The 144,179-nt window shown below is 37.8% G+C and overlaps 7 protein-coding genes and 1 pseudogene across 7 annotated transcripts; 5 read left to right on the plus strand and 3 right to left on the minus strand.

Moving 5' to 3' along the window:
• Positions 1 to 21,645: 21,645 nt before the first annotated feature.
• LOC140507744 (olfactory receptor 8A1-like) lies at positions 21,646 to 23,646 on the plus strand. Its single transcript, XM_072615686.1, has 2 exons — positions 21,646 to 21,658; positions 22,700 to 23,646. Exons 1-2 carry the CDS (start codon positions 21,646 to 21,648, stop codon positions 23,644 to 23,646), a joined length of 960 nt encoding a protein of 319 aa, XP_072471787.1.
• A 14,436-nt stretch (positions 23,647 to 38,082) lies between these two features.
• LOC140508985 (olfactory receptor 8D1-like) lies at positions 38,083 to 74,866 on the minus strand. Its single transcript, XM_072616901.1, has 3 exons — positions 74,783 to 74,866; positions 58,325 to 58,423; positions 38,083 to 40,462 (listed from the first exon to the last, which is right to left on the minus strand). Exon 3 carries the CDS (start codon positions 40,433 to 40,435, stop codon positions 39,491 to 39,493), a length of 945 nt encoding a protein of 314 aa, XP_072473002.1. The 5' UTR covers positions 40,436 to 40,462; positions 58,325 to 58,423; positions 74,783 to 74,866; the 3' UTR covers positions 38,083 to 39,490.
• On the minus strand, positions 73,946 to 86,006 carry LOC140508986 (olfactory receptor 8D1-like). The gene is made up of 2 exons (XM_072616902.1): positions 85,931 to 86,006; positions 73,946 to 74,917 (listed from the first exon to the last, which is right to left on the minus strand). Exon 2 carries the CDS (start codon positions 74,888 to 74,890, stop codon positions 73,946 to 73,948), a length of 945 nt encoding a protein of 314 aa, XP_072473003.1. The 5' UTR covers positions 74,891 to 74,917; positions 85,931 to 86,006.
• Positions 86,007 to 107,143: 21,137 nt separating this feature from the next.
• LOC140508987 (olfactory receptor 8D1-like) lies at positions 107,144 to 108,076 on the minus strand. Its single transcript, XM_072616903.1, has one exon. The coding sequence runs from the start codon at positions 108,074 to 108,076 to the stop codon at positions 107,144 to 107,146; it is 933 nt and encodes a 310-aa protein (XP_072473004.1).
• Positions 108,077 to 111,128: 3,052 nt separating this feature from the next.
• On the plus strand, positions 111,129 to 111,779 carry LOC140507745 (folate receptor alpha-like; annotated as a pseudogene).
• A 10,936-nt stretch (positions 111,780 to 122,715) lies between these two features.
• LOC140508988 (olfactory receptor 8G1-like) lies at positions 122,716 to 123,651 on the plus strand. Its single transcript, XM_072616904.1, has one exon. The coding sequence runs from the start codon at positions 122,716 to 122,718 to the stop codon at positions 123,649 to 123,651; it is 936 nt and encodes a 311-aa protein (XP_072473005.1).
• A 7,517-nt stretch (positions 123,652 to 131,168) lies between these two features.
• Positions 131,169 to 132,146, plus strand: LOC140507746 (olfactory receptor 8G1-like). The gene has a single exon (XM_072615687.1). The coding sequence runs from the start codon at positions 131,169 to 131,171 to the stop codon at positions 132,144 to 132,146; it is 978 nt and encodes a 325-aa protein (XP_072471788.1).
• Positions 132,147 to 138,570: 6,424 nt separating this feature from the next.
• On the plus strand, positions 138,571 to 139,506 carry LOC140508989 (olfactory receptor 8G1-like). Its single transcript, XM_072616905.1, has one exon. The coding sequence runs from the start codon at positions 138,571 to 138,573 to the stop codon at positions 139,504 to 139,506; it is 936 nt and encodes a 311-aa protein (XP_072473006.1).
• The last annotated feature ends 4,673 nt before the right edge of the window (positions 139,507 to 144,179 follow it).

Raw genomic sequence — 144,179 nt, forward strand, 5'->3', positions numbered from 1 at the left:
GCATTCTGATTACCTTTTAACCCAATCTCCCTCTTCTCTATCACAACCTTCCCTTTCCTTTCTCCATCTTCTCTCTTGTAGGGCAAGATAGATTTCTATACCTCATTACCTGTATTTCTTATTTTCCAGTTATAAGCAAAAACAACCCTCAACATTTGTTCCTAAAACTTTGAGTTCCTGCTTCTGTACCTTCCTCCCTCCCCACTCATCCCCACTGAGAAGGCAAGCTATTCAATATAGGCTATATAGGTGTAGTTTTGCTAAAAACTTCCACAGTAGTCATATTGTGAAAGATACTATATTTCCCTCCATCATATCTTGCCCCCCATTTATTCTCTTCTCTCTTTTGACCTTATCTCTTCCCAGAAGTATTTACTTCTAATTACCCCCTTCTCTCATTTGCCCTACCTTCTATCATGTCCCCCACACCCAACTTCTCCCCTTCTCCCCACTTTCTTGTAGTATAAGATAAATTTTCATACTAAACTGAGTATGCATGTTATTCCCTTCTTAAACCAAATATGATGACAGTAAGCTTCACTTTTTTCCTCTCACCTCCCCATTTTGCTCCATTGAAAAAGCTTTTTCTTGCCTTTCTTATAAGAGATAATTTATCCCATCCCATTCCTTTCTCCTCTTAATAAATTCCTCTCTCACCTCTCAATTTTATTTATTTAGATACCATCCTTTCCTATTCATCTCACCCTCTGCCTGTGTGTGTGTGTGTGTGTGTGTGTGTGTGCGTGTATGTGTATAATCCCTCCAACAATCCAAATACTGAGAAAAGTTTCATGAGTTATAAATATTATCTTTCCATATAGGAATGTAAACATTTCAGCTTTAGAAAGTCCTTCACAATTTCTCTTTCCTGTTTACTTGTTGATGTTTCTCTTGATTCTTGTGTTTGAAAATCATATTTTCTATTCAGCTCTGGTCTTTTCATCAAGAATGCTTGAAAGTCTTCTGTTTTATTGAATGACCATTTTTTTCCCCTGAAGCATTATACTCAGTTTTGCTGGGTAGGTGATTATTGGTTTTAGTCTTAGTTCCTTTGACTTCTGAAATATCATATTGCAAGTGCTTTGATCCCTTAGTGTAGAAGTTGGTAGATCTAGAGTTATCCTGATTGTATTTCCACAATCTCTAATTGTTTCTTTCTGATTGCTTGCAATATTTTCTCCTTGACCTGGGAACTCTGGAATTTGGCTACAATATTCCTAGGAATTTTTTTTCAGATCTTTTTCAGGAAGCGATCAATGAATTCTTTCAATATTTATTTTGCCTTCTGGTTCTAGAATATCAGGGCAGATTTCCTTAATAATTTCATGAAAGATGATGTCTAGGCTCTTTCTTTGATCATGGCTTTTAAGTAGTCCCATAATTTTTAAATTGTCTCTCCTGGATCTATTTTCTAAGTCACTTGTTTTTCCAATGAGATATTTCACATTGTCCTCTTTTTTTCATTCTGTTGGTTTTGTTTTGTAATTTCCTGGTTTCTCATAAAGTCATTAGCTTTCATCTGTTCCATTCTAATTTTTAAAGAACTATTTTCTTCAGTGAGATTTTGGACCTCCCTTTCCATTTGGTTAATTCTGCTCTTTAAAGCATTCTTCTCCTCTTTGGCTTTTGTACTTATTTTGCCAACTGAGTTAGTCTATTTTTAAAGGTGTTAATTTCTTCAGCATTTTTTGGGTCTCCTGTAGCAAGCTGTTGACTTGCTTTTCATGATTTTCTTGCTTCACTCTCATTTTTCTTCTCAATTTTTCCTCCATCTCTCTTACTTGAGTTTTCAAATCTTTTTGAGCTCTTCCATGGCCTGAGCTCATTGCATGTTTATTTTGGAGGTTTTGGATGCAGAAGACTTGACTTTTAGGTCTTCCTCTGATGGTATGCATTGTTTGTACTCATCCAACAGTATGGAAGAAAATACCTGCTCACCAAGAAAGTAACCTTCTATTGTCTTATTCTTTTCCCCTTTCTTGGTCATTTCCCCAGCCAGTTAATTGACTTTTGAGTTCTTTGTCAAGGGGAAGGTATAATCTAGCAATTTGTAAATTCTCAATTCCTCCAGGATGGCACAATTAAGGGAGAGGAGTTTATTCCTCTTTTGGCCTGCATTCTGGACTGTGAGCAGGATTCTGTCTCAGAGCCTTCACCAGCTCCACCATGCTAGCCAGCACTCCTCCTCATCCCAGGGCTTTCACTCAGGACTGAGATCCAGATCAGCTGCTCAATTTCCCCAGGGGCTTTAGGCCAGGGCTCCAACAGTGGAAGCTGCTGCTACCTGCTTCCACATTCCCTTCTCACCCAAGTGAAAGAATTTTTTCACTGACCTTTGAAACTGTCTTTGGCATTTGTGAGTTAAGGAGTTTGAGACCCTCCACTACTGCTGGTGGTGCCTTGAAGACTGCTCCAATCCTGTCCTTGCCATGGCCCATGTTGTGCTGTGCTCCACTCCATGCCCTGCGCTATTGACCTTTCCTGTTGGCCTTCCAGGCTGCCCTGGGTTGAAAATTTCTGTCACCTTGTCGTTTTGTGGCTTCTGCTGCTCTAGAATTTGTTGAGTCATTTTTTACAGGTATCGTACAGGTTGTGGGAGGAGAGCTTTTAGAGGTGAATCTTTCTACTCCACTATCTTGGCTCCACCACGCAAATATTCACACAAAAAATATTTAAAGGAGTTCCTTTAATTTTGTCAAAGAATGGAAATTGAAGAAATACTTGGATAAATTGTTGAATATAATTATGATGAAACACTATTTTGCTGTAAGAAATGATGAGCAGAATGTTCTCAGAAAAACCTGGGAAGACACATATGAACTGATCAGAAGTGAAATGAGAAGAATAAGAACAGTGTACATAGTAACAGCAATACTCTATGATGATCAACAGTAAATAACTTAAATGTTCACAGAAATACAATGATCCAAGACAGTTTAAAGGACTTATGATGAAAAATGCTCTCCATCTCCAGAGAAAGAGCTAATGTACTCCACATGCTTATCAAAGCAGATTTTTCTTTACATTCTTTATTTTTCTTTTTGCTTTGTTTTTTTTTGTCTGTTTCCTTTCACAATTTGACTAAAGCAGAAATATGTTTTCTTGAGTGCACATATATAACCTATATAAAATTTCTTACCTTCTAAAGGAGGGGGAATGGAGAGAAGGAGGGAGAGAATTTGAGACCCAAAATTCTTAAGAATGTTAAAAATTATTTTTACTTCAGAATGGGGGAAAAGTAAAATATTAAAACTTAAAAAGCAATTGATATTTAATATTTGATTCATAATTTAAATATTGTACTTACTAGTGGTAATACAAAATTTAAAGTAATCTAGATTGTTTCCTTCCCAGATTCACAAGAAAATTTTGTCACATGAAGTTCATTGAACTGATAGGTATGAAATTTTATTATTTTTCTCTTTGGAGCACAGAGGTAGCAGCGAGGTGGTGGGGGTTGGTGATTGGAATGGACTTCTCTGCAGAGATGAAGAGATGATGCATTCTAAATATAAAATTTAAAGTCCAACCAAATACAGAAAAAAATATTATGGGACACTTAATTTACCCTCTTATGTGAAGGTAGAATTCAATTTGATTTTAGTCACATAATACTTAGACATAACATTCTTTCTAATCCCACTACAGTTTCTAGGGACCAACTCACAAGCATGATTAATTTCCTTCATTTTGTACTTTATTTCAAGGTATTCTGATTTTCTAACATCTGGCAAAGAAACAAAAACCAGAGAAATAGAGGAATTGTTTTTACCTGCCAGGGGACTGAATGACAGCACAAGTATAAGCACACTGAAATGCACACACATATATATGTGCATTTTTACATTGAGACACAAGAATACAGAGAAACCTTCCCATACAGAGAAAATTGGATTTGGAGATTCTTAATCTGAGGTCAGTGACCTTGGGTTTTTTATATCTTGATAAATTTGTTTTAATATCAGTGCTTCCCTTGATAATGTTATGTATTTTATTTTATGTGCATAATAGCATTACTCTGAGTAAATTCACAGGCTTCACCAGATTGCAGAAAGAGTCCAAGGCACACATGCACAAAAGAAAAATAACCCCTCTTTTAAATGGTAATATTTTGTTCATATAAAGAGATCTCAGAAGTAGACAATAAAGCAAAAAACTTTCATTAGGTAACTACTTATATGCAAGGCATAATGCTAAGTGTTGGGGATAGAATATCATTAGTAGACAATTCCTGTCTTTAAGGAATTTACTTTCTTATTGTGGAACATGAGATGTTCACAGATATGTAAATACAAGAAATATACAAAATAAAAACAGAGTGATATAGGGGTAGAACGACTCCTAAATAATGGAATCCAAAAAGACATCTTATATGAATTGACACTTGAATCTTAAAAGAATATAAGGATTCCTTGCCATCTGGCAGCTGTGTCAGTTCCAGTTCACAGTTCCAGATCATAGAACCAGCACAGATAGGAAGGGCTATTACTGAAAGCAGGGGCCTAACTAAGTGCTGAGTGTGAAATGAATTGTAGAAACTCAATTGTGTAACTCTAAGCACAGGAGCAGAGTGGTGACTTATTTCTAACCTTTAGCTTAGCATACAAGACTGTGGTGTAAAAGTCATGGCAAGAGTCCAAGGGGAACAAGAGATTCAGTAACTCTGAATCTATAGAACCTCCCAAAAGACTAACAGTGATTGAATTCAGCAAAATCTATGAAATAATTGCACATAAATCAAAAGACCCACAGCTGATTCAGGAACTTGCAGAACTCAGAAAAAGAGGGCATTGCATGCCCTCTGCTCACATCACACCACCTCAGAATTACTGAAAACTTGTAGGAACACAAACTGAGTTGTGAAAGCAGCCAAACCTTATACTGGATATTTCCACCATACACACACACACACGCAAGTACACACACACACACACACACACACACACACACACAAACACATGCCATCTTGGGGCCACATGTAATGTTAATGGAATAGGGAGATCTTCCACCTTCATTAATAGGCATATGTGACCTGCTTTTAGCTCTGGCCCAACTTACAGCTGAGATACAGTCAGTCACATGGAGCTTGAGTCACATGGAGCCCATTGTGGGAGGAGCTTGCCCATCAAAATTTTAACTGAAATAGAATGTTGGGGAGAGAGAAGTAAGCATCAGTGGATAGAAGGAGAAATTTTGCCCAGGGGGACTTGTTTGTGGGGAAGCCTAACAGAAAGAATGCTTAAGATGTCAGGTCTCTCTGGATTGGTGATAAGTACCTTGCTAAATCTTATGTCCTGGTATCCTAATAGTGATGTTCTAAATAAACAGTTTGGTGTTGCCTTTTAGGAAGGGAGTTTATTATATTTTATGAATCTACCCTGGAAATACATATGCATATTCCTAGCAGCTGGTATGGGTATCACATTGGCTTTACATTTGGGGAAGAAGATGGATTGCAAAATGTAAAACCCCTACTTAAAGACAGGCAGGTTCTAGGGAAGGAAATAGGTATCCTTGGATGGGAAGATTTACCTTATACTTCCCTGGTGAGAGGATGGGCTAAAAGCACAAGACTTTGTAAAAACTGGGAGCTAAGGCTACAGAAGGGAGAAGCCTAAAATTTAGAAAGATGTTTGACAAGAATACCAACAGAACTGACAAAAGAAAAGGCCAGGTTTAATGTTAAGAGAATTTGAAGATCTTCCCTGCCCCTTAATAGGCCCATGTGACCTGCTTTGAATTCTGGTCCATCCCACAGCATGAGTACCATGGAGCTAGTGGTGGGAGGAGCTTGATGAATGGGTGGAGCAAGAAGGGTGCTGCTGAGAGAGAGTGAGGAAGAGCTGGGAGAGTGAGGCAGAACTGAACGAGAGAACAGGTAGAGCAGAGCAGAGCAGAGCAGAGGGAGTGATTTCGCTGAAAGAATTGTTTCTGGAGAGGTCTAATAGAGGGAAGGCCTGGAAATGGCAGTACTCCCTTGGCTGGTAATGTGTAAAAACTTGCTTGTTACCACAGTGGAATTGGCTTTTGGGTATCTGAATAAATATCTTGGTTTTGTCTTTGAGGAAGAGAGTTTATATTTAGCGAATTGACCCTAGAAATACACGTGCATATCCATAGCGGCTGTTGTGGGCATCCCATTGGCATTACACAGGGGTATGTAGAAGAAGATGGGTATTTTTAACAAGATATCATAATATATGGAAAATTAGAAACAAATTTCTGGAGGAAAAGGATCAGCTAAAAAAGGAGTTAGCTGACATGAAAAAGGAATTAGTTGCATGACAAGCTTTCTAAGCTAGTGTCAGAATTTTCTTTTAGAAGAGCAAGCTAGAAAGTATTAGGTGGTAACAGAAAAGACAATTGTGAGAATGACTCAGAAAAAGAAAAGGTAACAAGAGGATGGTGATGCAGCCCTCGCATCTGTGGGGCTTGATAGGGACCCAGACTCTTGGGAAGAAGAAGAGGGGAAAAAGATGAAGCAAATACAGACGAGGAGGTTTCTAGAAATGTGGACCCACATCCAATATTACAAAGGAAGCAGGAAAACGAGGGGGCTTTTGGTGTGTTTATGAAAGTAACTGGGGATTTTATTCACTATGAGGTTACATACATATTAAGTTGATTCACCCCAAAAATGGGAGAATTGTTAGTATCTTGGATGATGAGACTTAGTGACAAAGGGACCAGAGGACTATGGGTAAATAACTGAGATTGTTTGATAAATTGTTTGAAATTTATAGGTATTAGTCAGAATCCCTTTATATAACTTTTATACAATCTTTTAGACATTACCATATTCAAGGACGTAACAATGGAACTAATATGTTAACTTTAGCTCCAGAGGGATGCAGTAAATAGTATCCAATTGACTCTATGTGGCCTAGTGGAGCTAGACCTTGTTATAGAGACTATATAAGTAAGTGAAAGGAAGAGGTAATGAAAATGGCAGTAATGTTGGCAGATGCAGACGTGTATCACAGCACTCCCTAAATATTTCCTCATAGAAATACAATAGTGAAGACTGCTCCTCTTGCTTATAAACACATAATTCTGACTCTATCAATTGTGGAAATAGGGTGCTGGATAAGATTTCACAGTTAGATGATGTAGGAGAATGGGGAATATATAATTTTCCTCAGGACAGAAGAGGAAATAGTCAGCAGATTCAAAGTCAGAATAGATTAACAGGGAGAGAAATGTTTACTGCTTTATTGAGAGCAAGAATAGATTATTGAAGGATAGACAATATTCTAACTAATTAACTATAGAAGATGTATCGGGAATTATTAGATGGAATAGGAAAGTAAAAACTCTTCCTATAAATCCTCCTGAATCACTGCATCCAGTTTTGTCACCTACAAGGAGAATAGGAAATTGGCCAAGTCCCATTTCAGACTAAAGAAGTACACAGCATTATAAACCTCAGTGGTGCCAATGTGATATTCACAGCACCTCCTATGACCATGAATATTCTGGCACAGTTCTGAACAGTGAAATACAATAGATTCTCCACATGGAAGACAGAACCAAAATATTTATTCAGACACCAGAAAGCCAAATCCATCACAGTAACAAAAATCTATACACAATAACAATGCAGGGAATACCACCATCCCTAAGCCTTTCCCCTGCTAGGCATTCCACAAATCAGTTCCATTACAGAAATCATAAGCAGGACCCCTTAAATAACATCTCAAACAAGTTCTTTCACTCATGCTAGCCAGCTGGCTGCATACTGTCATCCTTCCTAGCTCTGCCTAGACTCTGACCATCTTCCTCTCAACTTTATTCTAGCTCCCCCTCCTCCTATTCCAGTTTTCCTGTTCCACCCATTCAGCACATTCCTCCCACCACAGGCTCCATGCAACTCAGATTCATGTCACTCAGACTCCCATGTGACCCAGAGAGGTCACATGGGATTAACGAAAGGGAAAGATCTTCCCATTTAAATTACTATTACAACCCCGTATAGTTTAACCATACACTGGAAAAATGGATCAACTACTATAGCTAGGGCATTAATAGATACTGGGAGAGAAACCTCTTATATATATGGAAACCCTGACAAATATGGTAAGCTCTATTATCATCACTGGACTAGGAGGGGCTGAAATACCAGACAAACAATTTAAACTAATGAAAATTGTACAATTACCTCAGAAAGAATATACAGCATTAATTGTACCTGTTCCTGAATACATTTTTGGAATAGCTACATTGAAAGGTATGACTTTAAATTTGCTTGAAGGGAGATATCAATTTGTAGTAAGGAAGACAGGAATTAATACAGTTCAAGTGGGTAAAATGCAAATGGACCCAGTCACCTTACTTGAAACTTCTGAATTACTGTAAAGTAGTATTGCATGCCAGGTTGGCAAGATGAAATTTTCAATACTATAAAGGAATATGTTGAGGCAGGAGTGTTAGGACCTACAACGTCTCAATGAAATAATCCTGTCTGGCCAGTTGGAAAGCCAGATGAGACACGGAGAATGATAGTGGATTCTAACAATTGAATAAAATGACTCCTTGCTTGTATGCTGTGGTTACAGATACTGTTTCCTGAATAGAAAGGATCCAGAAATATGATGGGACTTGGTATGCAGTTATTGATTTAGCTAATGTTTTCTTTATTAACCCGAAAGATTCTAAACAATGGGACCAGTTTGCTTTCACTTGACAGGGAAGACAACATATTTTCACCAGATTGCCACAAGGATATCTGCAAATTAGAAAAGAGCAAACAAATAAGGTTTGAAATATTGAGTATTGGACTGTAGGACAAGATGTTCTGGAACTGTATCCAGGAACACTTGGTTCAGCTGGATATGATTTACATTGTTTGGAAGATTTGTATTGGATAAGAAAGAAATAAGGAAAATTCCTACTGGAATATGTATGAGAATCCCTAAAAATTATTTTGGATGGATACTACTTAGATCAGAATTAGCAGACTAAGGAATACATGTGTTGACTGGAGTAAAAGATTCCAATTATTAAGGAGAAATTATTGCGCTATTATAAGATTTAGGTAAAGAACCTACACAGTTTTGAAAAAAATGATACAATAGTTCAAATAATTATTATTCCTTGTGAAATAATACCCCTTGTGAAAACTGACCCTCCTTCTAAAATAACTAGCAGAGGAGTAGAAGGTTGGGTTCTCGTGATAGTATTAAATTGGTAGCTAAAGTTTGGGTAAAATGGAAGCCAGACAATATTCCAATGACTTCAGAGATTATAGCACATGAGAAAGATAATAGTGTAACTGTTGTTTATTCAGGAGAAGATAATTATCAATTTGTGCCCTTAACTCACATATTTTAACATGAATAAGGTTATGAAAGTAGCTTCATAAACTTCAGAAGCACATCTGACCCTATATTTACCCTGCTTCTGAATATAGTCTCCTTATATATCTTTTAGTCTTTGATATGATTGCTAGATTTGTCTCTTATGGACTGAGTGCCCTGCACTTGTAGATGACTGACTTCTTAAAGCTAGATGTCACCCTCTGTCCAAGATTATAATATATCACCCCTGGACCTGGTCTTGACCAAGCTCTAGATGCTGGCTAAGGAACTGACCCCTTGAATAGGTTCTCTTGAGGCAAGGACAGTTTTATGACCAATCTCAGCAGGAAGTAGTTTTAGAAGATGAGAACTTTGCCCCTTACCCCAAGGGATTTTGGGTCTCATTTATTTGAGGGGGAAATGATGGGGTGCTGGCATCCAAGCCTCCACTCTAAGATATTGTTTCATGTGTTTATTTTGTGTTATCCCTTTTATATTGTTATGGAAATTGTGTTGAAAAGAGTTACCCCTATAGTCCCAAGGGTCTATGTAATGGACATGAAAGATCTTGGGACCACATATAATGTTAATGGAATAGGAAGATTTTCCCCATCCATTAATAAGTCTATGGGACCTTCTTTGAACTCTGGTTCAGCTGATAGCTGTAATACAGCCAGAGTCACTTTAATGGTAATTTATATGGGAAGATCTTTCCCATTCATTAATAGGTCCATGTGACTTGCCTGGGTCCCATAGAAGCCTGATTCACATGAGTCTTGAGTCTAGTGGAGCCCGTGGCAGAATGAGTTTGCTGAACAGGTGAAACAGGAAGGGTGGAACAGGAAGAGATAGAGCTAGAGCAGAGCTGAGAGGAGATTGGTCACAGTCTAGTCAGAGCTGGAATTAGTATGTGATTATGTGTTTATAGACACTGTGGAACAATGATATCAAAGAAATTCATTGTTGAGCTGTATAAATGATTTTGCTAACTGAAACCCATACTGGTCCAAGGAGGCAGCATGGACAGAATTACTTTTAAGGAACTATTTGAGGAAGTGGAGGAATTCCTATACATGTACCCTGTAACTGCAGATTTAATTATCTTCATTGGTATGGACATACATGTCTACAGCAGTGATCTCCATATTTTTGGATCTTGCAACCATAACAGTAAGAAATTTGTTGATCCAGTACCCTTAATATAACTATAGTTATTTATTTATAAATTAGATAACTGATCTTCTCTACTTATATATATATATATATATATATATATATGTATGTATGTATGTATGTATGTATGTATTCAAATTAACAAGCAAGTCAACAATGATTTAGAAAGTGCCTGTCTTCTGCTAGTCATTGTACTATGTGCTGGGAATTCAAAGAAAGACAAAAAAGGTCTCTGCTGTCAAGGAGCTCACCATTTAATGGGCAAATAGAACCTGTAAACAAGTATGTACCAAAAGGATATTTGCAAACTATATTGTGAATATTCCTTAGAGAGGCGGTGCTTGCACTAAGAAGAATCAAGAAAGTCCTCTTATACAAGGTGGATTATATCTTAGTCTTGAAGGAAAACCAAGGAAGCCAGGAGCTGGTGATAAGGAGGGAGAGAATTACAGGCATGCAGACAGTAAAAACACATGAAATCAAGATATAGAGTATGTTATACAAGAAGCATCAAGGAGGTCAACATCACTGAAATATAAAGTGCATAGAAACAAAGTGTGGAAAATGTGAGAAGACTGGTAAGACAGGTGAAGGTTATAAAGGGCTTTCAATGCAAATAAATGATTTTTATTTGATCCTGGAGTAATAGGAAACCACTCAGGTTTGTTGAAAGGAAGTGAGTGACAGACATAGTCAGACCTGAACTTTACAAATGTCATTATAAAATTGAGTGGAATTATGAATTGGAATGGGAGAAACCTGAGGCAGGGAGACCAACCAAAAGGTTATTTTAATAGTCTAGGCATGAGGTAATGAGGACCAACACCAGGATGGTTATGGTGTCAGAAGAGAGGAGGTGTATATGTGAGCTATTGTGAGGGTAACACCAATAGGACATAGCAACAGATTGTACATAAGGAGCTGAACTGATAAAGAGAAATTGAGGATAACACCTAGGTTATAAGCCTACATGACTGGGAGGATGGCAGTAGTCTCAAATACAGTAAGAAAGTTAGGAAGAAGGGAGGGTATGAAAGAAATGCAACGAGTTCAGTTTTGGACATGTGGTATTTAAGATGTCTATGAGATATCAACTTTGAAAAATCCAATAGAAAGTTAAAGCTGTAAGACCAGGGGTCAGGAGAAAGGTTCAACTCTATTGAAAAACAGAGTTGAGATTTATCAGCATAGAGATAATAACTTAATCTATTGAAGCAGATGAGCTCACCAAATGAAATAATAGATGAGAAAAGATCCTAGAACATTATAAAACAAACATGAAATTGAAGCTATAAAAAATGAGACAAAAATGAAATAAAATCTTTTAAGAATACTGTATTTTCATTGATGTATAAAGCATTTTTGTCCTTAAAATATTATAATTGTATCGAGTACACTAATATTTGCATGAGAGCAACATGATTGGATATGTTTTATTATCTTTGGAAATCTTAGACACTTTGTGATAAACTGATTTAAAAGGCTGGTTCTAAATTCAATTTATTTCATCACTAGGCTTCAACGGATGCCAAAGTGGGGAACAAAAAACCTCAGAAAGACAGAATTTCAAATGAAAGAAGTTCCTCATCAGCTGCATTTACTGAACCATAAAACTAATTTTAATATCATCTACCAATAATAGAAAAGCTTTTAATTGAGTTTTACCTAGTAAGTTTCCTTTTTCCTGATGCCAGTTGTATTTGAACATTAATCAGTTGGTGTTGCATTAAGTATATTGCATGTGTGAGGTGTGTTTGTATCCCATGGATACAAGGGCCATTTGTATGGGGCTGTTTTCATTGATGAAGACTGTTTTCTCAGTGATCCACTTTTCTGTGAGGGGCAGAGCTAATGGGAGTTGGAGAAAAGAGAGATACTTGCCTTCTGATTTCCAGCTTCATAAGAGAAGTCATGACTTTCCAGAATCTTTTCAGGTCCCTGGAGAGAAAGAAAGACTGGAAAGAAACAGACATTTAGAGGAGCTGGCAACCTCTCTTTTATTTCTATCTTCAGTTTGTAACTTACACTAGAGAATGGGAAATTTTTTCTTAGGTAAGATTTGAGATTTTGTCTCTTGGTTGAGGTGAGGCACCTCAGTAAGTGATATGAATATCAAAAGGATCAAAAAATCAGTCCCTTGCCCTTGAGGAGCTCACAATATAATGGGGGAGAAAACAAATAAACTAATATACACAAGCAAGTTATATAGAAAATAAATAGGAAATAATTAAGGAAAGAAAGGCAGTCAGATTAAGAGGGGTTGGGAAAGGTTTATTGTAGGTGATGGGTTAGTTCAGATTTGAAGGAAGAGAAGGGAAGCCAGGAAGCAGAACTGAGAAGAGAGAACATTCCAGACATGAGGGAATGCCAAGAGCCAAGAGATAGAGTGTCTTGGTCATGGAACATCAAGGAGGTTAGTGCCATTGGATCTAAGAGTATGTGGTGGAGAAGATTGAAAGGTAAAGAGAGAGAGGATTAGTTTATGAATAACCTTGAAAACCAAATATTTTTATTTGCTCTTGGAGCCAATGTACTCTTGAGCTCATTCAGTAGAGGGGTTACATGTTTAGATCTGTGATTTAGGAAAATCATGTTAGTGGTTGAAGGATGGATTGAAGTAGAGAGATACTTGCAGCAGACATACCCATCAGCAACCTATTGCAATCATCCAAGCATGAGGTGATGAGAGGGTATGAGGTGGTGGAGGTGAGATGTATGAGGGTGGTGGAAGTATAAGAGGAGAGAAGGGAGAACAGTTGAAAAATGTTGCAAAGGTGAAATGGAAAGAACTTGGCAATGGATGGGATATGAAAGGTGACAGTGAAATTGAAGTTGATACCTAGATTGGAAGCCTGGGTGATTAGGAGGATGATTGTGCCTTCAGTAATAATGGTGAAAGTAGGAGCAAGGAGAGTTTAGGAGGGAAGATAATGAATTTACTTTTGGACAAACTGAGTTGAAGAAGTGTACAGGGCATCTATCTCTGAAGAAGTTAGGTCAGGATAGAGAGATTAGAGAGTCATCAACAAAGAGATGATAACTAAATTCATGGGAGCTAATGGGATCACTAAAAGAAATAGTGTAAAGGGGAGAAAAAGGAGAGTGGCCCCTGTGGTTTGTAGACACTACCTGTATGAGAATAGCAAGAGAACTGAGGAGTGGTCTGATAGATAGGAGGCAAACCAGGAGAGAGTGGTGTCCTGAAAACATAGAAAGAAGAGAGAGAGATCAATAGTGTCAGAGGCTTTATAGAGGTCCAGGAAAATAAGGATTGAGAAAAGATCATTGGATCTGGTGAGTAGGCAAGAAGTATTTTTTTTTTTTGGCAACGTACACTCAGGTCAATGTTCACCATTAAGGATAATAGATATACAGCCGTAATGCAAATGATATAGATAAATTTGCATATTTTGACTCTTTTGATAGCTATTGTAAGATCTCCATTGCTTTTCCTCCTGTTGTGTTTAATAAAGAGATCTTTCTTAGGACTTGAAGTGTCAGCTTTGCCACTCTTTTGTTCACTTGTGTTCCCATTAGTAGTTTTATCTTTCATCAGCAGTTCCTTTATAGGAATCCTGTGTATGTTATTTGTTCATTTTTTATAACAAATTCATATAATTAAATCACAGTGAAGAATGTTTTGAAACATACATACCCCAGCAAATTTTGAATCTGTTCCTTGGCCACTTTCGTGTGGTTCAGTGCTAAAGGGCTTATTGTCATTTAAATCCACTTAAATGGGGACATGTACAATATGATGAAAATGAGTGAGATTAACTTCAATTCTCAATACATCTGCAATGTGGAATTCCCATTCTTCCTAAGGATACCACATATACCAGCTTGACGTATTGATTGAGTAATAGTGTCAATATCAAATCACCTGTTAAATATTAGCAAAGTGTACTTTCTTTCTGACTTTTAGATAAGGCAATGCAAATGCAATATAAGTTTCATCTCTACATACCAAAGGATCATCTTAAATGATCTAGGTGCCATCCTAAAATCCTCACTCCTCTTCATCCAATGTGTTGCAAAGATCAGCCAATTTTACTTTTACATGTCTCAAATCCTCCCCTTCTTCTCTGATACTGCCACTACCCTGGTATAATCCTTCATAACCTTGTACTTATACTGTTGTAAGAGCCCACTGGTAGGTCTGTTTGCCACAATTCTCTCCTCCCAGGTCTTCTGACTGTAAGTATTGGGTTCAATCTACTACAACCCATTCCTTCCTACAAAGAATATATCATCAAATCATTTGCAATGCAACTCATGCATCTGAGGATGGAATACTTAAAAGTTCAGGACTTGCCACTTTATATTTTCTCAGTGTAGTATGTCTGATCATCCTTCCCCACTACAGTAGGGTCTGGGGTATGTACCAGCATAAAAGGTCTATGACTGACTTGTTCTAGTGTCACAAGAAATTAGATTTCTCATAGTTTACCTATGAAGTAGAATGTGTCAGAGTAAGTGGTCACAACTGAAGGAAAAAATCAGTAAATAGGGATAATATGGCAGAAATCACTTATAAGTACATACTACTTACATTTTACCTTGATGATATTGTTATCTGCTTCTGTGAATTGTTCCAAATTTTTGGACAACAATTTGGATTTATGTTAAGAAAATTACCAAAATGTCCACATTCTCAGGACCAGAAATCTAGTTATAATGTACTTAAAATAAGAAGTTGAATTATAGGCAAAGCCAAGAGTGTGGAATAGAAAGATGACCTGTAAGAGCTCTCCCTCCACAGGTCATAAAATATCTGTAAAAAATGACTCTAAACATATTCTAGAGCAGTAGAAGCCACAAAACAGCAGAGTGAAACAGATTTCTAACACAAAGCAGCCTGGGAAAGTGGACAGAAAAGGTTTATCACACCGGGCAAGGAGCAGAACACAGCCCAGCCTTGACCCTGCAGTGCAACAGGGACAGGATTGGAGCAAACTTCAGGAAGCCACCAGAAGCAGCTGCAGTTCCCAGATCCATCAACCCACACATACCAGATAGCTTCAAAGGTTAGTGAGAAAGCTCGTTGGCCTGGATGTTAAGGGAGCAGGGTCCTCCTGCCCTAGTCTCAACCCCAGGTGGTCCCAGGTGGCCCCAGACACTGGAAGGGCTCATTTTTGGAGGCCTTGGCTTAAAGCTCCTGGGGGAATCAAGGTGCTGATCTAGATCTCAGCGCTGAGTGGCAGTCCTGAGGTGAGGAGGAGTGATGGCGTGGTAGAGTTGGTGGAGCCTCTGGAAAAGGAATTCTTCTCGCAGATGCTGGGCAGAAAAGCTTGAGGTAGCTCCCAGACCAGAGCAGAGGCCAGGAGAAGAATAAACTCCTTTATTTGATGACGCCATCTGGGAGGAACTGAGAACCTACAGGTCCCCAGAGTATACCCTTCTCTTGACAAAGGACTGAAAAGTCAAGTAACTGTCTGAGAAAATGCCCAAAAAAGGGAAAAAAAATAGGACTATAGAATGTTGTTTTCTTGGTGAAAAAGTATCTTCTTCCATTCTTTCATATGAGGAAGAACAATGCATACCATAATAGGAAGACATCAAAGTCAAGGCTTCTGCATCCAAAAACTCCAAAATAAATATGCAATGGTCTCAGTCATGGAAGAGCTCAAAAAGAACTTTGAAAATCAAGTAAGAGAGGTGGAATAAAAATTGGGAACAGAAATAAGAGCCATGAAAGAAAATTATGAAAAGCAAGTCAACAGCTTGCTAAAGGAGACCCCAAAAAAAGGCTGAAGAAAATAACACCTTTAAAAATAGACTAACTCAAGAGGCAAAAGAGGCCCAAAAAGCCAATGAGGAGAAGAATGCTTTAAAAAAGCAGAATTAGCCAAATGGAAAAGGAGGTTCAAAAGCTCACTGAAGAAAACAGTTCTTTAAAAATTAAAATGGAGCTGATGGAGGCTAAAGACTTTATGAGAAACCAAGAAGTTGCAAAACAAAACCAAAAGATTGAGCAAATAGAAGACAAAGTGAAATAACTCATTGGAAAAACAACTGACCTGGAAAATAGGTCCAGGAGAGACAATTTAAAAATTGCAGGGCCACCTGAAAACCACTACCAAAAAAAAAGAGCCTGGGCACCATCTTTCAAGAAATTATCAAGGAAAACTGACCTGATATTCTAGAAGCAGAGGATAAAATAAACATTAAAAGAATCAAACAATCATTTAATGAAATAAATCTAAAAAGAACTCCTAGGAATATTGCAGCCAAATTTTAGAGTTTTCAAGTCAAGGAGAAAATATTGCAAGTAACCAGAAAGAAACAATTCAAATATTATGGAAGTACAATCAGGATAACACAAGATCTAGTAGTTTCTATATTAAGGGATCAAAGAAGTTGGAATAGGATATTCCAAAAGTCAAAAGAACTGGGATTAAAACCAAAACCTACTCAGCAAAACTGAGTATAATACTTCAAGGGAATAAATGGTCATTCAATGATATAGAGGACTTTCAAGCATTCATGTTGAAAAGACCTAAGTGTATAGAAAATTTGACTTTCAAACACAAGAATGAAGAGAAACTTCAAAAGGTAAACAGAAAAGAGAAATCATATAAGACTTTCTAAAGTTGACCTGTTTACATTCCTACATGGACAGACAATATTTATAACTCTTAAGACTTTTCTCAGTATTTGGGTACGTGGAGGGATTGTACACACATACATACACACACACACACACACACACATATACACACAGAGGGCACAGAATGAGTTGAATTGGAAGGGATGATATCTAAAAAAAATTAAGGGGTGAAAGAGGAATATTTTGGGAGGAGAAAGGGAGAAATGAAATGGGGCAAATTATTTTCCATCAAAGAGGCAAGAAAAAGTTTTTTCTATGGAGGGGAAAAGCAGGGAGGTGAGAGGGAAAAAGTGAAGCTTACTCTCTTCACATTTGACTTAAGGAGAGAATAACATGCATGCTCACTTTGGTATGAAAATCTATCTTGCATTACAGGAAAGTAAGAGAGAAGGGGAAAAGCAGGGTGGGGGGATGATAGAAGGGAGGAGGAAGCAATTAAAAGTAAACACTTTAGGGGAGAGACAAGGTATAGAGAGAGATTAGAATGAATGGGGGGCAGGAAAGGATGTATAAGCTTTATGATATAATGATTTTGTGTTACTTCTTGTGTATTGATATGAGAATTATGTTGATCTGATATATTTTTACTTATTTTTAAAAGCTTTCTAGATGCAGGTTCTATCTTCATCATCATCATTTTTCTCTACCAGTCACTGTTCTGAATGTCAAAGAAAGAGGTTTTTCTTTATTCTCTTAATAATTAACATTCTGGAGGTGGCTACTACCTCTTTTCTGGTTGGGATGACTTCCAGGATCTGTGCAACAGATCAGAATGGGACCAGGGGAAAGAATTTCAGTTCCTAGATTTGTGGTCTGAACTGAGTCTCCAAATGTACATGGCTCTCAAGGAGAAGCATAGGGATATGCATATATAGGTGTTACATATATAAGTAGAAACATTTAGCACAGAGAGGGCCACTCTCATGGAGGCACAGGAGCATATACTCCTTTGTCCTACACAGAGTCATATGCCACAGACTTGTGCAGATTCATGGACACACATTTCCTCTTCTCTGTGGACTTGATTGGACAATCTGAGCGTCCTTGGAGAATCCCATTCCCAGAGAAGCAGAAAGCTTCATTCCCATCCTACAGGTTTTCCCACCTCAGTTCTCAAACCTTTGGAATGAGTATGATTTTGGAGACATTAATTATTAATGCCATTTAAAAGAAATTGAATGCAAAAAGAAAAGAAAAAGCAGAGATGAGTAACTCATTTCCAATGGCATTAATTATTAAAACCTTTTGGAAGATATTTTATGACAGTCCCCTGGCATAAAGGAGTCCCTCTTGGGAGGATTTAGAGTTCCCATCTTGAATATAACTTTCTACAATTAGACTCTCAATGTTCAACTCTCCCAGAGTAAGTGTAGCTGTCAATAGGTTAAGTCCTTGCTGAGACTTCCAATTTATGTCTAAGGAAAGGTCAGTGGACCAGCCAGAGACCCTGGGGCAAACAACCCCTTAATAAGTTCAGGTACTGAGAATAACATTTAAAATAATGGGAATTGATTCAATGCAAAACTTTATTGCAACCAATGGGGAACAGGGGGAAGGAGAAAGAGGAAAAGAAAATTCATCATACAACTCAGGCATACAATCTAGCAGTATAATTTGCATAAGGGCAGTGTTGTATTGGGGAGCATAGAAACAGACCTATATTGAGCAGAAAGGGGGAGTGCTCCTGCAGGAAGGTGTGCTCCTCCTGGAGGGGAGAGTGTGATCCAAAGTACCTTTCCATTCTTTCAGAGAGTGGGGTACTTATCTTAAGATTTTGGATGGCCTTCTTGGAGCTGGCCAATTTGCATATCAGAGGTCAGGGCAAAAAAAATATTTGGTGGGGCTTGTCATCAGGGAAACAAACAAGCTGTTAGTAGCCAAAATACTAATTGAGGGACACAGCTGTACTAACTTTTAACAAGTGGTATTGTAAGCATTTTTCCATGAGTATGTGCTATATGTTCACACTCTCTTTTAAAGGGAGACTGTTATGGTGGTCTCAACACTTGCAAGACCAGTCTTATAACAGAAAGTTTTCTCATCGTTGGGAAAGGTGAACAAAAACAGTTGTTTGGATTTAATTGTTAATAAAAAATAGAAAACATGGGGACTAGATATACCAAGATCATTCTGAAGTTTTTGGAAAACCTTTACCATCATATTCAGAGCCATAATCCTTGGGGAATATCATCTCAAGGGAATTTGGCTGTTATTCTAATCACTAACATACCTTAATGATATATATCTGGGGGACAAACAATGAGTAATTGCTACCAAGAAAGCCCAACCTTTGGGACATAGAAGTCTTGTGGTGTTTTTGTCCCCGTCATTTCCCTGAGTCCCAAAGAACAAATAAAACTCCCTCACTGGAGGCTTGGTATTTTAGAGGCAGCGGAGTTCCTATCCTTGGTTCTGGCTGACAACTCCAGTGCTAATGAGGATGCTGTCCTTCATTTCCCTTTGCGTCCAAATGTCTCTTGGATTTTAAAACAATCCCATAAATAACCTTACCCTTAATCAGAATTGGCAAGGTACTACATTTATAATGATTTGCCAGGGGAAATGTTCTCTCTTCCCCTTTTAAGGGAATGAAGGTAAAAAACCAAGAAATATCAAATGACTTCTCTATTTCTGAAAAATCTCAGGTCAGTATACCAATTCCACCTGATTTTCATAAGATATTTGAAGTGAAATGCAATTCCTAAGAAAATGACACATTCATCTTCAGGAGAGCTGTTCCAAACTTAGAAATATATGGCCTTACCTTAACAGGAAGTGTGATGCAGTGTATATACTGGTTAAGAAAGGCTCATAATTTCACATCTCTCTAGACAAATCTGTAACTCCACAAACTGAGGAGATATTGCTGAAAAGCATCGGTAATGAGTGTTTTTTCATCTTGGAGTTCCCCATACTAATTAAATTACTGGTACATTTCCAATCCCCTATTTTCTTTTAATAGTAAGCTATACTGTGAGTGTTTAAGCAACATGATGGTACCTCTTTTTCCTTTTATACGTTCTGTGTATCGTGTTGTTGTCGATGATGTTCAGTTGTTTCAGTAGTGTCCAACTGTTCATGACTCTGTTTTTTGGGTTTTCTTGGCAGAGACATTGCAGTGGTTTGCCATTTCCTTCTACAGCTAATTTTACAAATAAGCAAACTGAAGCAAAAAAAAAAAAGCAAGGGTTAAGTGACTTACCCAGGGTCACATAGTTGGTAAGACTCATGAAGAGAGTCTTCCTGATTTCAAGCCCAGTGCTCCATCCACTGTGCCACTTAGCTACCTCTGTGTCATAGGACTTGATTTTTCCATCTTACTTTAGTTTCTCCCATATGTTGTCTATACCTCTTATTGGTCATTTGACATTAGACTATATATAAAAACTTCTCTAAACCTCATTTTTCTCATCTTTGAATGGGGTCCTGGCTATGTCTAGAGCAATAAGGTGTTATTTAAAAAATGTTGGACTTCTAGTTAGGTGTTGACTTAAGTTTCAAAAACTGCCTGACTATGAGAAAGTAGCCGATGATCAAATGACATGTAGTTGCAAAGTTTCATAATTATATATATATGTATATGTATGTATAGATATATACATACATATACATATATACACTTACATTATTATTATTTCTGCTATTAATGTTATTCATTCTAAGTCAAAATGTTCTTCAGATTACAAGCTATTCTCGTATTTATTCTTTGCCCATGTTGGCCTTGTAAGAGCCACCAGAGATGACCTTGTGATATCCAAGAAGGGGATATGCTCTCTCTTTGCAGCCACCTCTCTTTCTGTCTGTGAGCTCTAGAGGCACATTTTTAGCATTATCTTATCAGAGGAATGCACTGTTCCATGCACTATTCATCTGTATGTTACTATGACACTGATGGTCTTTCTTCAAGCAGGAGATCAGCTTTATCTTTGGTCATGCTCCGTTTGTTTTTTTAAGGGAAGCAATGGGACATTGCACCAGAGATCTAGGATCTTCCTATCCTGACACTCAGTAAAATGTTTTTCCTTAGACATTTTAATCTGAGCGAATACCACTCTCGGGGTTCAACAGTCTTCCTGCAAGGGATCTTTCTCACTAAGTGTCAAACAAGTATAAGATCTAATAATTTTGAAAGGACCACAGACGATTCAACATTAGTTATTAGTTTAAATGCACCTTTTTCACAAAAGCGACATGTACCATGAAAAATTCAAAACCAGATCTTTGCCAACTGTGTCACATTGTTTGTTGCTTTATATTCATTTTAAATTAGTTTTTCCTTATGTGGCTGTATCTAAGTTGTTAACATTAGCAAGTGGACTACAGAGGGAAGGGAAAGTAAAGTTTAAATATGATCACAGATTTAGAGCCAGAAGGGGTCTCAGAGACCATCTACTCTGCCACCCTTATTAAAGAGAAAGAAAACAAGGCCTAAGAAGGCTAATTGACTTGGTCAAGGTCATATAGGTAATAACAGTTTGAACTTGTATCTTCTGACTTTCAAGCCAGTACACTTTGCATTGCACCAAACTTTATTCCCTTGTTAGATGTCACCTATATATTAGGAATATGTCACAGAGAAGCAGTGATGTATGTCCACACCCCTCACAGGACACATAGACTAACATACTGAAAGGAGAAAACCCAGATACACAAAAAATTGGAAGGGATTAAAACAGTCAGTGGAAAAGGTACCATAGAATACAGCTACTGTCAAGGCACTTAAAATAAATATTAGGCACTGGAGAGCACTCTGTGGCTAACTTGAATAAACTGGAGGCAAGTTGGCAGAGGAGAAAATTTGGCATCTGGAGAAACTTCCTATTACTTAATGATAACACCACTGATTAAAACATGGTTCAGGTATGGCAGTACCAGAAAGAGAACTCCACCAGGGCACATTTCCTCACTGCATCTTGATAAAGGCTAGAAAAAGCGACATTGTACTAGTATAATGTGTGTGTGTGTGTGTGTGTGTGTGTGTGTGTGTGTTTATTCACTGGGTCTTCCAGATATTGAATGTATAACTTTAAAATATCAGTGATTTCTTTCATGTGCAGACTTCTACACATTCAGATTGTGATTCTTCCCCATCTTGATATTTGGTTTAATGAATTGTTATAGTCAAAGCAATATAGCTAATATAAATAAACTTTCTGGTGATGAGATTCAGTTGATAAACATATAATTCGATTACCATAATCCTGTGCAAATAATTTCCAGCACCACAGAAACTTGGGAGGCAGCATGAGTGTGAGGAAACAGGGATGGGTCCTGATCAGAGGACCTGAATTTGGATCACCCCCCTACCACTTAGAACTTTGTGACATCTGTGTCCTCATCTGTCAAATGGAAGGATGAGGGGTAGGGTAGACTACATGACCTTCTAGTTTAAATCTCTGATGTTAAGAGCTCTCCCAGAATACACAGATGCCACAACTTTTGAGACTCCAGAGTAATAAGAACCAAAGGTAAGACTTTAGTAATGACAAATACTAATTGACAAGGATTAAATTGTTCTGAAGAAATGAAATTTCCCGCTTCGTTCTGTTAAAAAAATTACTTGTTACTATAAAATGACTATTTTATTTCTTTGACTTTTTTCTTTCCCACAGTTGCCTAGAAATGGCCTCAGAAAATCAGTCCTCCGTAACAGAGTTTTACCTTGAAGGATTAACCAATGAACCAAGCCTTCAGTTTCCCCTTTTCCTTCTATTCCTGTGGGTGTATGTGATCACTATGTTGGGGAACCTGGGCATGATCTTCTTAATTGCTGTTAGTTCTCAGCTCAAATCCCCCATGTACTATTTCCTCAGTAACTTGTCTTTCATAGATATCTGTTACTCCTCTGTTGTTACCCCTAAACTTCTGGTGAATTTTGTAGAGGATCAAAACATTATCTCTTATGCTGGATGCATGACACAACTGTTCTTCTTTTGCTTTTTTGCTATTGATGAATGCTACATGTTGACAGCCATGGCTTCTGATCGTTATGTTGCAATCTGTAACCCCCTACGCTATAATGTTGTCATGTCCCCAAAGGTCTGTTCCGTACTAGCAACAGCAGTGTATGTGATAGGGACTGTTGGTGCTCTTGCACACACAGGATGTATGGCCAGATTGTCTTTTTGTGGTCCTAATCTCATTAACCATTACCTCTGTGACATTCTTCCCCTCCTGAAGCTCTCCTGCTCCAGTACTTACATTAATGAGCTTTTAGTGGTATTTCTCCTTGGATTCAATGTGTTGGCAACCACTCTGGCCATCTTGATCTCTTATGCTTTCATCCTTTCTAATATCTTCTGTATTAACTCTGCTAAAGGCAGGTACAAAGCCTTCAGTACCTGTGGCTCCCACCTTGCTGCTGTGGCCATTTTTTATGGCTCCATTATGTTTATGTATTTTAAACCAGCATCCAGCAGTAGCATGACACAAGAGAAGGTAGCATCTGTCTTTTATACCACAGTGATTCCTATGCTGAATCCCCTCATCTACAGTCTAAGGAACAAGGATGTGAAGGAGGCATTGAGGAAAATCATAGGGAGGAGGATTTATTGCACAAAAATATAATTTTAAAAATGAAGACCCTAGTAATATTTTACCTTTTTCTATCCTACATATTATAAGTGAATCTATTTTTCCATCATAAAAAGTCAGATCCATAGAAGCATAAAGACAGAATATAAAGAATCTTAGAGATCATCTGACCCAACCAGCTTCAGGGAACTACATAGCCAAACCATGTGATAAAGTCTCTCTTCGAGTGAAAGTTGTGGATGGGGATGAGCAGTGGATTCTGGCAGAGGTTTTCAGTTAAAATTATGCTACTAACAAATATGAGGTGGCATATTTGCCTTCTCATCGATGATGAAGGCAAAGAGAGACATACCTTGAGCCAAAGACGAATCATCCCACCACCCCAATGGAAGGACAACCCTGAGACAGACCCTGAAACTTGATTCCAAAATGATCAGCTTATCCTGGCATTGTACACCCAAGTGACTTGTTTCCACTTAGTTTTGATTCACATTCCCCCACAGTAGCCCCAGAAAGACTGCTCTGTCCTGTTTGAAGAAACCTTCTATGTAGATGGCTACTCTTCTCCTCTCAGTGTGACCCAAAGGTATGTTGTGGCTTGCAATTAACCCAAGAAAAAGTGAGGTTTGCTTCAGCTGAATCATGGACTTCTATTACCTTGCCTTTGTTTACCTGATTCTTCTGCCATTCTCTTGGAAGGGTAGGGGAAATTAATGTATCATTCTCTGCACACAAATAAATATACAGCCCTGTTCCCCCCCCACAATATCTATCTATCTATCTATCTATCTATCTATCTATCTATCTATCTATCTATCTATCTCTATCTATCTATCTGTACATAAAGTAAGCAGCTCCAAGGAGTTAAAGTGACTTAACAATGTCATATATCATGTTCTTTTTGATGAACAATTTAGTAATCTCAGACAGATCCCCTCATCTCACAATGTGGATTTTGTCTATTTAATTCTGATTTTTAGGTAGCTGGACAAGGGTTTCTTCCTATCTCTTAATTCTAGGCCTTAACCCTGAAGACATTCAAGGAAAGGAGTGGCAACATGACGAAGATGGTAGGATGCTAGAGTTTGAATCAGTAAGACTTGAGTTCAAATTGCTTCTCTCTGAGCCTGTTTCCTCATAAGTAAAATGAGATAGTTGAATTTGATGGTCTTTAATTCAACTTGTAAGTCTAACAATCTAGTTCTATGATAAGAAGAGAAGAGTATATTCTAGATCCACAAACAAGAATGAATTTAATTGAACCTTTCAACACTGAGTTCACTCTGGCAAAAATTAAAAAGTGAATCACATTGGTCTTTGACTCCTTCCTGATTTTTCTTTTCAGGGTTCTATTTTCCCTTCTTCATATCCCAACTACCTCTCTTGTTCTTCCTTTCCAAAAATATTTGCATGTTGACAGCGGAATATTGAAATGGGGAAATAATAAAAGAAAGAAAGGAAGCACACAATCCATAAAGGTGTTAGTTATTTCAAGCAGTGAACAAAGTTGTGCTCAGAGACCTTGACAGTGTATTTCCTATCTGACCATCTACATTTACATAGCTGTTGAGTACTCTGGCTACTCGGGAGCCCAGCTCTGTCACCACCTTTTACAAGACGCCTTACCTGACTTCCTGGTCAATGGCAGCTTCTGCTTTGAGACTACCAAGAACTACATTGTATGTATTTTGTATGTACATGTTATCGTTTTAATTAAAATATAAGCTTTTTGAGGGCAGGTACTTTTTCACTTTTATATTTTTGTCTCTAGCTTTTAGCACAGTGCTTGGCCTATGTTAAATGCTTGAACATTCTCAGTATTTGTTGGATTCCTTGAGGGATGCCTTTTTTCTTTGCATTTTAAAGCTCCTTGTGACATGGTCCTGCCAGGCCTAGAGGCCTGAGGGCTACCCGAGTCTTCCCTTACCTCTACCGGAGGTCTTCGGTTGGCCAAACCGGATGCTCGTATGAGAGAAAGGACGTTCCAGAGTCGAACAAGGGTTGAGCTTTATTTCAGGGTCTAGTTACAAGTGCAGGGGAATTCTTCCTTAGGAGGGAGCGAAGAATCTCCCAAGGAGGCAAAGATCTTACAATAAGAGATTGGAAGTAGAAGTGTAAGTGGGGAGAGAGGGGGAGGGGAGAGAGGAGAGAGGAAAAGCGGAGCCTTGTTGTCCTGTCCGCTCCGCGCCCCTCTGCCCAAGAGAGCTTTCAGGCTTTCCTGATCCTACTTAAACTCTCCAGCAGCATAGTTTGCATCTGAATACCGTGCTGTTAGATAACAATAGTGTGCCCAGATCCGGGACAATCTTGAGGGCAGGGAGAGCTCTCTCCCATCACGTCTCTCACGGGAAGAGGTGGAAATACACGAGATAGTTCGGTTCACCTCGATTCCCAGTCGTTTCCTGGGGGGTCTCGTGAGAACTCTAAGATTTAGAAGTTCCCACCTTTACCCGCCCGAGACTGTCCACATGGAATTGAGCTTCCATCCCCAGCATCTCCCCCTTTTTGTTTTGCGCTGCGCGCACATGTCTCTAGAGCAAACAGTGGCTGGAGGCTGAGTGGATTAGGAAGGCCTTTAGCATATGAGTACCCCACAACAAGACTTCATTTACACAGAAATCTGCAGCTAGCACAACTGACAAAGAAAGGCATCAAATAAAACAAAGATGAAGCTAAATGGCTGAGTTACAACAAGAGAAAGGGCAATCACTAATTCCAAAGCATATTCTAAGAGAAGCAGCTAGTGCTGGCGCCTTACACATCACCACCCCCTCAGTCATGCAAATGGATCTCAATGGCCAAGCCTGAATGGCCAAGCCTGTGGTATTCAGGCGAAAAGTTGGTCATGTCCCGAAAAGTTGGTCACCCCTTTCCCCCCCCAATGTCCTGGGTTTGTGATATCAAAGTCCTCCTTCAGCCGCTGGAAAGAGATGCCTAGATGGAGTGGTCAGTAATGTTGGGATGAGTGCTGCTTCCTCTCTGGGCAGCAGGGTTAAAGCTGTCATCAGCAGACTCAGGTGGTGCATGATCCTTCTCCGGGGTCTCCGGGCTCTCCGGGGTCTCCACCTCCCGCGTCTCTGCCGTCTCCCACATCGGTTTACACCTACGGATCCTTCTAATGGGAATCCACGCATTTCCTTTTCCTGTGGAGACACAAACATACCCTGGACCCCATATTAGTATCTTATACGGACCTTTCCATTTCCCTGAGGCCATATCCTTTACCATGGCCCATGTGTCCTTATTTCCAGCCTGGGCATTACTTTCCTTGCGGGGTTGTCTTGGAATAGTCACAAAATGTCTCATAGCTGGAGTAGTATGTGAGTTTTTTGAGATATGCAAAAAATTGTGTGTATACACAGCTGTATCAAGCTCTGATTGTGTTAGGCGACCTCTTAATCTCCCCCTTTTTTGTTTAGCGAGAATCACCTTTAAGGTGAGATTGGCCCTTTCCACTATGGCCTGGCCTTGTGGATTGTAGGGGATTCCTGTAACATGTCGAATCCCTAGATCACGGAGGAAGTGTGTAAAGGTTTGAGAAGTATAGGCAGGACCGTTATCTGTCTTTATTTCTAAGGGTAAACCTGAAACAGAAAAACAGTGCCAAAGATGTTGAATTACTTTAGCACTTGATTCACCTGGCTGTAAAGTCACCATAAGGAATCCGGACCATGTGTCAACTGTCACATGTATGCACTGGCCCTTAAGATGGGTGACATCCATTTGCCAAATTTCATTGGGTGCCAAGCCATGAGGATTGACACCCTGGTCTAGAGATGGGTGGAATGGGATACATTGGAGACAGCTCTTAACAATTTTTCTGGCCTGTTCCTGAGTTATCCCATATAATTTGCAGAGGGCTTCTGTGGCTAGGTGGAACCTATCATGAGCCTTTTGGGCCCTTTCCTGTGGTTCCACAGTGTGCCTTACAAGGTATAGTGAATTGTCTGCTATTTGATTTCCTTCAAAAATTGGTCCTGTGCCATTAGTATGTGAGCGCACATGTAAAACATAAAAAGGGTGTGTTCTGTTATTAATGGTGGTCAATAGCCGCTCACACTGTGAAAAAATATTGGACCAATAATCTACAATAGAGTCCTCAATCCGTGAAATTAATAAAGATGCATACTGACTATCAGTAATAATGTTAATGGGTATGTCATTATATATTTGGAGAGCTTGGATTATAGCTTCCAACTCGTTCTGTTGAGTAGAGGTGTAGGGTGTGTTAACTATATATATCTCTTGGGAAGCCGAATTATAAATAGATGCCTTGTGATGTTTTGTGGCATCTGTAAAAATGTTAGGCCCTTCTACTGGGTTTGGTGAGTACCTTTTCACTGGTGCTGGGGCCCACTGTAATAACTCTTTGAATAGGAAAGTCGAATTTGGTTTCACCTGGGCCCACTGGAGTATAGTGGCCCAAGAAACGTGATTCTGAGCTAACTCTTCTACATCCTTAGTGGTGAGTGTAGCATAAAGAATTGGCTGTCTTTGGTACATGTGGGTAGCCCTTTTTACTGCCTCTAGTGCTAACCGTCCTAGAAATTCCCACTTGTTTAGTAAACTGCTTCCTGTTTTACTTAAATATACCCACTCTAGGGGCTTCTCTTTTTGGTGTATGACGGTATAGGGAGGTGTGGTGGAGATAATAGATACCTCCACATCTCTTCCTGGATCCCACCGGAATGTGGTGGACTCTAAAAATTGTTTTTTTATTGCCTCTATGGCCTTGGCTGCTTCAGGAGTCAATGTTCGTGGGGAATTTAAAGCAGAGTCTCCTGTCAATAGTGAATATCAAGGTTGCATGAGAGGTAGAGGTATAGGCACCTTTGATCTTATCCATTGGATAGCTCCTACTAGTTTCTGAGCATCATTGAGTGTTTGGATCTTTATACCCCATTTTGGGGGTTCCGGCCGAATGATGGTGCCCTGCATCTGATATCCCACATATTTGTAACTGGGTCCTCTCTGTATCTTTTCAGGAGCAATAACTAATCCTAGTCCTAGAAGGTTCCTTTCTACTGCTTGGAAACACTTCTCCAGATCAGATCCTTGAGCTGAGGTGCAGCTATAAGGATGTCATCCATATAATGGATGATTTTGCATTGGTATTGCTGTCTGGGTCTTTCTAATGCTTGATTAACATACCACTGGCAGATGGTGGGGCTGCAACTCATACCTTGGGGCAATACCTTCCACTGATACCTCTTTGCAGGTCCTTCGTTATTGGGGTGAGGTATTGTAAAAGCAAACCGAGGACAATCTACTTTGTTTAAAGGAATGGAAAAAAAAAAATCCTGAATGTCAATGATTATAAGTGACCAACCATCTGGGATGGCATTAGGAGAAGGGAGACCTGGTTGCAGGGCTCCCATAGGCATGAGAGACTGATTTACCTTCCTTAGATCTGTAAGGAACCTGAATTTCCTGGATTTTTTCTTTATAACAAACACAGGAGCATTCCAGGGTGACTGTGATGGCTCTATATTTCCTTTTTCTAATTGCTCCTTAACCAATAGTTGTAGTGCCTGGAGTTTTTCTGGAGTCAGGGGCCATTGCTCCACCCAAATTGGGGTGTCTGACTTCCAATTCAAGGGTGGGGACTCCAGTGCAACAGCAATGGCCCTTACTAAAAATTTGATAGCTTCATCCCCAGGCGGCTCATGATGTCCCTGCCCCAGATGTTAAAACTAAGTCCTGCAATCACCAACGGCCATACGGTCCCTTGGCGATCCTCTGCCTCCCACTTTACTGGGTGCATTGTCTCTAAGGTATTTTGGCACCCTCCTATTCCCCACACTGGTCTCTGGCTTTCTTTAAGCTTCCAGTGCCGGGGTACTGAGCGACCGCTAAGGCAGGTCCTATCCGCTCCAGTATCAAGGAGGCCAGTCATGGGAATTCCATTGAGCCAGATTGTACACTCAGGTCTATTCTGTCCTATTTCTTTTAGTAACTGGATTTGAACTGAGTGCTTTAAGGGAAGGGCAATAGCTATGGGAAGCTGATCCTGGCCCCTTCCTGTACTTATTTCTTTCTGCCCAGGGGTAAGGCAGGCTCTGGCTAAGCTCTTCCAGTCATTAGGAGTCAGAACAAACTGACCACTGAGAGTCTCAAGCATGGCTATGACAAAGGGTGAATTAGGGCCGTGCTTGGTACAAGCCTCTTTAAGAGTTGCTACTCTCTTCCACTCTATAGGTATGTGGCTCCTCCGAACCCCACCGGGGACACTGGGGTCCGCTATTTCTAGCACAGGAAATGTCCCTACGTCTTCTCCATTCTCTATAGCCTTTCGTATTCCCTTTTCCAAACTGGACTGTGGCCCTGGACTGTCTGACCAATGGAGCATGCTATAAGGAGGCGCAGAGGGAAGACATGGCGTATGCTCCCCTGCTTCGCCTTTCCCATCAGCTAGATGGAGCTCCGAATCTATTTTTTCTCTACACTCCTTAACTTTCTGCTTACCAGGGTTCTCCCCTCCCCTCTCTCCGCTTCCACTCTCATTCCAATCCCGCCCTGGCCTCTCCAGCCCTTCCAAAAGGCTCTTAATTACACCGTATATCAGGAAATCTAAATCCTCCAGCTCCCCGGGGCATTGTTGCTCATAAGGGGTCACTTGTTCTCCGACTGCTCCCCATCTTTCTCTTGATATTCCTGTCTGCTCGAGCCAAGGAGAAACTTTCCAAATCCTTTTACAAAATTCTCGGAGGTTGTTTAACTCTATAGTGACCCCTGCCTCCCTGCATTCCCTGTAAAGTATCTCAGCCCAGACCTCCTGTTCCTCTGGCTTTACTACTGGCAATTGATTCCCCATCCCTGCCCTTTTCCCATGGGTGTGGGAAGCTACTCTCACTCTTTCTCTCCTTCCGAATCTAGGATTCGGGACTCGCATCTTTCACAGCCCCTTCCGGGTGTTCCCAAAGCACCCAGGATATCTGTGCTCCCAGTCCTCTGTTCGGGGCGCCAACTGCCAGGCCTAGAGGCCTGAGGGCTACCCGAGTCTTCCCTTACCTCTACCGGAGGTCTTCGGTTGGCCAAACCGGATGCTCGTATGAGAGAAAGGACGTTCCAGAGTCGAACAAGGGTTGAGCTTTATTTCAGGGTCTAGTTACAAGTGCAGGGGAATTCTTCCTTAGGAGGGAGCGAAGAATCTCCCAAGGAGGCAAAGATCTTACAATAAGAGATTGGAAGTAGAAGTGTAAGTGGGGAGAGAGGGGGAGGGGAGAGAGGAGAGAGGAAAAGCGGAGCCTTGTTGTCCTGTCCGCTCCGCGCCCCTCTGCCCAAGAGAGCTTTCAGGCTTTCCTGATCCTACTTAAACTCTCCAGCAGCATAGTTTGCATCTGAATACCGTGCTGTTAGATAACAATAGTGTGCCCAGATCCGGGACAATCTTGAGGGCGGGGAGAGCTCTCTTCCATCACGTCTCTCACGGGAAGAGGTGGAAATACACGAGATAGTTCGGTTCACCTCGATTCCCAGTCGTTTCCTGGGGGGTCTCGTGAGAATTCTAAGATTTAGAAGTTCCCACCTTTACCCGCCCGAGACTGTCCACCTGGAATTGAGCTTCCATCCCCAGCATGGTCCCAATCTACAAATCCATGTTTATTTAAATGTTGTTGTTCTGTCCTTTTTCAGTCATGTCTAACTCTTCATTATCCCATTTGGGGTTTTCTTGGCAAAGATATGAGAGATAATTGCTATTTCCTTCTTTATCTCATTTTAAAGAAGAGAAACTAAGGTAAACAGGGTTAAATGATTAATCCAGGGTCATATAGCTAGTAAGTGTGAGAGGGTGGATTTGTACTCATGAATATGAGTCTTTCTGATTCCAACCCCAGTATCTATTTTATCACCTAGCTGCCCCTTACTTACAGACCACTCTCCTTAATACAATGTGTGGTCCAGTCAATCTGACCCTCTTACTATTTGTCATATGTGGAAGTCTATTCCCTAAATACAAGGATTTGAATTGTCTCTTCCCCTTCTTTAGAATACACTCTTCCTTTAATTTTCAAAACTCATTTTAAGTGCAACTTCGTACATGAAGCCTTTAAAGATTCCACAGACTGTTAGATTGAGTTTCCCTAGTCATCGTGCATCTAATGTGTCTATGTCTATATCATATATATTTTCTCTCTCAGTCAATTGGAAGCCCATTCAGAGTAAACTGTTTTACTTTTATCTCTGTATTCCCAATACTTATCCTAGTGCCTGGGACAGAAGAAGTGCTTGATGCATGCATCTTGACAGATTTTGATTGATTGATGACTGAAACCATGCTTAAAGAACATTCTAGCCATTCTCAGCCAGCTTTCACCATTCATTTCACTCCTGAACTCAGTGATGAACTTGATGACTTACTCTATCCGATTTGGAGTTTCTACAAAGTATAGGGTAGTAGAAAGAGCATTTGAATTTGAGTTTGAGAACCTGAGCATGAACTGTGGTGAGAAAACCAGCAATGGGTAGAATCTTTAAAATCTGAACACAGTGGACAAGAGATTACTCAAAAGTTAAACATATTTGATCAATTTGCAGGAGAATAAATTATGATCTGGAATCCACCTCTTAATGGACATGGGGTAAGGGGAAGCAGATCCTTGTTCTTTCAGGCTCTTACTGTCTGAAAGTATAAAAGAAGGAACAAAGACAAACTGAAGATTTGGATGTATGTGACTGAAGAAAGAAAAGGGAGAAAAAGAGGACATCATTATTAAGGAAACAAGAAAGACAGAAGAATTCAATATTTCTCATAATTGGGGCATGCCAGAAGAAAAATACAAAAAAAAAATGTAGGCAGGAGGACCAAGGAGAGCAGAAATCTCAGGAAATTCATGCTAATCTAAACAAAGAAGTGTGTTGAAGACATAAATACAGAATGAGTTTAGAATAGAAATTCATAAAAGTTGATAAGAAAATTGGTATGAGAGTGAAATTTAAGAAAGAAAGAAAAATTGAGGAAGGAAAAATCAAGCCAGATAAACTTCATCTTATGGACATTCTCCTGAATTTGCTCCTGACCTCTAGGCTTTGGCAACATGCCTCACAAGCTTTGTAACCCTGAAAGAAGACCTACCATGAGGTTTTCTTTTCCAGGATGATCCCTCTGCTCCTGTATCCCCTTCTCCTAATTACTAAGCTTTTTTTCAAACCTCCTTTTCAAGGAAATGTCTGCACCAGAAGTCCTCATTCCATTCTGCTCCTGACTCTCTAGAATTCTCTCCTCAATCTCTCCCTCTCTACCTTTTTAAGGATACTCATGTGTTGTCTTCCCGCATTAAAATATGAGCTCCCTAAAGATAGAAACTATCTGTCTTTTTGCTTATATTTTAATCTCAAGGGAATAGCACAGTTCTTGATACAAAGAAAATGCTTAACTACACTTGTTGACTTGATTAGAGTATGGAGGTCTGGTGAAAGGAGCAATTGAATGGAGAGAGGAAAATGATAATACCTAGTAACCTGAGTCTGGGTTGAGTGAAGAAAGTGAGAGAAAAAAGTAGACTGAGATCATTTCAATTATACATTACTATTGTTGATCTCATTCCTTTTTTCCCTCAACTTTGTCTTTGCAAAGAAGGTAAATCACAAAAAGAGGAAAAAGTATAATAGGATGTGATGGATTTACAAGCATATCTAAAAATGTAGCTGTGAATGACAACGGGTTGATGTCACCAAGAAAGAGACAAAGGCGACAGAATGTATTAGAAAGTATAATCCAATAATATTTTGTTTATGAGAAACATATTGGCAATATAAATACTCGCAGAGTTAAAATGAGAAGCTGGAGTAAGAAGCATTTTTTTCTCAGGTGAATAAAAAAAGTCTTAGGAATTAGCATCTCAGCGTAGGAAGTAGTCATCACAGTCATAGTTAAAAGAGACAAGCAAGAAAATTACACCATGTTTAAATAACCTACAAATAATACTAATAATAATAATAAAATATTAACACTGTAATCAAAGTATAGGGAAGAGTAGATAGTTAAAAATTCAGTGGATACTTTAATATGCTGCTTTTAGACCAAGATAAGTTAAACAAAAAGATAAAAAATAAAGACATTAAATATCTAAATGAAATTTTAGAAGAGTTAACTATGGCAATTATTGAATAGGATTCATAAGGAATACATGGATTTTGAACTTTGCATGTTATATTCACAAAAATAGAAGGTACTAGGTCACAAAAAATCTATTAAACAAATACAGTGAAAACATTAAACACATCTCTTTCTCACCAGATCATAATTAAAATTATAATCAATAAGGATAATTAGAAGGAAATATTCAGATGTAAGAGGACTCAATAAATGATTCTAATGAATGAATATGCCAAAGAAGAAACAAAAAAGAATTTTATCAAAGAAAATGACAGTAATTGTAAAGCCCTGAAATTTTTGTGATGTATACAAAACAGTCTTTAAAGGAAATTTTACAAATGTAAGCTTTTTCACCAACACTGCAAAGACAGAAAATGCAGGTGCATATAACTGAAAAACAATAAATGAGAAAAAAGAACCCCAAAATACAAATTTTGACAATTAAAGAAGACATAAAATTAGAAACAAAGTAAAAATCATTTAATTGAAAAATAAAAGGTTTTTTTTTTTTTTTTTTTTTTTTTTTTACTAGTCGTGAGGTACAGCCTAGATGGCAGAGTGAGAGTACAGATTCATCCGAGCCCTACCACAAATTCCTTCAGATACCTCTAAAAAGAGAATCTTAACAAGTTTTTGAGTGGCAGAATTCACTAGGATGCAGAATGTGGCAGATTTCCAGTCCAGGACAACCTGGAAGGTTGGTGGGAAGGATGTTTTAATTTTTTTAACTTATTTTTTCTTAATTAATTAATTTATTTTCAGTTTTCAACAATTGTTTTGAAAAGATCTAAATTTTCTCTCCCTCTCTCCCCGCTCCTTCACCAAGATGGCATGCAATTTTCTACAGGTTCTACACATACATTCTGATTAAACACATTTTCACATTAGTGATGTTGCATAGAAGAATTAAAATGAATGGGAGAAATCATGAGAAAAATCAAATCAAACCAAAACACAACATAAGAGAAAATGATCTGCTTCATTCTGCATTTCAATTCCATAGTTCTTTCTCTGGATGTGGATGGCATTTTGCTTCAAAGGACATGGACATTTTTATAGCCCTTTGGGCAGAGTTCTAAATTGCACTACAGAAAAATTGGAATATCTCACTGCTTCACCAACAAAGAATTAATGTTCCAACTCTCCCACATCTCCAACATTTATCATCTTCCTGTTTTATCATGTTAGCCAGTCTGATAGGTGGGATGTGGTACCTCAGAGTTGTTTTGATTTGCATCTCTCTAATCAAGAGTGATTTAGAGCACTTTTTCATATAACTACAGATAGGTTTAATTTCTTCCTCTGAAAACTGATTGTTCATATCCTTTGAACATTGACCAGTTGGGGAATGACTTGTATTGTTGTACATTTGACTCATTTCTTTATATAAAAATGAGACTTTATCACAGACACCAGTTGAAAAATTCTTTCCCAGTTTTCTGCTTCCCTCCTAATCTTGATTGCATTGGTTTGGTTTGTGCAAAAACTCTTTAATTTAATGTAATCAAAATTATCCATTTTGCATTTCATTGTTCTGTATCTCTTGTTTAGTCATAAATTTCTCCACTCTCCATAAATCTGGCAACCAAACTATCCCTTGCTCCTCCAATGTGCTTATGGTATCAGCCTTTACACCTAGATCATGTACCCATTTGGACTTTATTCTTGTGTATGGTGTCAGGTAATGGTCTATACCCAGTTTCTATCACACTATTATCCGATTTTCCCAGTAGTTTTTGTCAAACAGTGAGTTCTTATAAAAATGTGCATACCCTTTGACCAAGCAATATTGCTTCTAAGACTGTACCACAAAGAAATCACAAAAATGGGAAAAAGTTTCATATACAAAAATATTTATAGCAGCTCTTTTTGTGGTGATCCAGAACTGGAAATCAAGGGAATGCCCATCGATTGAAGAATGGTTGAACAAGTTGTGGTTTATGAATGTAATGGAATATTATTGTACTATAAGAAATGATGAACAGACAGGCTTCAGATAAACCTGCAAAGACTTATATGAACTGATGCTCAGTGAAATGAGCAGAATCAGGAGATCATTATACACTGTAAGAGCCACAGGGTGAGAGGATTGTTTCTGATAGACTTAGCCTTTCACAGCAATGCAAGGACCTAAAACATTCCCAAAGGACTCTTGATGCAAAATGCCACCTACATCCAGAAAAGAACTATAAAATTGGAATGCAGAATGAAGCAGAATATTTTCTCTTGTGTTATGTTTTGTTTTAGTTTTTCTCTTTGTTTCTCTCATTCATTTTAATTCTTCTGTGCAACATCACTAACGTGAAAATGTGTTTAATAAGAATGTATTTGCAGAACCCATATAAGATTGCATACCATTTTGGGGAGGGAGGCAGAAGGAAGGAACAGAAAATTTAAAACTTATGGAAGTGACTGTTGAAAACTGAAAACAAATAAATTTAAAATATCGTTAACAAAATTAACTAACTACTATCTAATTTGATCAAAGAGTATGAAAGCTTTTCACATGAAAAATTAAAAAGGAGAAATCATTATAGATAATGAAAGAAGAAAACTGTCAGTATTTTGCCAAGAAAAAATGAAAACTTAAATGAAATGGATGAAATCTACAAAACTGTAAAATGACCTGATTAACAAAAGAGACTTAGATAATATAAACAGCCTGTCATCACAGAAGCTATTGGAAAATCTAGAAGTAATATGATTTCTATGTTTGTATTGAGACTATCTCTTACATGTAGCAATAATAAGTGCCATGTATGGTTCAAGGGCATGTCTGAAAAGATGTAGCTTTAAGCTATTCTCAATCAATCAATTCATAATTGTTTATTAAATGTATATTGAATGCCGGGCACTGCACTAAGTGCTAGGGATAAAAAAAGGGGTCATAGTCCCTCCCTCAAGAAGTTTGCCCTCCACCATTAGGAGACAATATACAAATAAACATACAACAATAGATAGAAGACAGACAGACAGATAGACAGAGAGACAGATAGAGAAGAAATAAATAATAGAAGGAAGACACTGGAATTAAGAAGAATTGGGGAAGAGTTTCCTGTAGCATGGGGTATTTTATTTGGAAAATAAAGGATGTCAAGGAGGTCAGTACTCACAGCATGGGGAAGGCAGCATTCCAGCCATGGGGGACAGAGAAAATGTCTAGAGTCAACAGATGTAGCATCTTTTTCATGAAATAGCCAGGAAGCCAGTGTTACTGGATCAAATAGTATATATTGGGGCATAAGGTGTAAGGAGACTAGAAAGGTAAGAGAGGGACAGATTATGAAGGACATTGAAAGCAAAACAGGATTTTGTATTTGCTCCTTAATGCAACAGGAAGCTAGTGGAAGAGCATTTTAGAGTTCTTGATCATAGAAGTGGTACATTTGTGGGGGATGGAAAGATCATAAGTATGATTGCCATTTGTGAGGCAGAAGTGGGATGGAGTATTAGCTCATGAGAAGTAAGTAGATTAAGTCTGAGCAAGAGTTTTTGAGGGAGAATCAATATGTATATAAGTTTCTTAGTATGAGGGCAGGAGTTGGAGAGGAGAAAATAATTGTGAACCAGCTATCAAACCCATTGAAGAAGGAAGGATAGTGACTTGGGCCGGGGGTCTATAGATAACAGCTACATGGATTTTCATGGAATGGTAAATATGAATGGCATGAACCTCAAAGGAAAAGAGATTATTGAGTGGTGGAGGAAGGTGGAGAATCTGGAATTTGCAGTGTAGGACAAGAAGTATTACAATATCCCCATTCTCAACTAGTGAGCTGGGAAAATGCGTGAAAGTGCAACCAGTATGAGAAAGGCTATGTAAGTAGGCTGTGTCATCCAGAGGAAGCCAGGTTACAGTAAGACCTAGTAGATGGATGGACCAGAGAGGAATAGGTTTAAAATGAACGGTAGTTTGTTGCGTTTGGGAACAGGCATTCCAGGGGTCACAGTGATAGGTCTAGGTGGAGTTAGAGACTTTGAGGGGGATATTTAAAGAGGTTGGAAGTGAGGAATTCATTGTTGGGTGATGTGGAATGGGCTTGGTATGACAACCTATAGGAGTTTGGGGTCACTGACATGGTGTTGGAACGCTCATCATTGAGTGAAGGGCAACACTCCTCTACCTTCAAATACAGGTGCAGTTGAAGGAATTGAAGGGTGACTCCCAATTTTCGGCCAAGAAAGAAAGCAGGAGGTCTGGACTGCTGTCTATTGTCACTCTATTTTCCTCAGAAAGACAGGGTGCTAGGCTAGAATTAAGTTTATTTACTTTCTTAAAAATTATTAGTGTAGGAGATATAGTTTTCAGATTTAAGTTAAACTTCTTAGTGCTATTTGAAAAGAAGACCTTCAAGCTTTAAATCCAGTGCTTGACATCCTTTACCTCCACATACCAGTTTCACAATGAACACACATATCAAATAGCAAAGAAATGTATTTATCCAAGTCATTAGCAAACAGATATCAAAGGAGTATGGATATATGAATATATACTAGACAATACAAATTGAAGGAGTTCTTCAGTTGGGAGTGAGGTAAATCAGCTCAATTCAGATCTCACCCAAATGAGAAATTTCCCCCCAAATCTCTTACTATAGCCCTAAAGACAGGATTTAAATCAACTATTCGTCACTTCAAGAATAGGTCTCTAGTCACTATTGTTTATATAATGAACACTAAAAAGCATAGAATTTAATTTTACAAGAAGTGCTAATTGGCTACATGACCTCCTGGTGGCTGCCTCAGTGGATTGTGTCCTGGAGAAAACAGGATCAAATAATAAAAAATCATCCCCTTTGTATTCTGAACCAATGGAACAATTTTCTCAATGACTCTGGTTGCATCTAATAGCTTGTGTCGCATGTTATCACTAATCAGAAGCATATGTTCTTTATTGAATCAGTCAACCAGGTGGGAGGACAATAAATGTCGTAGAATAGGTTGAATGCCAATATGAACGTTGGATGGGCAAAGTAAAGAGGTTATTCTCTCAATCTGAGGATGTATGATTTTACTCAAGTCAACCTTCAGTTCTGATTTTAAAAAGAAGAGAGATTTATTATGGTGGGAAGGAGATGTTTCCATACATAAAATCCATAAATTCTGGGGGGTGGCTTGTCCCTCTTTTCCCCATGCAACAACCACATGCAACTTGTAGACTTCAATATCTAAAAGCCACAGATAGTAGTGATAGGCAACTTGAAAAAGAATGTTAGGAGTGTTGTAACTTCGCAGAAAATGGCATACCTTGAAGTTCTCTCTGAGTTTTACTTTTATAACCCTGCTTCGTAAAAATGGAATTTGAGAGGAATGGCTAACCTACCTGATAGCAAAGCCATAGAGCAGTGGGATATTAAAAAAGTAAGTTTTGCTGAAGTTATGCTGGCGTTATGGAAGCCCAGGTCTGGGGGAATGAGGTAAGTAGGGAGGCTTAAGGAAACTAGGCTAACTTGGGGAAACTGAACTAATTTTTGAGTGTTTAGGTGAGAAGAAGAAATGAAAAGGAATGCACACTCAGTGGGTGTATCTGTTGTAACTCCAATGAAGAAAGTAAACTAAGTTCAGGCATTGTTTTGTTTTCTTAAAGTTGATGCTTAATTAACACATGTTGAATGAATTACTAAATGAATGAATGAAAACTACAGTTTTGAAGTTTTGGTTTTACCTGTTTCACAATGTTTTCCAAAGTTAATCCTCATTTCATGGGAAACTATTGACTTTTTCAGACAAAGTAGAAAGAAAAATCAATTTCATTGTTGTCTTTAATTTTGCTTGGGGCTACATGGACTTGGAAAATATTGTACCCCTCATGATTTTCTTTAGTACATTCTTGACATCCTTATTCCTCAGGCTGTAGATTAGGGGATTCAGCATGGGGATGACTGTGGTATAAAATATTGAAGCCAACTTCTCCTGAGTCATGCTACTGTTTGATGGTGGCTTAAGATACATGAAAATAATAATGCCATAAAAGATACCAACAGCTGCCAGGTGGGAGCTGCAGGTACTAAAGGCTTTAGACCTCCCTTCAGCAGACTGGATGTGAAGGATGCTAGTGAGGATGAAAGCATAAGAGATGAAGATGGCAGCAGTGGTTAAAAATACATTGAATATACCAAGAACCATCAAGAGAAGCTCATTGAGATAGGTGCTAGAGCAGGAGAGCTTGAGAAGGGGGATGATGTCATAGAAATAATGTTTAATGATGTTAGGACCACAAAAGGACAATCTGACCATGCAACTTAGGTTAACCAGAGTGGTAAAGGTACCCATAGTGTATACTCCTGTCACCAAAAAGGAGCAGACTCGTGGAGACATGATGACATTATAGAGCAGGGGCCTACAGATGGCAACATAACGGTCATAGGCCATGGCTGCCAGCATGTAGCATTCAGAAACAATAAAGAAACAGAAGAAAAAAAGTTGTGTCATACACCCATTGTAGGATATGATGTTTTTGTCACCTATAAAATTCACCAGGAGTTTGGGAGTAATAGCAGAGGAGTAGCAGAGATTCACAAAGGACAAGTTGCTGAGGAAATAGTACATAGGAGATTGTAGCTGAGGGCCAATAGCAATTAGAAGGATCATTCCCAAGTTTCCCACTACAGTGACAACATAGATGCCCAGGAACAAGATAAAGAGGAGCACCTGAAGCTCTGGCTGGTCTGTCAGTCTCTCAAAGATGAAAATAATTACTGTAGAGTGATTTAATGAAGCCATTGATTTCCAAAATACCAAAGATCAACTCTGTGGAGAAAAGAAGACACGTAGAAGATGAAATATTATTTACCATTCTTTAACATTCTTGTGTTTCTGGTGGTAGGGGAAGAAAACGGGTTATTAGGAAATGGTAGATAGGAGCATATGGTTTACAATGCACTTTAATACATTATCTCATGTAAGTTTCACAATAAAACAGGTAAGTTCAGTATTCTAGGTTTCATTATACTGTGAGTACCTTGAGAGCCTGGACTATCTTTTGATTTTTTTTGTATCCTTAGCCAGAGGGCTTATTTTCCATCTATATCAGTGATTGATTTCTTTAGGTCTTTTACCTCCTTCTTTAGGTTTTATAAACATACTAAGATCCCAAATATATTATATATATGTATATATATATATATATATATATATATATGTATATATATATATATATAAAGACAAACACAGATGCTTAATAATACGAATAAAGAGAGGGCACCAGTCTTTTCACTTATCTGTTAATCTTTCCAGTTACTTTAAGGTTCCTATTACTAGAAGGACCAAATGACTGTCATCATTTCCTTGCATGGTAAAATGTATGTGAAACTATTGGGAAGTTAGGAAGTGAAGGGTATAGAGTGCCAGACCTGAAATCAGGAAGATTCATCTTCCTGAATTGAAATCTAACTTCAGACACTTAGTAGCTGTGTGATTCTGGGTAAGTTGCTTAACCCTGTCTTCCCCAGTTCCTCCTCTATAAAATGAGTTGGAGAAGGAAATGGCAAACCACTCCAATATCTTTGTCAAGAAAACCTAAAATAAGATCACAAAGAGTTGGCCATGACTGAGATGACTGAATAACAGATAAAAAGTTTCCAAGGATTTATAATATAAATCCTTTTTTTTATGCTCTCAAATTTTCTCCTTTGTGGTTTCCCCAACACAAATTATAACTGAAAGGATAAATGCTGAAGGGCATATGTAATAATAGGTACACTAATGCACTGTTGAAGGAATTGTAAATTGAGTCAATTTTTCTGGATGACAACTTGAAACTATGCCAAAAGGGCTGCAAAAATGTACATATGCTTTGACCCAGTAATAATACTGCTATGTCTGTCAACCAAAGTACATCTAGTAAAGGGACCTATTTGTGAAAAAATAAATAAGTACTTATGGTTGTTGTTTTTGAAGTGGCAAAGAATTGGAAATTAAGGGGATGGCCATCAGTATGGGAATGAATGAACAACCTGTGGTATAAGATTGTCATGGAACACTATTGTGGTATGAGAAATAATAAACAGAGTGGTTTCAGGAAAAAGCTGAGAAGACTTATACGAACTGATTCAAAGTTAAGTGAACAGAGCAAAGAGAACATTATACAAAGCAACAGCAAAAATGTACTATGAATAACTGTGAAAAGTAGTTATTCTGTTCAAGACAATAATCCAAGAAAATTCCAAAGAACTTAAGATGAAAAATGTTGTCTACCTCAAGAGAGAGAGAGAAAGAGTGAAAAAAGAGAGAGAGAGAGACAAAGAGAGAAAGAGAGAGAGAGAGACAGAGAGACAGAGACAGAGAGACAGAGACAGAGAGACAGAGAGACAGAGACCGAGACAGATACAGAGACAGAGAGATGTCATATTGCTTGCCTTCTTCAAGAATAGGGAAGGTTTAGAAAGGAAGGAAAGGATTTGGATCTCATCATATAAAAAAAATTGGATGTTAAAAATTTAAAAATGTAATTTGAAAAAATTCAATCAAAATATTAATAATAATTAACATTGTAAAGCACTCTTCAGAGTTCATCTCATTTGATCATCATAGCAACCCTTTAAGTTACATCCTGAGTGAAACAACCAGAAGGGATTTGAGGCAAGATTTAACCCTTTTCCTCTCAACATCAAGATCAACACTTTTCCCACTATGAAACATATCTGCCACATCATCAATGTCAAATGTTCAATTTATAACCCCTATTTAGATTTATGTCGAAACAGTATCTCTAACCTAGCCTCTCTCACAGTTTTAAAGAACATTTTTAGGTATTCATTGAACACTGCAAATTCAGCATCTCCAACTTAACTCATTCTCCCTTTAAAATATCCTCCTCTTGATTTAAAAAAAAAATTGTTAAAGTTACTACGATACCCCCAGACTGAAAACCTCAGACACACCTTTGACTTCTCACTCTCCTTCCCCAACTGGAGTTCATCATTTACTCCTATTAAAGTTTCCCTACAATATTTCTTCCAATTAATCTATTGTCTTTATCTCTATTTTTAAAAATTTGTTTACTTATTTTTACTTTTCAACATTCATTTCCACAAGATTTTGAGTTTTGAATTTTCTCCCCTTCTCTCCCCTCTCCTCACCCCAAGACACCATGCATTCTGATTATCCCTTCCCCTATATGCCCTCCATTCTATCACACCCCTCCTTTACCTTATTCCCCATCTCCTCTATTTTCTTGCAGGGCAAGATAGATTTCTACACCTGTTCCATTACCTGTATTTCTTCTTTCCTAGTTGCATGTAAAAATAATTTTTAACATTCGTTTTTACAACTTTGAGTTCCAACTTCTCTCTTTTCCTCTCTCTCCATTGAGAAGGCAAGCAATTCAATATAGGCTATACATGTATAGTTATGCAAAAGATATCCATAAAAGTCATGTTGTAAAAGACTAACTGTATTTCCCTCCGTATTATCCTGCCTCCCATTTATTGTATTTGCTCTTTTAATCCTGTCCCTCCTCAAAAGTGTTTACTTCTAATTACCCACTCCTCCCGTTTCCCTCCCTTCTATAATCCCCTCCACCCGCGTGTCCCCTTTTCCCCTATTTTACTGTAGTGTATGATAGTTTTTCATATCAAATTGAGTGTGCACGTTATTCCCTCCTTAAGTCAAATCTGATGAGAGTAAGCTTCACTTGTTCTCTCTCACCTCCCCCCTTTTCCCCTCCATTGAAAAAGTTTTTTCTTGCCTCTTTCATGAGAGATAATTTGCCCCATTCCATTTCTCCCTTTCTCTTCCTAATATATTGCACCCTTTAATTTTATATTTTTAGATATGATCCTTTCCTGTTCAACTCACTCTGTGCCCTCTGTCGATAATCCCTCCAACTACCCAAATATTGAGAAAAGTCTCAAGAGTTATTATCTTTCTGTGTAGAAATGGAAACAGTTCAACTTTATTAAGTCCCTTATGATTTCTCTTTCCTGCTTATTTTTTCATGCTTCTCTTGATTCTTGTTTTTAAAAGTCAAATTTTGTATACAGCTCTGGTCTTTTCACCATGATTTTTTGAAAGTTCTCTATTGCATTGAATGACCATTTTTTACCCTGAACTATGATAGTATATTTTGTTGTATAGGTGATTCCTGGTTTTAATCTTTGCTCATTTGACTTCTAGAATATCATAATCCAAGCCCTGTGATCCCTTAATGTAGAAGCTGCTAGATCTTGTGTTATGCTGATTGTATTTCCACAACACTCCAGTTGTTTCTTTCTGGCTGCTTGTAATATTTTCTCCTTTACGTGGGAACTCTGGTTTTTGCCTACAATATTCCTAGGAGTTTTTCTTTTTGGATCTCTTTCAGGAGGTGATTGGTGGATTCTTTCAATATTTATTTTACCCTCTGCTTCTAGAATATCAGGGCACTTTTCCTTGATAATTTCATGAAAGATAATGCCTAGACTCTTTTGTTGGTAATGTTTTTCAGGTAGTTCCATGATTTTTAAATTGTCTCTCCTGGAACTATTTTCCAGATCAGTTGTTTATCCAATGAGATATTTCACGCTATTTTTTCATTCATTTGGTTTTGTTATATAATTTCTTGATATTTCATAAAATCATTAGCTTTCATCTGCTCCATTTTAATTGTTTTTTTTTTAATTTTTTTATTTTTTTTAATGTTTAACAATCACTGCCATACAATTGCGATTTTATCCCTCCCCACCCACCCCCCACTACCTCCCTCCCTCCCCACGACTGCATACAATTCTGTATAGATTCTACATATACTTTCCTATTGAGTATATTTTCACTATAGTCATGCTATGTAGTCAGACTAAGATAAATGAAAGAATCCGTATAACAAATCAGAACATGATACACAAACAGATACACATACACAAACATGATCTGCTACATTATGTGAGTGACTTCCATATTTCTCTCTCTGAGTGTGGAAGGCATTTTGCCTTGAGGTCCACCATTGGGATTTTTTTTTTTTTCAGAAGTTCTTGTGTTATTACAAAAATCTAAGTCTACCAGAAAAAACTCTCACACACTGTGGTTGTTGCTGTGCATAAAGTTCTCCTGGTTCTGCTCCTTTCACTCAGCATCAGGTCATATAAGTCCTTCCAGGCCTCTCTGAAGTCTTCTTGTTCATCATTTCTTATGGCACAATAGTACTCCATTACATTCATATACCATAATTTATTCAGCCATTCCCCAATTGATGGACATCCCCTTGACTTCCAGTTTTTGGCAACTACATAGAGTGCTGCTATAAATATTTTTGTACATGTGGGACCCTTTCCCATTTTTATGATCTCTTGGGGATATAGTCCTAGTAGAGATATTGCTGGGTCAAAGGGTATGCACATTTTTGTAGCCCTTTGGGCATAGTTCCAAATTGCTCTCCAGAATGGTTGGATGCGCTCACAGCTCCACCAACAATGAATTAGTGTTCCAACTCTCCCACATCCTCTCCAGCATTTATCATTTTCTTGTTCTGTCATGTTTGCCAATCTTATAGGTGTGATGTGGTACCTCAGAGTTGTTTTGATTTGCATCTCTCTAACCAATAGTGATTTAGAGCATTTTTTCATATGATTATAGATAGCTTTAATTTCTTCCTCTGAAAATTGCCTGTTCATATCCTTTGACCATTTATCAATTGGGGAATGACTTGTATGATTATACATTTGGGTCAGTTCTCTATATATTCTAGAAATGAGGCCTTTATCCCCGAGCTTAGCTGTAAAAATTTTTTCCCAATTTACTACATCCCTCCGGATTTTGGTTGCATTGAGTTTGGTTGTGCAAAAACTTCTCAGTTTAATGTACTCAAAGTTATCCATTTTGCATTTCATAATGCATTCTATCTCTCCTTTAGTAAAGAATTCTTCCCTTCTCCATAGATCTGATAAATACACTATTCCTTGCTTCTCCAGTTTATTCATGGTATCAATCTTTATACCTAAATCATGTACCCATTTGGACTTTATTCTTGTGTACGGTGTCAGGTATGGGTCTATGCCTAATTTCCGCCACACTGTTATCCAGTTTTCCCAGCAATTTTTGTCAAACAATGAGTTCTTATCCCAGAAGCTGGGGTCCTTGGGTTTATCAAACAGAAGGTTGCTATATTCCTTGCCTACTGCATCTTGAGTGCCAAGTGTATTCCACTTGTCTACCTCTCTGTTTCTTAGCCAATACCAAGTGGTTTTGATAATTGCTGCTTTATAGTACAGTTTAAGGTCTGGTAGCGCTAGGCCACCTTCCCAAGCATTTCTTTTCATTAGTCCCTTTGATATTCTGGACCTTTTGTTTTTCCAAATGAATTTTGATATTATTTTATCCAGCTCTAGAAAGTAATTGTCTGATAGTTTAATTGGTATGGCACTAAATAAGTATATTAATTTGGGTAGAATTGTCATTTTTATTATATTAGCATGGCCTACCCATGAGCAACTAATGTTTTTCCACTTACTTAAATCTGAGTTTATTTGTGCAAAAAGTGTCTTGTAATTGTGTTCATATAGTCCCTGGGTTTGTTTTGGCAGGTAGACTCCTAAGTATTTTATACTGTCTACCCTAACTTTAAATGGGATTTCTCTTTCTATCTCTTGCTGTTGAACTTTGTTGCTAATATATAGGAATGCAGAGGATTTGTGTGGGTTTATTTTGTACCCTGCAACTTTGCCAAAGTTGTTTATTAATTCAAGTAATTTTTTACTTGAATCTCTGGAATTCTCTAGGTAAATCATCATATCATCTGCAAAGAGTGATAACTTAGTTTCTTCTTTGGCTATTCTAATTCCTTGAATATCTTTATCTTGTCTAATTGCTACAGCTAACATTTCTAGTACCATATTGAATAATAGTGGTGATAATGGACAACCTTGTTTCACCCCTGATCTTATTGGGAATGCATCTAGCTTATCCCCATTGCATATAATGCTTGCTGAAGGTTTTAGATAGATACTGCTTATTATTTTATGGAAAGTTCCCTTTATTCCTACGTTCTCCAATGTTTTTAGTAGGAATGGATGTTGTATTTTGTCAAAAGCTTTTTCTGCATCTATTGAGATAATCATGTGGTTTTTGTTAGCCTTGTTGTTGATGTGATCGATAATGCTAATAGTTTTCCTAATATTGAACCAGCCCTGTAGTCCTGGTATGAATCCTACCTGATCATAATGTATTAATCTCGTGATAAGATGCTGTATTCGTTTTGCTAAAATCTTATTTAAAATTTTTGCATCTATATTCATTAGGGAAATTGGTCTATAATTTTCTTTCTCTGTTTTGTCTCTTCCTGGTTTGGGTATCAAAACCATATTTGTATCATAGAAAGAATTTGGGAGGACTCCTTCTTCCCCAATTTTCAAGAATAGTGTATGTAGTATTGGAATTAACTGTTCTTTAAATGTTTGATAGAATTCACTTGTGAATCCATCTGGCCCTGGAGATTTTTTCCTAGGGAGTTCATTGATGGCTTGTTCAATTTCTTTTTCTGAGATGGGGTTGTTTAAGTATTCAACTTCCTCTTCTGTTAATCTGGGCAATTTGTATTTTTTAAAATATTCATCCATCTCGTTTAGATTGTCGAATTTGTGGGCATAAAGTTGGGCAAAGTAGTTTCTAATTATTGTTTTAATTTCCTCCTCATTGGAGGTGAGTTCACCCCTTTCATTTTTAATGTTAGTAATTTGGTTTTCTTCTTTCTTTTTTTTGATCAGATTAACCAAAGGTTTATCAATTTTATTAGTTTTTTCATAAAACCAACTATTGGTTTTATTTATTAATTCAATAGTTTTCTTTATTTCAATTTTATTAATCTCTCCTTTGGTTTTCAGTATTTCTAATTTGGTATTTACTTGGGGATTTTCAATTTGTTCTTTTTCTAGCTTTTTCAACTGCAAGCCTAAGTCATTGATCTCCTCTTTCTCTATTTTATTTATGTAAGCATTCAGAGATATAAAACTTCCCCTAATAACTGCTTTTGCAGTGTCCCATAAGTTTTGGTACGTTGTCTCACTATTGTCATTCTCTTGAATGAAGTTGTTGATTGTTTCTATGATTTCTTCTTTAACCCAATCCTTCTTTAGAATTAGATTATTTAGTTTCCAATTGATTTTTGGTTTCTCTTTCCATGGCCTTTTATTACATGTAATTTTTAATGCATTATGATCTGAAAAGGATGCATTGATTATCTCTACCTTTCTGCACTGGATTGTGAGATTTTTATGTCCTAGTACATGGTCAATTTTTGTAAATGTTCCATGTACCGCTGAGAAAAAGGTATATTCCTTTCTATTCCCATTTAATTTTCTCCAAAGATCTATCATATCTACCTTATCCAGAGTTTTATTTACCTCCTTAACTTCTTTCTTGTTTATTTTAAGGTTGGATTTATCTAGTTCAGAGAGGGGGAGGTTGAGGTCCCCCACTAGTATAGTTTTGCTATCAATTTCTTCCTTCAACTCCCCCAACCTCTCCTCTAAGAATCTGGATGCTATACCACTTGGAGCATACATGTTTAGTAATGATATTGCTTCATTGTCTATGGTGCCTTTTAGTAGGATATAGTTTCCATCCTTATCCCTTTTGATTAGATCTATTTCTGCTTTTGCTTTGTCTGAGATTAGGATTGCTACTCCTGCCTTTCTTACATGAGCTGAAGCACAATATATTCTGCTCCATCCTTTGACCTTTATCCTATGTGTATCCCCCCGTTTCAAATGTGTTTCTTGTAAGCAGCATATTGTTGGATTATGGCTTTTAATCCATTCTGCTATCCATCTCCGTTTTATGGGAGAGTTCATCCCATTCACATTCACAGTTATGATTACAATCTGTGTATTTCCCTCCACCCTCTTTCCCACCATTTGTGCTTTTAACTCTCCCGTCTCCCTTCCCCTCCTCAATAGTATTCACTTTTCTCCCCCTCCTCCTGCAGCCTTCCCCTCCTTCTTTTAGCCCCCCTCCCTTTTAGTCCCCTTTACTCTTATTGCTTCCTTCCTCCCTTTTAGCCACCCTCCCCTTTCTTCCCCCTTCCCCTCCTACTACCTATAGAGCTAGTTAGGATTATCTGCTTAAGGTTATTGTTCCCTCCTTTGAACAAATCAGATGAGAGTACCTCTCAAACAATGCTCATCTCCCTCCCCTCCTTCCCTCTACTATGGTTTTGTACTTCTTCCTGTGATATAATTTGCCATTTTCTGCTTCCCCCTTTCCACACCTCCTATTACATTCCCTTCTCATACTTAAATCATATTTTTGCCATGACATCATTTACTTTATGCCCGTTCCCTCTACATATATCCCTTTTATCATAATAGCTGCACAGTTCTCAAGATTAACAGGTATCATCTTCCCTTACAGGGAGGTAAACAGATTGCCCTAATTGAGTTGCAAGTTTTTGTTTTTGTTTTTTCCCCTCTGTTTACCTTTTTATGATTCTCTGGAGACCTGCATTTGAAGATCAAATTGTCTATTGAGTTCTGGTGTTTTGGTCAGGAAGCTCTGGAAATCCCTTATTTCGTTGAATGACTTTCTCCTTGCCTGAAATGTTATGCTGAACTTTGCTGGGTAGTTGATCCTCGGTTGGAGTCCCAACTCCTTTGCCTTACGGAATATTGGGTTCCAATTCTTTCGATCTTTTAATGTAGAAGCTGCAAGGTCCTGTGTGATCCTGACTGTGTGACCTTGATATTTAAATTGTTTCTTTCTGGCTGCTTGTAGTATTTTCTCCTTCACTTGATAGCTCTGGAATTTGGCAACTATATTTCTTGGGGTTTTGAGTTTGGGATCCCTTTCCGGTGGGGAACGGTGGATTCTTTCGATGACTATTTTGCCCTCTGAGTCTAGTACTTCTGGGCAGTTTTCCTTGATGATTTCCTGGAAGATATTGTCCAGACTCTTTTCTTCATCATGGGTTTCTGGCAGGCCAATAATTCTTAGATTTTCTCTCCTGGATCTATTTTCCAGGTCAGTTGTTTTTCCAATTAAATATTTTAGATTTTCTTCTATCTTTTCATTCTTTAGATTTTGTTTGACTGATTCTTGTTGCCTCATTGAGTCATTAGTTTCTACTTGCCCAATTCTAATCTTGATCGTATTGTTTTCTTCAGTTAGCTTTCGCATCTCCTTTTCCATCTGGCCAATTTTTCCCTTTAAGGAGCTATTTTCTCCATTTAATTTTTGTACTTCTTTTTCCATTCGACCAATTTTCCCAGTTAGGTTTTGGGTTTCCTTTTCCATCTGATCAATTTTCCCTATTAGGTTTTGAGTTTCCTTTTCCGTTTGATTAACTCTTCCTTTTAGGGAATTATTCTCTCGAGTTAATTTTTGAACTTCCTTTTCCATTTCTTCAATTTTCTTTTTCAGATTGATGTTCTCATCAGTGAATTCTTTTTTTATGGTTTTAAAATCATTGGCCAGTTTTTCTTTTATATCCTTCTTCAGACGTTCCAGGTAATCTAGTTGTGCTTGCGAGAAATTCATAGTCCCATCTGAGGTTTCAGATGGAAGTACAGTCTCAGCTCTGACCTCTTTGGTGTTTGTGTTTTGGTCCTTATCCCCATAGAAAGATTCTATGGTTTTTTCACTTTTCGTCTGCTTTTTCCGATTCATGATGTTGGCTGAGTGTTGTAGCTTTTGGTTCTTTCAGTCAGAAGATACAGATCTTTTAAGTTGAGTTGATGTTTGTCTAGGCTAAAAGCAGGCTTTTTTTTTTGTTGTTGTTGTTGTTTCCCAGATCAACCCTGGGTTTAGCTTGATAGGTGTGTGGGAGGTGTGGTCTGGTCTCAGGCTATCTCCTCAGCTGGCCTGAGGCAAAGGCAAGGTCCGGGGGGATTGTGATCCCAGCTTCCCTATTGTCTTCCCTTTTCCCCTGGAGGGCTGGGGCACGCCTAGAGGCTAATGCGTGTTCCCGCCCCTCCTGGGGCTCGTCTCCCGGGCTGAGGCTTGCTTGGGTCTCAGTGCGAATTTTTCTTTGCCCTGGGTCGTCTGTCCCTCCAGATAGCCTCCACCACGATAGGAAGAATCCCCCTTTGCCACCTCTCCAGCCTCTGGTGTTATGAGACCACCCGCCCCCTTCTGCTGCTCCCACTGATCCAGGATCAATCTGGGGAAGAATTTTATGGTTCCCTCACGGTCATCGGGGGGGAGAGGAGAGCACTTACTGATCGCTCCGGCATCCCAGCTCCTGGATGTTCAAGTAGTGACCCACTGAAGTCCCGTCTTTAGGCTGAAGATTTCAAAGGCTGTTGCGCTGATATCGTTGGCTCGGCCTGGCTTATCTCCTGCTCCGCTGGTCTCGCCCGCCACTCTCGGGCCCCTCGGGTCGCCTCCGCCCTGCTGCGCCGACCACGCTGCGCTGTGCGCCGGGGTCTTACCCCCGCGGAACAGATCCCTCCCGTGGACCTTCCAGTCCAGCCTGGGCTCCGAATCTGTCAAAGTCCGTCTCCCACTGGATTCTACACCTCCAAAGTCTGGTCAGACTCTCCCCCCAGATATATCCAGAGGAGTTTTTCCAGGAGCTTAGGTGAGTCGTTGCTTTCACTCCGCCATCTTGGCTCCCTCCATTTTAATTGTTAAGGAATTATTTTCTTCAGTGAGTTTTTTGATCTGTTTTTCCATCTGGCCAATTCTGCTTTTTAGAGCATTCGCTATCTCATTGGCTTTTTGGATCTCTTTTGTCATTTGGGTTATTTTTTAAAGTGTTATTTCCTTCAGCATTTTTTGAGTGTGCTTGATTTTCATGATTTTCTTGCATCAATCTCATTTCTCTTCCGAATTTTTGCTCTGTGTTTCTTACTTTATTTTCAAAATCTTTTTTGTGCTATTCCATGGCCTGAGATCAATTCATATTTTTCTTGGAGGCTTTGGATAGAGGATCGTTGATTTTGTTTTTTTCTGTTTGCATGCTTTGTTCTTCCTTTTCACCAGAGTAAGATTCCATAGTCATTCTCTTTCCAATTTTTACTCACATCCCCAGCCATTTACTTGACTTTAGAGCTCTTTGCCAAAGTAGATAGATTTCCCCCTCAATCTGTGGGCCTAGAGCTCCAGAAACAGTGTCTGCAGCTGCCCCTGCTGCTGCTTTAGTGGCTGTGGGCTCCTCTGTCCCTTCTCCCCTCTGCCTCCCTGGAGCTGAGGCCAGATCATTGGTCCCACAAGCTTTATCCACTGAGCTTCCCATTTATCCTCTGCATTTTGGGGTCATGAAGTCTGGAAACCACCACAGGTATGAGAGAGATTCAGTCTCCCCAAGAACTACTCAGGTCCCCTCTGTGCACTCACAGCCCACACTGGACTGCTCACTATTCCCAGCGTTGCTTGATAGACACTTCCCAGCAACCTTCCAAGCTGAATTGGGCTGGAGATCCACTTACTCCTTCATTCTGTGAGTTCTGCAGCTCCAGAATTTGTTTAGAGACATATTTTTCATATATTTGGCTGGGCTTGGCAAGAGTGTTCTAGAAAGTCTGTCATCTTGGCCCTGCCCCCTCTTTATCTCTATTGTCACCACAATAGTTCAGGGACTTTCTTCTATATTATTGAAATATTCTCTTTACTAGTAGCTCTGTCTAATGCTGGATTGAAAGTAGTGTACATTGATTCCCATTTTTATGTTCAGGTTGTTCTTCTCTCTATCACTCAGTAAACCCTCTTCCTCTGAGGCTCCTGTTGTTAATACCTTTTGTCCAATCAAAATATTGGTGCCTGTTGTCTACATAGCCCTGGTCATCACCCTTCCTTCCTTGATTCATTCAATATTTCACTCACAGTTTTTCTGTCCTCCCAACTCCTTTCCTCATACTACTAGTCTACAAAATACATATCGATTCTCCCTCAAATACCCTAACCACTCAATTCCTCAATGCACTCATTTCTCTTGAGATACTCCTGTAACCCACCTCAACCACACAAAAGATAGCCATTCCCTTGATCTTGTCATTACCCACAAATACACCACCTGTATGATCAAGAATTCTGAAATCCCCTTATCTGACCATACTCTACTAGCTTTTCACTTGCTTCTCTGCCTTCCCTTACAAAATCCTATTCTTCAATTGCACTGTGATATCCAAACCCTTGAACTCTCAATTCTTTTCTAGGCCATCTCTCTTGTAGTAGCTACTCTCTCTTCTCCCCATTTTCACCTCCTAGTAATCCAATCCAAGTCTATACCTTTCTTTGTTGAATCCCTCTTCTCCCCTTGTCATATCATCAAATGCAGCCAGCCAAGCTTCAGCCTTGGATTACTGCCACCATTTATCCCCTTTGCTTCTGCATCCATAGTGCTCAATAAAGTTAGAAAATATCACAATCATTTTGACTGTGTTCAGCACAAATTTATACATAATCTTAACTGAGCACTGACAGCTTCTAGTCAATCCTACATATAACCTCAGTATCCCATTCTTACATTCACTCTTGCAAACCATTTCATTCCTCTTTAGACTTCCTATGTTTCCCCCTCCACCTACTCTCTTTGCTGACAATCTAACCTCCTTTATTTCAGAGAAAAGGAAGCCATTCATGTGAATTCTCTTTCTCCCACTTCATCATCTTCTGAGTCAGGCGCTTAGTCAGGTGCTTTCTCCTTCACCTCTGTCTCTATGAGGAAGTGGCCTTGTTCTTTATCAAGGCTAACCTCTCTACTCATTCAAGTGATCCTATTCCACCCTGTCTCCTCCAACTAATTGTTCCCTCAGTTATCCCCATTTTTTCATTTATTTTCAATCTCTTCCTCTCAAATGACTCATTTCCTATTGCCTACATACATTTCCATGTTTCTCCCAACATGGAAATAAAAACCCTCACTTGATTCTTCCGTCCCTCCTATCATACTATCTCTCTTCCACCTGTCATAGCTAAGCTCCTCAAAAAGGCTACCTACAATAGGTGCATCCAAATTCTCTACTCTCACTCTCTTCAAAAACCTTATAACCTGCATTCTGACCTTATCATCCCACTGAAACTGTTCTCTCCAAAGTTATAAATCTCTTAATTATTGAATTCCATGATCTTTTCTCAATCCCTATTCTCTTTGACCTCTCTGAAGCCTGTTGATTGCTATCTCATTCTTGATACTCTCTTTTCTCTAGGTTTTCCTAGCACCACTCTCTACTGTTTCTCTTCTTAAGTATCCAACTGCTTCTTCTTTGTCTCTTTTTCTGGATCCTCTTCCAGATTAAGCTCTCCAGCCAGGGTTTTTTCCTGGGTTGTCTTTTCTTCTCCCTCTACACTGCTTCACTTGATGATCTCATGTGCTCTCATGGTTTAATTACACTATATAGGTTATTGATTCTCAGATATACCTAAACTGACCCTGTCTCTCTCCTAGCTTCCAATTCTACATCCCCAACTGCTTTTAGACATCTTGAACTGGATATACAGTAACTTCTTAAACTCAATGTCTCCAAAACCCAACTAATCATCTTTCCCTCTAAACTCTCCCCTGCATCCTAATTTCTTTGTTTATATGAATGGCTATACCACCTTCCCAACTCATTAGTCTTACAAGCTAGGATTCATCTTGGATTCCTTACTATCTATCACCTAGCCTCCCACCCCTCCCCATATTGAAGCTATTGGCAATTTCTCCTGAATTCTACTTTGTAGTATCTCTTGAATATGTCCTTTTTTCTTGTACCTCTGATATTGCCACCACTAGAGATCAGGCCCTCATCACCTCATTCCTGGAATATTTAAATAGTTTCCTGGTGGGTCTACCTGCTTCAAGCCTCTCCCTACTCTAATCCATGCTCTGTTCAACAACTAAAGTGATTTTCCTAAGTTGCAGATCTGACCATGAACTTCTTATAACTTGTTCCCTGCTATTTACTCTTCAATCAGGCTTCTTGGCTGTCACAAACAAGATGCTTTCTCTGTCAGTTTTGCGACTTTTTCTCTGGCTGTCCCCCATGTGTGGAATGCTGGAATATTCTCCTTTCTCTGTTTGATGGGTAATTTCCTTCCGTATCACTGAATCCCAACCAAAATTTCATCTTTTACTAAAAGACTTCACCAATGCTTCTTAGTTTTAATGTCTTTACTCTGTTAATTATTTCCTATTTATCATATATATATAGCTTTCTGTCTAATGCAAATATATATATGTATATTTATATACATACATGCATTGATTCATTTTCATGTTATCTCCCCCATTAGAAGCTCCTTGAGGACAGGGACTCTCTTTTGTGCCCTTTTGCATCTTAAGTGTTTAGGACAGTGCCTGTCCCATAGTAGGTTCAATGTTTACAGATTGATTGAATGATACAGGAAAGGTAAGTTGGGGCTAGCGTAAGTCTTTAAGAGGTAACCATAGGAGTTTATTTATTTATTGACCTAAAAGCAATAGAAAGTCACTGGAATTGATTGTGTAGGGGATTCACATACACATAATTGTGACTAAGGGAAATTAGTTTAGCTGTAGTATGTAGGATAGACTAGATTCGTAAAAGCCTTGAGGTAAGAGGAACTAATTAGAAGGGTTTCAATGATTTGTGTGATGGATGATGAAAGCCTGAATTATAATAATAACTATGTGAATGAAAAGCAGTGATTTTATTTGAGGGTTGTTGTAAAGGAGGAGATGACAAGATTGCACAGTTGGTTGGATAGGTTGAGTGTAGAGTCTAGGAGAATGCCAAGATTGTGAAGTTGAGACACTGCCAAGATAGTGGTCTTTTCCACAGAACAGGAGAAGTTTAGAAAAGTAATAGTTTAGATGAAAAGACCTTGAGCTTCATTTTTAGAAATGTTGAGTTTAAGATGCCTTAAGGACATCTAGTTCAAAACATATCATAGATAATTTGTGATATGAAATTGAAACTTAGGGGAGAGACTGGAACTAGAAATCTTGAAATCGTAGTCATAAAGATGATAGCTAAACATAAGGTTAATGATGTGGTTACTGGGAGAATTAGTACAGAGGAAAAAGAGAAGAAGTCTCAAGAGTAGATCATGGGGAAATGTCATAGTTAGGATATGTGATATAAATTACTAGGAAGCACATAAGTTTGAGAAAAGTAGTCACACAAGAGATGAATCAGGAGAGACTAATGTAATGAAAACTCAGAGAGAAGATAGTGAGGAGGAGGAAGGGTAGTTAACATTATCAAATGCAGCAGATTAGGTCAAGAAGGATCAGGACTGAAAAAATAGACTGTTAAATTCAGCAAAATGATCATTAGTATTGTGGAGTCTAGTGAAGATATTTAAGGTCAGAGGAAAGAGGAATGTTTGAAGGCAGTGAAAAAGGAACAAAATGATAGGAAAGGCTGAAGATTTGAGAGGGAGGAGAAGTGATTGAGGACACAATTGACTGGAGATTATGAGAGAGGATGATATCAAATATCCATGTATTTTTGGGTTGTTCTTAGCAAGGAGAAGTGTTACCTCCTCACTTCTACTTGTTCAAAATTCCTAGTTTCCTGCAAATCTCAGATCGATCAATATTTTCAACATAAAGTTTTATAAAATCCTCAGCTGCTAGTCCCTCTTCAACAACACTACCTTGAATTTATTCATAGTTTTACTTAAATTATATATATGCATGTTATTTTCACCCAGGAAAATACAGGGGCTTTTAATGATTGATTGATTTGTGGTCTTGGACAAAGCAATTTATTCCTTCAAATCTCCAATTTTCTTATTCCGAAATGAAGTAGTTAAACTAAATCATTCCTTTTGGATGTGACAACCAATGATTTTATGACTAACCTTCAGTGAATCCCAAGAGGTTACTGAGTAACTGGGCATGCAAAACCCTACATCATTTTCTTCAATGTACCTTTATTACTTTATCTGCTACTGTACATATTCAAGTAATCTATTGTCTAGAAAAACCATTGTTTTGTTCCCCCAAATATCCCTCCAATTTCCAAAGAAATTTATGTTTTTGCCCATGCTATGCTATGCCTGAAATGCCTCATTCTCAGTTGTACATATGTAATTCCTACCACTTTATGGTCCAGCTTAAAAGCCTCCTTCATGAAGGCTTTAATTATCTTTCATCAGGAAGGCATTTTTATGTATCTAAGCTCAGTTATTAAACACTCTTTTAAAAATTATTCTTAAAATATTTTATTGATATATTTTCTCTATAATATCTTCATCTCCAAGTACAGCCTATACCCTGTTTACATAGTAAGCTGCTCCTAACAGCAAAGAATTTAAAAAGATAGGAAAAAACACTTATTTAATCTAGCAAACATCAACCAAATGTGAAATGTGTGGAACATTTCACATGTGTAGTTTTTCACTTTTACAAAGACAAAAAGGATATATGTCTCTCTGTGTAAACATATATATATATATATTCATATATATGTATTTATAATCTCTTCTCTAGGAGCAAATTTTGCCATTAAATCATACTTTGACGTTCTACCATGTATTGTAACTGATGATATATGTTATACTTTCAAGCTCATATTGTAAAGTTCATGAGTACAAGCAGTGTGTCTTATGAATCTCACTATAATTTCATAGTGCCTTTCACATAATTCTACCACAAAATATATTAAGAATTCAATTAAAGTAAATTGTCTAAACTCAGAAAATAATCTGAGTATGTGTGACTCTGAAACTAAATTAAGAACCATAGAACTCCTCGGAAAAAATACAGTTCTGTTTAGAAAAATCACATATTTCAGCAAACCTCACTGACCTTTGTATCTTTCTAATCTTTTCCCTTCTATCATATGACTCTCTCTTCATTCTTTTCTGAAGTAGTTGATCATTTTCTTTCCTCAGCTCGTAGGTTAGTCCTTTCCTACTTTATTATACTGTGGATCAATAAAATATGTAATTTCTTTCTCAAAATCAGTTCCACTATCTAAAACTTCAATATGGTGATTCTAAGTGAATCTGGAACTCTGGTGTTAGGAGCAAGAGAGATTGCTCTGTAGTGTTTTCAGTGGAGCTAAGAAGAAAGCGAAAAGGAAAAAAGGAGTCATTTTTAAAAAATTGTAGGTTTTAAGGAACTTTGGTGGTAAAATATTTGAAAAACAACTAAAATTTGTTATGGATTGATGTTAGTCCATGTGTTGCCAGTCAAAACATGGTACCGTTTTCCAAGGTACTGCATGTTCTCTTTCCTTTGTATCTTCCTACTCCTACAACTTTTTTTAAAATTAAGATCATCTTCTTGCTGTAACCTTTCTCTAACCTATCTCCACTTGCATTTTTTACAGATCCTAATTCACGTACAGCAGCATCACATAGAGCCTCTGACAATTCCATACATGCTTTCCTTCATATTTTACCTATATACTCTCCTCAGTAGTGTAAGTTGGCATCCAGATCACTGGACTTGAAATAAAAGTTAGGTTTGAGTTGTTCTAAATAATACTGACTTATTTAGTAGAGATCAGGAATAGAAAAGTAAGAAGAAAATCTATAAGCAATAGACTCAATGAATAGAAGGTAGAAAAGATTCTACTCTGTCTCCTCACCTTTGGAGCACATTTGTATGGGAACAGACTAGACAGGGAATATCTCTAGTCTCTGCTTGATAAACTGCATATGACCAACACTCTGAGTGGACTCCTACATTAGGAGCAGCTCTATTGAAAGCTGACTTTCTACCTCATACTCTACAATCTGATTTATTCCAGGCATTTTCTGAAGATACAAGGGAACTTGATTACTCACCTGAGTCCTTTCAGGATTAGAGGAATTTCTCTTCTGACATAACTATGAGGCCAATAGGTGGCATGATGGATAGAACTCTGATCCAGGAGTCAGAAAGACCTAAGTTAAAATACAACCAGAGGCACTTAATTGTCCTGTGCTCTTGGGAAAGTCACTGGAACTCTGCCTTCCCCAGTTTCTTCACCTATATAATGAAATTAACTTTAAAAAGAATTTTGTGGAGATCAAAATGAGATATTTGGAAAACTCTTTGCAAATCTTAAAATGTTATGTTAATATTAATTACTATTATTTGGTCCTTTGTAATATAAGAATAATATATGTTACTGTTTCCACAGCAAATTATCATTGTCAGTATCCCAAGAAATCATGCTCAGAGAGCGGAATTGCTGATGCTTTTAAATGAAAATCCAAATCACTGTGAGGGGAAAAAACCCATAAAAAGGACCTCTCATTCTCCCCAGAGATGCTAGACAGAAGCAAGAACTGCAAGTATACAAATCCTGAGCTGCCTGGGTGAGTTTTTATTTGTTGTTGTGAGATCTTTTGTTCCCAAGAACATTATTAAAGAAAGAATCCCTCCAGGATCACATCACTTCAGAGTGGACTCCTAAGGGAAAAAGCACCCAGGATGATGATACTTCCATTAACATCTCAAGTAATTTTCTTCAAATTGAAACTTGTCTCTCATTGAAAATGAGTCACAGAATTTATGCTGAGAATGAGGGCCAAATTTTCTACTACATTGATTTGAGTATGGTCATGGCTGACCAGTGACAGGAAGGACACATCTGAAGCAATTCTGATGCTCTTTGACTTCATTGTCCTCTGCCATCATTCCCCTTCCCAACAGTCATTAACTCACGGTCCAGTGGTCTTCATACCCTAAATATACCACAAAATATCTCCTCTTCCCTTTATTTTTACACTCTGTTTGGTAACTAGATGCAGACAGTTGAGATTTTGTTATAAGACCCTTTAAACAATCTCCAAAACGACATCGAAAATTCATTGTTTCTCCTTCCTAACAGGATCCTTTTATGTTTCATAGATTAAGGTTGATTGATTGATCAGTGATATGATTTTCATGAATCCTAATGAAGATCACCACATGAACCACTAAATGAGAGAGTCAGACTTGTTCCTTAGAATAAGGAACATATATAGATGAGATGTCAGTGATGAGTTAGTTCAGTCTTTTACCTAATGAGTAATCAAAGCCCCAAGAAAAGTCTCACTTCTGGATCCTTGCTATCTGGGATAAGAGTAGCTTTTCTGGGGAAGAACTGTTTAATGTCACAGATGAGTAGGGGACATTTTACTCTTATATTTGTAAAGCATTTAAGTTGTTCCCAAGAGAAATCTGGAGATTTCAGAATCTAAACTAACTTTCTTTTGCTATTGTTGATAGTTAAGGCATAATATTTAGGCAGCTATGAAGTAGAAGAAAGATCATTTTATTTCTGAATCAGGATATGCAGGTGCTAATATGAGCCTAATTACTACGTAGAGCTGTTTGTTCATTTATTAATGTTTAGGGACAGGGCAATTAAGCAGAAGAAAATGATAAATTTCAATTAGTGTTAATGAAAATAGGAATATGATTTTTCCCATTCAAGTTGATGAACTGTCTTCCAACCTATTTATAAAATCAGGAGAACACTTGTAAATACTTATCAGCTAGCTCTGAAGAGAAAAAAAAGTACACAGGACATACTTTTAAGTTTTATTTGCCTTATTAACATTTCATCCATTACTTTATTAAGCTAGGATCAACAAAGCAGTAATGTAAGCCCTGACTTGTAGTCTTTGTTGACATCTGAGGCATAAATATTAACACCGAATTTTCAAAAATTGGCTCAAGGAGTTGATTGGAGCTGGCTCTAGTATACCCCTTTAGACCTAGGTTAAGAACTTTTCCAGAATATAGTGTTTCTGGATGACATTGTGTTGATTTGATATGGAAAAAGACAAGGATTCACTGATAAGTACTGTTTTCAATCATACTTATCAACACAGAGAAACTTTAAGAATTGATTTTATTATACATAGGAGACTTAATTTAGGCTTCTAAATAACCATTTAACCTGAGATAAAGTTTTCCTAAGACTTACATAATTTCCAGTTACATCAGTGAAAAAAATATAACTGGAAATTCCAATTTACAAAGGAGATTTAGATTGCAAAGATAGACTTGTTAAGTATATACCAATGTTTAGAGAAGGAAGTTTACATGTTAAATGATAAGAGAGGGAGAAAAGTTGTCTCAGATCAGGTTATAAGTTGATTAACAAATACTGACAAAAATTATGCTGGAATGTACAACTTTTTATTTTAAAACTTAGCCAAAATTCCTTTTACCCCTAAATAGTCATCTTGAGTTAAATTATTAGAAAGTCTATAGGAAAAGCCTGAGCTGGTTGCATTATTTTCCTTACCAACAAAATGCCTATATTGGAGCTAAATAGAAAGCAAATTTAAAACTCTGGAATGACAGTCTCTATCAAGCCCTCAAAAGCTATAGTATCTCAAGTAAGAGATCAATAGTCATTGAAATAATTTGACCTGTATATCTAAACAAGACAAAAAATTTGGATAAAGAATCAAACACTAAATCAACAAGCATTTATTAAGTTCCTACTGTATGTGAAACATTGACTAGGCCTTGTCCTCAAGATGCATATTTTCTGTTGGAGGGAAAGTACAAATACACATACACATTTATATTAAAAATACACAAAATAAATCCAAGAAATTTTTGAGAGAATCAAGAAAGGTCCCATGAAGAAAGTGGCATTTGAGTTTAAAAGAAAGTAAAAAATTCTAAGTAGCTGAGATGTGTAAGGAGTACTTTCCAGGGATCAAGGGAATCCTAGGCAAAAGCACAGAGGAGGCTGATAGAATGTTGTGTAAGGAACAGAATAACTATTTTGCTGGACTAGAGTGTGTAATGAGGATTAATGTACAGCAAATCTGGTAAGAAACGGGTTAAAATTTTTTCTATTTTCTACATTATAACATGTTGTTAGATGGATAATCTATTATAGCAGGAAGCACCCTGGCATACACAGGAGGACTTGCTTCACAGATTTTTAGATATGCTTTTCTAAAAGGAAAGCAACTTATAAGGGGTCAACAATCTACTTTAACTACATATACCAACAGTGAAAATAGAAGCAGAGAAATAAAGACCAACAGACAGGGCTTCTAACTATCTAACTATAAGTAATACATACATCACAGATCAACAGATAATTTCAACTGTCTGAACATTACATACAAACATAGTTACCAGAGAGAGAAGCACCAACATCTGGGTTTTAAAAGGAGGGGGGGATCCCTTAATGGCTACCCAGAGTCTCATCTAGCACATGAACCTTCTTCCAAGAAACCAAAGAAAAATGGGTAACGCAGGGTTAAATGATTCATCCAGGGTCATACAACTAATAAATGTCAGAGGGTGGTTGTGTACTCATCAGTATGAGTCTTCCTCATTCCAACCACAGTACTCTACCCCCTTTACCACCTAGTTGCCCCTTATTTACAGACCACTCTCCTTAATACAATGTGTGGTCCAGTCAATCTGACCCTCTTACTATTTGTCATATGTGGAAGTCTATTCCCTAAATACAAGGTTTTGAATTGTCTCTTCCTCTTCTTTAGAATACACTCTTCCTTTAATTTTCAAGACTCAATTTAAGTGTGACTTTGCACATGAAGCCTTTCCAGATTCCACAGACTGCTAGATTGTATTTCCCTAGTGTATCTAATGTATATGTGCGTATATCATATATATTTTCTCTCTCAGTAAAGTGGAAGCTTTTTTAGAGCAGATTGTTTAACTTTTTTCTTTGTATTCCCAGCACTAATCCTAGTGCCTTGCACAGAGAAAGTACTTGATAGATGCATCTTGACAGATTTTGATTGATTGATGACTGAAACCATGCTTAAAGAACATTCTAGCAATTCTCAGCCAACTTTCACTGTTCATTTCACTCCTGACCTCAATGATGAACTTGATGACTTTACACTATCCATTTGGAGTTTCTACAAAGTATAGGGTAGTAGAAAGAGCATTTGATTTTGAGTTTGAGAACCTGAGCATGAACTGTGGTGAGAAAACAGCAATGGGTATAATCTTGAAAATGTGAACACAGTGGAAAAGAGAGTACTCAAAAAGTAAATATATTTGATCAATTTGCGGGAGGATAAATTATAATTTGGAGCCTACTGCTTAATTGACATGGGGGAGGGGGAGGAAGATCATTGTTCCTTCAGACTCTTACTGTCTGAAACTGTAAAACAAGGAACAAAAAGAAACTGATGATTTGGATGTATGTGACTGAAGAAAGAAAAAGGAATAAAAAGGGAACATCACTATGAAGGAAACAAGAAAGACAGAAGAATTCAGTATTTCTCATAATTGGGGCATGCCAGAAGAAGAATACAAAAAAATGTAGGCAGGAGGACCAAGGAGAGCAGAAATCTCAGGAAGTTCATGTTAATCTAACTGTAGCAATGTGTTGAACACATAAATACCCAATGAGTTTAGAATTGAAATTCATAAAAGTTGATAAGGAAATTGGTATGAGAGTGAAATTTAAGAAAGAAAGAAAAATTGAGGAAGGAAAAATCAAGCCAGATAAACTTCATCTTATGGACATTCTCCTGAATTTGCTCCTGACCTCTAGGCTTTGGCACCATGCCTCACAAGCTTTGTAACCCTGAAAGAAGACCTACCATGAGGTTTTCTTTTCCAGGATGATCCCTCTGCTCCTGTATCCCCTTCTCCTAATTACTAAGCTTTTCCTCAAACCTTCTTTTCAAAGCAATGTCTGCTCCAGAATTTCTTATTCCATTCTGCTCCTGACTCTAGAGTTCTCTCCTCAGTCTCTCCCTCTCTACCTTTTTCAGGATACTCATGTGTTGTCTTCCCACATTAAAATGTGAGCTCCCTAACGATAGGAACTATCTGTGTTTTTGCTTATATTTTTATCTCGAGGGAATAGCACAGTTCTTGAGACAGAGAAAATGCTTAACTTATACTTGTTGACTTGATTAGAGTATGGAGGTCTGGTGAAAGGAGCAATTGAATGGAGAGAGGAAAATGATAATACCTAGTAACCTGAGTCTGGGTTGAGTGAAGAAAGTGAGAGAAAAAAGTAGACTCAGATCATTCCAATTATACATTACTATTGTTGATCTCATTCCTTTTTTCCCTCAACTTTGTCTTTGCAAAGAAGAAGGTAAATCACAAGAAGAGGAAAAAGTATAATAAGATGTGATGGATTTAGAAGCGTATCTAAAAATGTAACTGTGAATAACAATAGGTTGATGTCACCAAAAAAGAGACAAAGGTGACAAAATGTAGAAAGTACAATCCAATAATATTTTGTTTATAAGAAACATATTAACAATATAAATACTCACAGAATTAAAATGAGAAGCTGGAGTAAGAAACATTTTTTTCTCAGATGAATAAAAAATCAGTCGTGGTAATTATTATCTCAGACTAGGAAGAAGTAATCATAGTCATAGTTCAAAGAGACAAGAAAGGAAATTATGCCATGTTTAAATGACCGATAGATAATAGTAATAATAATATTAATAATAAAGATAATCATGAAACATTAACACTATAATCAAAGTATCGGGAAGAGTAGATAGTGAAAAACTCAGTGGGAACTTTAATGTGCTGCTTTTAGATCTAGATAAGTTAAACAGAAAGCTAAAAAACAAAGATATTCAAAACATAAATGAAATTTTAGAAAGTTAGCTATGATTGACCTCTGGCAATTATTGAGCAGGATTCATAAGGACTACACATATTTTGAACTTTTTATGTTATGTTCACAAAAATAGAAGGTACTAGGTCACAAAAAACTATTGAACAAATACAGTAAAAATATTAAACACATCTTCTTCTTTCCAGGTCATTGATTATATTCAATAAGGATAATTAGAAGAAAATATTCAGATGTAAGAGGATTCAATAAAATAATCCAAGTGAATGAAAGAAAAAAAAGAAAGAAGAAAAAAAGAATTTTATCAAAGAAAATGACAATAATTTTAAAGCATTGAAATATTTATGATATAGACAAAACGGTCTTTAAAGGAAATATTACAAGTCTAAACTTTTTCACCAACACTGCAAAGACAGAAAATGCAGGTTCATGAACAGGCATATAACTGAAAAACAATAAATGAGAAAAAGGAACCTCAAAATACAAATTTTGACAATCAAAGAAGAGATAAAATTGGAAACAGAAGAAAAATCATTAAGTTGAAAAATAAAAGCAAGAGTTTTTTTTTTTTTTTAAATAGTATTGGGGCAGAGTCTAGAAGGCAGAGTGAGAGCACAGATTCACCTGAGCCCTACCATAAATTCCTTCAGATACCTCTAAAAAGAGAAAGGGAACAAAATTTTCAGTGGCAGAATTCACTAGGAGCAAAGTGTGGCAGATTTTCAGCCCAGGCCAACCTGGAAGGTTGGAAGGAAGGATCTTTTAATTTTTTTACTTATTTTTTTCTTAATTAATTTATTTGTTTTCAGTTTTCAACAATTGCTTCCAAAAGTTTTAAATTTTCTCTCTCTCCCTCCCTCCGACCTTCTTCCCCAAGATGGCATGCAATTTTATATGGGTTTTACACATACATTCTAATTAAACACATTTTCACATTAGTGATGTTGTATAGAAGAATTATAATGAATAGGAGAGACCATGAGAAAAATCAAACCAAACCAAAATATAACAGGAGAGAAAATGATCTGCTTCATTCTGCATTTCAATTCCACAATTCTTTCTTTGGATGTGGATGACATTTTGCTTCAAAGGGTATGGATATTTTTATAGCCCTTTGGGCAGAGTTCCAAACTGCACTAAAGAATGATAGGATAATCTCACAGCTTCACCAACAATGTATTAGTGTTCCAACTCTCCCACATCTTCTCCAACGTTTATCATTTTCCTGTTTTGTCATGTTAGTCAATCTGATAGGTGGAATGTAGTACTTCAGAGTTATTTTGATTTGCATCTCTCTAATCAATAGTGATTTAGAGCACTTTTTCATATGACTATAGAAAAGTTTAATTTCTTCCGCTGAAAGCTGCTTGTTCATATCCTTTGACCAATTTGCCAATTGGGGAATGACTTGTATTCTTGTCCATTTGACTCATTTCTTTTTTTTTTTTTTTTTTTTTTATTTAGCTTTTAACATTCATTTTCACAAAATTTTGGGTTACAAATTTTTCCCCTTTTCTCCCCTCCCCCCCAAACGCCAAGCATTCTAATTGCCCCTATGACCAATCTGCTCTCTCTTCTATCATCCCTCTCTGCCCTTGTCTCTGTCTTCTCTTTTGTCCTGTAGGGCCAGATAGCTTTCTATACCCCTTTACCTGTATTTCTTATTTCCTAGTGGTAAGAACATTACAGTTGATCCTAACACTTTGAGTTCCAACTTCTTTAGCTCCCTCCCTCTCCACCCCTTCCCTTTGGAAGGCAAGCCATTCAATATAGGCCAAATCTGTGTAGTTTTGCAAATGACTTCCATAATAGTTGTGTTGTATAGGACTAACTATATTTCCCTCCATCCTATCCTGTCCTCCATTACTTCTATTCTCTTTTGATCCTATCCCTCCCCATGAGTGTTGACCTCAAATTGCACTCTCCTCCCCATGCCCTCCCTTCTATCATCCCCCCCCACTCTGCTTATCCCCTTATCCTCCACTTTCCTGTATTGTAAGATAGGTTTTCATACCAAGATGAGTAGGCATTTTATTCTTTCCTTTAGTGGAATGTGATGAGAGTAGACTTCATGTTTTTCTCTCACCTCCCCTCTTTATCCCTCCACTAATGAGTCTTTTGCTTGCCTCTTTTATGAGAGATAATTTGCCCCATTCAATTCTCCCTTTCTCCTCCCAATATCTTTCTCTCTCACTGCTTGATTTAATTTTTTTTTAAGATATGATCCCATCCTCTTCAATTCACTCTGTGCACTCTGTCTCTATGTGTGTGTGCGTGTGTGCATGTGTGTGTGTGTAATCCCACCCAGTACCCAGATACTGAAATGTTTCAAGAGTTACAAATATTGTCTTTCCATGTAGGAATGTAAACAGTTCAACTTTAGTAAGTCCCTTATGACTTCTCTTTGCTGTTCACCTTTTCATGGTTCTCTTCATTCTTGTGTTTGGAAGTCAAATTTTCTTTTCAGCTCTGGTCTTTTCATCAAGAATGCTTGAAAATCCTCTATTTCATTGAAAGACCAATTTTTCCCCTGAAGTATTATACTCAGTTTTGCTGGGTAGGTGATTCTTGGTTTTAGTCCTAGTTCCTTTGACTTCTGGAATATCCTATTCCATGCCCTTCGATCCCTTAATGTAGAAGCTGCTAGATCTTGTGTTATCCTGATTGTATTTCCACAATACTTGAATTGTTTCTTTCTAGCTGCTTGCAATATTTTCTCTTTCACCTTGGAGTTCTGGAATTTGGCCACAATGTTCCTAGGAGTTTCTCTTTTTGGATCTCTTTCAGGAGGTGTTCTGTGGATTCCTTGAATATTTATTTTGCCCTCTGGTTCTAGAATCTCAGGGCAGTTTTCCTTGATAATTTCATGAAAGATGATGTCTAGGCTCTTTTTCTGATCATGGCTTTCAGGTAGGCCCATAATTTTTAAATTGTCTCTCCTGGCTCTATTTTCCAGGTCAGTTGTTTTTCCCATGAGATATTTCACATTCTCTTCCATTTTTTCATTCTTTTGGTTTTGTTTTGTGATTTCTTGGTTTCTCATAAAGTCATTAGCCTCCATCTGTTCCATTCTAATTTTGAAAGAACTATTTTCTTCAGTGAGCTTTTGAATCTCCTTTTCCATTTGGCTAATTCTGCTTTTGAAAGCATTCTTCTCCTCATTGGCTTTTTGAACCTCTTTTGCCAATTGAGTTAGGCTAGTTTTCAAGGTGTTATTTTCTTCAACATTTTTTTGGGTCTCCTTTAGCAGGGAGCTGATTTGCTGTTCATGCTTTGACTTCATGTCTCTCATTTCTCTTCCCAGCTTTTCCTCCACCTCTCTAACTTGATTTTCAAAATTCTTTTTGAGCTCTTCCATGGCCTGTGCCCATTGAGTGGGCTGGGACACAGAAGCCTTGCCTTCTGTGTCTTTGCCTGATGCTAAGCATTGTTCTTCCTCATCAGAAAGGAAGGGAGGAAATGCCTGTTCACCAAGAAAGTAACCTTCTATAGTCTTATTTCTTTTCCCTTTTCTGGGCATTTTCCCAGCCAGTGACTTGACCTCTGAATATTTTCCTCACACCCACCTCACCTCCTGATCCTCCCAGCTAGTGTTTGGGGTCTGAGATTCAAATGCTGCTTCCAGCCTCAGGGCTTTGGGCGGGGGCAGGGCTGCTATTCAGTGTGAGATTAAATTCAGATGCTCAGGTGAGGGCAGGGCTGCCTCTCAAGCTCAGTTCCCTCAGGGAGTTTATGCACAGACCTTCAACAATGGATCCAGGCTCCTGCCTGCTTGGAGAGCCCTGGTCTGCCGCTGCCCCTCAGCTTCTGTCTCCCGTGGGGGCCCGAGCCATGGGGGCACCCCACTCCCCCCTCGACCCGCCAAAGGGATTCTCTCACAGACCCCCATCACCAGTGGGTGGAGGTACTTGTGCGGCCGCTGGAGATCCCGTCCCTGAAGCCCGCTCGGATCTGTTCCTCTCGGTGCCGTGGCCACGGCAGGGCTGTACTCAGCTCCCAGTCCCAGCGCCCAGTCCACAGCACGAAGGACCTTTTACGAGAGGTTTGCAGGTCTCTCCGGAACAGAAATCTCCCTCGCTCCAATGTTCTGTGGCCTCTGGGTGCAGAATTCGCCGTGAGTTACTTCTTTGTAGTTGTTCTATGGGTTGTGGGTTCGGAGCTATGTGTATGTGCGTCTTTTTACTACACCATCTTGGCTCCGCCCCCATTTGACTCATTTCTTTACATAAAAATGAGACCTTTATCACAGACACTAGTTGAAAAATTCTTTCCAAGTTTTCTGCTTCCCTCCTAATCTTGGTTGCATTGTTTTTGTTTGTGCAAAACTTCTTAATTTAATGTAATCAAAATTATCCATTTTGTATTTTGTTCTCTATGTCTTGTGTGGTCATAAATTTTTCCATTCTCCATAAATCTGACAAATAAATTATCCCTTGTTCCCCTAATGCATTTTTATAGTATCAGCCTTTATACCTAGATCATGTACCCATTTGGACTTCATCCTTGTGTATGGTGTCAGGCATTGATCTATACCCAGTTTCCACCACACTATTATCCAGTTTTCCCAGCAGTTTTTGTCAGACAGTGAGTTCTTAAAAAAAGGTGCATACCCTTTGACCAAGCAATATTGCTTCTAGGACTGTACCACAAAGAGATCACAAAAATGGGAAAAAGTTTCACATGTACAAAAATATTTATAGTAACTCTTTTTGTGGTGATGAAGAACTGGAAATCAAGGGAATGCCTATCAATTGGTGAATGGTTGAACAAGTTGTGGTTTGTGAATGTAATGGAATATTATTGTACTATAAGAAATGATGAACAGGCAGGCTTCAGAAAAACCTGGAAAGACTTATATGAACTGATGTTCAGTGAAATGAGCAGAATCAGGGGAACATTATACACCTGTGGTAAGAGCCACAGGGTGAGAGGACTGTTTCTGATAGACTTAGCCTTTCACAGCAATGCAAGGACCTAAAATATTCCCAAAGGACTCGATGCAATATGCCACCTACATCCAGAAAAGAACTATGAAATTGGAATGCAGAATGAAGCAGAATATTTTTTCTTATGTTATGTTTTGTTTTGGTTTTTCTCATTGTTTCTCTCATTCATTTTAATTCTTCTATACAACATCACTAATGTGAAAATGTGTTTAATAAGAATGTATTTGCAGAACCCATATAAGATTGCATACCATTTTGGAGAGGGAGGGAGAAGGAAGGAGCAGAAAATTTAAAACTTTTGGAAGTGACTGTTGAAAACTGAAAACAAATAAATTTTAAAAATAGTTAATAAAATTGATTAAATACTATCTAATTTGATCAAAGAGCATGAAAGTTTTTCACATGAAAAATTAAAAAGGAGAAATTATGATAGATAATGAAAGAAGAAAGAAAACTGTCAGTATTTTGCCAAGAAAAAATGAAAACTTAAATGAAATGGATGAAATCTACAAAACTGTAAAATGACCTGATTAACAAAAGAGCCTTAGGTAATATAAACAGCCTGTCATCACAGAAGCTACTGGATAATCTAGAAGTAATATGATTTATATGTCTGTATTGAGACTGTCCCTTACATGCAGCAATAATAGGTGCCGTGTGTGGTTCAAGGTCATGTCTGAAAAGACATAGCTTTAAGCTATTCTCAATCAATCAATTCATAAATGTTTATTAAGTGCATATGGAATGTCGGGCACTGGACTAAGTGCTAGGGATAAAAAAAAGGGGTGATAGTCCCTCTCTCAAGAAGTTTGTCCTCCACCATTAGATGGAGGCAATACACAAATAAATATATAATATTAGATAGATAGACAGACAGACAGAAAATAGACAGGCAGACAGACAGATAGATAGACAGATGAGAAATAAGAAAAAGAAGGAAGACACTGGAATTAAGAGGAATTGGGGAAGAGTTTTCTGTAGCAGGTGGTATTTCATGTGAAAATAAAGGAAGCCAAGGAGGTTAATACTCATAGCATAGGGAAGGCAGTATTCCAGCCATGGGGGACAAACAGGGAAAATGTCTAGAGTTAAGAGATGTAGTGTCTTGTTCATGAAATAGCCATGAGGACAGTGTCACTGGATCGAACAGTATATATTGGGGCATAAGGTGTAAAGAGACTAGAAAGGCAGGAGAGGGTCAGATTATGAAGGGCATTGAAGGCAAAACAGGTTTTTGTATTTGTTCCTGAAGGCAATAGGAAGCTAGCGGTCTTTATTTCATGGGGAGAGAGTATATGGTGGAATGTGATATGATCATGTCTGCACTTTAGAAGTATCACTTTAGTTATTTCATGGAAGATGGATTTCAGTGGGGGGAGACTTGATACCCATGGACTCATGAGCAAGCTATTTCTTTGATCAAGATGTGAGGTCATCAGGGCCTGCACCAGAGAAGTGGCAGTGTTAGAGGAGAGACGATGATGTAATCAAGTGACATTTTAAAGATGAAATCAGCAGGCCTTGGCACAGACTTGGATATGATGTGTGTGTGTGTGTGTGTGTGTGTGTGTGTGTGTGTGTGTGTGTGTGTGTGTGAGAGAGAGAGAGAGAGAGAGAGAGAGAGAGAGAGAGAGAGAGAGAGAGAGAGAGAGAGAGGCACATTCAGAGAGAGGCACATTCATGCAGAACATAGAAAATGAGCCACGTGAGAAGGAGAGATTGAAAATACCTGAAAGAGTGGGGGATGACAGGAGGGTCAATCTTTTGGAACAGACAGGATGGAATAGGATCACTTGAATAAGTGGAGGAGTTAGCCTTGGTAAGGAGTAAAGCCGCTTTATCATGTGAGGCATTAAAAGAAAAAGCCCCTGAAAGTCACAGAAGTCACCTGAGTCATTCACAGTGAATGACATCATTGTTTTCTGAAATATGTGAGGTAAGGTTTTCAGCTGAAATAGTGGGTGGAGGGGGAGCCATGGTTAATCTGAGGAGGGATGAAAAGGTTTGAAAGAGCCAATGTGGAGACTGGGATAGGGAGTTATTAAGGAAGACATAGTAGGATGGCTAAGTAGCAGTAAGGGCTGAGTGGAAGTTATATAAAATAAATTTGTAGTAGACTCAAAATGGTGCTGTGATTTTCTCCACTCTTATTCAGCAGTATGTATGTAGAAGCAACGGTGACAAATGAGGGGAGCGATCAAAATCTGAGGCTTGCCTTGGTATAATTGGTAACATGATAAGGATTGGGTAGGGATTCAAGAAGGAAAACTAGAACTGAGTTGGTTTACCAAGAGGTAAAAATGGAGAAAAAAATAGAGTAGCCAGTGCAATGGAGATGACCTTGGAGAGAACTGAGGGATAAAAGTACTGGAGGTCACAGTGCAGATGGAGAGTAGAATTTTGTAATGGAAGGCAAAGGGAGAAATGAAAAGCTAATAGATTATGGTCAGGTAAGTGCGGTTTGGAATTCTTGATCATAGAGGCGGTACATTTGCGGGTGATGGAAAGATCATAGGTATGACTCTCCTTTTGTGAGGCAGAAGTGGGATGGAGTATGAGCTCCTAAGAAGTAAGCAGATTAAATCTGATCAAGGGTTTTTGAGGGAGAATCAATATGTATGTAAGTCTCTTAGTATGAGGGCAGGAGTTGGAGAGGAGCAAATAATTGTGAACCAGCTATCAAACCCATTGAAGAAGGAAGTATAGTCACTTGGGCAGGGGATCTAGAGTTAACAGCTACCTGTATTTTTATGGAATGGTAGATATGAATGGCATGAACCTCAAAGGAGAAGGGATTATTGAGTGGTGGAGGAAGGTGGAAAACCTGGAATTTGCAGTGTGGGACAAGGAATATTATAATACCCCTATTTTCAACTAGTAAGCTGGAAAAATGTGTGAAAGTGCAACCAGTATGACAAAGGCTGTCTAAGTAGGCTGTGTCATCCAGAAGAAGCCAGATTACAAGAAGACCTAGTAGATGGATGGAGTAAGAGAGGAATAGGTTTAAAATGAAGGGTAGTTTATTGTCTATGGAAGAGACATTCCAGGGGTCACAGTGACAGGTCTAGGTGGAGTTAGAAACAGACTTTGAGGGGGATGTTTGAAGAGGTTGGAAGTGAAGAATTCAGTGTTGGGTGATGTAGAATGGGTTTGGTATGATGACCTATAGGAGTTTGGGGTCATTGGGACGTATGATGTGAGAATGCTCATCACTAAGTGAAGGGCAACACTCTTCTACCTTCAAATACAGGTGCGGTTGGAAGAAGTTGAAGGGAGACTCCTAATTTTCTAACAAGAAAGAAAGCAGGAGGTCAGGAGTGGGGTCACTATTGTCACTATTTTCCTCAGAAAGACAGGGTGCTAGGCTAGGATGAAGTTTATTTACTTTCTTAAAAAGTATTGGTCTAGGAGATATAGTTTTCAGATTTAAGTTAAACCTCTTAGTGCTATTTGAAAAGAAGACCTTCAAGCTTTATATACAGTGCTTGACTTCCTTTCCCTCCACATACCAGTTTCACAATGAACACATACATCAAATAGAAAAAAAATGCATTTATCCAAGTCATTAGCAAAATAGATATCAGAGGAATATGAATATATGAATATATACCAGACAATATAAATTGAAGGACCTCTTCTATTGGGAGTAAGATAATGCAGCTCAATCAAAAGAGAGTTCTAGATGTCACCCAAATGAGAAATCCCCCCACCCTATAGCCCTAAAGACAGGATCTAAACCAACTACTCCACATTTCAAGAACAAGTTTCTATTCACAATTACTTATATAATGAACACTAAAAAGCATAGAATTTAATTTTACAAGATGTTCTCATTGGCTATATGACTCCCTGGTGGCTGCCTCAGTGGATTGCATCTTGGAGGAAACAGGAACAAATAATAAAAAATCTTCCCCTGTGTATTCTGAACCAATGGAACAATTTTTTTTTTAATGACTCCCACTGCATCTAATAGCTTGTGGGGTATGTGATCACTTATCAGAGATACATATTCTTCATTAAATCAAACAACCAGGTGGGAGAACAGCAAATATTGTAGAGTAGGTTGAATGCCAATCTGAACACTGGATAGGCAAAGTTAAGAGGTTATACTCTCCATCTGAAGATGTGTGGTTTTACTCAAGTCAACCTTCAGTTCTGATTTTAAAAAGAAGAGAGATTTATTATGATGAGAAGGAGATATTTCCATAGATAAAATACATAAATTTTAGGGTGTGGCTTGTCCCTCTTTTCCCCAGGCAACCACCATGTGCAACTTGTAGACTTCAGTACCTAACTCACAGATAGTAGGGATAGGCCACTTGAAAAAAGAATGTTAGAAGTGCTGTAAATTCATAGAAAATGGCATACCTTGAAGTTTTCTCAGAGTTTTACTTTTATAACCCTGCCTCTTAAAATTGGAATTTGAGGGGAATGGGTAACCCACCTGGTAGCAAAGCCGTAGGGCAGTGAGATATTAAAAGAAAGTAAGTTTTGGTGAAGTTATGCTGGCGTTATGGAAGGCCAGGTCTGGGTGAATGTGGTAAGTAGGGAGGCTTTAGGAAACTAGAATAACTTGGGGAAATTGAAATAATTTTTGAGCATTTATGTGAAAAAGAGGAAATGAAAAGGAATGCACACTGAGAAGGTGTTTGTATTGTAACTCTATTGAAGAAAATAAACTAAGTTCAGGCATTGTTTTGTTTTCTTTACCTCTCTGGTACCTAACAAGTTGTATTTCTTAAAGCTGATAATTAACACATGTTGAATGAATTACTAAATGAATGATTGAAAACTAAACTTTTGAAGTTATAGTTTTATCTGTTTCACAATGTTTTCCAATGTTAATCCTCATTTCATGGGAAAATATTGACTTTTTCAGAGAAAGTAGAAAGAAAAATCAAGATCATTGTTGTCTGTAATTTTGCTTGGGGCTACATGGACTTGGAAAATATTGTACCCCTCATGATTTTCTTTAGTACATCCTTGACATCCTTATTCCTCAGACTGTAGATTAGGGGATTCAGCATGGGGATGACTGTGGTATAAAATATTGAGGCCACCTTCTCCTGAGTCATGCTACTGTTTGATGATGGCTTAAGATACATGAAAATAATAGTGCCATAAAAGATACCAACAGCAGCCAAGTGGGAGCTGCAGGTACTAAAGGCTTTAGACTTCCCTTCAGCAGACTGGATGCGAAAGATGCTAGTGAGGATGAAAGCATAAGAGATGAAGATGGCAGCAGTGGTTAAAAATACATTGAATATACCAAGAACCACCAACAGAAGCTCATTGAGGTAGGTGCTAGAGCAGGAGAGCTTGAGAAGGGGGATGATGTCACAGAAATAATGTTTAATGACATTAGGACCACAAAAAGACAATCTGACCATGCAACTTAGGTTAAACAGAGTGCTAAAGGTACCCATAGCGTACACCCCTGTCACCAAAAAGGAGCAGACTCGTGGAGACATGATGACATTATAGAGCAGGGGCCTACAGATGGCAACATAACGGTCATAGGCCATGGCTGCCAGCAGGTAGCATTCAGAAACCATAAAGAAACCGAAGAAAAAAAGTTGTGTCATACACCCATTGTAGGATATGATGTTTTTGTCCGCTATAAAATTCACCAGAAGTTTGGGAGTAATGGTAGAGGAGTAGCAGAGATCCACAAAGGACAAGTTGCTGAGGAAATAGTACATAGGAGATTGTAGCTGAGGGCCACTAGCAATTAGTAAAATCATTCCCAAGTTTCCCACTACAGTTACCACATAGATGTCCAGGAACAAGATAAAGAGGAGCAATTGAAGCTCTGGCTGGTCTGTTAATCTCTCAAAGTTGAACATAATTACTGTAGAGTGATTTAATGAAGCCATTGATTTGCAAAATACCAAAGATCAACCCTGTGGAGAAAAGAAGACACATAGAAGATGAAATATTATTTACCATTTTTTGACATTCTTGTGTTTCTGGTGGTAGGGGAAGAAAATGGGTTATTAGGAAATGGTAGATAGGAGCATATGGTTTACAATGCACTTTAATATATTATTTCATATAAGTTTCACAATAAAACCATTAAGTTCAATATTCTAGGTTTCATTATACTGTGAGCACTTTGAGAGCCTGGACTATCTTTTGATTTTTTTTTTGTATCCTTAGTCAGAGGGCTTACATAGAAAGTGAATCACCATCTATATTTTCCATCTATACCAATGAGTGATTTCTTTATATCTTTTACCTCCTTCTTTATCTTTTATAAACATACTAAGATCCCAAATATATTATATATATGTGGATATATACACATACATATATAAGTACACATATGTATATGTATATAAAGACAAATGCAGATGCTTAATAATAGGAAAAAAGAGAGGGCACTAGTCTTCTGACTTATCTGTTAATCTTTCCAAGAGAAATTCAGTTACTTTAAGGTTCCTATTACTAGAAGGACCACATGATGGTCATCAATTTCTTGCATGCTAAAAAGTATGTGAAACTATTGGGAAGTTAGGAAGTGGAGGGTATAGAGTGCCAGGCCTGAAGTCAGGAAGACTCATCTTCCTGAATTCAAATCTGACTTCAGACACTTAGTAGCTGTGTGAGTCTGGATAAGTTGTTTAACCCTGTCAACCCCAGCTCCTCATCTGTAAAATGAGCAGGGGAAGGAAATGGCAAACCAGTCCAGTATCTTTGTCAAAGAAACCTAAAATAAGATCACAAAGAGTTAGCCATGACTGAGATGACTGAATAACAGATAAAAAGTTTCCCAGGATTTATAATGTAAACCCCTTGTTTCATCTTCTAAAATTTTCTCCTTTGTGGTTTCCCCAACACAAATTGTAACTTAAAAGATAAATGCTGAAGGGCATATGGAATAATAGGTACACTAATGCATTGTTGGAGTAATTGTAAATTGAGTCAGCCATTCTGGATGACAACTTGAAACTATGCCAAAAGGGCTACAAAATTGTGCATATCCTTTGACCCACTAATAATACTGCTATGTCTGTCAAATAAAGTACATCTAGTGAAGGGACCTATTTGTAAAAAAATAAAAAACTACTTATGGTTGTTGTGTTTGTAGTGGCAAGGAACTGGAAATTAAGGGGATGCCCATCAGTATGGGAATGAATGGACAACTTGTGGTATAAGATTGTCATGGAACACTACTGTGGTATGAGAAATAATAAACAGAGTGGTTTCAGAAAAAACCTGAGAAGACTTGTATGAAATGATTAAAATTAAGTGAACAGAATAAAGAGAACATTGTACAAAGTAACAACAGTAATATACTATGAAAAACTGTGAAAAGTAGTTACTCTGCTCAAGACAATGATCCAAGAAAATTTCAAAGAACTTAAGATGAAAAATGTTGTCTACCGAGAGAGAGAGAGAGAGAGAGAGAGAGAGAGAGAGAGAGGGAGAGGGAGAGGGAGAGGGAGAGGGAGAGGGAGAGGGAGAGGGAGAGGGAGAGGGAGAGGGAGAGGGAGAGGGAGAGGGAGAGGGAGAGGGAGAGGGAGAGGGAGAGAGAGAGAGAGAGAGAGAGAGAGAGAGAGAGAGAGAGAGAGAGAGAGAGAGAGAGAGAGTGTTGTCATATTGCTTGCCTTCTTCAAGAGTATGGAAGGTTTAGAGAGGAAGGAGAGGATTTAGATCTCATAATTTAACAAAAAAATTGGATGTTAAAAATTTAAAAATGTAATTTGGAAAAATTCAATCAAAATACTAATAGTTATTAACATTGTAAGCACTGTTCAGAGTTCATCTCATTTGATCATCATAGCAACCTTTAAGTTACATCCTGAGTGACTCAACCAGAAAGGATTTGAGGCAAGATTTAACCCTTTTTCTCTCAACCACAAGATCAACACTTTTCCCACTGTGTAACATATCTGCCACATCATCAATGTCAAATGTTCAATTTATAACCCCTATTTAGACCTATGTCCAAACAGTATCTCTAACCTAGCCTCTCTCACAATTTTAAAGAACATTTTTAGGTATTCATTGAACACTGCAAGTTCAACATCTCCAACTGAACTCATTCTCACTTTAAAATGTCCTCCTCTTCATTAGAAAAAAAAATTGTTAAAGTTAGTATGATACCCCCAGACTGGAAACCTCAGACACACCTTTGACTTCTCACTCTCCTTCCTGAAGTAGAGTCCATCATTTACTCCTATTAAAGTTTCCCTACAATATTTCTTCCAATTAATCTATTGTCTTTATCTCTATGTTTAAAAATTAATTTACTTACTTTTAGTTTTCAACGTTCATTTCTACAAGATTTTGAGTTTCAAATTTTCTCCCCATCTCTCCCCTCTCCTGACTCCAAGACAGCATGCATTCTGATTATCCCTTCCCCAATCTGCCCTCCATTCTATCACACCCCTCCCTTACCTTATCCCCATCTCCTCTGTTATTTTGGAGAGCAAGATAGATTTCTACACCTGTTCCATTACCTGTATTTCTTCTTTCCCAGTTGCATGTAAAAACGATTTTAACATTTGTTTTTAAAACTTTGAGTTCAAACTTCTCTCCTTTCCTCCCTTCCCACTGAGAAGGCAAGCAATTCAATATAGGTAATACATATGTAGTTATGCAAAAGTCATCCATGAAAGTCATGTTGTAAAAGACTAACTATATTTCCCTCCATCCTATCCTGCCTCCCATTTATTGTATTTGCTCTTTTAATCCTGTCCCTCCTCAAAATTGTTTACTTCTAATTACCCACTCCTCCCATTTCCCTCCCTTCTATCATCCCTTCCACCCCACTTGTCCTTTTCCCTCCATTTTCCTGTAGTATATGACAGATTTTCCTATTAAATTAAGTACATGCTATTCCCTCCTTAAGCCAAATCTGATAAGAGTAAGCTTCACTTTTTCTCTCTCACCTCCCTCCTTTTCCCCTTCATTGAAAAAGCTTTTTCTTGCCTCTTTCATGAGAGATAATTTACCCCATTCCATTTCTCCTTTTCTTTCCCCAATATATTCCATCCTGAATTTTATATTTTTAGATAGGATCCCTTCCTGTTCAACTCACCCTCTGTCCTCTGTCTATAATCCCTCCAACTACCCAAATACTGAGAAAAGTCTCAAGAGTTATAGATATTATCTTTCTGTGTAGGAATGGAAACAGTTCAACTTTGGGAAGTCCCTTATGATTTCTCTTTCCTGTTTATTTTTTCATGCTTCTCTTGATTCTTGTGTTTGAAAGTCAACTTTTCTATGCAGCTCTGCTCTTTTCATCAAGATTGCTTGAAAGTTATCTATTTCATTGAATGACCAGTTTTTACCCTGAAGTATTATAATATATTTTGCTAGGTAGGTGATTCTTGGTTTTAATCCTAGCTCGTTTGACTTCTAGAATATCATAATCCAAGCCCTGTGATCCCTTAATGTAGAAGCTGCTAGATCTTGTGTTATCCTGATTGTATTTCCACAACACTCAATTTGTTTTTTTCTGGCTGCTTGTAATATTTTCTCCTCGACCTGGGAACTCTGGATTTTGGCTACAATATTCCTAGGAGTTTTTCTTTTTGGATCTCTTTCAGGAGGTGATTGGTGGATTTTTTCAATTTATTTTACCCTCTGGTTCTAGAGTATCAGGGTAGTTTTCCTTGATAATTTCATGAAAGATAATATCTAGACTCTTTTGTTGATCATGGCTTTCAGGCAGTTCTATGACATTCAAATTGTCTCTCCTGGATCTATTTGCCAGGTCAGTTGTTTCTCCAATGAGATATTTCACATTGCTATTTTTTTCATTTACTTGGTTTTGTTATATAATTTTTTGATATTTCATAAAGCCATTAGCTTTCATCTGCTCCATTCTAATTGTTAACGAATTATCTTCTTCAATGAGCTTTTGGATCTCCTTTTCCATCTGGCCAATTATGCTTTTTAGACCATTCTTTTCTTCATTGGCTTTTTGGATCTCTTTTGTCATTTAGGTTATTTTTTAAAGTATTATTTTCCTCAGCATTTTTTGAGTGCCCTTGTTTTTCATGATTTTCTCACATTACTCTCACTTCCCTTCTGAATTTTTGCTCTACCTCTCTTACTTTATTTTCATAATCTTTTTTGAGCTCTTCCATAGCCTGAGATCAATTCATATTTTTCTTGGAGGCTTTGGATAGTGGAGCGTTGACTTTGTTTTCTTTTGTTTGCGTGCTTTGGTCTTCCTTTTCACCAGCGTAAGATTCTATAGTCATTCTTTTTCCAGTTTTTACTCATTTCCCCAGCCATTTACTTGACTTTAGAGCTCTTTGTCAAGGTATATAGATTTACCCATAATCTGTGAGCCTAGAGCTCCAGAAACAGTGTCTGCAGCTGCCCCTGCTGCTGCTTTAGTTGCTGTGGGTTCCTCTGTCCCTTCCCCCCTCTGCCTCCCTGGAGCTGGGACCAGACCACTGGTCCCACAGGTTTTTTTTCCACTGACCTTCCCATTTATCATATGCATTTTGGGATCATGAAGTCTGGAAACCACCACAAGTATGAGAGATTCAATCTCCCCAAGAATGGCTCAGGTCCACTCTGTGCCCTCACAGCCCACACTGGACTGTTGTCTATTCCCAGCATGGCTTGATAGGGACTTCCAGCAACCTTCCAAGCTGAATTGGGCTGAAGATCCACTTACTCCTTCATTTTGTGAGTTCTGCAGCTCCAGAATTTGTTTAGAGTCATATTTTTCATATATTTGGCTGGGATTGGCAAGAGTGCTCTAGAAAGTCTGTCATCTTGGCCCTGCCCCCTCTTTATCTCTATTGTCACCACAATTGTTCATGGATTTCTTTCTACATTATTGAAATATTCGCTTTACTAGTAGCTCTGTCTCATGCTGGATGAAAAGTAGTGTACATTGATTCCCATTTTTATGTTCAGGTTTTTCTTCTCTCTATCACTCAGTAAACCCTCTTCCTCTGAGGCTCCTGTTATTAATATCTTTTGTCCAATCAAAAAACTGGTGCCTGTTGTCTACATAGCCCTAGTCACCACCCTTCCTTCCTTGATTCATTCAATATTTCACTCACAGTTTTTCTGTCCTCCCAAATCCTTTCCTCATACTACTAGTCTACAAAATACATATCGATTCTCCCTCAAATACCCTAACCACTCAATTCCTCAATGCACTCACTTCCCTTGAGCTACTCCTGTAACCCATCTTAACCACACAAAAGATAGCCATTCCCTTGATCTTGTCATTACCCACAAATATACCACCTGTATGATCAAGAATTCTGAAATCCCCTTATCTGACCATACTTTACTAGCTTTTCACTTTTTTCTCTGCCTTCCCATACAAAATCTTATTCTTCAATTGCAGTGTGAAATCCAAATCCTTGACCTCTCAATTCTTTCCTAGGCCATCTCCCTTGCCATAGCTACTCTCTCTTCTCCTCATTTTTTACCTCCTAGTAAGCCAATATAACTCTATACTTTTCTTTGTTGAATCCTTCTCCTCCTCTTATCATATCATCAAATGCACCAAGCCAAGCCTCAGCCTTGGATAACTCCCACCATTTATCACCTTTGCTTCTGCATCCATACTGCTCAATAAAGGTAGAAAATATCACAATCATTTTGACTATGTTCAGCACAAATGTATATATAACCTTAACTGAGCACTGACAGCTTCTGGTCAATCCTACTTATAACCTCACTATCCCATTCTTACATTCACTTTTGGAAACCATTTCATTCCTCTTTAGACTTCCTATTTTTCCCCCTCTACCCACTCTTTTAGCTGAGAGTCTAACCTCATTTATTTCAGAAAAAAGCACGCCATTCATGTGAATTCTCTTTCTCCCACTTCATCATCTACTATGAGTCAAGTGCTTTCTCCTTCATATCTGTCTCTATGAGGAAGTGGCCTTGTTCTTTATCAAGGCTAACCCTTCTACTTATTCAAGTGATCCTATTCCACCCTGTCTCCTCCAACTGATTGCTCCCTCTGTTATCCCCATTTTTTCATTTATTTTCAATGTCTTCCTCTCAAATGACTCATTTCCTATTGCCTACATACATTTCCATGTTTCTCCCAACATGGAAAAAAAACCCTCACTTGATCCTTCTATCCCTCCTATCATCCTGTCTCTCTTCCACTTGTAATAGCTAAGCTCCTCAAAAAGATTACCTACAATAGGTGCCTCCAAATTCTCTTCTCTCACTCTCTTCAAAAGCCTTATAACCTGCATTCTGACCTTATCATCCCACTGAAACTGTTTTGTCCAAAGTTATAAATCTCTTAATTATTGAATTCCATGATCTTTTCTCAATCCCCATTCTCTTTGACCTCTCTGAAGCCTGTTGATGGCTGTCTCATTCTAGATACTCTCTTTTCTCTAGGTTTTCCTAACACTACTCTCTACTGTTTCTCCTCTTAAGTATCCAACTGCTTCTTCTTTGACTCTTTTTCTGGATCCTCTTTCAGATTAAGCTCTCCAGCCGGGGTTTTTTCCTGGGTCTTCTTTTCTTCTCCTTCTACACTGCTTCACTTGATGATCTCATGTGCTCTCATGGTTTAATTATACTCTGTACATTATTGATTCTCAGATATACCTAAGTTGCCTCTATCTCTCTCCTAACTTCCAATTTCACATCCTCAACTGCCTTTTAGACAACTTGAACTGGATATACAGTAACTTCTTAAACTCAGTGTTTCCAAAACCCAACTAATTATCTTTTCCTCTAAACTTTCCCCTCCATCCTACTTGCTTTGTTTATATGAATGGCTATACTACCTTCCCAACTCATTAGGCTTACAACCTAGGATTCATCTTGGATTCCTTACTATCCTTCACCAAGCCTCCCACCCCTCCCCATATTCAAGCTATTGGCAATTTCTCCTGAATTCAACTTTGTAATATCTCTTGATTATGTCCTTTTTTTTTTTTTTAACTCTAATATTGCCACCACTAGAGATCAGGCCCTCATCACCTCATTCCTGGAATATTTAAATAGTTTCCTGGTGGGTCTACCTGCTTCAAGCCTCTCCCTACTCTAATCCATCCTCTATTCAACAACTAAAGTGCTTTTCCTAAGTTACAGATCTGACCATGAACTTCTTATAACTTGTTCCCTGCTATTTACTCTTCAATCAGGCTTCTTGGCTGTCACAAACAAGATGCTTTCTCTGTCAGTTTGGAGAATTTTTTTCTGGCTATTCCCTATTCCTGGAATGCTGGAATATTCTCCTTTCTCTGCTTTGATGGCTAATTTCCCTCCATATCTCTGAATCCCAACTAAAATATCATCTTTTACTGGAAGACTTCACTAATGCTTCTTAATTTTAATGTCTTCCCTCTTTTAATTAGTTCCTATCTACCCTATATATAGCTTTCTGTCTAATGTATATATACACATATACATATATATATTTGTATTTATATACACAAATACGTTGATTCTTTTTCATGTTATCTTCCCCATGAGAAGCTCTTTGAGGACAGGGACTTCCTTTTGTCCCCTTTTGCATCTGAAGTGTTTAGGACTGTGCCTGTCCCATGGTAGGGTCAATGTTTGTAGATTGATTGAATGATGCAGTAAAGGTAAGTTGTGACTAGGGTAAGCCTTTAAAAGGTAACCATAAGAGTTTATTTATTTAATGTCCTGGAGGCAATAGAAAGTCACTGGAATGGATTGTGTAGAGGTGTCACATGAATATATTTGTGACCAAGGGAAATTACTTTAGCTGAAGCATGTAGGGTAGAATGGAGTGATAAAAGGCTTGGGGGAGGAAGAACTAACTAGAAGGTTGTTTCAATGATTTGTATGATGCATGATGAAAGCCTGAATTATAATAATAGCTTTGTAAATGCAGAGCAGTGATTTTATTTGAGGGATGCTGTAAAGGAGGAAATGACAAGATTACTCAGTTGGTTGGACAGGTTGAGTGAGGAAGAGTGAATAGTCTAGGAGAATACCAAGATCATGAACTTGAGACACTGCCAAGTTAGTGGTCTCTTCAACAGAAAAGAAGTTTAGGAAAGTAATAGTTTAGAGGGAAAGACCTTGAGCTCCATTTTTAGAAAGGTTGAGTATAAGATGTTTTAAGGATATCTAGTTCAAAACATATAAAAGATAATTTGTGATATGAAACTGAAACTTGGGGGAGAGACTGGAACTAGAAACCTTGAAGTGTTAGTCGTAAAGATGATAGCTAAATACAAGGGTAATGATGTGGTCACTGGGAGAGTTAGTATAGAGGAAGAAGAGAAGAAGTCTAAGAGTAGATCCTGAGGAAAGGTCATAGTTAGGATATGTGGTATCAACGATAAGCAAGCATATAAGTTTAAGAAAAGTAGTCACACAAGAGATGAATCAGGAGAGACTAATGCAATGAAAACTCAGAGAGAAGACAGTGAGGAGGAGGAAGGGTAGTTAACATTATCAAATGCAGCAGATTAGGTCAAGAAGGATCAGGACTGAAAAAAAAGACTGTTAAATTCAGCAAAAAATCCTTGACATTGTAGAGTCCAGTGAAGATATTTAAGGTCAGAGGAAAGAGGAATGTTTGAAGGCAGTGAGAAAGGAACAAAATGATAGGAAAGACTGAAGATTTGAGAGGAAGCAGAAGTGATTGAGGATACAATTGACTGGAGATTATGAGAGAGGATGATATCAAATATCCATGTATTTTTGGGTTGTTCTTAGCAAGGAGAAGTGTTACCTCCTCACTTTTACTTGTTCAAAATTCCTACTTTCCTGCAAATCTCAGATCGAGCAATATTTTCAACATAAAGTTTTATAAAATCCTCAGCTGCTACTCCCTCTTCAACAACACTACCTTGAATTTATTCATAGTTTTACTTAAATTATATATATGCATGTTATTTTCACCCAGGAAAATACAGGGGCTTTTATTGATTGATTGATTTGTGGTCTTGGGCAAAGCAATTCATTCCTTCAAATCTCCAATTTTCTTATTTCAAAATGAAGTAGTGAAACTAAATAATTCTTTTTGGATGTGACATCCAATGATTTTGTGACTAACCTTCAGTGAATCCGAAGAGATTACTGAGTAACTGGGCATGCAAAACCCTGAAATATTTCCTTCATTGTACTTTTATTACTTTATCTGTTACTATGCATATTTAAGTAAAATATTGTCTAGAAAAATCATTGTTTTGTTCCCCCAAACTTCCCTCCCATTTTGAAAGAAATTTATGTTTTTGCCCATGCTCTGCTATGCCTGAAATGCCTTTCATTCTCAGTTGTACATATGTAATTCCTACCACTTAATGGTCCATATTAAAAGCCTCTTTCATGAAGGCTTTAATTATCTTTCATCAGGAAGACATTTTTATGTCTCTAAGCTCAGTTATTAATTGCTCTTTTTAAAAATTATGCGAAAATTTTATTGAAATAATATTTTCTCTATAAAATCTTCATCTCCAAGTACAGCCTGTACCCTGTTTACATATTAAACTATTCTTAACAGCAAAGAATTTAAAAATAAAGGAAAAAACAGTTCAGTAAATCTAGCAAACATCAACCAAATGTGAAATGTTCCACATGTATAGTTCTTCACTTTTCCAAAGACAAAAAGGATATGTGTGTGTGTAAACATATATATATATATATGCATATATAAAATCTCTTCTCTAAGAACAAGTTTTGTCATTAAATCATACTTTGACATCCTACCATGTATTGCAATTGATTGTATATGTTATATTTTCAGTCCCAGATTTTAAAGTTCATGAGTACAGGCAGTGTGTCTTATGAATCTTAGAATAATTTCATACTGCCTTTCACATAAATCTACCACAAAATATATTAAGAATTCCATTAAAGTAAATTGTCTAAACTCAGAAAATACTCAGAGTATATGTGACTCTGAAACTAAATTAGGAACAATAGTAAAACTACTTGGAAAAAGGACAACTCTGTTTAGAAAAATCACATATTTCAGCAAACCTCACTGACCTTTGTATCTTTCTAATCCTTTCCCTTCTATCATATGACTCTCTTCATTCTTTTCTGAAGTAGTTGATCATTTTCTTTCCTCAGCTAGTAGGTTAGTCCTTTCCTACTTTATTATACTGTGGATCAATAAAATATGTAATTTCTTTCTCAAAATCAGTTCCACTATCTAAAAATTCAATATGGTGATTCTCAGTGAATCTGGAACTCTGGTGTTAGGAGCAAGAGAGATTGCTCTGTAGTGTTTTCAGTGGAGCTAAGATGAAAGTGAAAAGGAAAAAAAGGAGTCATTTTTAAAAAATTATAGGTTTTAAGGAACGTTGGTAGTAAAAGTTTTGAAAAACAACTAATATTTGCTATGGACTGATGTTAGTCCATGTGTTGCCAGTCAAAAAATTGTACCATTTTCCAAGGTACTGCTTGTTCTCTTTCCTTTCTATCTTCCTACTCCTACAACTTTTTTTAAAATTAAGATCATCTTCTTGCTGTAACCTTTCTCTAACCTATCTCCACTTGCATTTTTTACAGATCCTAATTCACCTAGAGCAGTATCACATAGAGCATCTGACAATTCCATACATGCCTTCCTTCATATTTTACCTATATGCTGTCTTCAGTAGTGTAAGATGGCATCTAGATCACTGGACTTGGAATAAAAGTTAGGTTTGATTTCTGCCAGTAATGCAGACTTATTTAATAGAGATCAGGAATAGAAAAGTAAAAAGAAAATCCATAAGCGATAGAACTAATGAATAGAATATAGAAAAGGTTCTATTCTATCTCCTCATCTTTGGAGCACATTTGTATGGGAACAGACTAGACAGGGAATATCTCTAGTCTCTGCTTGATAAACTGCATATGACCACACTCTGAGTGGACTCCTACATTAGGAGCAGCTCTATTGAAAGCTGACTTTCTACCTCATACTCTACAATCTGATTTATTCCAAGCATTTTCTGAAGATACAAGGGAACTTGATTACTCACCCGAGTCCTTTCAGGATTAGAGGAATTTCTTTTCTGACATAACTATGAGGCCAATAGGTGGCATGATGGATAGAACTCTGATCCAGGAGTCAGAAAGACCTAAGTTAAAATACAACCAGAGGCACTTAATTGTCCTGTGCTCTTGGGAAAGTCACTGGAACTCTGCCTGCCCCAGTTTCTTCACCTATATAATGAAAATAACTATAAGAAGAATTTTGTGGAGACCAAAATGAGATATTTGGAAAACTCTTTGAAAGTCTTAAAATATTATGTAAATATTAGTTACCACTATTTGGTCCTTTGTAATATAAGAGTAATATATGTTTCCATAGCAAATATGTGTTTCCACAGCAAATTATCATTGTCAGTATCCCAAGAAATCATGCTCAGAGAGCGGAATTGCTGATGCTTTTAAATGCAAATCCAAATCACTGTGAGGGGAAAAAAACCCACAAAAAGGACCTCTCATTCTCCCCAAAGATACTAGACAGGAGCCAGAACTGCAAATATACAAATCCTGAGCTGCCTGGGTGAGTTTTTATTTGTTGTTGTTTGTTCCCAAGAACATTATTAAAGAAAGAATCCCTCCAGGATCACATCACTTCAGAGTGGACTCCTAAGGGAAAAAGCACCCAGGATGATGATGCTTCCATTAACATCTGAAGTAATTTTATTCAAATTGAAACTTTTCTTTCATTGAAAACATGTCACAGAATTTATGCTGAGAAGGAGGGCTAACTCTTCTAGTATAATGATTTGAGTATGGTCATGGCTGACCAGTGACAGGAAGGACACATCTGAAGCAATTCTGATGCTCTTTTACTTCATTGTCCTCTGCCATCATTCCCCTTCCCAACAGTCATTAACTCATGGTCCAATCGTCTTCATACCCTAAATATACCACAAAACATCTCCTATTCCCTTTATTTTTATACTCTATTTGGTAACTAGATGCAGATGATTGAGATTTTGTTATAAGACCCTTCAAACAATCTCCAAAATGACATTGAAAATTCATTGTTTCTCCTTCCTAGTAGGATCCTTCTATATTTAACAGATTAAGATTGATTGATAAGTCATATGATTTTCATTAATCCTAATGAAGGTCACCACATGAACCACTAAACAAGAGAGTCAGACTTGTTCCTTAGAATAAGGGAAGCATATAGATGAGATCTCAGAGATGGGTTAGTTCAGTCTCCTACTTAACGAGTAATCAAAGCCCCAAGAAAAGTCTCACTTCTGGATCCTTGCTATCAGGGATAAGGTAGCTTTTCTGGGGAAATTTCTGGGTTAATGTCCCAGATGACTAGGGGGGGTATTTTACTCTTAGATTTGTAAAGTGTTTTAAGTTGCTCCCAGAAGAAATCTGGAGATTTCTGAATCTAAACTAAATTTCTTTTGTTATTGTTGATAGTTAAGGAATAATATTTAGGCAGTTGTGAAGTAGAAAAAAGATCATTTTATTTTTGAATCAGGATATGCAGTGCTAATATGAGCGTAATTACTAAGTAGAACTGTTCATTCATTTGTTAATGTTTTGGGACAGGGCAACTAAGCAGAAGAAAATGATAAATTTCAATTAGTGGTTAATGAAAATAGGAATATGATTTTTCCCATTCAAGTTGATGAACTATCTTCCAATCTATTCCTAAACCCAGGAGAATAGTTGTAAATGTTTAACAGCTAGCTCTGAAAAAGAAAAAAAGTAAACAGGACTTACTTTTAAGTTTGATCTGCCTTACTGACATTTTATGCATTACTTTATTAAGCTAGAATCAACAAAACAGTAATGGAAGCCTTGACTTGTAGTTTTTGTTGATATCTGAAACATAAATATTAACACTGAATTTTCAAAATTTGGCTATAGGAGTTGGCTGGAGCTGATTCTAGCACACCCCTTTAGACCTAGGTTAAGAACTTCTCCAGAATATAGTGTTTCTGGATGATATTGTGTTGATTTGATATGGAAATAGAGAAGGATTCACTGATATGTATTGTTTCCAATCCTACTTATCAACACAGAGAGACCTTTTTGAGAACTGATTTTATTATATATCATCAGACTATAAAATTAGGCTTCTAAGTGATCTCTAAACCTGAGATAAAGTTTAGATAAGACTTACATAGATTCCAGTTACATCACAGAAAAAAAAATGGAAATTATAATTTCAAAAAGGGATTTAGATTGCAAGATAGACTTGGAAAGTATATACCAATGTTTAGAGAAGAAGGAAGTTTACATGTAAAATGATAACAAGAGAAAAGTTGCCTCAGATCAAGTTATAAGTTGATTAACAAATACTGAGAAAAATTATGCTAGAATTTACAACTTTTTATTTTAAAACTTGGCCAAAAATTCTTGTACCCCTAATTAGTCATCTTGAGCTAAATTATTAGAAAGTCTATAGGAAAAGCCTGAGCTGGTTGCATGATTTTCCTTACAAATAAAATGGCTATGCTGGAGCTAAATAGAAAGGAAATGTAGAACTCTGGAATGACAGGCTGTATCAAGCCTTCACATGCTATAGTGTCTCAAGTAGGAAAACAATAGCCATTGAAATAATTTGGCTTGTCTGCTGGGGATGGAAGCTCAATTCCAAGTGGACAGTCTCGGGCGAGTAAAGGTGGGAACTTCTAAATCTTAGAGTTCTCACGAGGCCCCACCAGGAAACGACTGGGAATCGAGGTGAACTGAGCTATCTCGTGTATTTCCGCCTCTTCCCGTGAGAAACGTGATGGGAGAGAGCTCTCCCTGCCCTTGAGATTGTCCCGGATCTGGGCACATTATTGTTATCTAACAGCACGGTATTCAGATGCAAACTATGCTGCTGGAGAGTTTAAGTAGGATCAGGAAAGCCTGAAAGTTCTCTTGGCGGGAGGGGCGCGGAGCGGACAGGACACAAGGCTCTGCTTTTCCTCTCTCCTCTCTCCCCTCCCCCTCTCTCCCCACTTATACTTCTACTTCCAATCTCTTATTGTAAGATCTTTGCCTCCTTGGGAGATTCTTCGCTCCCTCCTAAGGAAGAATTCCCCTGCACTTGTAACTAGACCCTGAAATAAAGCTCAACCCTTGTTCGACTCTGGAACGTCCTTTCTCTCATACGAGCATCCGGTTTGGCCAACCGAAGACCTCCAATAGAGGTAAGGGAAGACTCGGGTAGCCCTCAGGCCTCTAGGCCTGGCACTTGTCCATCTAAACAAGACAAAAAATATGGATAAAGAATCAAACAATCAATCAACAAGCATTTATTAAGGTTCTACTGTATGTGAAACATTGACTAGGCCTTTGTTACAAAGGCAGAAAAGAAAACATCTTTGTCCTCAAGGTGCATATGTTCTGTTGGAGGGAAACAACAAATATACAAACACTTTTATATTAAAAATACACAAAATGAATCCAAGAAACTTTTGAGAGAATCAAGAAAGGTCTCATGTAGAAAGTGGCATTTGAGTTTAAAAGAAACTAAAAAATTCTAAGTAGCTGAGATGAGTAAGGAGTACTTTCCAGGGATGAAGGGAATCCTAGGCAAAAGCACAGAGGAGGCTGATAGAATTGTGTGAGGAACAGAATGATAACTATTTTGCTGGACTAGAGTGTGTAAAGAGGATTAACGTATGGCACAAAGATTTTCTACTTTCTACATTATGACATGCAGTTGGATGGATAATCTATTGTAGCAGTAAGCACCATGGTATGCACAGGAGGGCCTGCTGCACAGGTTCGTAGATATGCCTTTCTAAAAGGAAAGCAACTTTTGAAGAATCAACAATCTACTTTAATCACATATACCAACAGAAAATATGAGCAGAGGAAATAAAGACCAACAGACAGGGCTTCTAACTGTCTGACCATAAGTAGTATATACATCATAGATCAACAGACAGATTCAACTGTCTGAACATTACATGCAAAACATAGTTATCAGAGAGAAGCACCAACATCTGGATTTCAAAAGGAGGGGGGAACTCCTTAATGGCTACTCAGAGTCTCATCTAGCACATGGACCTTGTTCCAAGCCCCCAAAGCAAAATCTCACTTCAGAGTATATATGCACTTTAAAGAGCCAGAGGTCATCACAGTTTCACATTAATTAACAAAAGGTGTAGGCCTTCCTACCAACAAGCCTCCCCTAATCAAACTCCCCTTAATGAACTCCAAGTGAGGACTACTAATGGACAGGGAAGATATTTAACTCTAATTAATATTACACCTATAGTTGGGGAACCTGCAACCTTGAGATCTCATACAGCCATTTACGTCCTTGTGTACAGCCTTTTGACTGAGTCCAAGTTTTACAGAAAAAATCCTTTCATTAAAGGGATTTGTTCTATAAAATTTGGATTCAGTCAAAGGGCCACACTTGTGAACCTAGAGGTCCATATGTGACCTTGAGGCCACAGGTTCTCCAACCCTGCTATGGACCTTGTACATCAGTATATATATTTGGATATTTTGAACAAATAGTACAGATAGACAAGGAATTTGAATTATAAAGGAGAAACAGAGTAGGAAATTGTTTTGGGACACCTTCAGCATTTCTTTGAGGGCCCTGAATTTCTCCCAGAAAAAGAAGTCCATCTTTTCATACCAGTATCCTATTTAAGATGCAGTGTGACATACTTGCTAGAATATTGGTTCTTACAGTCCAGAAGACTCAAGTAAAAGCCAAATCTCTGACACATACTGGCTTTAAGATTCTGAGCACTGGTGTGTGTGTGTGTGTGTGTGTGTGTGTGTGTGTGTGTGTGTGTGTGTGTGTGTTGGAGTCCATTGGCCAAGTATTACTACCAGTCACCACTCCAGAAAATATGAGAGAAAATTCTAGTATATTACGTTCAGAGTTCAGGCTGTAGTACACACTTTTCAGTTAGTCAACACTGAGCATCAGTTTCAACCTTATATAGAATGTGAATATATAATTAGAGTGAGTACAATGTGATTTTACAAAGAACTTAAGGGGAAGATAAGGATTTCCACATCAGAAAGCAGACAGTGGAGGGGGGAGATATAGTTGTATCAAAGTCAGTGAATGAGGTGATTAAAGTGAGAGCTTTGGTTGGCATCTCAAGCTTTATTTCTGGAAACTTAAGCAGTGTTTGCGACTGGCTTATATCAAGGAAAAAGTATCAAGAAGTTCAAGGTAGAGGGAAGAATTTTTCTTAGCACAGCAGCAGCAAGGAAGGCTGAGCCAGTCAAGAAGGGAAATCCACCACCTAACAAGGCAGTACTTGTTGTTAGATAGATTGTCCTGATATCAAACCTGCATTTACTTCTTTGAAATTTCTACTCTCTTGGTCCAAACTGAATTCCTTTTCATTTGCTATCCTGTAAGGGGCCCAGAGGGTCCCAGGGGGTGCAAGTCAGAGGCAAAGCCTGTTCCCGTGGGAACGGTGCTGATGCGCACCCTGGCAGAAGCTCTGTGTGACCCTGGAACCTGATGTTCCTGCAGATACCAATGTCCTGTACAGTAACGTTACAAGTGAGCCTGGGAACCCAGGAACTAGCTGCAGGAACAAGATAAGCTTTCTTCCTTACTGCGGGTGTAAGGATGTGGAACAGTCATGAGATGGTGAAGTAATGGGATGAGCTCAGCATGTATGTGATTGGTGGATCAGCCTTTATAAACCCTAACCCTCAGCTGAATAAGGGGTTGTTGTTGCCTGGATCATCTTGTCTCCAGTCTCCTTCCTTCAGGGCCCACAGAGTAGAAGCCTGTGGGTCAGGGGGATCCAGGGGTTCGGGCTCTGACCCCGAACAATTGGCGCCCGAACAGGGACCGGAAGGGAAACCGAGGTCCCCCTGCAAGGCGTGGGCTCGGAATCGCACGAGAGTGATGCCACCTGCATGCTCCAGTCAGTGCCCCGGTGGTTCTGTGGAGCTTGGGAGAGACGTGCACTCGGCTGACTGGGACAAGAAGAAGAAAGTTACAGACTGTGAGTAACCCTGCTTATAGATAAAACAGGTAGAGAGCTTAGTCCAGAGAGATTATATCCAAAGCTACAGAAAAAACGAACAGGAACTTATACAGATGGCAGAATGGCTATGACAGGATTGCCCAGAACTGCAGGAGTGGAAGAGATGATGCAAAGGTGTGAAGATGTAGGTTCGGTAACATTCGCAGCTCATGTGAAGGAACAGGTAAAGAGACAGTATAGAACTGAAGCTGCCAGCATGAGACAAGGACAGAAATGTTATAGCTGTGGAAAAACAGGTCATTTTAAACAAGACTGTAGGAGCAGGCCAGGAGTGAGGCCTAAAACACCATGCCCAAAGCGTAGAAGAAAGGGTCATTGGCCCTCAGAATGCCGAGGAGCCCTGCCACAACAATACTCTGGCCCAGGACCTGAAGGAGGGACAAACCTGACAGCATGGAGAGCCAAGCCCAACAAGGAGACTCAACGCCTCAGACAATGGTACCGAGTGGCCACAGTGAAAGAAAGAAAGCCACATACCTAGGTTGTACATAGTGTCTGTGTCTGTGTTCTGTCTTTCTGTAATTTGTGTGCATGTGTTTGTGTGTTAATACCGCCGATGCCCTTGTGCTGGTTGGAATGCAGTTATCTCTTTTCCTCCCCCTCTGTTTCTCTCTCTCTGATGGCTGCAGCATCAGGGAAGAGAATGGGAGAGAGAAAGAGAGGAACTCCTCTTGTTTAGTTTCTGTGACTGCTAAAGTCAGTTCAGGTCAGGTCAGAAACACGTACCAAGAAACAATGTATGTACAGTTTTAGTAGGGGCTGCTATCTAAGCCCACTAGAATAACTTGGGTAGTACCTTGAAAAGTTGTTGGTAAAATTCTCTCTCTCTTTCTACCTTTTAACCCTGGCCAGGTTGTGAAGGTGGGGAGACAGACCAGAAATTGGGGAACTTTTTCCCCTCATCTTATGGAGGCAACCCAACTAGTGTTTTAATCATCTCATGTCTCACCAAAAAGAGAATAAGTTTCTTTGCTGTAATTGTTTTAAGTGTATGATGTCACTTCTCATTGGATAGTTCAGACAGGGCAGATTCACAAAGTTTTGGGGACTGGGGTAAGTACAGGGACCGAAGGCCCCCCGTAGCTGGGAAGAAGGACCAAACGCCCGTAAGCGAGTAAGGTGAGCCCCGCTGGGAGCGGGAAGAAGTCGCTGTTCATCAGCGCAGAGATCCCCGCTGACCGCGGGAAGAAGTCGCTGCCAGGCAGCGCGAGTCCCTCACTGCGTGCAGTGGGGAGACGGGGGAGCCCCGCTGGGAGCGGGAAGAAGACGCTGTTAGACAGCGCAGTGAGCCCCGCGCGCGCAGCGGGAAGAAGTCGCCGTCAGCCGGCGCAGAGATCCCCACGCGCGTAGTGGGAAGAAGTCGCTGATTAACAGCGCAGAGAGAGCCTCGCAGGAAGCGGGAAGAAGTCGCTGGGTAGCAGCGCCTCGCAGTTAAACGGGAACCATGGGTCAGGGGTATAGTGTCCCACTGATCAAGCCTGAGGAGAAGGCAGTGCTTGCTAGTCACTTATGAGTGTATATTGGAAATGTAAATAATGGTACCTACAGTTCACTGTTTGGGTTACTATTGTGTTCCTAAACTGTAATAACACTGTCTTGTATTGTACATTAAGTGATCGTGGTATTCCAGAAATTGTGTTACAAAAGGCTAGAGATGTTGGGAAGCTCGTGTAAAGCAAGTTATGTTATTGTAAACTTTACCTGTCCTGTACCCTTGTCTTATAGTGTTATGTGATTGCCCTTCAGAGTAACCAGGTATTTTCCCCCTACGTTTTGCAGTGCTAGACTGGTTCTGCCCATTCAGAACAGTCCTCCTATATGTTTGGGGTTTGGCAAGCATGGGATCCATACCAATTCCTTTTAGTTTGTAAAACTGCCAAGGCCTCTTTCATGTGGACAAGGTCATCAGTCCCAAGAAAGATATTGTCTAGCTTATATAAGTCATAAACAATGAATGTGACTTGCTCAATAGTTGTAATAGATAGAAAAGATTTTTAATAATTGACTTTTACATCAGGACAAGTTTTAAATTTGAGAAGGAAGGATTGTAAATGAAATCCCATATGTATGTGAGCCCTGTTAATCTTCATTGCTTATTGCAACTCCATGAGTATAGAAAGAACTGTGTCTGGTTCTGAGCTGTGAGCAGTGAAACTTGCTGTTTAAGGTAAAGGCATTTGGGACTATAGCTAGTTTCATTTTACGTTTGAGTTTGAATTTGGGTATCGTTGCTTGCATTAAATCAGTATCTGAGAGAATTGCCACAAGTTACTCAGAAGGACTGTGATCCTGCACTGTTAACAGGTGAAGTTTGTATCTGGATAGGAAACACCGAGGGGACAATTCTAGACTCACTCTAGGATGGGATCCTCCTGGTCAGTTTTTCCCTTGTGTCCTGGAAAAAGGAATGTTTCTCACCTGACTATTCCTGAGTCTGGCTATGGAATAGATACTGCATGGTTTGGAGTATTGCACTGTTACCCAATTCAAACAGAGTCAGGGATGTTTTACCCTGTCTTAGTTGGTATGCCACATGTCCCTGCTTTTCCTTCTATAGCAAATTTCTCTGAATATAGCAAGTGACCAGCAACATATGTGAGCCCTTTTGTACTGGGAACACCAATATTAGTTTTATCGGAACACTGATATTATTTTACCTGAACTTGGTATGATCAAACATTTCTGTACATTCCTTTCACCCTAAGATGTCCTCATTGTGTAGAAGCATTTTAAAAGAAGTACCATTTTTCTGTACTCAGTCTTATACTGTTACCAACACGAAATTCCCCTGCGCCTTTTCCCTGGGCATTCTGTGATGATTACGGCTTTGGTTCATTTGAGGAATGTTACTTTCGCTTTCCCTATCATTGTAAACGGTTTTGTCTTCAAGTGACACTGTTGTAAAGGCACCGGACAGATTTCTGGAAGATGTGCTGCAGCAGAAAAGATCTTGCTATTTTGACACGCAAAGGTTGAAATCCATGTGTGCATGTATTCTCCACTTCATTTCTACGAGTTTTCTTCCAGCATGGACATAAACAAGCCTGTGCAACATTGCTGGACGTCTCTTCAGTTGTGCAGTTCGAGTTAGGGGTCTCTTTTGTGTATGGCCCTACAGCTCTGGTAGTGACGCTATGCCTTGTGTGCTACCTGTCTGTGGTAGGAAGGTTGTGGAAGGTAAAGCAGTCTGGATGGTGGGTTCAACAGCTTTGGATGCATAACAGGTTTGATTGACACTAGGGAAAGCAGACGGGAAGGTGGGATGTGTGGGGTCATCAAGGTCCTTCATATCCCCCGATCGTTGCTCCAGGTACTTTTGTGCCAGTTTCAGGGGGTTTAAGCATGTAGGGACAGTGTGGGGACGTATGTTCAGAAGACAGCAGAATGATGTAACTACCATTTTTAACCCCTTCTGGTCGATTTTGGCCTTTGCTTGCTTCACCTCCTTGCCAGCTTTGTCTCCTCCAGGTTTCGTGTCTTCCACTTTGGAGATACCGGTTCTGGCTCTATGTGACTTACTGTCTGCCGCTCGTTACCCTCTGGACTGCTGTGGCCTCTCCACTATCGGGACCTTGTGTGCCTGGGACGGCTCTCCGTCCCCTCTCATCAGGATGCCAGCTGCAGACGCTGAGACCTTCGTCCCTTACGCCGTAGATCTGGGTTCTTCTCTTCATCAAAAAACAAAAAGGGGGAGTGACGTGGGCCCTCAGTTTGGCCGTAGTGGGCCCTCAGTTTGGCCAGATGTACTTGGGCCCTAAGACTGAATTCGCATTGTATACAGTTGAACGTATGTCCTCGGACCCTAATACTGAAATCACTTTTCCCAAATACCATCTCAGGCAGTTTCTCCCTCAAGGACACAGTCTGCCCCAGCAGCAGCCGTTATCTCCCTCAAGGACACAGTCTGCCCCAGCAGCAGCCGTTATCTCCCTCAAGGACACAGTCTGCCCCAGCAGCAGCCGTTATCTCCCTTCCTCCTTCCTCCTGTAGTAGTCAGCTGAACCTATAGGATTCATGTGCCAGTTACGTATTACTGTTCACTGACCAGTCATGTGTATCCTAGACTCAGTTGTATTTACATTGTCACTCAGATGTCAGATGTATGTATATTGTTACTCAATTGGAACAGGATCCTCACTTATTAGGCCACCACTCCTTCAAGACCAGACACACCACCATGAGGTATTAAGGATGATATGTATTGTACTTTATCTCGATGTGTCAATTCTCGATCAGACCCCTTTGCTATGATTATACAGCAACCCACATATGCTATGTTCCCTGCTAAGGTAAATCATACTTGGTATCAAACTCAAGAGTATACATTCTCTGTAGAAAGAGATGGTGCAACATCTGGCTGTTAGATGTGACAAAAACTATGTATTAGCTGTGTTGTGATTGCTTGTTTCTTTACATCTGCTATGGCCTTAGGCCTGCTAATTAGCTATATGTACTATATGTAGGAGGGTTAGCAAGAATGTGGGCAGAGGTGCAGAGCAGTATAATAGTAGTGATTGTGATGGGACAGATACCAGACTTCACCTGTATAGAACTACGGACTTGGATCAAAACTGTGGCTCCCCTGGAATTGCTTGTATGGTACCTCAGAGCTGCAAAAACAAAAAGGGGGAGTTGTAAGGGGCCCAGAGGGTCCCAGGGGGTGCAAGTCAGAGGCAAAGCCTGTTCCCGTGGGAACGGTGCTGATGCGCACCCTGGCAGAAGCTCTGTGTGACCCTGGAACCTGATGTTCCTGCAGATACCAATGTCCTGTACAGTAACGTTACAAGTGAGCCTGGGAACCCAGGAACTAGCTGCAGGAACAAGATAAGCTTTCTTCCTTACTGCGGGTGTAAGGATGTGGAACAGTCATGAGATGGTGAAGTAATGGGATGAGCTCAGCATGTATGTGATTGGTGGATCAGCCTTTATAAACCCTAACCCTCAGCTGAATAAGGGGTTGTTGTTGCCTGGATCATCTTGTCTCCAGTCTCCTTCCTTCAGGGCCCACAGAGTAGAAGCCTGTGGGTCAGGGGGATCCAGGGGTTCGGGCTCTGACCCCGAACACTATCCCTTAAAATACTTGAATAAAACTGTCATATTCTCCTTAACTTTTTCTTCTTTGGTCTAGACATCATTGTTTCCTTTTATCAGTCTTCATAGAAAATAAATTCAAGACCCTTGACCAGTTGAGCTGCCCTTCTTTGGATGCTCTCCAGTTAATCACCATGTTGTCCACTGCTAAACCAGATGAGCTGATGAGGTCTGGACAGGGCAGAGGATAGAGGGACTGTTTGATTCTTCTTCCTGGAGTCTATGCATCTTAAGGGAGATTTCTAAATATAATTTCAGTAACTGTGTTGGTTTCCCCACTACACTGCTAACTCAAGTTGACCTCACTATACAATAAATCCTCAAATCTCTTTCATATCAATTGCTGTCATTTTACCTGAGGAATTGATTTTTAAACTCATATTATCCTTATTGTGTAGAATCAGAACACTGTTTTAGCCTATGAAGATCCTTTTGGATCCTGTCTACTGTTGTGTATTATCCTTCCTTGTTTTGTGACATACAAATTTGATAAGCGTATCATTCTTCCCATTATTCAAATCACTAGTAAAATGCTAAATGGCACAGGGTCATTTGCATACAAGTCTATGAATGTTTCACTGGGAATATACTTTACATGAATATTAAACTATTCACTGGTTCCAAATTTACCTAATTAACTTATTCTCTAGCCTATACCTCTATCTTTTATATGAGGACAGCATGAGAAACCTTACAAAATGATTTGGTAAATCTAAAATATAGTTACAGTATTCCCCTGGCCAGTCAGCCTAGTAACACTATAAAAAGGAAATGAAATTAATTTGGCATGGCAATCTTGATTAAGCCACACTGACTCTTTGTATTTTCCAGTTAATTTTCTAGTTATTTACTAAGCATCCTTTAATAATACATTTTAAAAGGCAGGGAGTAGCAATCATGATCTCAGACAAAGCAAAAGCAAAAATAAACGTAATTAAGAGAGATAAGCAGGGAAACTCTGTTTTGCCTAGAGGTACCATAGACAATGAAGTAATATCAGTATTAGACATATGCACTAAATGGCATAGCATTTAAATTCTTAAAGGAAAAGTTATGATGAGTTATAGGAGGAAATTGACAGTAAAATTACATTAGTGAGGGAGCTCAACTTTGTCACCATATGACTAGATATATCTAACTGCAAAATAAATAAGAAAGAAGTTAAATAAATAGGATTTTAGAAAAGTTAGATATTCTAAACCTCTAGAAAACTGTATGGGAATAAAACGGAGTATAAATTTTTTCTCAACTGTATTTGGGAACTTTTTGAAAACTGACCATATATTACAACATAGAACCCTCAAAACAAATGCAAAAAACCAAAAATATTATATACATCCTTTTCAGATCATAATGCAATAAAGTCATATTCAATAAAAGATTATGGAAACATAGATTAAAAATTACTTGGAAACAATGATCTGATCTTAAATAATGAAGGAGTCAAAGAACTGATCATAGAAGCTTATCAATAATTTCAATAAGGGGAATAAAAATAATGAGACAACATACCCAAATTATGGGCCACAGACAAAGAAATATTTCGGGGAAATTTTACATCTTTAAATGCTTATATTAATAAAGTAGAGAAAGAGCAGATCAATGAATTGGGCATGTAATTAAAAAGCACTTCACAATGAACAAATAAAAAATCCTCAGTTAAACAAAATGGAAATTCTAAAAATCAAAGAATAGATTAATAAAATTTAAAGTAAAAAACCCACAAAACTATTGAACTAATTGTACTAGATGTTGGTTTTATGAAATAAAAACCTAATAAAATAGATAAACTATTGGTTCATTTGATTAAAAAAAAGAAAGAAGATAACCAAATTATCAGTAACAAAAATGAAAAGGGTGAACGTGTCAGCATTGAAGATTGTAGCAATTATTAGGAACTAGTTTTCCTCATTAAATGTCAAAAAAACTGACAATCTAAGTGAAATTAATGTATATTTACAAAAATATAAATTACCCAGATTAACAGAAGAGGAAATAAAAAAGTTAGATAACTGTTTAGAAAAAGTAATTGAACAGGTCATAAATGAACTCACTAAGAAAAAATTCACAGAACCAGATAGAATCACAAGTGAATTCTGCTAAATACATTTTAAATTTTATTTTTTAATATATGAAATGAAAGAAGCATTTCATTATGTAGTAGAATTTTTAAAAAAAGATGAATGCACATGAACCTGCCAGTCTATTGTGTACAACTTGCTATTCCTTTGAAACCTGTAATAAAGTTATTAAGTAAAATTCTTTTCCCCATACCACTAGGCACACGTGTATGGTGTGTGTGTGTGTGTGTGTGTGTGTGTGTGTGTGTGTGTGTGTGTGTGTATAAAATCATTTTACACATAGTTTTTTTTTAATAGTTCATTCTCTAATGCAGATAGCATCTTCCTTCACATGTCCTTTGTAGGTAATTTGGATATTCATGTTAGTCAAATTTTGTTGTCAAATTCTATTGTGATCCATATAGTCAATGGCTTTAGTGTAGTTAATGAATCAGAAGTAGATGTTTTTCTGGGACTCCCTTGCCCTCTCCATAATCCAGCAATTATTGTCAATTTGGTCTTTTTTTCCTCTGCCTCTTTGAAAAGCAGCCTGAATTTCTGGTAATTCTTCCTTAACTGTATTATACTTGGAGATTTTAATGAGTTCAGCTGGAATTGTCTCAACTCCAGTAGCCTTATTGTTAGCAATGCTTTTAAGGGCTGCTGGATTTTATTCTCCGGGTTGTCTAGATCTAGATCAGTAACCACATCATTGTGGTTTTTGGTGATGTTAATAACTTTCTCATATAGTGCTTCATATAGTCTTGCCACCACTTCTTAATCTCTTCTATTTCTGCTAAGTCACTACCATTTTTGTATTTTATCATGCCCATTTTTTTTGCAAGAAATGTTGCCTTGATATCTCTAATTGTCTTGAAGAAATTTCTTCTTTCCAATCCTATTATTTTTCATATTTCTCTAATTTAAGAAAAAACCTCTCTCCTTGCTATCATCAAAAATTCTCTTCTCTTTCCTTTTTTCCTCCAATTTGTAAATGGTCAAAGAATATAAATAGGTATTTAACAGAAGAAATCAAAGTTATCTACAGTTATGTGAAAAAATGCTCCAAATCAATCTTGATTAGAGAAATGCAAATTAAAATAATTGTAAGGTACCACTTCACCTCTATCAGGTTAGCTAACATGACAGAAAAAGAAAAATGATAAATGCTGAAGGGAATGTGGAAAAAATGGGGCACTAATGCACTATTAGTGGATTTGTGAACTGATCCAACCATCCTGGAGAACAATTGGAACTATGGCTAAAGGGCTGTAAAACTGTGCATTCCCTTTGACCCAGCAATAACACTACATGGACTGCATCCCAAAGAAACCAAAGAAAAAGGAAAAGAGACCTAATCATACAAAAATATTTATAGCAACTCATTTTGTGGTGGTAAAAACTGGTAATTGAGGGGATGCCTATCAATAGAGTAATAGCTATGATTGTGATAGAATATTATTGTGCGATAAGAAATGCTGAGCAGGATTGTTTCAAAAAAAAAACTGTGAAGACTCATATGGACTGATGCAAGGTGAAGTGAACAGAACTAGGAGAATATTGTACAGCAACATTCATACTGTATGATCAACTGTGAATGACTCAATTATTCTAATCAATAAAATGGTTCAACATAATTTCAAAGGACTCATGAGTAAGAAATACTATCTACTTCCAGAGAAAGAACTGATGAAGTCTGAGTGCAAATTAAAGCGTAATTTTTGCCTTTTTTTCTTGTTTTTTTCAACATGGCTAATATGAAAATGTTTTGCATGATTTCAAATGTATAACTGAGATCACATTTCTTGCCTTCTTAATACATTTTTCCTTCCCCTCTCTCTTCATCCTTTTGTTCTCTTTCTCTTTCATTTTCTCCCTCCCTCCTTCTCAACAAAATAAAATCTATGAAATAAAATTTGCCTGGTTTTTATTAGGCAAACAACCAAAAGAAACAGAGCTTTCTACCCACTGAATTTTTGATGTTAGTAAGTGTGACCATATAGATGTGTGACCATACATATGCATATACACACAGATATATGTATATACATACACATACACACACACTTACACACACACACACACACATATATACACATATATTCCTTTTATAAGCATCCAAATGTATGTTTTATTTGAAGGTGAAAAAGGGATATAAGCAAATCATGATGTAAACTGCTAAAAGCAAAGTGTCCAAAAGAAAAAAATATACACAGGACAAAAATTTAACAGTGATCATTGAACAGAACATGTGAATAACAAAGTAATGGAACATTTGCTACTTCATAGAATCATTGACTTTCAGAATTGGAATAGATCCCAAAGATCATATAATCTCTACAAAAACCCAAAGTAATTGACTCTCAGCTTCCATTTAATGACCTCTATTGATTGGGAAGCCTGACTTCCTGAGGCAGTCCATTACATTTTAGGATAGCTTGAATTATTAGTAAGCTTTCTTTAACCTTGAGTTTAAATCTTTTTTTTTTTATTTTTGCAATTTTACCAATTGCTTCTATTTCTGTTCTCTTCAGACAACCAATTCTTCTCTCATAAATCATTTTTTCATATTCTTGAAGATAGTTGTAATGTTGATCATATTCCCTTCTCCTCCCCTCCTCCCCTCAAGGCACTTTTTCTGTCTAAACAAACCTAGTTCTTTCCACTGGTCTTCAGATGGTCAGGTATTTTGTGTCCCTGTTGTCTGGATGGATCTCTTCTGACTGTGTCTTGATGCATAAATAAGGCAGCAGAGTTTTCATATCCATCATTCTGGACCCTCTACCTCTAAATGCTTTCAAATGTCAAAGGAAAAAGTCAACTTATAAACATATGTATATATGAAAACAAATAGACCCAATACTAGAGGCCATTACCATAAGAGTATCTACCAGTGAACAATTCTGCCCCCCCCAAAACTATATAATCTTAATCATTTACATAGGGGCACTGTGTAATATTTTTGGCTATAATATTCTTCCGAAATTGTGTTTTATTTAGGATCATGTAATCATTACTCAGGTTTTACTTCATCATCTATTTCCCTCTGCCTGTAGCCCTTCTCAGTTTCAAGTATATAGAAATGGCCCACTCTCTGCATGGCATTAAATCTTGTACTATACATCACTCTAACCTTTGCCTTTTATAAGAGCTGTCAGTGGTCAGCAGGAGGTGGTCCAGTCAGATCATATATCAAGTGAAGCTTTCCAACTGGACTGAAGATTTCTTCCAAATTTACTTTAGTGTTAGCCAAGAACTCAAAGTCACCATCTACCTGATCATTTAAGGACTCTGCTTTGGGTTTCTCCTTTATACTATAATTATGCAATCATAATATTTCATAGTATATATCCAGCTGTCAAGAGTACTCTCCTAATGCTAAAGAAAATAACACCTTTAAAAATAGGCTAACTCAATTGGCAAAAGAGGTCTAAAAAGGCAATGAGGAGAAGAATGCTTTAAAAAGCAGAATTAGCCAAATGGAAAAGGAGGTTCAAAAGCTCACTGAAGAAAATAGTTCTTTCAAAATTAGAATGGAACAGATGGAGGCTAATGACTTTATGAGAAACCAAGAAATCACAAAACAAAACCAAAAGAATGAAAAAATGGAAGATAATGTGAAATATCTCATTGGAAAAACAACTGACCTGGAAAATAGATCCAGGAGAGACAATTTAAAAATTATGGGACTACCTGAAAGCCATGATCAGAAAAAGAGCCTAGACATCATCTTTCATGAAATTATCAAAGAAAACTGCCCTGATATTCTAGAACCAGGGGGCAAAATAAATATTGAAAGAATCCACTGATCACCTCCTGAAAGAGATCCAAAAAGAGAAACTTCTAGGAATATTGTGGCCAAATTCCAGAGTTCCCTGGTCAAGGAGAAAATATTGCAAGGAGCTAGAAAGAAACAATTCAAGTATAGTGGAAATACAATCAGGATAACACAAAATCTAGCAGCTTCTACATTAAGAGATCGAAGGGAGTGGAATATAATATTCCAGAAGTCAAAGGAACTAGGACTAAAACCAAGAATCACCTACCCAGCAAAACTGAGTATAATACTTCAGGGGAAAAATGGTCTTTCAATGAAATAGAGGACTTTCAAGAATTCTTGATGAAAAGACCAAAGCTGAAAAGAAAATTTGACTTTCAAACACAAGAATGAAGAGAAGCATGAAAAGGTAAACAGCAAAGAAAAGTCATAAGGGACTTACTAAAGTTGAACTATTTACATTCCTACAGAGAAAGACAATATTTGTAACTCTTGAAACTTTTTTCAGTATCTGGGTAGTTGGCACACACAGAGCACAGGGTGAATTGAATAGGATGAGATCATATCTTAAAATAATGAAATTAAGCAGTGAGAGAGAAATAAATTGGGAGGAGAAAGGGAGAAATGGAATGGGGCAAATTATCTCTCATAAAAGAGGCAAGTAAAAGACTTTTCAGTGGAGGGGAAAAGGGGAGTGGTGAGAGAAAAAAACATGAAATTTGCTCTCATCACATTTGACTAAAGACAGGAATAAAATGCACACTCATTTTGGTATGAAAACCTATCTTACAATACAGGAAAGTGGGGGAGAAGGGGATAAGCAGGGTGGGGGGGATGATGGAAGGGAGAGCAGTGGGAGGAGGGAGCAATTTGAAGTCAACACTCTTGGGGAGGGACAGGATCAAAAGTGAGAATAGAAGCAATGGGGGGCAGGATAGGATGGAGGGAAATATAGTCTTACACAACATGACTGTCATGGAAGTCATTTGCAAAACTACACAGATATGGCCTATATTGAATAGTTTGCTTTCCCAAAGGGAATGAGTGGGGAGGGAGGGATGAAGAGAAGTTGAAACTCAAAGTTTTAGGAACAACTGTTGAGTATTGTTCTTGCAACTAGGAAATAAGAAATACAGATTATGGGGTATAGAAAATTATCTTGCCCTACAGGACAAAAGAAAACATGGGGATAAGGGAAGGGAGGGATGTTGGAAGGGAGGACAGATTGGTTATAGGGGTAATTTCAATGCTCGGTGTTTTGGGGTGGGGGGAGTGGAGAAATGGGGAGAAAATTTGGAACCCAAAATTTTGTGGAAATGAATGTTGAAAACTTAAATAAATAAATTTAAATTTAAAAAAAGAGTACTCTCCTTTTTCCTAATCATACCTTAATCTATTAATCCGTTCATTAAAAAAAAAAAAAAAACACTCAGGCATTTGCCTCTCTATGAAAGTTTTCCTACACTATCTAAGACAGGAAACCATCACAATCTCAAGGGTTTTTCTGAATTTCAGAAAGGGAATGTGATCAGGGAAAGGCAGATATAAATCTTGACTCATGCTGAATGGCCCTTCTGCTTGCAGTCAGAATCTCATTTTTTCCAGCACTGCAATAAAGTCCTACTCTTACTTTTTTTATTCTTTAAAGCTAACTTTGGATCCTTGAGAAATATGCCAGTGAGTCACAAACTGTGGAGATTCCTATACATCTGAAATGTCCTTGAACATAAGTATAATGACCAATAATATAACCTGGGAACCATAGGGATGCTTTCCATTTAAATATCTCTGTCCAAGGGATAATGATTTTTCATTACTTTCACAGCAAAATGAGGCATCAGAAGAAAAGCTTCCATTTCATAGTATATGTACCTCCTTAACATTTATCAAATTCTGATTTTAAGGATTTTCATTAGTATTTTTTGCCTCTTTTATGAGGTTAATTCTCTTCAAAATGTCTTGTCTTGCTCTCACTTACACACTGATTTTTCCTCTACCATTTTTCAAATTTTTTGAAACAATTTTTACTCTTTTTAAAGACATTTTGGAAATTCTTACTTGGCTACTGTCCAGTCTGCATCTCCTTTGAGGATTTGCTTGTAGAGATTTTTCATTCATAAAAATTATTCATTTTTCATTGTCTTCTGAGTTTGTCTTGAGTTTCCCTGACACCTTAGTAGCTTTTATAGTCACGGGCTTTTGCTGTTGCTCTTGTTGTTTGCTCATTTCTCCAATCTATTTCTTGACTTGGGGCTTTATTTTAGAGTTGCGTTTTGTTCACCTTTAGTGGTTGGGGGTGGGTGCTTGTCTGGCTCAATCTTTTGCCTTTTATATCTTTCTGCTTTCACAACTAGGTCTAAAGACCCGTAATTTTTCAGAGCTTCCAAGGAGACATGTCTTATTTTTATAGCTAGAATTTATTTATTTATTGTTATATTATTTATTTTCAGTGTTCTACAATCACTACCATATAAATTAGATTTTTTTTCCTTTCCTCCCCCTCCCTACCTGCTATCTCCCCGCTTCCTCCCCAAAAGGTTCTACACATACATTCCTATTAAATACACGTTCACCATAGTCATGTTGTATAGAAGAATTAAAATGAATGGGAAAAATCATATAACAAACCAAAATGTAATGCAAAAAAAATGATCTTCTACATTCTGCTATTGAATTCCATAGTTCTTTCTCTGGATGTGAAAGGATTTTGCCTTAAAAGACCATTAGGAATTTTTTAAGTCCTTGTATTGCAATGAAGTTCTAAGTCTACCAGAAAAAATTCTTGCACACTCTAGTTGCTGTGTACAAAGCTCTCCTGGCTCTGCTAAAGGAGGTAAGTTTTTGGGAGAGTTCTGTTCACTACTACCCTGGCACCTACTCCCTTGAGATGACAAATCTTCTTCTCCACCCTGGAAATGGGTAACAGGTAATGGAGTTGTCAAATGGTATCTGATACTGTACCCAATACTAGCACAGAGGACTCCTGCAATTTCTTTCTAATCAGATGTTCAGGTCCCTTACTGTCCCTAAGTGCTAGGCCCTCCTTGCTCCTGCCATAGTTGTTGTCACTGACTCCAAGTTCCACAGTCATGGTACTTTCACCAAGACAGCCCCATCCCAGTCCTTAGTGGACCTTTTTTCTATCCTCCTAAGCTGCCTTTAGCTAGAACAAAATGACTCATGGTGATTTTTTGTTGGTTATTCTATTTAGAATTCATTTAGATGGGTTTTTAAAAATTGTTTAGAGAGATATGTTGGGAATACTCAGCAAAATAGCTTACTTCATTCTTCTATCTTAGCTACGCCCCCTCTTATTTCATAGTGTATGAGGACACATTTAAGAAACTTGGAATGTTTAGCTGAGAGAAGAAAAGAATTCAAGGGCACATGATAGCAATCTTTAAATGTAAAGGGCTCTCATATGTTCTGTTTGTCCATAGGTAGGAAACAGGAGAAATAAGTAAAAGTTGTAAAGTGGAAAATTTAGGCCTGATACAAGAAAAATATTTTTAATAATTATAGCTATACAGAAGAGGAATGGGTTATCTAAATATGTTGTGGGTTACTCCTCACTGGATGTATTTAAGTAAATGTTGGATGACAATATGTTATAAAGGGGAATTTTTTTTTTCGATTCTGTATTTTATATGTGGGCTCTGAAGTGTCTTCCAAATCACAGATTTGGTGATTCTCAATAAACCTTTTGAAATTTGTTTTCCTAATGCCTAAGGTACGCAAGTAAAATCTTATACAACAATTTAATTACTTTCTTATTTGCATCTTGACTCCATGAATATATTATTGATTTCTTGAAGACAGGATTGTTCTATTTCTCTTTGGAATTTCCCTTCCTACCAACATCTAGGTATTATATATACATACATACATACACACATATGTGTGTGTATGTGTGTATACATATATATAAGTATATATATATGTATATATATATATATATATATATATAGTATAAAAACATGTTCTTGATGGTCAAGTTTTGTTGATAATGGTGATGATGATGTGATAGAAAAGTGAATTCTAGTTCAACTCTTGTTAATTTATTGTGTGACCTTCAACAGGTTACAGAATTTGGGGGCCTCACTTTACCTATTTTAAGAAATATGAATAATAATTTTTGCAGTTAAATATGTTGTAAAACTAAAACAAGATAATGGAGGAGAAAACATTAGAGAAAACCTAAGTATCAACAAAAGAGAAGTCATTATTACAGGAAAATAGAGAAATACAAACTCAGAGAGTCCATCTTTTCATCTACTTATTGTAACTGACAGTAAATAGCATTTCTCAAAGCTCCCTTCCTCTAAGAACTTTCCTCAATGCTTTCTTTACATCTTTGTTTCTCAGAGTGTAGATCAAGGGATTGAGCATAGGAATCACAGTTGTATAAAATACTGAAGACACTTTTTCTTGTTCCATAGACTTACTAGAAGGTGGTTTGAAGTACATGAATGTGATTGAACCAAAAAAGATAACCACAGCCATGAGGTGGGAGCTACAAGTGCCAAAGGCTTTGGATCTGCCTTCTGTAGAGCGGATGCGGAGAATGCTGGCAAGGATGAAAGCATAAGAAATAAGAACTGCCAAGGTGGGCACTAAGGTGTTAAATCCAGCAATGACATGAAGCAGTAACTCATTGATTTGGGTGCTTGAGAAGGAGAGGTTGAGTAGGGGAAGTACATCACAAAAGTAATGGCTGATGATGTGGGACTTGCAGAAGGAGAGTTTCATCATGAAGCTTGTATGGGCCATGGCTGAGATAAAGCCCAAAGCGAAGGCAGCTGCCACCATCAATGAGCAGACCTGATAAGACATGATCACATTATAAAGCAATGGGTTACAAATAGCAACATAACGATCATAAGCCATTGCTGTAAGAAGGTATACTTCTGCAACCACAAGGACTACAAAGAAAAAAAACTGGGCCATACACTTAAAATAAGGGATAGTATTCTTCTTCCTTAAGAAATTCACCAACATTTTAGGGGTAATGGCAGAGGAGTAGCAGAAATCTACAAAGGACAAACTGCTGAGGAAATAGTACATGGGCGTATGAAGTGGAGGACTGGCAACAATTAATAGGATCATGCCCACATTTTCCACCACAGTGATGACATAGATACACAGGAATAGGAAGAAGAAAGGAAACTGGAGCTCTGGTCGATTTGTTAATCCTTCAAGAATAAACTCAGTCTCTATGGAGTAATTTCCTGTAGTCATTTTCCTTTAGAAAGATCTGTAGGGATGGGAGAGAAGAGTCACATTAGAAAATACCTCACCTTGACCATAGGAAAAGTACATAGTCACAATAGCATTCAGGATTCTCTTGATGTGTTTCCCCAGGTCAAGGAGTATCTTTGTATCTCTAAAATACCATGGAAGACCTGAGATAAAGGATGCTATGTTGAAAGAAAAATCTTAGCTATTCAAAGTGCTGTCTCATTTTCCTGGTTCAGTAAGATTCTTTAATTCTTTATGTGAGTATGACTTACAGCCACCTAATTTCATTCTAACACCTACAGGAAACACAATGCTTATCAAATTCATTTCATAGAATCACAGAATCTCAGAGATAAAATCTTCATGGGGAAATTCTATTCTGATATAATTCTTCCCAACAGGCAGAATTTGTTGGAGGGGTGGAAATTATAGGAATTCCCTAAGGAAATGACTATTCCATCATAGTGATATGATAGAAGACAGAAAAGTCAGATTTGGTTAGCCAGGTATCCTAGATTTATAAAGAATGGATTTTTTTAAAAGGTTTCACAAAGTGGACACATAGAATGGCCTAAAATTCTAAGGTGATCAACAATTCAGGGATAAAGGTAGATTCTCTAGATAGAAATTCTAAGGGCACTAAGAAAGAACTGTGATGAAGGGAGAAAGCTGAATTGTATAGAGAGGCTGATGTGATTATATGGGGGCCTCAGCAACCAATATAGATTTTTAAAATATATGCAAACGATGGGAGCAAGGGCAGACAATGGAAGAAAATAAATACAAAAGTGTGGAATAGGATCCTATAAGAAAAGTGTCAGGGTACTTGGAAAGAAAGGAAGGGGGTAGTCTGACTTCCTTGACTGTATTTATGATGAAGTTGGGATCCAACTAGGGCAGTGAGGGAGTAATTACAGAAAAGCCTCAGGTAACTTTTAGTATCAACTGGCAGAACTTCCCTTTCCAGTCACCTCTGTGAGACACTACTCAGCAGAGTACCTTCAAAAGATGGACCTACAGAACATACATACAGATCATGCAGAAATCTATTTTTGAATTAGAGAATATTCCTACAAACTGACTATCTTTTCTAGTATTAATACAGTTTGTTATGCTTTGCCTACATACCAGGACAGAAGATGAAGTAGACAAACTCCTTGCTCTTTGCTGCTACTTCCAAATCCTTTTTCTGCCACTGAAACTTAAGTAGCTCTCCTCCTTTGATACTGTTCTCATTGATATCACCCAGATCAAGATTCTATTTACTATTATTTATTTACTCCAACATAATTTTATTCTTTTTTGTACATTAATTTTATTTATTTTAGTGTTCTACAATCACTACCATAAAACTTAGATTTCTTTCCCCCTACATACCGCCCACTACCCCCCTTCCTCCCCAAGATGGCATACTGTTCTATATAGGATCTACACGTACATTCCTATTGAATACATTTTCACTATAGTCATGCTGTGTAGAAGAACTAAAATAAATGGGACAAATCGTACAACAAACCAAAACATTAAATACACACACACAAAAATAATCTGCTTCATTCTGAGATTTAATTCTATAGTTCTTTCTCTGGATGTGGAAGGCATTTTGTCTTAGAAGATCATTGGGAATTTTTTTTTAAGTCCTTGCATTGCTATGAAGATACAAATCTACCAGCAAAAATTCTTGCAGTGTGGTCGTTGCTGTGCACAAAGTTCTCCTGGTTCTGCTCCTTTCACTCAGCATCATATAAGTCTTTCCAGGCCTCTCTGAAGTCTCCTTGTTCATCATTTCTTATAATGCAATAGTATTCCACTACATTCATATACCATAATTTATTCAGTCATTCCCTAATTGATGGGCATCCCCTTGATTTCTAGTTCTTGGCCACTACAAAGAGTGCTGCTCTAAATATTTTTGTACATGTGGGACCCTTTTCCATTTTTATGATCTCTTGGGGATACAGTCCTGGAAGCAATATTACTGGGTGAAAGGGTATGCACATTTTTGTAGCCCTTTGGGCATAGTTCCAAATTGCTCTTCAGAATGGTTGGGTGAGCTCACAGCTCCACCAACAATGAATTAGTGTTCCAACTCGCCCACATCCTCTCCAACATTTATCATTTTCCTGTTCTGTCATGTTTGCCAATCTTATAGGTGTGATGTGGTACCTCAGAAGGGTTTTAATTTGCATCTCTCTAATCAAAAGTGATTTAGAGCATTTTTTCATATGATTATAGATATCTTTAGTTTCTTCCTCTGAAAATTGCCTGTTCATATTCTTTGGCCATTTATCAATCGGGGACCCCAATTTTTATTTTTCAAGGAATTCATCACCTGATTTACAGTCTTCGTTTCCACTCCTAACTTGACATCCAGACTTTGGTGCTTCACCATACATGTTCTTGTCTCTTAAAACACTCTGGCCTTCTATTTGATCAGACTTCTTAGCTCCCATGATTGTACTTCATTCCTTGTTAGACACACCTAAAATGGTGACACACTTGATTTCATTATTATCTAGACTGGTTCAATTTCCATGGTCCAAAAGTATGAAATTCTTATCTCAAATCATAAACTTTTATCTTTTAATCTCTCCCTTGACTCTATAAACACTGTTTTCATTTTGACCTAAAGTTACTTCATCATTTTCTGCTTTTTCAATTCATTGTCCTTGCTCTGATTTTATTTTCTTTGTTTCACAATATTACCCCTATAGTTACTAATTGAACTTGATGTTGTACTCTATCCTCAGACCTAATGTCACTTTTTCTTAAAATTGCTCATCTGTTTGGAAATATCTTTCTACTTGCATCCTTTTCCCCATCATCCCCTGTCTCTAGAAGTTTTCCCTTTTGTTTTTTATCTCTGTCTTTATCTGTCTCTTCAAGGTTTCATTCAAATGCCATGTACTCTGTAAGAAGTCTTTATTCTTGGGATCTTTTTTATTATTTTGGTCTCTGGGCTTCCTTAGAATTTCTGAGAACTTAGAGAAGACAGGTCCCAGAGATCATAATTCGACTGGGATGGGGGTTGTTGTTCTTGGACTTCATGGCCATGGCCCATGGGCTTAGGAAGGGTAATTATCTGCTCAATGTATATATGGATGCTAAACATCACAAGTTAGATTTTGGTTCAGAAGATGACCTTCACCACCAGCGTAACCCATGGAAGAAAAATGCCTGCTGCAGTGTAAACACAAGCCAGGCCGCTTAAGATGACACCTCCTACCTAAAGCACTTCAGCCATAACTGTGGAATGGATGACCCCAGCCTATAAATGTCACTTTATCCAGGACCCTTGTCTCTCTGAGTGCTCCACCAACCTAGAACCCTGGATCCAGATGGTATCCTGAAGCTGGCAGCGGGAATGAGTTCTGAATACTCCCCTGTGCAGGAACACTGAACCCTTGGTGGGAGGACTGCCAGATCCTCATATACCTACAATCAGAACTGACACAAAGGCTGGAATTGGACTGCAAGGATTAACAAGTGACCAATTAAGGCTGCCTGCCACTCTTTCACATTTTGCTTCCCAACACCAGCCTCCCAATGTGAGAATATTTGGTGTCACTCTTATAGCACAAGGTCTTTTGGCCAGGACAGGGGAAAATATATCCACATGTGGTTCGACCCAGCCCAGGGAAACCCCAATGAAGCTTTGGCTGAATATTATGTTTTTACCTCTGCATCTTCAGTTGGAGGTTAGTTTCTCCTTTTTGACTTTGACACTGCTGTCACTTCTCTGGGATTAACCCTCATCAGGCATGAAATCTAACCAATTTACACACAAAATCATAGTCAAGATTTACTCCCAGTTGGAGACCCCTGGACCCCAGTTTCCGGCCTGACACAACCTGGCTCTTCTGAAACCCTGCCTTCCCAATCTGAATTCTTCCCCTTCAAACCTAAGCTGTTGCTTGAAAACCTACACCCCCACACACTTTGGATTTCACATTCTCCACCCCACTACTGAGGGGGCCAGGGAGCTAGTCCCTTTCTTCCCACTTTTAAGTAGCTCCAACTCCAGTCTCCTACCTTTTGCTCTGCATAGCAAAGTCTACCCACCCCCTTATGATTTCTACCCTCTTTAAAGTAAGTACTTAAAGAAAGTACTTCTTTCAAGTAAGGGTCATTTCACTGATTATGTTTGTATCCTTAGTGCCTCCTCCATACATAAGTAGGTACTTAATAAATGTTGATTGATCAAAAAAAAAAAAAGAAGAAATCTTTATTCTCTCCATCGTTTGTATTTCCTACACCAAAGTACCTTTGTATTGTGTTTTTGACTAGTTTTGACTTTTTTTTCTGCAAGTAGACTATTAATACCTTGAGAAATGAGTTGTTCTCATTTTTTCACTGTATTATTCCATTGCCTTGCATAGAGCAATGACTTGAGAGAAACACTGATTTAATTTAATTGAATTGGGCATGTTAGAACACTGATGATGAATAAGAAATGGACAAAGATAAAGAGTGCTATGAGGCATAAAGTAGGGGCTTGTGGCACCAGGTTCTAGGTTTGTCTTATTTTGTTATATGTCTAGAGAACTTGATATCATTAAAAGAAGACTATGGGAAAATTTGACATCAGTGTCATAAAGGACTATGGAACAGCTTGTAGCCTTAAGGCAGAACATGTAAAGAATTCTGTAGCTTGCTTGTGCAACTTGAAGTAATTAATAATGCATTAATAATTTACTTTTTCTCTGAATATCCCAATGAACCTTACAGGGCATGTAAGCCCCTGTAGTTCTGCTGAAATATTTCCATTGATATTATATGTAGCATATAATATTCATTATGTCCTATATATAATATTATATATTATGTTTTACATTATATTAATTAATATTTGAATTTTTGTAGATTCATCTGTGTTTATCTTGCTTTATTTCCATTTGAAAGATTTTGCCTTGATCAGCCAAATCAGAGAAAGTGTGTGCATAGTGTTGTGAAATTGAAAATTGATTTTTAATTGGAATTTATTAACTTAATCAAGATAGTATAGATTGAACATTCTCCTTTGCTGTATCTACCTAAATTCTTCACTCTTGAAAGTTCATTCAAGTAACCTCAGGTTATTTAGGTCACAGTTCTACTCTTGTGACTTGTAGCTCCACCCCTGTGTTATCATCTGTACTCCTTCATTTGTAACTTCACCCATCACCCCCTCTCAAGAGAAACTTAACACAAAGGTCAGTTTCATCAATTTAAAACTATTGTCCTACAGGTCAATCCAATTAATTTAAAATTTGTTGAAGCAGCTCCCTTGCCTACAGACCAATCCCATAATGGGAGAACTGATCTCATCTCCCAATGATGTAATGGAGAGGAGTTGAGATGACACTTATCCCACTTCCTCATTGAAACATCTAGCCCATGGAAGAAAACACACCTATGTTTCTCAAGGTTTTGCTCTGTCCTCTTGTTAATCACCATAAAAAGATTGCTAACTCTGGGGAATTTGGTCATTGACCCCAGTTATTGACAATCGCTAACCTTGCTAATAAATGGATAATGCTTGGAACTTTATCTCACAAAATTTCAGTATTCATATTTTTAGAGGTTATAATGAATCTCTCTTTGTAGCTATCTCAGGAGGCAATAAAAAAATATTCCTTGACCAAGCATCTAAGTAGAAAACAATTGAATTATTTCTTCAACAGGCCCTTCTGTATTCATTTCAGGGAAAAAGAAAAAAAAAATGAGAGAATTGTCTAACATAGAGGGAGGGAAAAAACCAAACCTGACATCTAGGCCAGATAAGACACTGTCAGAAGGTCATAAGGGTCATTGGCCTTGTGACATTATAGTCACTGAATTGACAGAAAGTCAATTCAAGACATGGATTGAACATCTACTCTGTGCACACTACTATCTTAGGTATCATAGGGAGTCTGTGATCTGAAAGGAGTCAAAAGGCTAACCATCTCAAAATGTCTTCCCCTTTGTGTTGCTATAATTCCTGAAATTTTAGTTTTTAAAATTTCTTCTTGGCATGAATTAAGGCATTGTTATCTGGGGTTGGATTGTGAGAACCATTTATAAGCTAATAATAACAAACATTGTTTTGTCTCATTAAATTTTCACTTAGCAGCGGTTCTTGATGTCAAAGATCATAAGATAAATATGATCCTATGGTGGAATCCATAAATTAAAAGTTAGGAGACTTGGTTTTCAGTTTGGGACCTAGCACTAACAAACTGTACAGCCTTGAGTAGGTCACTTATATTCTTTGAGACTCATTTTAATTATCTATGAAATTAGTATTTTGATTTAAATTATTTTTAAATTTCCTTACAGTGATAATTTTATATGATTTTAATTCTTGAATATAATGCAAGAGTAGAGGTAAGAGCAAAGGAAAGCAAAACAAACAGTTGGATTATATGGATTCTGAGTTCTAAACTAAGATACTTTTTTTTACATTGAGTTTTGCTGCCAGGGAAGAATTCAGCTGGGTTGACACTGTATAATTAGGACACATAAAGGACATATAAAGGCAAGAACTCTACCACTGGGTATGGATACCAAAGAGAAATTTAATGATCTTTCTCTCTTTTCACTGAAAAGATACTTAAGACACCAAGGTAAAAGAAGGATGGGGAGAGTGACAGGGAAAGAGAAAAAAGACAGAAAGAAAAAGAGAGAGAGAGAGAGAGAGAGAGAGAGCAATGTATGTTTAATTGAATTATTATTGTTTTTATGTATTGGCAAAAAATTTCTGGGTAGAAGGCACAGTGGCTAAAGTACCAGGCCTGAAGTCAAGAAAATAAGTCTTTATCATCTTCGTGACCTAAAATCTGACCTCAAACACTTACTGTATGACCCTGAGTAAGTCACATAACCATGTTCCCTCATTTCTTCATCTATAAAATGAGCTGGAGAAGGAAATGGCTAACCACTTCTGTATCTTCACCAAGGAAACCCCAAATTACGTCATGAGTCTGGCATGACTGAAATAACTGAACGATAAACAATAACAAAACGATTTCTATCAGTTTTATGTTGTTGTAATTGTTTTTTTTATGGCAAGGAGTATGGAAGGAAGTAGAAGCTTAAAGCAAATGATTAAATGGAGGGATTTTCCTTGTAGGTTCAGAGTAAACCTTGAATTTTAGATTGAACTAGTGAACTCAGTCTAGAAGGTTCAGGTATATAAATGCCAAAATTAGCATAATTCTATTTCAAAGTCTTTCGTCAAATGGTCACTATGACATGGGGTTTCTTTACTTAAGAGAAACTGATTTAAACTAGGTTTGGAAAATTATACCTAGATAGAATAGATTAGCAAGTATACTAGTTTGGGATTAAATAATTTTCCATTATTTTTATTTCTAATTGTTTTCTGATGCATCTGATGCATCCTTTCTAAATCTGTAGGTACATTACAATATGTCAAAGTACATGATATTCAAACAGAGCATTATCTTTTTTGGTAAATAAATACTAAAATACCCACTCTTATTGCCTTGGATGTGTAGAGGAATAGCTTGGTTCAGAGGAGTAAAATAAGCAACAGTTGCATAGAATTACAATGGAATTGACAGAAGAAAAGGGGAGCTAATTAGGCATCTGGCTTAGCTAATCTTGGATTTTAAAGTGTCAAGCAAACTATGTATACAAGGAAACTAAAGAAGTGTGGTTCCTCATATAGTGGTTTAAAAATCAGGGAAGATTTTAATAGCAGTGAAATATTAAAGCCCAGATGCTCAAGGGAAGACCTCCTTGCTTTGTCCTAAGAAAGAAGTGGCATCACTGAAAATTGATCAAAATCAACAAAGTCTAAAGCCCAAGCCTGAATCCTTTATAATAAGGATAGTAAAAGAGGAATCCAGATACTTACCCTGCTTCTTCTAAAGGAATGATTGTAGCCTTTGCCTGTGCTTCACACATAAGGATCATCTGCCCTATCACTTTCTAGTTTTCCAAATTCATTGGTGAGTGCTGTTTGCTGTCTTTAACAAATAAATAAAATACATGTGGTCTGGTCTTATAAGCTCCTAGGGTCAGAAGATAGAATTAGGAGATTTACCTTTAATAACCCCAGGGAAGGAGGGTGCAATGACTTAGGTGTTTTCATTTTTCAATCTTAGAGTTCAGGGACCTGATTAGAAAAAGAGTAATTCACTAATCCCTGCAGGATCTCTTTACCTCAGGGAAAGCTGTATTAGAGAAAGAAATAATAGAGAGATCTTTTAAAGCATTTAAATGAGGAATAACATGATACTGTAGAAAGGAATGGGCATTCAGAGGGCATGGGTTCAAGTCCTGAGTTTTCTACTAATTTAGCTGCGTTCTCATAGGCAAGTCACTCCTACTTCTTTGGGGCCCAGTTATTTTAACTCTAAAACTGAAGGGTTCGTGTGATATCATCTGGAAAATATCTGCCAGGTCTAAATCTATGATGCTTAAGTTTGCATTGTTTTACTTGAAAAAGTTTTCTAGGCCACCCCTTCTTGATTATTCAGTTTTCTCCGTATGTCTCATGTGTGACCAATGTCTGAAAATCTTCCTGGCCTTATAAATAGGATCTTATTTCAGGGATTGGGAATGGCTTCAGTCTTTTCCCTTTTAATTTCCAAACCTGTTCATAGATGCCTTGATATTTGTCTTTATATTTTTTATCTTAAGTCTTTGTGCTGCTTAAATGTTAATATCCCTTGGATGGATGATCTCATAAGATCCCTTCCAGTTCTAGAGACATATTTCTTTAGGAAGTAACTAAATGTGCTATGACATTTAGCTGAGCAAAGAGTTTCAGAGAGCGGATATAATGTAGTATGAGAGGTTTGGGCAGGCAGTGGAAATCTGGGTCCATATATAGGCTTCTTTGCTAAGGAAGTACATGATAGGGGTGTCAGGTAACCTCCATGGGTCTCAGTTTACTAACTACTAAAATGAAGAGGTTGGTTTTAAGTGTTGTATTAGGTAATATTAAGTTAGACTGAGGCATAAAGTCCCAAGAACAATCAAATTTTTAGTAAAGTGTGATTTTAGCCATCAATATGATCTCAGCTTCCCAGCCAAGCTAGGACCCCTGAATGAGCAGAACAGCTCTCTTTTATAGTTTGGGGGGAATACAGAAAATAGGAAAAGCCAACATCATAGATGGAAGAAAATATGACTGGATAGTAATTGAGAATGATGGCTGGCAACAACTCTTTCCTTCCCTCTTATGACTTAGAAATGTTCTTTGTTCAAGTCTAGCTGTATCTGTAAGGAGAGAGATAGCAAGTCAGGCCTTTAGGATATCAAACCAGACCTTGAAGCATAGCTTGGTGGTGTAATGATACTAGACCAAAGTCCCTGGTGTCTACCTGCATCCTTTAAGTGTAATAGACTTCCTTGACATAAGAATAGAACAGTGATTAACAAGAGAATTAGATTTCTAAATCTAACTCATTACAGGACAACTGAATACCTGAACTAAATTCAGAGACAAATAATCATGATTTAAGCAATTACAGGATGAAATCAATTAATTGTAAATAGGATCAACTAAAAAAACAGAATCAATCTGATTATTTCTGTGTTCTTAACTTGGGTTCAAGTCTGAATTTAAAAAAAATCCTTTAATCATTGTATTTCAAAATAACTATTTCCTTTATAATATATATATATATATATTTTTGCATTTAGACACATTCTAAGAAGAGGCTCAAAGGCTTTACCAGATACCAAAGATATCCATAGCACACAAAAATGTTAAGAACTGCTAGTCTCAATGTCCTGTTTCAGTTCTAAATTCTTTATCTAAAGAAACTGGTACTGTAATCGATGAAGTCATTTCATATCATACTGAGAACTCTCTGTCAATGATATTCTCTATCCGTTTGTTAACTGAAATTTCTAATGTTGACCACTTTTTCTCTTTTCCCTTTGTCCTAAGGTTCCTATCTTTCATCTCCCCACTCAGAAGAGAAGCAGCTAACTTGTAATAGAAGTTACCTTAAAATACTGTAACAAAGGGCTTTATTGTTGAAGCTAAAATATCCCCAAACTCACAAAACTTAATGGAAAAAAGGGAAGCAAGCACCAGCTTCATAAAGTGACACATTAAAATAAGGCCAACGATTGCCTATATGTGGGGAAAGGAGAGCTATAACTGGACGCTTGGAGGCTGTGGTGGGCAAACAAAGCCAGTTTTTAAAAGGCCAAAACTATAACAAAAGGGGGAAGGGAATACACATTTAAATAGCACCTACTACAGCCAGGCACTATGCTAAGGTATTTGTAGCTCTATGTGTACTTTGACTTTAGGCTTCCCATCTTCTGTTGTGCCTATCCATTAAGAGTAGAGGAGTGGTGTCCTCCACTCGATGAGCATTATCACCCTTGGTCATATTCTTCACATTCCAATAACTTAGAACTCCAGTAGATCATCACCAAAACATCATTTCACAACCCCTACCATTCAATTTCTCATTCCTTTCCCCCTTGGAGCAGCTAGAGAATCAGTGGAGAAGTCAGGAAGACGTGAGTTCAAATCTCACCTCTGACACTTGACATTAACTAGCTGTGTGACCTTGGGCAAGACACTTAACCCCAATTGCCTCATCCTGGGTCATCTCCAGTCATCCTGATGAATATCTGGTCACTGGATTCAGATGGCTCTGGAGGAGAAGTGAGGCTGGTGACCTGCACAGCCCTCCCTCACTCAAAACAAAGTCAAGTGGAAGTCATGTCATTATTTCTCTGATAGAGTGGTCTTCTTCAGCAACAAAGGACAAACACACCCTTAACCATTCCACTCCAAAGTTTCATCCTAACTCCAGCCAGCACTTTTACTGTGCTCTGTGGAATTCCTGTTCCATAGGCAACACATTTCCCTTCATCTTAAATCTATTTCTCACCCACTCCTTCCATCTGCTAGCTAATTACTGAAATATGTCTTTCCCATAATGACACAGCTTCCTTGATTACCTTTTTCCAATACTGGCTGTACCTTCATTCATTCTCCTCAGCTCAATGGTCAAGGCAGGGGAGTTGGCCCCCATTTTCCCCATTACCACTTCCTAATTCTCCCCCTTCCTTTCTCACTCAATAATCTTTCTTCTTTTGAGGTTCATGACATTCATATCTATCACCCAATTAAAATCCTAGTAGTTGCTGTCTATACACTGCCAGGCCACTCCCCTTTCTTCCACAATGAGTTCAGTATTTGACTTACAAGTTTTCTCTCCTCTTCTACTCTTGCCCTCATCCTGATCTTATCCTTTACTCCCCAACACATTTTGATGAAACTGGCTTCCTGGCTGTTCCATGAATGGGACACTCCATCTCTTAATTCTAGGCATTTTCTCTGGCTGTTCCCCATCCCCCAAATGCTCTCCCTCATAAATTATACCTATGGATTATACTGGCTTCCTTTAAGTCCCAACTAAGTCCCACCTTCTACAGAAAGCCTTTCTTATTCCCAGTGCCCTCCCTTCGTTAATTATACTCATTTATCCTGTTCATAGGTTGTTTTGTTTATGTTTGGTTGCATGTTGTCTCTCTCATCAGTTTGTAAATTCCTTGAGGTTAGGCTATCTTTTGCCTCTTATTGTATCCTTAGCACTTAGTATGGTGTTTAACAAATGTTTCCTGATTGGTACTGAATGATTAAATTGATTAAAAAAACTGTTCAAGCCCAGATTCATTAGTAAATATCTTTGGATTATTGTAAAATTATATAAAATCATTTGGATAATTTTACACAAAAAAAAATGCATTAATTTTTCATCATAGCATGGAAGATAATGCTGAGTTCCAGGAAGTTATGCAAGAGAAACATAATCTCTGGCAAGTACTATTGGGTTTTAAAGGCTTAACATAAATGCCCAATGAAAAACTGTATTATTATTATAAGAAGAACAATCTACAAATTTAGAGGCTCACATGTGTGTATCAGGCATCAAGAATTGACTCTAAGACTCACTTTCTATGCAGTCATATATTCCCATGACTGAATGCATCTCTATACCTCTGCAATGACTATTTCTCAAGTCCAGGATGAAATTCCTCCTTATCTTTACTTCTTAGAATTCCTGAAAATCTTTGAGAATCAGTTGAAATCCCCAGCTTATCCCCAGCTATCAATGCCCTCCCACTCACATTCACGTTATGTATATATACTTCCTCATTAAAAATTAATCTCCTTAAGGACAGGAATTGTTCATTTCTGTGATGGTAACCTGGAAATTTAGTGCAGTGCCTGGGCACAAAGGATGCCCTTGATAACTGCTTATTCATAGATCAATACTATGAATATTATGCATCTCATTTTATTAAGGAGTAAACTGAGGTTCAGAGAGTTGGTCATACTGTATATGCAATAATTGAAATGATTTGAAACCCAGAACTATCGTGATTCTTAAGCTAGGGCTCTTTTCATTCTGTATCATAATGAAATTAAAACCAAAAAGAACACCAAAATGAGCATTTCAGATAATTATATCTCCTCTAATGTTTCTCTCAATGCCACTCCAAGAAACAAAAATAAAAAGAAAAGTGTTTGAGTTCCCCTTATTCCTAACTACCATCTCTATAATGGCTTGAAAATTTGCCAAAACTTATGTATTTAAGAAGGAGCTGTTCAAATTTATTATCTGAAGTAATAAGGAAACTGAGGACAAAGTTACTGAGTCATCTATGATTTAATTTGCAAAGCTCGAAATCAGGTCACCTGACTCCTCAAAGGTCACAAACCCTGACTGATTTACAGAGCTGATTTTTATGACAAAAAAGAGGAGTTTTTGAAAAATGACAGAAACTTGTTTTGAACATAAATCAAGTGGACAAGGCAGGTCACCTGACTAGGTGGTATCTCCCAGGCTTTCTTAATCCTACCAGAAACGCCTTTCCTTACAGGAAAGGTGCCTTTTGTAACTAGAAATCATACTGGGAAAGAGGAACTTACAGTCATTAGTTAGTCACTCTCTGCCTCACTCCCCATACCTCATCTTCCTTAGAAGATTCCATTATTCAATTTAGACTATAGTTCAAGAAAAAAAAGGGGAGCTTATCCACTTAGACTGAAAAGAGGAACTTAACCTCTAGACCTTTCTCCAGCTTCCAGAAAGGAAAATTTAGCCTCTGGTCAACCTTTCTGCTACAAAAGGGAACTTAGATTTGGTCAATCCCCCTTCCTTCTAGAAAGGGAAATTTAGTCTTGAGAAAAAAGAGCTTATGATAATTTTATTCTTCTAAATTATCTCCTCCTAATGATAAAGTCTTATCAATTTACAAATTCACTAAATCTATAGGTAACTCAGATTGAAGAGACTTTTTTATGTTAGTTTGACTTGGTTGTTAGTGCTATCTTTTCCCAAAGAAAGGAGTTTAATTCTATAATCAAACTAAAAATGAACCAAAGCAATCAATACTAATTTATTTCCTTTTCAGAGCTTGTTAGGAATTCATCCTAGAGCTCTAAAATTCATTCTGACCCTTCATCTCTAGATCATAAGCCAGAATAAATCAAAGACTTATTTGCATGATGAAACCCATTAAGTAAGCCGTCTGGTTGGGCTGCACCTACCAATGGCTTCTTCCCAGAAGAACTAAAATCCCCAGTGAGGTAAGGCTTTTCCTCAGTCTTTGTCAATATTTCTAATCAGGTCTCAAGACTCATTGCTCTCAAGAGACAGCGTTCATTTCATATAAATCTACGTGTCTTGTGCAATTGATGGGTGATATTTTCTCCCCTTCATTTGCAGTGAACTCTGAAAAAGCCACAATCAGAAATTATAATAAGGGAAGCTTAGAAGAGGAGATTCATACACTAGATCATGCATAACATTAACTGGAGCATAAGGGATCATGCTAAGGATCGCTACCATTGATTTTGTCAACGTTATTTCCCCTCTAGGATATTGTTAGTGAAGAGCCTACATATTAGAAGTTTGAATGGTGAGTGTCTGATCAATTATTCCTCTTTCCAAATCCACAGTCATGAGCTCCTAGGGCCCCAGGAAACATGGTCTCTCCACCCTATACTGTCTTCAGTAACTCCTGACATAGACTTGGTTAAGAGTCACAGTACAATGGGAGAAGGAGAACAGACAATGGTTGTCAAGGTGGAGTCATTCTTTTGATATTTTAAGAACCTCTCACTGAAAAGATAACCATAGTTCCATCAATGTTCTTACTTTGTGACTTCAAGCTGTTATTGAAATCTATTTATAAAATGTTTCTTTAATTTCTTTTAAAAAATAAGAATCATGGCACCTTACTGATCCTAGCCCCATTTGAAAGACAGTAAAATTTCAGTTGATTTTAGAAACATGAGCAGGTCCTGGAAAAGAACAAGGACAGATCAGAGACTATGAAGAAGAACTGGCATTTATTATTTTTTCCCTGAATCCCCATCTCTCAGGGCTGTTAGATACTGGGCTCTCTGCCCTAAGAGCAGAGTCATCCTTACCTAATTAAATAAAAATTGGGCAAAGTTCATTCTCTTAGGTGAGTTTTAATATCCCATGTTCTTGGGAGTCTTTGAATATCACTGGGTATCCAGAGATACTAGAACACATACAAAAGACCCCAAAGAGCCTTGGAATAATTCTTCCATTATGTGAACAACTCCTCTGGGTAAGAGGATTCACAAGAACTTTTTCTAATGTGCTGCTTTGTTCCATCCCAATACCGCCAAGAGAATGGGCAAAGAAAATAATTCCACAGTGAGTGGATTTGTCCTTGCAGGATTATCAGATTGGCCAGTGCTCCAGATTCCCCTTCTACTACTATTCCTGAGCATCTATGTGGTTACTATGGTGGGAAACCTGGGCATGATAACACTGATTCACATTTCTTCTCACCTTCACACTCCCATGTACTATTTACTCAGCAGTTTATCTTTTATTGATCTCTGTCATTCTACTGTGATCATTCCCAAAATGTTAGTGAATTTTGTGTCAGAGAAGAATATCATCTCCTACAATGAGTGCATGACTCAGCTCTACTTCTTCCTCACTTTTGTAATTGCTGAGTGTCATATGTTGGCAGCTATGGCATATGACCGTTATGTTGCCATCTGTAGGCCCCTGTTGTATAATGTTATTATGTCTCATCAGGTTTGCATTTGGTTGGTAGGTGGTGTATACATAATGGGCTTGGTTGGTGCCACAGTTCACACAGGCTTCATGCTTAGAGTGTTCTTCTGTAAAAACAATGTCATCAACCATTACTTCTGTGATCTCAATCCTCTCCTAGAGCTTGCTTGTTCCAGCACCTATTTTAATGAAGTGATGGTTATTTGCCTCAGTGGATTTAATATCCTCATACCAATTCTGATCATTGCAAGCTCTTACATCTTCATTATTGCCAGCATTCTCCATATTCGCTCCACTGAAGGGAGGTCCAAGGCTTTCAGGACCTGCAGCTCTCACATGGTAGCAGTGGGTTTCTTCTTTGGTTCTGGTGCATTCATGTATCTACAACCCTCTTCAGCCAGTTCCATGGAACAAGGGAAAGTATCCTCTGTGTTTTACTCAATCCTTGTCCCTATGTTGAACCCTCTGATCTACAGCCTGAGGAATAAGAATGTGAAAGTTGCCATGAAGAAATTCATGGATAGGAGAACATTTTGGTGAGAAAAAGAATCATCAGTGATGAAGTTGGACTTTGTTCTGGATAATGTGGATATTTTGTGTGATTAAGGATATTTTTTTGTCATATGTGAGAATTCATTGGTATGCACATTTCTCTTAAACCCTTTTTCTATTTCCTTTTCCTACTGTAGGGTCCTTTTTGCCTCATTTTTTTATTACAATAACTGTGTTGGAGGAATCACAATGGTCAGATCAAATATTAACTCATAGTTTTTAAGTACTACTGCATATTTTAGAACTAAGAATGGCATAACTGCCAGGACACATAAGATTTCCACTCCTTAAGAGTATCAACTGCATATAATTTCCCTTAACCATTGGAATGGAATACCTGTGTATTTATACTATTTTTGTTCCCTTTCTAATTTTATCTGTCTTCCTTTAAGTTATCTCAATTAATCCAAAACTGATTTTTCAATATATACTTGATCCACTCACTGAATGAATTGAATATTGACTTGTGTCCTAGAGTAACTTTTCACTATCCTCTTGACCAGACACTTTAGTCTCCTAGGAAAATTGGTCACATTTACTGAATATTGAGTCTCTTCGCCCTGAGTGATGGCCTTCTTCTCACTCCTGTAGACCGCAGTTGCCCTCTGATTTTTGCTGTTTTTGTCACTTTTCAGTCGTGCCTGACTATTTGTAATACAATCTGAGGTTTTCTTGGCAAAGAGACTAGAGTTGTTTGCCATTTTCTTCTCTAGCTCATTTTACAGATGAGGAAAATGATGTAAACAGGATTAAATAACTTGATCAGGATAACAAAGTTAGTAAGTGTCTGAGTTCAGATTTGAACTCAGGAAGATGAATCCTCCTAAGTCCAGTCCCAGCCCTCTATCTACTGTGTCACCTTGCTGCCCCTGCCATATGATTTAAGAACACAAATATTAACTGAGAAGTCATAGTTTATCAAAGTAAATACTTCATAGAGGACAGCAGTGATATTGAAGAGGATTAAATCACTTATAATTTCAGGTACCTTACCACCTATAGTGTGTGAGGAGACTGACAGTTGGTAGTTCTTCTAAAGACATTTTTTTGAAGCTAACTTTAACCAGGAATCTTTGCACACACTACCTCTTTGCTTCCAAAATTGTGTAGAAATAATAAATTGTTAGGAATTTCCTCCCAACCCCATGTAATATAGCTATAGCTATATCTGTACCTGCTAAAATCCTTGAGCCACAAAATATTGCCTCAAATTACTCTGCAAACACAAGAGGCTTTCAAAGGGTAACTCTTATTCTCTTTGCAACAAAGATTACAGAGGTATCCCCTTACAGAAACAAAAAGAAGAATCAGCAAATGTGGTGAATTTGTTGTATCACAAAGAGAAAGCGTAAGTGCAACAAAACAGAGAAAATGGGAGCCTTCGTTGTAGAGGTGAATCTTTCCCAATTTGGATATTGGAGGTGGGATTCATAGTCAGGGAGCAGAATCTATTACAGCAGATGAAATAATGATAAGCACTAAAAGACATATTCAACCTCATTCAGGATTATGCAAATAAGGAGGAGAATTTAGTTTGCATTCAGATTTTCTGTACAGAAGGAGAATAAATGAGGATAGTTGTGGTGAGGTGAAGGTTTGGAGGAACAGGAAAACTAACGAAGGGATGTGAAAGTCATCCTATTCTCTTCCCTGAGCAGTCCATATCAGTAGAGTTCTGATCAGAACATTTCAAGAAGGATGTTGACAAGAGATAGCAATTTTAGGGCAGAGGAAACAGGTTGGTGAAGGTACTGAAGACCAAGTAGAATAACAATTAGCTGAAGGAAATGGGGATTATTTTCCTTCACTCCAAATAGGATGTGAGGGGAAAAAATTCTTATACATTAGAACTGTCTCAAAAAGAACTGGATGATACAAAGGTAGTAGGAAATTTCCCATCACTCAGTGTCTTTAAGGAGAGACTGAGTAACAAAATGCCGGTTATTGAGAGGGAACTCCTGATTTAGCTATCAACAGAACTATATTACCCCTGAATTCCTATCTCGTATTGCAATCTTTTGACTTTTATTAGAAATTATGTGGGCATGAGTAAAGAAACCAATAATACAGTGATGAGATGGGGATTACACAGCTTCCTCCTAATAAAAAAAAGTTATCATTGTTTTCTGTGATAGGGGATTCATTAAAGAAATACGAAAAAGAGTACTTAACAGATATATGAAGTGGCAACCCAACTGCCTAGCTCATCTCCTAAGACCAACTCATTTCAGAATGGGGAACCTGCCTAAATAATTAATTTATTAAAGATATTTGTTGTTAAAGAAATGTTCAGCACCATGGCTGTTGCCTGGGAAGTTGGATATTTTTTTACATCTCCTTAAAACAGTGTGCAAGGATGCTTTTAGAGAAGATAATCCAAAAGAGGAGAAAGGGCTATTACAACTTGCCAATGGATAACTATGCTGACCAATGTTTTTCCTGGGTATGGTTTAGATTGTAAACATATTGACTTAAGCCAAGGCAGCCTTCTGCAGAAATTCCATGATCTGATAGCACCAAAGAGAAATCCTTGTTATAGTTTGAGGGTTAGCAGTTTCTGTGTGTGTATGTGTGTATGTGTGTGTGTGTGTATGTGTGTGTGTGTGATGGAGATATGTATCAGAGACAGAAATAGAAATATAGGTAGAGAGACAGAGAGGGATAAAGACAGAGAAGAAGAAAATTCCATGGCACTGAATAATACTGTCCACTAAGGCAAAGTATTAGTTTTCTGCTAAAAGCTCAATATGTGACAAAATTGGCTACATTTCTGACGCAATGCTTGCTCTGAGACTCCATCTCATCCCATAACCTTAAAGGTGCATTTGAGAGACCAGATGTAATAGTTCTAGTGAAATATCAGGCAAATTATGATTTCTTCCATTATAGCCCTTGAGCACCTGATAGAGGCTCAGACAATAAGCACAGCAGAAGCACCCTGTGACCAAAAGGTTGGTCTCTCGGGAAGAGTGGTCTATTATTTACTTAGGAGCTGTGCCTTCAGTACAACTAGCTGCAGACAGACAACTTTGATCTTAGCAAATTAAACCATACACTTCTCTTTATAGTGCCGCAGAAACAGATATTAGCCTGCCTTGACTACTATGAACTAGCATTTTAATATCATGTAGTAACATACACTTTCATATTTCTATTGTAAAATAAGGCATAAGTATCTTTTCCACGAGTGATTAAGAGAGACTATTCTGTATTGGACAATAACTGGAGGAAGAGAGGAGGTCACTCGTCAGGAATGGTCAGAAGTTTAAGATAAATGGACATTTGGAAGTATCTCCTATCCAAATAATTTATAACTATATAAATTGTTAGTTTATATTAGTGAGAGTTCCATCTTGGTTAGAGAAAGGCATTAGTATTGAAAGAATCTTATGAGATCCTATGTGAGAACCTGAAAGATAACCTTGCAAGGCATCCTATAGAAAGAGACTTGATGACCACTAATGATATAACCATGTACCTTTCTGATTGCCCAGAGGATAGGAATAAGTGTCAACTTTAGGTTCAAAAATATTTTACTTATTTTTCACAAAAATAAATTTAACATTTGCGAAACATTTTCATCACAGAAAATGTATGAGTTTTTTTTTTTTTGCAATTTGTGAAACAGATCATAGAAGCTAAGTGATTTACCAATGTTCACAAAGATAGTGAATACATGAGAAGGGATTCAAAGCTATGTCACTTGATTCCATGTCCAATTCCTGTACTACTACACCACATTGCACCCTAAAAACCAAGAATATATAAATTTGTTGGGGTGATCCAAAAGTTTCAAGTATCTAGTAGACAATCAGAGAATATAGCCCTATTGGAGTAGAAATGTTCTTTACACAGAGTTGTGTTTTTTAATGTAGTATCCTTGATCATGTATCCAGCTTGTGCCACTATGTCAGGGACTATAGAGGGAAACTATTAAGAAGAAAAGAGAATCCAAAGCCTGATTAGGGAGAGCCTATCCATAGTCTCCCATAAAGTCGCACATCTTGATTGAAAGGACTAAAGATTCGAATACGGAGACCTAGTCAGTGTGGGGATACCATATCAAGGAGAAGAGGTTTATTATCATCACAAATAGAGGTCCCAAGGTTGTGGTAAATTTTTTTCCCTTGATATGCTTGAGGAAGGAGTTACCCAATAAGTTCAGGAAGCAGAAATGATTAGTAAGTATTGGTTCTGGGTCCACATGATATTAGAACTCCCACGTTTTAGCTGTATAGTGGGATGAGCAACCCTGGAAGATGCTCCCGTGCTGATCATTTACAATTCAAGGGACAATTCTGGAGAGTGGGTAGTTAGGACTGATAACCATTCCACTCAATTCACAGAGAACAGCTCTCTCTGGTTAGAAAGTGTGGAAGATAGCCAACATGGTCTCTAGAGAAAAGTAAAATTAAGCAATATTTTTATTAGTGAAGCTATGATGGTGATAGATTGAGTGTGGAAGGAGAGAAGAAGGAAACAAGCACTTTTGAAATATTTCCATGTACCAGGCACTGTACTAAGTACTTTACAAATATTAACTTGGCTTGATCTATAAAACTGTAGAAGGTGAGAGTTATAATTACACCCATTTCACAAAAAATAATATGAGAAAAATGTAGTTGATAGAGAGAGATGGCATGATTTTCTTAGGATCACACAGTAAGTAAACATCTGAGACTGGATCTGAGCTTAGGTCTTCCTGACACTAGGCACAACATTGTATTTATTAGACCATATACTTGTCTCTCCACCACCTGTCCTGGAGGAAAGGACAGATGCAGTAACACAAAAGTCACTGCATTTTACACTGAGAACTCTGAGTTTGAGAACGATTTAGTCACCTGCCCTAGGTCACATAGGCAGTAAATGGCAGAGATCCAATTCAAACTCAGGCCTAATGACATTCAGTTCAATGGCCCAAATTCAGCACTATCACTACTGAACCACAATGCTTGAATCATGGTTTGGAGGGTAGCCCTAGTTCTAGAAGATAGTGACAAAGAGTAAAATCTCTTTCTTGTCTCACTAAGCTCAAAAGGTCTGTGTTACACACACACAAATGTGTTGTATGCTTTTTATCTGAAGTGAAGAATAGCTAGATTAAAAACTCATTTGCCTTTGTGACCATGTGCAAGTCACCAAACTTCTTAGACTCTTGTTCCTCCTCTGTAAAATAAGATTAGGCTAGTTGACTTTTAAAGTAATCTCCAGTTCTATATCTTTATGTAGGAGGTTGGCTACAAGGTGACACATTTTTGTCTATAACATATCTCAAAGACAATAAATGCTGAGCCACAGAGGCATAGTCGGCTATATAGGCGGAAGGAGCATCTATACTAATGGAATCATGGATGATTGTAGTATTGGAGCCTTAACTTGGCAAACTAGTCTTAAAAATAAAGTATACTCAATAATAAAATTATAGGGAAATCAAGTTATGCACTTGTATTGTATAAATAACATAAAGTGACACTATTATATAAGCAAGCATATATATATATATGATTATATAGTATTGATACGTAAATATATAGTGATGAATTTCACAATAATAATAACTCTTACTAAAGCTTGTAAGGTAATATTATTCCTATTTTATTGATAAAGGAATTGTACTCAGAAAGGTTTTATCTTTTGGTAATCTTGGATATCATGTTGTTGAGAGACTTCAGTCCTGTATGATTCTTTATGATTCCGTTTGAAGTTTTCTTGGTAAAGACACTAGAGTGATTTGCCATTTCCTTCACCAGCTTATTTAACAAATGAGGAAACTGAGGCAAAGAGGGTTAAGTGATTTGCCCAAGGTCACACAACTAGTGCTTGAGGCCAGATTGGAATGCAAAAAAGAGAGTCTTCCTGACTCCAGTATTATATCCACTGCACCATTTATTTGCCTCTAGCATTATAGTATATTTAATAAGATGGAACCATATTCGGATCATTCTTTACTCCAAGATTTCTAGTCCTACTACCGTAGTATGATATATGTTTTAAAGAAAGCAGATGAATCTAAGAATAACGTTATAAGCAGTCCAATTCTCTTTAAAATTTCCCCTTTCTAAAAGAAGAGGAACAGGTTTGCCTTCTCTCCCAACATCATGGTAGCTTCAAAATTTCACCCACTAGTACATATCTAAGAAGGGGGATGTGAAATACTCATTGTAGAGTACTGATACTTTGTATGACCCTTTCCCTCCACCCCATAAGGCAGAAACTCAGTCTAAGCAAACCTATTAACAAGGGAAATAAAGAAGGGCAAAAAGCAAATATTGACATCAGAAGTATCCCCAGTGAGAATGATGAGAGAGTTCAGTAGCCTCTCTCTGTACTTCTAATTAAATCCCAGGACTCTTCAGTCCTAAGAGAAAACCGTCATACCAAACAAACCAAAAACTCTGGTTATGTTGATGAGTGATGTTTTCTCCCTTTCATCTGAAATGAAAACTCCCCAAAAAGCCGTGATCATAAATTGGGATTTCTAGTTCAGAATTCTGAGACAAGTTCAATGTATGAGATCTATACTCTGAATTAGGCTGAGAATAAAAATGGCACATGAGGGTCAGTTTCCAAGACTGTCACCATTATCCTCATCAAGGCCATTTACCTTCTAGAACACTGGGTGAGATGCCCTCAGTCATAAGACTGACAGGTGAGTAAATGCCCTCCTTCTAAGGCTAAGTCATAGGAGCCTAGGATTTTGGTGAACCACAACCTGAGAAGCCTGCTTGGGTAGCAAGAGATCTGAACATGAGGTTGGTGAAGAAAGAGAGTACTATGAGGGAAAGTGCAAAGTCACTATTTGACAAGTTGGCTCCAACCCGTCTGTCTTTCAGTAGTTTTTCATTAAAGAGATGATCACAGATTCACTGGATTTTTCATTTTTTGACCTATGTAACAAGTGAACATGCCCAAAAATATTTTCTTACCTCTGAAACGAGTACAGAAATTATTGTTTGTGGTCATCTGTGTTTTTATTAAGTCTACAGGTGTTAATCAGGATATAGACAAGGAAAAGGATTTCTCAATGACCCCAAAGAAAAACTAACGAGTAGTCATGTCTTTTGAGACTGATCTTTTACTGTCACTCTTATTGCTAACATTGCCCCAACCACAAGACTCACTGGAGGAATGTCAGGTAAAACTTATTTTAATAGTTTGCTATACATGTCTCATAACCCTGTGAGGCTGCTAGGGACATGGGGTATACAGAGGCAATATGGAAATACTGATTGATTGCCAAAGGGCCCTGTGTTTAGTGTGGTATCATTTTTATTCAATTATTTATTTATCTTGGGTGAGGCAATCAGCATTAAGTGACTTGCCCAGGGTCACACAACTGGTAAAAGTCTAAGACTGGATTGGAACTCAGGTCCTTCTGACTCCAGTCCACTGCACCACCTAGCTGCTCCCCAGTGTCCCATTCTCTAGGAACCACTGTAAAATCATTATGATCTTCTCTGATGTGCTGCTTTTTTTCCATTCTCACAGAGCATCCCTTTCAAATGGACAGAGGGAATAACACTGCAGTGTCAAAGTTCATCTTTGAAGGGCTAACACAGAGGCCAGAGCTCCAGATTCCCCTCTTACTGCTATTCTTGAGCATTTATATGGTCACCATTGTGGGGAACCTGGGCATGATAACACTGATTCACATTTCTTCTCTCCTCCACACTCCCATGTATTATTTACTCAGCAGCTTGTCTTTCATTGATCTCTGTCAGTCTACTGTGATCATCCCTAAAATGTTGATGAATTTTGTGTCAGAGAAGAATATCATCTCCTACAATGAATGCATGATTCAGCTCTACTTCTTCCTCATTTTTGTAATTGCTGAGTGTCACATGTTGGCAGCTATGGCCTATGACCGTTATGTTGCCATCTGTAGGCCCTTATTGTATAATGTTATTATGTCCCATCAGGTTTGCATTTGGTTAGTAGGTGGTGTATACATGGTTAGTTTAGTTGGTGCCACAGCACACACAGGCTGCATGCTTAGAGTGTTCTTCTGTAAAAACAATGTCATCAACCATTACTTTTGTGATGTCAATCCCCTCCTAGAGCTCTCTTGCTCCAGTACCTATATTAATGAATTGATGGTTATTTGCTTCAGTTCGTTTAATATCTTTGTCCCGACCCTGACCATTGTTAGCTCTTACATCTTCATTATTGCCAGCATTCTCCATATTCCCTCCACTGAAGGGAGGTCCAAGGCTTTCAGCACCTGCAGCTCTCACATGGCAGCAGTTGGTTTCTTCTTTGGTTCTGTTGCATTCATGTACCTACAACCCTCTTCAGTCAGCTCCATGGAACAAGGGAAAGTGTCCTCTGTGTTTTACTCAATCCTTGTCCCTATGATGAACCCTCTGATCTACAGTCTGAGGAACAAGGATGTGAAAATTGCCATGAAAAAATTTATGATGAGGAGAACGTTCTGGGTAAAAAAAAGAAATATCAGTGATGATGCTGGACATTTTTCTTGATAGTTTGGGTGTTTTTTGAGATCAAGTATATTTCTTTGTCAAGTGTTGGAACCCATTGGTATGCATATTTCTTTTAAACCCTTTTTCTATTATATTTTCTTAATATAAGGTTTCTTTCCCTTCATTTTTTATTATATGTTTGGAGGAATCATAGGTTCAGATCAAATAATATCTCATAGTTTTTATGGGCTACTGCGTATTTTAGAACTGGGAATGGCATAACTGCCAGGCCATATGTAAGATTTTCACTCCTCAAAAACATCTGCATATAATTTTCCTTGAACGTTGGAATGGCAGTCCCATCTACTTGCAGTATGTGTGCTCCCTCTCTAATTTCATCTCTCTCACATTAACTTATTTCAATTACTTCAAAATTGATTTTTCAAAATATAGTTGGTCCACTCACTGTGCATTGAATATTGCCTTATGTACCACACCAACTTCTTCCTATCATCCTGGTCCGATCCTTTAGTCTCCTAGGAAAATTTGTCACCTTTAATGAATTCACCACCCTGACTGATGTCCTTATTCTCACTCATGCAGAGTTCAATTGCCTTCTGATTTTTGTTGTTCTTCAGTCATTTTTCAGTTATGTCTGACAATTTGTAATCCAATTTGATGTTTTGTTGACAAAGAGACTATAGTATTTGGCCACTTTATTTTCTAGTTCAATTTACTGATGAGGAAAGTGAGGCAAACAGAATTGAGTAACTTGACCAGAATGACAAAACTACTAAATTTCTGAGTCCAGATTTGAAAGTGGGAAGATTAATCTCCTTGCCTCTAGGCCCAGAACTCTATCCAGTGTATCACCTAGCTGCCCCTGCCATCTGATAACTTTGGCAAATCCTTCAGTTTCACAGTAATCCTAAGCTCACTAAGATCCCATACAAGATGCTGAATGTTTTATAGAACTATATACTTCCTAGAGAACAGCAGGGACATTGATGTGCATTAAATCACTGTTGCAGTTTCAAATTTCATACCAGCCATAGTATGTGAGGAGACTGCCAGCTCCTAGTCCTGGCAAAGACATTTTTTTCAAGTCATCTTTAACCTGGGAATCTGTGCACAAACTCTGTCCCTGCTTCCCAATTTGTAGAGAAATAATAAATTGTCAGAGACTTTCTCCCAAGCCCATGTATCTATAAGTTATAAACTATAAGTATATATGTAACTGCTAAATTCTCTGAGCCACAAATTTGTCAACTCCGATTACTGAGAAGGTACAAGATGCTTTCAAAGTGTGATTCCGTATTCACTTTGCAACCAAAGATTACAGAGGTTGCCCCTTGCAAAACCACAGAGGAGGATGAGCAAATGTGGCAAATTCATTTAAAGACAAGGAGAAAGAGTAAGTGCAACAAAACTGAGAAAATGGGAGTCTTCATTGTAGAAGTGGATCTATTCCAAGGTAGACATTCTGATGTTGGAGGTGAGATTCAAAGTCAGGGCACAGAATCTATTAGAACAGATCCAATAATGATAATCACAAAAAAACAGACTCAACCTCACACAGCATTATCCAAATAAGGAAAACAGTTGAATTTGCCTGCAGGTTTTCCTTACAGAAGGAGAAAAAAGGAGGATAATTGGGGTGAAGTGAAGGTTTGAAGGACCTGGAAGATCAACAAAGGGATGTGAAAGTCATACTACATTCTTCCCCGAGCAGACCATATCAACAGCGTTCTGATTAGAACATTTCAGGAAGGATTTTGACAAGCTGTAGAAATTTTTGGGCATAGGGTTGTGAAAGTATGGAAGACCAAGAAGAATGCAAATTAACTGAAGGAAATGCGGGTACTTTCACTCCAAATAAGTAAATTGAATGTGAAAGAAAAGCATTACTAATAATTGGAAGTGTTCCAAAATGTAACTGGATAGCTAAAAAGTAGTTAGAAATTTCCCATCCTTCCATGTTTTCAAGAAGAGGCTGGGTAACAAAGTGCCAGGGTTATTGAGAGAGAATTCCTGACTTTGCTATCAACGGAACTATATTACCTCTGAATTCCTATCTCATACTGTATCCTTTTGACTTTTACTGGAAATGATGTGGGTATTAGACTATAACCCCCTAATATTCTGATGAGATGGGAATTATGCAGTGTCTTCCCAATAGAAAATTGTCATTGTTTTCTCTGATCAGTCACAGATTTAAAGAAATACAAAAAAAAGAATCATATATATTCTTATATATATATATGTATATATATATGTGTGTGTGTGTCAACTGCCTAGCTTATCTCTTAAAATTGATCTTTCTTCAGAAATGGGAAACCTGTCTAAAAAATTAATTTTTAAAATATATTTGTTATTAAAGAATTGATCAGCATTGTTGACTTAGAGGTTAGGTATTTTTTAAAATGTCTCCATACAACACTTTGCAAGAATGCTTTTAGAGAAGACATATCCTTAAAGAGAAAAATGGTTATTACTGCTCGCCAATTATGTTTCCTAACTCTTTTCTTAGGTATGGTTAAGGTAAGCTTCTTCTGAAGAAATTTCCATTATCTGATAATACCAAAAATAAAGTAGTCTGACAGAGTTCCTTGTTACAGTTTGGGAGTTAACAGTTAGTGTGTGTGTGTGTGTGTGTGTGTGTGTGTGTGTGTGTGTGTGATAGAGAAATACATACAGGTATTGACAGAGATATAGATAGAAACAGAGGATGATAGAGACAGAGAAAAAGAAAATTCCATGGCACTGAATAGTACTGTCCCTAAGGCAAAGTATTAGTTTTCTGCTAAGGGCTCAATGCTTGACAAAATTCTGACTGCATTTGTGAAACAATACTTGCTCTGAGACTCTATCTCATCTTGCAACTTTAAAAATGTATTTGAGAGTCCAGATGTAATCATTCTAGTAGAACATGAAGCAAATTATGATTTCTTCCATTATAGCCCTTGAGCTCCTGGCAGAAGTTCAGAGAACAAGTACAAAAGAGACATCCTGTGACCAAAAGCTTGGTTTCTCAGGAAGAACAGTGTATTAGTAACAGAGTAGCACTGCCTTCAATATAACTAGCTTCAGACAACTATGATATGCATGATACAACAAACTTGATATGCTTGAGGAAGGGTTTATGTAATGACAAGAAGCAGAAATGTTTAGCAAGGATTGGTTCTGGTCCACAGGACATTAGAACTCCCTCATTTTAGCTGTAAAGTGTGATGTCCAACTCTGAAAGATCCTCCCACGCTCATAATTCACACCAGAAGGGACAATTCTGGAAAGTGAGTTGCTATGACTGATAACCATTGCACTGAATTCACAGAGAACAGTTCTCTCTGGCTAGAAAGTATGGGAGATAGCAAACATGGCCTCTAGAAGTGTGCACAATTAAAGAATATTTTTGCTAGTGACCTTATGATCATGATAGATTGAGTGTGGAAGAACAGAAGAAGGAAACAAGTACTTTAGAAACATTTCCTCTGCCAGGTACTATACTAAGTATTTGAAATATTGTCTTCGTTTGATTTATAAAACTGTAGAAGGTGAGAGTTATTGTTATCCCCATTTTATAGAAAAAATTGTAAGAAAAAATGTTGTTGATAGAGATGATGAGACTTGTTCAGAATCACACAGTGAGTAAATGTCTAAGAGTAGATTTGAACTCAGGTCTTCCTGACACTTGACACAACATTGTATTGACTAGGCCAGGTACTTGTCTCTGCACCAACTATCCTGGAGAAAAGGATAGATGCGTAAGATAAAAGTCACTGCATTTTACATTGAGAACTCTGAAGCCCAGAAAGATTTAGTCACCTGCCCCATGCCACATGGGTAGTAAATGGCAGAGATCAAATTTAAACTCAGGCCTAATGATATTAAGTTCAATAGCCCAAATTCAGCACTCTCCCTGCTGAACCACAATGCTTGAATCATGGTTTGGAGGGTAACCTTAATTCTAGAAGATAGTGCCAAGGAGCACAACCTCTTTCTCGTCTTCCAAGCTCAAAAGGTCTGCAGTATATGCACAAAAAATGAACCATACCTTTTTTATCTGAAATGCAGACTAGCTAAATTTAGAAGCTATTTTCCTTTGTGACCTTGGGCAAGTCACCTAACTTCTTAGACTCTCACGTTCCTCCTCTGTAAAATGAGATTAGGCTAGTTGACTTTTAAGGTATTCTCCAGTTCTATATCTTCATGTAGGAGGTTGGCTACAAGGTGACATGTTTTTTTTTTTCCATAGTATGTCTCAAAGGCATTAAGTACTACTGAGCCACAGAGGGATAGTCGGCTGTTTAGGTGGAAGGAGCATCTATACCAATGGAATCATACATGCTTGAAATATTGGAGCCTTTAATTGGTACACTGTTCTTATAAATGTAATATACTAAACAATAAATTTATAGACAAATAAAATTGTATATATGTTTCATAAAAACAACAGTCACATAAGTATATAAGCAAGCACATATATGTTCATATAATATTTATGCATTCATATATAGTGTTGAATTTAGCAATGATAATAAATGATATTTATAGTACGAACGCTTGTGTATTATTATCCCTATTTTATTGAAAAGGCAAATCTATTCATAAAGGGTATTATTTTTTGATGATCTTGAATAATATGTCATTCAGTCCTTTCAGTCATGTCTGATTTTTTATGACCTCATTTGAAGTTTTCTTGGTAAATCTACTGAAGTGATTTGCCATATCCTTGTCCAATTCATTTTACAGATGAGGAAAGTGAGGCAAACAGAGTTAAGAGATATGTCAAGAGTTGCACAGCTAGTGTCTGAGGCCAGATCTGAATTCAAAAAGGGGATGCTTCCTGACTCTTGGCCCAGCATTCTATCCACTGCACCATTTACTGTCGCTTATACAGTATTACATGTTATAAGATGGAATCATGTTCAGAGCATTCATTACTCCAAGATTCCTAGACCTTCTACAAAAGCATAACAAATGCTTTTTCAAAAACGCAGATGAATCTAAAAATAACATTTTCTTCAGAGTTTCTCTTTTCAATAAGAAAAGAGGCAGTGAATAAAATGATGTGTCTTCACTCCTAACATCATGGTACCTACAAAATTTTACCAAGTGGTATACATCTAGCAAGGAATATGGGAAGTACTCATCCTAGAGCATTGATGCTCTTTATGACCCTTTCCCTCTAGACCGTAAGGCAGAGACATAGTCTAAGCAAACCTATTAACAAAAGAAAAAAGAAGTGAAAAAGGAAAACACTGACACTAGAAGTATCCCAAGTGAGACTGATGAAAGAGTTCAGCAACTTCTCTCTATACTTATAATGAAATCCCAGGACTCTCCAATCCTAAGAGAAAACACTCATACAAAACAAGCCAGAAACTCTGGTTATATTGATGAGTGATGTTTTCTCCCTTTCATCTGAAATGAAAACTCCCCAAAAAGCCGTGATCATAAATTGGGATTTCTAGTTCAGAATTCTGAGACAAGTTCAATGTATGAGATCTATACTCTGAATTAGACTGAGAATAAAAATGACACATGAGGGACATTTTCCAAGACTGTCATCATTATACTCATCAAGGCCATTTACCTTCTAGAACACTGGGTGAGATGCCCTCAATCATAAGACTGGCAGGTGAGTACATGCCCTCCTTGTAAGCCTAAGTCATATGAGCCTAGGATTTTGGTGAAACACAACCTGACAAGCCTACTTGGGCAGTAAGAAATCTGAACACGAGGTTGGTGAAGAAATAGAATACTATGAGGGAAAGTACAAGGTCACCATTTGTCAAGATGGCTCCAGCTCCTCTGTCTTTCAGTTGTTCATTAAAGAGAGTTGCAAACTCATTAGATTTTTTACTTTTTGACCTTGATAGCAAATCAACATCTACAAAAATGTTTTCTTATCTCTGAAATGGGTACAGAAATCATTGTTTTTGGTCATTTGAGTTTTATTAGGACTTCAGATACATAATCAAGATATAAACAAGAAAAAGGACTTGTCAATGACCCCAAAGAAAAACTAACTGGTAGTCACTTGTTTTTGCGATTGATTCTTCATTATCTCTCACATTACTCTCCCTCACTGGAAGAAAATCAGATAAAGCTCATTTTAATAGTTTGGTATACATATCTCATATACCTGTGAGGTTACTAGAAATTCTGGGTGTCATGAGGCAACATGGAAATAGTAGAAGTTGGCCAAAGAGCACTAGGTTCATTCTCCCATTATTTTTATTTACTTTTGTGGGGGGTGAGGGAGGCAATCAGCATTAAGTGACTTGCCCAGGGTCACCTTGCTAGTAAATATCTGCAGCACATTTGAACTCAGGTCCTTCCAAACCCAGGCCTGCTGCTCTATCCCTGTACCATTAAGGTGTTCCCCAGTCTCCCATTCATTATGAACCTCTGAAAAAATCATGAGAATCGCTTCTGATGTGCTGCTTTTTTCCCCATTCTCACAGAGTATCCATTACAAATGGACAAAGGAAATAACTCGGCAGTGTCAAAGTTCATCCTGGAAGGGCTAACACACAGGCCAGAGCTCCAAATTCCCCTCTTACTGCTATTCTTGAGCATTTATATGGTCACCGTTGTGGGGAACCTGGGCATGATAACACTGATTCTCATTTCTTCTCTCCTCCACACTCCCATGTATTATTTACTCAGCAGCTTGTCTTTCATTGATCTCTGCCATTCTACAGTGATAGTCCCCAAAATGTTAGTGAATTTTGTGTCAGAGAAGAATATCATCTCCTACAATGAATGCATGACTCAGCTCTATTTCTTCCTCATTTTTATAATAGCTGAGTGTCATATATTGGCAGCTATGGCCTATGTCCGTTATGTTGCCATCTGTAGGCCTCTCCTATATAATGTTGTTGTTTCCCATCAGGTTTGCTTTTGGTTAGTAGGGGGTTCATATGTGATGGGCTTGGTTGGTGCCACAGCTCACACAGGCTGCATGCTCAGAGTGGTCTTCTGCAAGGACAATGTCATCAACCATTACTTCTGTGATCTCAATCCCCTCCTAGAGCTCTCTTGCTCCAGCACTTATGTCAATGAAGTGATGATATTTTGCCTTAGTACATTTAATATCATCATCCCAACTCTGACCATTGTTAGCTCTTACTTCTTCATTATTGCCAATATTCTCCGTATTCGCTCCACTGAAGGGAGGTCCAAGGCTTTCAGCACATGCAGCTCTCACATGGCAGCAGTGGGCTTCTTCTTTGGTTCCGGTACATTCATGTACTTACAACCCTCTTCAGTCAACTCCATGGAACAAGGGAAGGTGTCCTCTGTGTTTTATTCAATCCTTGTCCCTATATTGAACCCTCTGATCTACAGCCTGAGGAACAAGGATGTGAAAGTTGCCATGAAGAAATTCATGGAGGGGAAAATCTTCTGGTGAAAAAAGAAACATCAGTGATGAAGCTGGACATTAGTCTGGATAATGTGGATGTTTTGGGAGATCAAGTATATTTCTTTGTCAGATGTGAGAATCCATTGGTATGTACATTTCTCTTACACACTTTTTCTATTATTTTTTCCTATTGTAGTGCTCTTTTTCCTTCTTTTTTTTATTATGCTGACTATCTTGGAGGAATCATAATGGTCAGATCCAATAATATGTCTTAACTTTTATGGGAAACTGCATATTTTAGAAGTAAGAATGGCATAACTGCCAGACCACATATTAGATGTCCACTTCTCAAGAGCATCCACCACATATAATTTACTGCCCTTAACCCTTAGAATGGGATCCTTGTATATTTGTACTACCTCTGTTCTCTCTCTAATTTCTTCTATCTTCCATTAAGTTATCTCAATTAATTCAAAATTGAGTTTTCACTGTGTACTTGGTCCAAATGCATTAAATATTGGCTTATATCATAGAAAACATTTTTCCTATCATCCTCACCAGACACTTCAGTCTCCTAGGAAAATTTGCCACATTTGCTGAATATTGACTCCCTCTGCCCTGAGTAATGTCTTTGTTCTCACTTACATAGACCACAGTTGCCCTCTGGCTTTTGTTGTTGTTCAGTCTCTTTTCAGTCATATTTACTTGTGATCTCATTTGGGGTGTTCTTGGCAAAGAGACTAGAGTTATTTGCCATTTTCTTCTGCAGCTCATTTTACAGATGGGGAAACTGAGGCAAACAGGATTATGAACATTACCATAGTTGCAAAGTGGAGTTCTTATTTGAAGTGAAGAAGATGAGTCTTCCTGACTCCCAACCCAGCCCTCTATCAACTGTACCACCTAGCTGCCCTTGCCATTTGATAGTTTTGGCAAATCCTTCATTTTCACAGTAATCATGTTTCCTAAAATCCTACACACAATATTATATTTAAGAATACAAAAATTAACTGAGAAATCATGGTTTATCAAACTAAATATTTCATAAAAGACAGTAGACATATTGAAGAGGATTAAATGACTCTTGCAGTTTCAGATAGCATACCACCTATAGTGTATAAGGAGCCTGTCAACTCCTCATTTCTATAAAGATATTATTTCAAATTGTCTTTAACCTGGAACTCTTTTCACAAACTACCTCCTTGCTTCCAAAATTGTCTAGAAATGGTGAATTGTTAGGAATTTTCTCCCAACCTCATGTAATAAATGTGTAACTCTATCTGTACCTGTTAAAATGTTTGAGCCAGAAAATATTACCTCAAATTATTCAGATACACAAGAGGCTTTCAAAGGATAACTCTTATTCAATTTGCAACTGAAGGTTACAAAGGTTTCCCTTTCCAGAAACAAAGAGGAGAATCAGTAGATGTGGTGAATTTATTTAACACAAGGAGAAAGGGTAAGCACAAGAAAGCAGAAAATGGGAGCCTTCATCATATGTCCAAATAAGAAAAACAGTAGAGTTTGTCTCCAGGGTTTCCTTGCAGAAGAGAACAAATGAGGATAATTGGAGTGAGGTGAAGGTTTTGAGGACCTAGAAGATCAACAGAAGGATGCAAAAGTCATTCTGTATTCGTTGCTGAGCAGGTTTTATCAGCAGAGTTCTGATCAGAACATTTCAAGAAGTATTTTGACAAACTGTAACAATTTTAGGGCAGAGGAAACAGGGTAAGGAAGGTACTGAAGACCAGGAAGAATGAAAATAGTTGAAGGAAATGGGAGTTATTTTCCTTCACTCCAAACAGGATGTGAGGGAAAAAAAGTTCTAACAATTGAAATTGTCCTAACATATAATTGGACATAGGTTGTAGGAAATTTCCCATAACTGGATGTCTTCAAGAAGGGGCTGGGTAACAAATGTAAGTGTTTTTGAGAGGGAATACCTGATTTTGATATCAATTGACCTATATAAAGTCTGAATTTGTTTCCCATATTAAGACTTTCTGTCTTTTATTCGAAATTATATGCTCATGAGACCAGGAACCAATAAAACCCTGATGAGATGAGTATTATGTAGTATCTTCCCAATAAAGAAGTATCATTGTTTCCCTGACAGGCATAGATTAAAAAAATGCAAAAAAGGAATTTATAAATATATGAAGTGTCAACCCAACTGCCTAGATAATCTCCTAAGACTGAAGTTGCTTCAGAAATGGGGAACCTGCCTAAAGAATGAATTTATTCAACCCATTTGGTGTTAAGCAAATGGTCTGCACCACCTAGGAGGTGTTTTATTTTTTTTAATGTCTCCTTTCAACAACGTGTAAAGATGCCTTTAGAAAAGACATTTTAAAAAAAGAGTTATTATAGCTTACCAATGGATAACTATGCTGTTCAATTTTTGCCATGTTTTAAATTTTAAACAGATTGAGTGTTAAGCCAAAGTAAGGCTTCTGAAGAAGTTCCACTATCTAAAAGAGCCAAAGAGGAATTAATCTGATAGAGATCCTTGTTAAGTCCTTGCTATAGTTTGGGAGTTAGCAGTTATTGTGTGTGTGTGTTTGTGTGTGTGTCTGTACGTGGGTGTGTGTGAGAGAGAGAGAGCTACAGACAGACAGACAGACAGAGGGACAGGGAGACAGAGAGATAGAGAGGCAGAAGGAGACAGACACAGACAGAGATAGAGATAGAGATATTAACAGAGAAAGAGAGGGATAGAGACAGAGAACAAAAAATTCCATGGCACTGAATAATACTGTCCACTAAGGCAAAGTATCAGTTTTCCGCTAAAAGATCAATGTGTGTCAAAACTGACTGCATTTCTAACACAATGCTTGCTCTGAGACTCTATCTTATCCCATAACCTCAAAGATGTATTTGAGAGTCCAGATGTAATTGTTCTAGTGAAATATCAAGCAAATCATGATTTCTTCCATTACAGCCCTTGAGCACCTGATAGAGGCTTAGAGAACAAGCATAGAAGAGGCACCCTGTGACCAAAAGGTTGGTCTCTCAGGAAGAGTGTTCTGTTATTAATTTAGTAGGTATGTCCTCAGTATAACTAGCTGCAGACAGACAACTTTGATCTTAGCTAATTATGCCATACATTTTTCTTCACAGTGCAGTAGAAACAGATATTAGCCTTCCTTGACTAGTATGAATTAGCATTTCAACATCATGTAGTAACATGCACTGTCATACATGTATTATATCATAAAGCATAAGTAGCTTTTTCATGGGTGATTAAGAGAGACTATTCTGTATTGGACAATAACTGGTTGAAGAGAGAAGTTAAGTAGTCAAGAGTAGACAGAAATTTAAGATAAATGGAGATTTGGAAATGTCTCCCTTCCAAATGATATAAAGCTACATAAATTACTAGCTGATATAAATGAGAGTTGCTACCTGAGATTCATCTGCGATTAAGAGGCATTAATATTAAAAAAAATTTTTAGAGACCCTATGTGAGAACTGGAAAGATGACCTGTAAGGCATCCTGTACATAGAGACGTAGTGACTTCTAATGATATAAGCAAGTAGTTTTGAAGATTATGAAGTTCAATTATTTCAGTTATTTCTGATTCTTTATGATCCTGAAGAGGGCTGGAAGGGGCAGGGATGAAACCTCTACACAGACCTCAGGCCAGGGGCATGTCACCTGAAATGAATTTGTGGACTCAAACATTCTTGAGGTCAAGGTAAAGATGTATAATATTTTTTAGTGGGCAAGAGTTCTTAGGAAATCTGCCTCTTGAATGGGGTAAAGGTAAAGTTTATACAGAATATTTTCTAGTAAAACATGTGCCAAATATGCTAACTAGGTGATTCAGGGTGAAATTAGGGAGTGGTTAGTTCTTAAAGGAATATGCTTTTTTGGTATCTACTGCCCAGGTATTTTATCTAGATGTCATCAGAAAATACCCCAAGGAAGGGCTGCATGGAGGCATGGTTTTAGGCCTGAAAAGTCACTAAGCTAACTGTCAGAACTGACTAAGGAGTACCAGGCTGCTCTCATCAATGTGTTGTTAGACAAGATAAATTTAAAAGAGTATTCATATGTCTAAGTCTAGGACACATACGATGGGTCAGTGATTAGTATATGTCATTATGACCCAGTACATAGCAAGCTCAGCCAGTACACAACTGGTTCAGACTAATAAATTGAGGAAAGTTCTACAGGTGCAGGTGGCTACTGTGTCAGGAAGGGAGATAATGGTTGTTTCTGGGGCAGGCTGGGTCCTTGGGCTGGGGAGAAGCTACCTGGGACAGTGTTTTGAGACTAGGGAAAAATGTGATTTTTTAAAGACAAATGTGATTTTAGAATTGAAATCCAATCATTTGCACCCAAGCACCCCATCATTCTCCCCTTAAGGAAATGGGAGCCCAAATCTTTTGGGGCAAGGGACTAATGTCTCAGTTTGTGAAAATGCTTCATGCTGAGAGAGGAAATAGACCTGTTCCTGCCTCACAGAATCCTGCCATTTAAGGGGTTTGGTCTGTAGCCAGTATGATGACAGGTCCAGAGGATGATGGGTCATGGTATTGGACAGCAGGTAGTACCCATCTTGAGCTGTCATCTGCAGGTAGAGGGTACTGAAGCTGAGACACAAATCAGGCAAAAAAAAGATTAAATAAACAAGGACTGAAAAGGCATAGGAAGAAAATGACTAGAAGTGGAGTGAGTTTGAGAATACTATCAAACTTCCTCACACTCTCTTAAC

The sequence above is a fragment of the Notamacropus eugenii genome, chromosome 5 (genome assembly GCF_028372415.1).
Source record: "Notamacropus eugenii isolate mMacEug1 chromosome 5, mMacEug1.pri_v2, whole genome shotgun sequence".
NCBI lineage: Eukaryota > Metazoa > Chordata > Mammalia > Diprotodontia > Macropodidae > Notamacropus > Notamacropus eugenii.

Bases quoted from the DNA above. Each gene is read 5' to 3' on its own strand.
- LOC140508985 (XM_072616901.1), bottom strand. From the start codon at position 40,435: ATGGCTTCATTAAATCACTCTACAGTAATTATTTTCATCTTTGAGAGA.
- LOC140508986 (XM_072616902.1), bottom strand. From the start codon at position 74,890: ATGGCTTCATTAAATCACTCTACAGTAATTATGTTCAACTTTGAGAGA.
- LOC140508987 (XM_072616903.1), bottom strand. From the start codon at position 108,076: ATGACTACAGGAAATTACTCCATAGAGACTGAGTTTATTCTTGAAGGA.
- LOC140508988 (XM_072616904.1), top strand. From the start codon at position 122,716: ATGGGCAAAGAAAATAATTCCACAGTGAGTGGATTTGTCCTTGCAGGA.
- LOC140507746 (XM_072615687.1), top strand. From the start codon at position 131,169: ATGGACAGAGGGAATAACACTGCAGTGTCAAAGTTCATCTTTGAAGGG.
- LOC140508989 (XM_072616905.1), top strand. From the start codon at position 138,571: ATGGACAAAGGAAATAACTCGGCAGTGTCAAAGTTCATCCTGGAAGGG.